Below are 144,179 nucleotides of genomic sequence, written 5' to 3'. Positions count from 1 at the left end.
ACCTCCTTAGTGTTCACCCTGAGTGTGAATTGGGCTCGGAATTCTATGTAAGTATGGTTAAGCCCAAGTCAGATTCAGTGTTGATAGGTAATGTTTAAGCTGTAATAACTCTCAGGACAGTATTCTGCTGCCCCCTAGTAGATAAAATAACATCATGTTGCAAAAAATCAGGAATATTTCTATGCCTTCTGCCTTTCTATGGTAACTCATCAATATTCATGAGTGGTACGAAGCCTCCAGTCAGAAACACAATGGCAAATGAAAAGCTGAAAAGCCAGTTTTAGAACAAACTAAAACTGAGCAATTGCTTGTACTGAGCGATATTAATGACAATGCAAGTTCATCATCAGATGTTGATACACCTCTGTGGCCAATTTTGACCTGCTAGGTTTCAGTGATGATTTCATACTTCTGATGACAATCCTGTACCTCCTCATTGCCCATTTATGGTTAACCCCTGTCTAAATATATTTGTTGGTCATTATTATCTGTACTATTTATGATTTGTCAATGATAGTCTGATAGAAAAATAGTTGTTGAAATGAACAGTTAACAGTTTGCTGAACAGTAAACCAAGACTGCTTGTTGCAGTCACCAGATGAAGTATGGCCGTTTTTCAGTATTATCATACTGCTGGGCATAGTGGATAAACCAGCCCAGAGAGGTAAAGGTCCATATATCACTTGTTTCAGACTTCCATTTTTGGTGAATCTTATTTTTCTTCTCATTATAAAATATCTACATTTCACTAATATGATGCCAATCACCCCACACCAGAACACTACAAACTGTGGGATGTGAACTAGGCAATCATCAAAAATATACATAAGGTGTATGTTCTTGATTATAACAAAAGTCTCATGTGTTACAAGGGAAGGCTGTCGTGGATATAGTACATCATATCCAAATTGACACAATATGCTATCACGTTTTACATTGCTGTGTGAAGCAAGCTTGCTTTTGTAACTTTACGGTAGATGGACCAAATGGAGTGGCAAATACAGTCAATAGAGCATCACTACATCATCTGTGCTGTCACTGACAGACCCTTTGTATAAAGATGGACAGTTTCTATACTTCACCTAAACTGCTTTGGATTTTACTTCAAAGGAAAACCGATGCATAAATGTCACTGCGCCACCAAACTGCCATGATATGCAGCAATGTGGTGCAGTAGCTGTATGGCAAAAAGGCAAAATGATTGCAATCAAATAGAGGACAAGAAAGATGTCTTCCTCCTAAGCATTGTTCGCAATGCAGCAACTGTTAATTTTTGTGTCAAGAGAAATATGGAAGTTAATATACAAAAATACCTTGCACTATAGTAGGCTACAATAACACAATGGACAATGTCATTTGTGTGGGTCAGGCACTGACATTCTTCCTTGTCTTGCACAAGCAACAGAAAATTATTACAATTTTTCGACATCTTCTCCAAATGTCCCTATGTGCAGTGGTTACTGTTCCAAAATATATCACACAAAGCTTTTATACTAAGTTTGCATAATGTTTTGGTTGATGAAAATCCATCGCTTTTGGCTGATTTTTTTTTTTCTGTGGGCAAACATAATGTTACGTAGGCTACTGTAGGATGTGTTTTATTCATACTGTATTTATAATTGTTAATGGGCTCCCAAGTGAAACTGTGCTTAATTTGGATACAGTGAATTACACTGAATGGACTATGAAACAAGGTGATTGGACAGTTATTAATGTCATTTATTTCTGCGTTAAAATTCAAATTGTAAAGTCTATGGTATTGTTCTTAGATGTAGCTGAGATGCTAACAATGAGGAAAAGGAGAAAATCTCCAACTGCTCACCAGTCAAACCTCTATTAGGAATTGGGAGTTTTAATAAAGGGTCAATTATTTGGTGTATGGATGGTATGGTGACTTTCATGGTCATCCATCCATCCATTATCCAACCCGCTATATCCTAACTACAGGGTCACGGGGGTCTGCTGGAGCTAATCCCAGCCCACCGCAGGACACACACACACACCAAGCACACACTAAGGACAATTTAGAAACGCTAATGCACCTAACCTGCATGTCTTTGGACTGTGGGAGGAAAGCAGAGTACCCGGAGGAAACCCTCGCAGACACGGGGAGAACATACAAACTCCACACAGGGAGGACCCGGGAACCGAACCCAGGTCTCCTAACTGCGAGGCAGCAGTGCTACCCACTGCGCTACCATGCTGCTGATATATATTCACAAAACATCAATAAAAAGTTACTATGTAAATATGTAATTCAAAGATGCTTTGAATATATGTAGAAAATTAGGTATAAATATAAAATTAGCAAAGTTCAGAAGAATAAAATGGACATTAAAGATTAAAAGCTTAAATACTGAAAATTCTGAAACAAGGTTTTTTAAGGTCATCGCTTGGGTTGACAAAAATACTCCTCCCTGGAGGCACCGAAACAAGGTGATAATGTTACATCCAGTAAGGGGTACTAGCTCCTTGGGAATTCACTTCTTTTAGATATTTGTGGTACACCTTAATACTATAACTCCCTATTGAGTAAAAATAATTAAAATTCAAAGAAAATATATGCACTTAGCTTGTTTTAATTGTGATGTGTGAGCGCTGAAGTTCTCAGATGGTTACTGAAAGAAGCCCACGATAAAAAGTCTCTTTAGCACATGTAAAAGATGTTTTTTGTTTGTCCATTAGCAGCTTCCCATCAGCAGGTTTCTCATGTCTTGGAAAAATTCCTCAATTATTATACTATTTGAGTTCAGTAGATCTGACCCAGCCATTCAGGTTCATGTTTTTTTATCCCTTTGGTTACAGAATTTGGTTGCTCCTTTCATATAACTTATAAAACCCCTCCAGGCATTAAGACCTCTGCAGACATAGCTGGAAGCATTTAATCTGTTCTGCCCAGTTAGAATTTTAATGCATGTTTATAGCAACACCTACACAAAAAAGTACATTTACAGAGGATTCAGAAAGTTTTCAGACCCCTTCACTTTCTGCAAACTTTACTGTGTTGTAGATTTACTTTTAAATTGATCAATTCGCCATTTAAAATTTCCATGCCCACCAATCTACACTCAAAAATCCATAAAGAAAAAGCGAAAATTAGTTTTCAAAAAAGCTTTCAAATTTATTCAAAACAAAAAACTGAACTCTCTCATTGATAAATGTAATCAAACCCCTATTTCAGTATTTTGTAGAAGTCCATTTGGCAGCAATTATATCTTCAAGTCATCTTGGGTAAGATTCTACAAGCTGTGTATACCTGGATTTGAGAAGGTTATCTTATTCTTCCTGGCAGATTCTCTAATGCGCCGTCAGACTGAAAGGGATGCATCTGTAAATTGCAAGTCTCTCCACAGATGTTCTGTGGGGTTTAAGTCTTGGCTTTGGCTGGGCCTCTCAAGGAGTGTCAGAGACTTGTCCCAAAGCTGCTCCAGTGTTGTCTTTGCTGTGTGTGTTGGGACATTGTTTTAGTGAAGGATGAACTGATCCCAGTCTGAGGTCACATGCACTCTGGTAAACATTTTCTTCAAGGACCTAACTATATTTGGCCAGATTCATCCTTTCCTCAATTGTGACCTGTATGCCAGTCCTTGTCGCTGAGAAGCACCCCAATAGCATAATGCTGCCAACAGTGTGCTTTACCGTAGGGGTGGTATTAGACAGGTGATGAGCAGTGCCTAATCATCATATTGTTTGGGGTTCTGCCCATTGAGTTCAGTTTTTCCTCCCATCAGATCAGAGAACCTTTATGCTGATGCTCTCAGAATTCTTTAAATGACATGTGACAACCCTCATATGCTTTTTTAACAGGAGTACCGAGATGGTCATCGTTCCAGTGAGATTTCCCATCTCAGCAGAGGACGTCTGAAGCTCTGTTTGATTCACCACTGGGTTCTTGGTCACCTGCCTGACCATGGGACATCTGGATCAGGTTCTTCTACAAAGAGGTAATTACAAACTTGTGCTCCTGGGAACATTCAAAGCTACAGAAATGGTTTTATTCTTGCCACAATTTGATCATGTAGGTATACAGAGACTTTCTTGGAGTTCAAGGCTTGTTTTTTGTCCTGACATGCAGCTGAATTGTGGGATCTTATTCATACACACATGTGTGCCTTTATTAAAAGATGTCCAATAAATTCAATTTACCACAGGAGTTTTCCAATCAAGTTTTAGGCCAGACCTTGGACCTCATGTATAAATGGTGCGTACGCACAGAAATGTTGCGTAAGAATGTTTGCACATTCAGATAGCGATGTATAAAACCTAAGCTTGGCGTAAAGCCACACACATTTCCATGGTACCTCATACCCTGTCGTATGCAAGTTCTGCGCTCGGTTTTGCAGACTGGTGGCATCCAGCGTTAAAGCAGTGCTACTGTTCCTGTGTGGTTTATCTTTCTTTTTCAGATCCACATCCCTGATGCGGCTTTATAAATACACTGAAACTAACCGCATATTGTTTATTAGCGTAATGCATTTGATTGTAATTAACCTGTAACAAAATATTGGTCCAGGAAATAGCCATAGTATTCCAAATACCATAGCTGCTTTAGCGTTGTTACTCTCACTGCACCTTCTTTTTCTTCTTTCAGCTGCTCCCGTTAAGGGTTGCCACAGTGGATCATCTTTTTCCATATTACTCTCACTGCACCACTTGGAGTATTTATATCACTGTATCTGAGTGGGGAATCATAGCAGAAGCTGATCAGAAAGAGAATTATCAGTATACAGCATCAAGCACACGCTGCCTCAGCCATGGCAAAACGCTTCAGAGACTTTCCCGTACGGATCTTGCAGTTCAGAAACAGTTTCATCCCAAGAACTTTAAACACATGGATGAGAGCTTTAAAGCGCGTATTTCCATATGATGACTATATCATTTTTAAGATGAAATGCAGCAAAATTTGTTTATTATATTATACAGATAAAACTTTAACTTCATTTAAATAATCTATATTGTTAATAATTAAACATGTGAGGACACGGTGCGCAGCACTAGCTAGTTCACGGATTGTTCCTGCCTCACGCTGTATTCTTGCTGGGCTGGCGCTACACTGGAAGGATAAATGGATAAGATAATTAAACACGTACTATGAAGATATTTCAATATTCCTTAAAAGTTCTGAAGAATCGCCATTGTAAGCTTACAGATGGCTTAACATCTATTACAGAGCTGATTGTGTGATTTGGTATTTGAAGAAAGAAAAGTAAGGACAGGAATTGAGGTTAGTAAGAGACAGTACTGCTGCAATAATTTCATCAAGGTCGCGCACAATCACTGCGCCACCGTGTTCCCATATTTAATAACATGCTTTCATTCCTATCATCATGAAAAGATATCACGATACATCTCAGTATTTTAATTATTCAGAGAGCTGTAATATTATGAATGTAATGGATTCTGTGTCTTGTCGGAGAAAGAGAAAGTGGGAAGCACGTAGTGATTCACACACTTAGAGCACATAGAAGATCAAATACAAAACAAAACATTTAACGTGCTACTTTAGTCACAATGGGATTTGAGAAACTAGTAAATTAAAGATTTAAAGATGAAGTTCATGATGTTCTACTTTAATGACAAAATAAACTACATGATTGAAGTGGAAATTTTGAGATTAAAGTTGACATTTCATACTTTTTTCCCACTGTGTGCCTATGTTTTTTTTCTCTGTACCCTAATAAACTTTCATATGACACTCAGACGGTGGGCTACAACTCGCCTTTTTACGCACTTTGATATCTGACATCTTTTTTTTTCGGCACTGTACGACTTTGTGAACTTGAGCTTTGAAGTTTCTCCGACACTCTGTCACTCGCTCAGCTTCCTTTTGTTGTTTACACCACTGTTTAAACCAACAAATAGTACGTTTTTCTTTGCCTCCACTTGGTGTTTGCTGAAATTCTTATATTTTCCCCCGTGCTTTTCCCATTGTCTTTTCACAGAAGGCTGAGTTTAAGGGCTATTTATATTGATTTGCATATTCAAATAGGCGTAATTCTGGGAGGAGTTGGGGCGGGACAGCAGGCGCATGCACAAGTGTTACTTTTCACGCTGATTGGAGTTTATGTAGCGGAAGAACGTGGAAGTTTGCATACGCACAGATTCCTGCATCTGGATTTTTCTGTGCGCACATTTCCCGCTTTTGTGCTTATGCCATGTCATAGTGTGAGTTCTATGCACGCCATTATACATGAGGTCTCTGGGCATTGTATAGCCCTTGGGCGAATGCGCCCATGGTGTGGTTCTGTTTGGACCAAGGAAGCTGTGGACCGCAAGCTTTGCCTGGGCCTGTCAATCTGCATCAAAGCTAGATATGACCGTGCAAATACAGATGGAAATTAATATGCATGGAAAATTGCGGTAGATTGCATCAGAAAGGACAGTATATAAAAGAAGAATACTGTGGGAGATTGCATCAGAGAAAGGGGTGATACAGAGATTATTCATCTTATACTGAACAAAGAAAGGTGGCACCTTTTTTAATCCATGCAAGTAAAATATAAAATGGTGATCTGGAAAACAGATCATTCAAGAAATCCTGTATTTTAGTGGTAAAGCAATCTGTTTGGTATGCAAAGAGCACATAACCGCATTTAAAGACTACAACTTGAGCCGTCTACCAAGAACACCGAAAACTAAAGAAATTTATCTGAAAGTTAGCTAAACTGCAAAACCGCAAAATCTTTTACAAAGCTTCATACAGCAAAGGAAGGAAAATTAAAACTAGCTATAGATTAGCTCACAAAATTACCAAAAGAAGCAAACTGTTTTTGATAGATAATTTGTTAAAGAGTACTTATTGGAGTCTGCAGCAATCCTCTGCCCAGAGAAGAAGGGTGAATTTGAACAGCTGTCCCTCTCACGGCGAATGGTTATAAGCTTGAAGAAACTGTGTAGAATTTGGAACTACAGCTGAAATGCACAGTGGAAAATGTCTGTCTTTTCCTTGGCCTTGGATGAGAGCTGTGACGTCACACAGTGCAGCATTTTGTGAAAGAAAGTGTTTTGACAGACAAAGTGCACCTTGAAGGCTAACCCCTGTCCTAGATACATCAGAAGGAGAATTAATGAAAGCAGGATGAAACTGACATTTTGGAGTGCCACAGGAAAGGGTCTAAATACTTAAAGAAATGAAAAATTTCAGTTTTTGATTTCTAAGAAATTTGCAAACTTTTATGAAGACATGCTTGCACTTTGTCAATAGTAATCTTGTAATGGTAATCTTTCTATTTAAAATTCAATCTACATCAAAATCAAGTGTACAGAAAGTGAAGGAGTCTGAATAATTTCAGAATCCCCTGCGTATGAATTGTAAGTGTTCACAGACCATAGCAATGCACCCAATGTTGCACCAACTGCGAAAATATAACAATGTTTGCAGTAGCAATACAATAAAGCACTTTATGAAAGGACCGAAATTTAATGGGATGGGGCTTGAGAGCTTAGACCAGAAAGAGCCAGTTCAGTTCATTCATTCTTTCTATTTACAACTTCTTATGAGAAATTCATACACAGTTCAAGCAGATTTTTCTGTTACTCATCCACTTTGTGTTTTATAAATGCTTCCTCTGATATATAAAAAGAAAATAGCCTTCCTAATAAACAAGGATTGAGCGTGAAAAAATAAGTCTAGAGCAACAATAATAGACAACAACAACAAAAAAACGAAAATAATAGACATCTTTATTTTACCTAGAGGGAAAATGAAAAACAGGTGCAGAGGAGCTTTTACTGTGGGGTGCATGACAACAATGGGGTTTCTAAAAGTAGAAAATAAAAATTATAGTTAAGAGCAGTGACCAATCAGAAAATCTAAACTGTTCAATAAAATACTACTGTTGCCTATCAGAAGCAGAAAGGAATTATAACTGTTCTGCTTCAATTGAAAACAAAATGTGCTATTTAAAGTGTACAGTATTTTGTTGTTATGCCTTGTTATTTGGTGCAGAGGATCCTTTATCACTGATTACAAAAAGTTGTGGACTTCCGAGAACAACAAAATGACTTACTAAAATTTGATGTTTAGGACACCTGAGGTGTAGTAGTGACTGTTCTGATTTTTTTTTTTTAACCACACATTTTCACCTAAAATCTGAGCACATAGCCTTACCACTGCAGGAAAGAATATTAAAAATAAATATAATTCGATTAATCCATCTTCATCACCTTTCATTGAATGTGTATTCTTAATTCAAAGTTGCTGGCAGCTTGTCAGTAGCATTGGGCAGAAAGTGGGAACCATAGTACGAGTGTTCTTGTTGCAAATCTTGTCAGATTCTAATCTGCCAATCCTTCTACTTATCTTAACCAAACGTTGTTATGCTTACCAACAGAGCGCATCAGTGTCACCCCAAAGGGCCTTTTCCAGGACCGGTTCTGAATATCATTTCTTCTAACAGGGCAGCGCCATACACCGCCAAGAGTGTGGTTTCACTTTGTGTAACCGCTAAACTTCAACCGGAACAAGACTCAAATCATTATCCGTAACTTCAAAAGCCACCATGTCCATTGAGACTACACCAAAATAGAAAAAAGGAAACCTGGTTGAGATATGGAGTGACGCAAACCACCTCAGCCTAATCCATGAGCCAAAGGTCCCAAAATCCTTCAACAGTTCTAGATGGACATGAAGATATAACCCAGATCTAACTTTCATAAACAATATATATATAATATCACTCACCACTGCAGCAAATCCATGCTGGTACCCATACTAGACACACACCATCAACCAATATCCATCAGTGCATCATCAGCAGTCACACCAAACATGGTCCCATTCCACCGCCAATTCGACTTCAAAAAAGCAGACTGAACAGGATTTGCACGCAATCTGGACAAAGAGTGACAAACATTGAACCATCACAGACCAACCACGACAGTGATTGATGCAGTACGTATTGCACCCAGAAGCAACATACCATGAGGATGCAGATCCAGGTATGTAAAAGGACTCTCTGTTGAAATGGTAGACGAGTATCACAAATATTAACAGATGTTTTAAGCCATGATAGCAGCTGGAATGGAACTGGCATTGAAAATACAGAAAAAAAGACAGAAGTCAGGGCAAAACATTATTGAAAATGTAGATTTGACCCCTAGCAGCAGGAGGACCTGGCTCACCATTAGGAAGCTGAACAATGACCCTAAAAACACATAATATCACAGCAAGCCAGGTTGCAAGCCATCTCCTCCTTAACGGGAAGCCACTTACTAAACATTCTAAGGTGCAGATTAAATCACAACTTGACAAAGAAAATAACTGCTTCAACACCGTCCTCAATATGGAAGAACTCAGCACTGGCATTAATAACTTGAAAAACAGCAAAGCAAAAATGAATGGATATTATTTGCCTAGGACAGATAAAACACTTTGTTCTGAGGACAAGAGAGTGGATTTAAGAGCTGTTTAAGACATGCTCTACTGCATACAATATCCCCACCAATCTGGCAGACCTCAAAAACTTCAGACCAATATCATTCTTTTGCCATCTCTATCAACTCTATGAACACGTCATCCTCAACCATCTGTCTTACCTGATCGAAGAACATCTAAACCCAGAGCAATCTGACTTCCACCCAGGCAAGTCATGCATGAGACATATACTCATTCTCAACCAGCATAGAAGATGGCTTTGTAAAAGGAAAAATCACAGGCGTAGTATCTGTAAATTTCTCAGCTGTGTACGATACAGAAGAGCACCCTGTGGTTTACAGTAAGATCTATGACATGACACATGACTACTATCTAGTGGAAGAGAACCAGTCCTTACTGGAAAATAGACAATTTTTGTTGAACTACTGCAAAAAGCAAGAGCCATTGGAAATACCAATAAAACAGCCTCCTTCAGGGAAGTGTGCTTACAATGACCCTTTTCAACATCTACAGGAACTATCAACCTATCCTTTCTGAATGCAGGAGCTTCTAAAATGCTGATCATCTATGTGTCATAGCACAGGAGAAAGATTTCACCACTATCGAAACTGTTCTTATATCAGCCCTATCAAACCTCTCAATCTACTACAGTAAGAACTATCTGAGAACAAACCTGACCAAGACAAAGACTACTGCCCTCCATCTGAACCACCAGGAGGAAAACAGGAAGCTAAACATCATCTGAGATGGTATGACAATAGGACACCACCCGAACCTGGTGTATCTCGGAGTTACCCTTGACCGGACCCTAACTTATAGGACCCACAAAGTCTGCGTCTGCAATAACATCCTCAGAAAATTGATCAACACCCAGTGCAGCACCAACCCAGCAACCCTTGCTCCATTGCACCCACATTCTGTTATTCCACAGCAGAATACATATGCCCAATTTGGAAGTAATCAGCACGTCAGGAAACTCGACTCTGTACTCAATGAGAGCTGTTGTAATATCACTGCATAATGTCTCCTCCTTACTTACAGTATATTTGGTTGCCACTTAAGCATGATATTCAAAGACAAATTACCTGACTTTTGCCTAGTCTTTTGGTATTTGACAATACCATAATAGTAATAAGAAAAAAAACATAATTTTGTTGAATAGTCCTTGTTTGTATATAAATCATACTGTGTGTTCAGAATAGTAATGTGATAATTGTGTAAGAAACACCAAGGAAAGTACTGTAGATTGATTTTGAAGCATACTATTGTGTTTGTTATTTCTACTTCTTTGAGTTGTGTTCTGTTATGAAGTTTTGTTTTCAGATATGGCTTAAAAAATACAAAATTCCTTTTTAGTTATAGTATATAACATTTTCAAGCCAGCATGATCCATTACATGGTGTTGTGGTGTGAAATTTGCATACAAGTTGATAAATATTTTCTATGTCTTTATTTGTAACTTAGACAAAGCAATGTAATATTAGTATTTCATTAGTGAGAAGCATTCATGTTTACCCACAAGGACTAAAATAGGATACCGAATTTTATGACAGGGTTGGGGAGTGTGCCTCAAACCAGTTTGGCAAATGATTCTCTGCAAGGCTCTCTCAATTAACTCCCACAGGAAAGCTGGACTGCCTAACTGGCAAACCTCAACTTAACATATGGTGTTGTGGACAAGTGTGAAGGTATTCTATGTCCCATTTGTCTGAAGCATGGCTGTTTGGAATTGGCTTGTATCCGAAACCTTTAAGTACCATTAAGCCCTATTGGCTCTATGGGTTGGACAGAAAATCTATAAATTTGCTTGCTTTACCCCCCTCTCTATCGCTTACAAACATCTAGTGAAAGACCATCTTACACACCATGATCTGAAAAGGACAACACAATGAAGAGCACAGCTCGGCGGCCATATTGAGACAGGCTTGTGGCCTGTTCTGAAGAAAGCTGACCACAAATGAGGACTTAACTAGAGACATTTTAAGTAACTAACAAGTCTGTGTGCCACCTGAAACTACACATAACCATTTATCGGGTTGTATTGTTGCCAATATTCAAATGTACTTTGCATGTTGTTATTATTTATGAATATTATTAATAATACATTATTTAAATAGTAACTTAACTTCTGCTTGTCTTTTATTACACCTAATTGCATGAGGTTATAGATGTAGAAGGGAAGGTGGGGAGAAGTTATATGGTACAATACTTTATAAACAGTGGTAAGAATATGAGATTTAAGGCATTCTGACAAAGGCTAGATATTAATAATACCAAAGGGGAAAGTAGTGTAATATACTGTATTACTCTACCAAGACAAAACACACGGTAACAGAGAACCAGAGTGTATCCCACTCAGAACTGGACACAAGGCAGAAAAGAGTTCTGGACAAGATGTCAGTTCATCACATAGACCTCTGACATAAACACTTGCAGATCCAACCTTCAGAGGTTCAGCTTCAGAGTATCTGAACTCCTTTATTTTTGTGGAAGGAGAGAAAAATCCAAATGGACATGGGAGGAACATACAAGCAACAAGCAAGAGGGATTAAAAGGATTCCAGATACATGAGATACTAGCATTACCCACAGTTCCATTCTTAATAACACTACTAGAATTAAATAATTCTCCTTACAAAATTCACTCTCATTTATATCTTGGATCAGTCTATTAGTGTCTAATGTTTGGTAACTATGGATATTATTTGGTATGCAGAGGATTCAACAGCATTTAAAAAGATGAATTCTGTGTGGAGACCTCCAATAGAAACTTTTGTTCGATCTGTGATAGATTGAATTATTCACAAACTATTGGTCTTCCATTAAGATCATTGATTTGGCCCTCTGGATGATTTATTCACTGCCAAATAAATACTGTATGTTTATCTAATTATTAACTGATAAATATTCAGCTGCTCGAGAATTAGTCAGTTGCCCCTTTCTAAACTCTAACTAAAAGAAAACAAATCATAGTTACTATTTTGAGGTCTTACAGTTGTGCTTATTAACTGATTTACTACTTCACCAGCTTGCTGTTGTGTGTACGCGAATACATGTAAATTATTGTGAAAGGAAAAAGACCAGGGGCTTCATATATCTTACGTACACCCGTTGCCATGTTCACATCGAGATATATAAAAACTCAACTTAGACTAAAGCTATGCACATTTTCATGGCAGCCTCAGACCATGCGTATGCAAGTTTCTGCTCAGTTTTGTAAATGGGGAGCACTCAATGTCAAAGCAGTGACAGTTTCTTTGTGGTTTCTTTTTTCTTTTTACATTCACATCCATGATGTGGGCTTTATCAAATACACTGAAATTAATTGCACATTGTTAACAAATGTAAGGCACTTGATTGTAATGTTTCTGTAACAATATAATGTTCATGGAATGGCCAAATTATTCCAACTACTATGGCTGCTTTAATGTTAGAACATTAGAGCACTCTAGACGAAAACAGGCCATTCAGCCCAACATCAGCAAAACACATTGCAAATGGAAGAATTAGAAGAGAATGCATATTTAGAGATTATACTGATTTCTTGTCCCATGATGTTGACTGGCTTATAAGCTAATTTAGATTTCTCAGAACTATCCTCTTGGAGCTGTGTGCTGAACTGGGGATGGCTTTACAAAGACAGACTTTGAGGAATTGTGTTCTTCCTGCTCTATTGCATGTTCTGCCCACACTCAGATTTTTAGCCACAGGAGCTTTTCAACGTGAACTGGCTGACTGGTCGTATTTCACAGTCTTCACTGACTCATGCCATGCCAGCTGTATGGGGTACTATTATTTTTTTGTTAACCAGATATATAAGATTTCCTTGAACAGACAAACATCACAACACAATCTGCATCATCATCCATTTTTTTCAGTGCAATCTGAGAGGTTGACTGCATGCCCATTGCTATAAAGGTGCCTTCAGAAAATGAATTTGGTTATGTAAATCGAAAGCATTTCTACTCTATTATTGTGCTGCTCTATAGTGCACAGAAAGTGTGTTGCATTAGGCAAGCATGTAGCGTGCTGCATAATGTGGCACACAATTGTGGCTTGCCCGTACCTGAAGAGATGAGGTATGATGAATCTGACCCTGACACACCAAATGATCAGCCAACTTGGACAGTGTTACACCTTCATTTGAATGTACTTAGCAGAATGTAAAAACAGGTAAACAGATGCAACATTTATTTTTGAACCAATTAATTTAATTTGTGCTCAGTATCACAAAGTACAGCATTATTTCTTAATTCCATTCTCCACATCTCTTATAGCATCCACTTCATAACAGTGCCTGTCAATACATGGCCAGATGGTCGTGGTTTCTGAAGAAGGTGTGTGTGTGCAGCCAGCATCCAAATCTGTGCCCGCAACAGCAGCACCATCACCATGTGGATTCATGTCCCCGGCATGGATGTCACCTTTTATAAAAGACCCATTGTCCACAGAAACCCAAGAAGCAGCGAAAAATCTGCATTATATATTTAGATATACTTAAATATAAAATCCGTGATAGAGTGAAGCCGCGAAAGCCAAAGTGCGATATAGCGAGGGATTACTGTACACGTTTCCTGATAACACTCCTTGAAAACACTTTCTTCCTCAGTGTTGACATTCATACAGCTTTGCCCTTGGTAATTGAGTTTTAGGAAGGACTATATCCTGGTCAAAGGACAACATTAAAACATTTTGTCACACCCAAAGAAGAACATTACTTTATAAGGTGAAGGTTGAAGGAGATATATTAATTGACAATTAAGATATAAAAATTATAAAACAATAAAAATGATCAAATAAACATTAATGTACTTTCCCAAAGTTAGAATGAACAATACACACAGCAATATGACACCAGAACTCCCTACAGCCTGGATTTAGGTTCCAGTGCTCCATTACAATAACAATAATATTTCCCAAAAAAGTGTTCAGTTATTTGAATTCACAGCTTACAGCTTCCCTCAGGAGAAAATAACAAATTCCATCATACTACTGGTAGGCACCAGGCATCTTGATGATTCCCAAAGCTCTTTACTATTACACTGTCCTTTATGTAGACATTGATTCACCAAGCAAAGTATTCTGGTTCAGATGGGTAGGTGTTAACATCGGGTGGGATGGTGCAATAATGTGAGTCTTCTTTACATGTTGGCACATCTTCCAACATCAAAAACCTATGTATTTCCTACCCTTTGCAGTCTTGTAGAGGACACAATCTATTGTCCTCCAATCTGCAATCTTCTGCCTTCTACTCAGCAATCTCCTCCTCCTAAAGTGTCTTTGTCAATTCAATAAATGAGTAATTGTTATGACATGCAGGTGTCGGAGGATGTTACATGCACAAATGTAACCAGAAGATGGCAGCGTTTAGCAGCAAATTATGGTCAAGTGGGAAAGTCGGGTCAGAGCCAGAGAGACATGCAATAAAGCAGCCAAAACACAAGGGAAAAAATGTGAACCTGAGTCAAAGACGAAATAACAATACCTGACGCTAGGGTATACTTGTTATATAAGCTAACGACAGTAGAAATTGAAGCACATGTGTATCGATTGTTGCCATATTTATACCAGCATATGCAATGACCACAATCACATGACGCAAACATTGTATTGGGTAAATAAAAAAATGCTGCGGTGGGTTGGCACCCTGCCCAGGATTGGTTCCTGCCTTGTGCCCTGTGTTGGCTGGGATTGGCTCCAGCAGACCCCCGTGACCCTGTATTCAGATTCAGCGGGTTAGAAAATGGATGGATGGATGAAATAAAAAAATGGAATAGTAACAAAATAAAAAACTCCAAAACTGATTTCACTCTGGTAAAAAAAACTATAATACTGTATTGGACAAAATATACATGCAAAAGAATTTAATTACTATAGTAACAATACTTGTGTCATGAGACACTGAAGATTATTGTGAGAAGATAGAAAATAACTAGGACATGAAAATGTAAGCCACAAGTTGTAGTCTGGGAAATCACAGGTCACTAAAAAATCAGGCAAACAAAATACGAGGGTGAAACGAGAATTGAGGTAATGGATGAAAAGAAGTTCAAAAAAGTAACCCTACTTTGGATGAAACTAATTATTGCTGCTAAAGTTTCTGTCTTAAAGATGTTATTCCACCGACGGATAATGTATACAGGAAATGTTATCTTATTTTTACCATCACCGCTGCAGTGCCATGAATATGAAGATTGCAGATATGTGGACATGAAAAAAATGGGACATGGGCAGAATAAAACTTCAACAAAAAATAAATAATATACTGAACCAATACCCATATATATATAATATATTACATTGTAAGAGGAGAACAGGCATCCCAACCAGAATGGAAAATTTACTCTTACCCAGGTGGGATGCCAATGTAGAGGACTCAAGGAAATGAGCCAAAACAACAAGGAAATAAATTTACATCCAGCCAGTATATTCTATTAGACATACAGAGAAAAGATGAGGAGTGGGAGTAGTTCCATCCCCCATGCTATAGGTGGCCGTGGTACTCATATGAAAATCCAGTCAGGACACCCACAGGGGTACTAGGAAGATGGCACCTGGAAGTGTAGGCCTGTAGGAGTCCCTTGGGATCGATAGAGGGCACTGTTAGGGGAAGACCACCCTACTTTGTCTATGGCCAAGAAGTACATCCTTAATAAGACAGAATAGCACTGGAAGAATTCCCGGGTCCACCATAAAAAGGAGCCTACTACCACAAATGGACAAGTAACAGTTGGGAGGGAGTGGGCAACTCTAAACTTAAGGAGGAGGAAGAATTGTGTGATTTATGATTGATTCATTGTATACTTGTGGCTTACATTTAGAGAGGACTGTAGAAAGTGCCTTGGGAAACAATAAAAATCCTTTATTTTATTTATTTTATGTCTGGTGGCCATCCATTCAAAAATGAGGAGGTAGGTCTCGACGTCCTCCTGCTGCCTCACAGGGACCAAATGTTGGGTGCATCCTTGCCCTCTAGTTAGGTGCCAAACACTATGTCTGCGACTCACCTCCAAGTCTTACATTTTGGCCTGCCTTGCCTGCAGCTGCGCAAGCTGATCTGTCAACTGCCTTACCACTTTGGCAAGCTCTTCCAGCTCCACCATCATTGGGGCCCAACTGTTCTTCTGACTACGTCATGTGAGGTTAGGTGGTTAAAGAACAGTCTCAGAAAAGAAGAATTTTAGGGACTCAAACAGGGTCACCCCTTTTATTCATCTCCAGTTGAAACAATGTACAGAAGAATGAAAAGAAAAGGCAAGATTTAGTGCTGCTCCCCAAACTAGGGTTTCTCATAAATAACAAAAAAGAATTATGCTTTCTTATTCATTCAAGACAGTGCTCCATCCTGTGGCTAGATCCTTCTTTGGGACATCTGGGCTTCATGGCGGTCGGACCAGAAGGGATGGGGCTAGTTGCCCGTACTGGGTGGTTTCTCGGCGCTGAGAGGGAAGAAGACCAAGAAAACCAAGAGCATTTTCGGTAATAGCCCCCAGTTTGTGGAACGGCCTCCCCTTGCAGTTGAGAGCGGCCCAGAATCTTAATCATTTTAAAACCCTGCTTAAGACACATCTGTTTTTATGTGCATTTAATCCTTCTTGATTTTATGAAGTTGGTTTCATCTTATTTATTACTATTATTATTATTATTATTTTGTTTCGATCTTATTGATTGGTTTAGTATAGTAATGTGCAATGTATATTGAGTATTTATATGCTGTGTAGTACCTGCTAACCTTTTTGTCTTTTAGTTGTACAGCACTTTGGTCAATTAAAGTTGTTTAAAGGTGCTTGATAAATAAATAAATAAATAAATAAATAAATAAATAAATAAATAAATAAATAAGAAAACAAAGTTAGTAGTAGACTCCTCACCTCATCTTGGTGAGGTATTGCATTACTGAACTGAGCCAGTGCAGAAGTCCCCCAATAAGCGTGAGTGATTATAAATGTATATATATATATATATATATATATATATATATATATATATATATATATATGCATCTACAGTATAATAGTGGAATGAATGATGAGGCAGGGCAAAAGCCAAATGTTTGGGGTATCAATCGGGCAAAATTGTGTTTAATTAAAAAAAAAAATAAAGTAATGGAAATTATGTGCCTACAGATGCTGTCTGTGAGGAACAATTCCCTTTAGTTACTGCTCACTTAACTTGCAGTTCCAAAATGAGATGCTACCTTCCGGGACTATCTTCCTTTTATACCAGGTGGACTGAAAGGGAAGAGCCTTCCTTGGATTTTCTGCCCCTAAGGGGAGGTTTCTTGAGGGTGTGAGGGAAAAAGGAGACAAGACAGTTAAAGACAGTGCCCCCTTTCGTCCAGGGGTGGTACCTTGTACCTCAGATAATCCTGGAAGGTGACTCTCTAGTACACATACATGATATTATACATAAATGTGGTGCCACTCTAGCCTCTTGCTGCATCAGATTTCCACAGGTTATTTAGGGCCACATCTTAGCCCTCATTCTAAGTGCTGTCTGCTTCTGATGCAGCTCATCTGCACTAATTTCAGAAGAATGATGGCATCATTCAAGTGATGAAGCATTGTGTGCTTTTGACCCTCATGGAAACATTTTATTTACAAATTTTTTAACTTCTTGCATTGCTATTTTTGAATATTTTGCTTATTTAATGCCATTACTAGGACCAGGTAGGAGGACTTGACAATACCTAGCATGATAAAAGACAAAAGTTCTGCTCTCCACTGATAGTAAATGTTTGCCCATTGTTGACTATCAAAAGGAGAAAAGACAAACTGGACATATATCAATAAAGTGAACAATATCATGTCTTGTAAAAACACTATTGTAATGAAAATATAACATTAATATTTTGACTGGTACTCATTCTTGGAATGCCACCTTGGTTAACTGCTTAAAAAATGCAGAAGCCTACTGATAGTATTACAAAAAAAAAAGCTAGAAGAATTGATGCTATTACAACATCATATGCAGGTGGTTTATGTAGCTGATAAAACAACATTTGCACATCTTGCAAAGCGAAACACCATCTGCCTCTATGACCTTGTCAAGAGCGCAATTCTTAGAAAGCCTATCCTAATTGAGATCAATCAGCAACACGATGCACAGGCTGCGTTTGTTATTAAATGACAGACAAACTGCAGTGCCCGTGAAGGATTTGACTTAGAAAATCAGTTTTTCTACATCAGCTGACAAAATCATAAAAGATGAAATTACGACTACAGTAAACATGTTTATTGCAGCAATGGAAACAAGAGTTTAAACAGAGCAGCAAAGCTCAAGGCTTTGTTACCAGGGTCACCTCTACAGTGCTGCAGCATTAAAATCTGCTATATCTGTACAACGTCCATCTTGTGTGGACAGGTTAGTCTCTGATGGGTTTACTCATTTGCCGTGTTTATTCATCGATCAGGACCCTCTGACACCAAGGCTAGCACTTTTGGTTGTATGAGCCTCGGATTTATAGTTTTCTCTAAAAGTCTTAGACTTTCCTTCCCTACCACTCAAACATTAAGCCCTGTCCAACATGAATAACAGTCGCAGTCTTCTACCTTCCTGAAGTGCCTGTCAAGTATTTTCTGTTGACTGCAAATATAAGTAGTAGTAATTGATTTAGAATGCTAAATGTTTTTTCAAATTTATTTTCAGGAGTTTCCCTACAGTTTTGATTTTCAGGCTTTCTGGGTTCCAAAGTGCTACTTAGGGGGTCCCAGCCCCTTGGAACCACCTCATTTTCCCACACGTTCTAGTCACCCACCAAACTGAATTAGATGATGTGGGTTTGAGAAGCTGTGTGTGTTTATGTATATACTCTGAAAGGATTTGTCTAAATATGTTTGGCTTCAATACAAAATGAATTTTAATGAAAAATTCTCCTCGTCACCAAAATTCTCTTCTCACAACTATCCCACAGAGCAACAGTGGTTGGGAGTACCACACTTTTCAGCCCAATATCTTGTCATCAATGAAGGAATTGTGATTGAAAGATGAAGGAAGCTTGTGCTTATGAATTCAACAGAAATGTTACAGTATGTGAACAGCCAACATGCCTGGAGCAGTTGAAGAAGGTCTGTAAAAAAAGAATGGTCATAAATTTCTCAAAGCAGATGTGAGAGGCTGATTAATAATTGGAAACATTTGGCTGTGATCACAGCTTCTAAATGATGTGCCACCGCTTATTGATTTAACAGGCTCCATTACTTTTGCAAATCTTCTTGTAATAGAAGGCCTCTCAAACTGTGTGCTGGTGACTGAGTTGCTTTTAAATAAAATTAATATAGCATAACATTCTCAAAGCTAGTTAATCAAATTCAGAGCCACTGCCAACCAGATCCTATCTGGGTAGCATTGGGCACAAAAGAGAAACCAACTATGGACAGGGCACACTCACACACACACACACACAGCTGAGTAAGGGCCTGATATGGAACTGGCAGTCAAAATACATTCTGTGTTTTTGGGATGTCTGAGGAAAACCAGAGTCGGACCCCAGAATGCTGGATTTTGGAAGGAGTTGCACAATCCAGTAAGACTAAACAGCAGCACTTTCACTTAATATACAATGAAATTATTTACGCATTACCTTTTTATATGCTTGCTATTTGGGTTATCTCTCTTAAACATTAGATTGCAGATAGAAATATTAAGACAGCCCGTCTAACACAATGAAAAATAAAGGGTTTCATAAAGTCAGTCAGTTATTTGGTACAACAACAACAACAACATTTATTTATATAGCACATCTTCATACAAATGATGTAGCTCAAAGTGCTTTACAGGATGAAGAAAGAGAAAAAAGACAAAATATATAAAAATAAAATTAGGCAATACTAATTAACATAGAATAAAAGTAAGGTCCGATGGCCAGAGAGGACAGAAAAAACAAAACAAAAAAAAAAAATAAATCCAGATGGCTTGAGAAAAAAATAATAAAATCTGCAGGGGTTCTGAGGCCATGAGACCACCCAGCACCCTCTAGGCATTCTACCTAACATAAATGGCCTCAATCAGTCCTCATGGTATTCAGGGTTCACATGGAAGAACTACAGCAAAGGTCACTAACAGACGGACCGCGTTCCAGATCCGGACTCAGAAGCTGTCTCGTACGGACCCAGAATTACAGTCAAAACAGAGGGTTATGATTTAAAACCTGACGGGGCACTTCTGTTTTATCCGGTGCAGCTTTTGTAGTCTTTACGGTAATGTTTTAGTGGATGAGGAAATGCAAAGGCCAATTCTATGCACATTAAGCCATTTCACGTGATACCACTCAGCCAATCAAGTCTGTCGATTCTAGGTGGTGAACATTGCTTTACTTTACAGTTCAGACAGATGAGAGAGTTAGAGGCAAGGAAGAAAGACGGTAGAAAGAAAAAGAAAGATAGTGATACATGTAGAAAAAACAAAGGGAAAAATAAGCTGAAGAAAGTGAGAGATACAGACGACTGTGCTGGAAAAAGAAAACACGGGTGAGATGGAGAAAGGGACAGAAAAATAAGGAACAAATGGCGATCTCTAATAAAAGGAAAGTGGATAGCGAAAATAAGGCATTTAATCCAGAATGGACAAACTCATTTCTGCTCATACTTCCCACTGGGAGCACTAAACCATTGTGTCTCATATGTTCAGAAACCGTGGCACTTGTTAACACTTGTTTAATGACATTATGAGACGAAACATAAAGGTTTTGAACAAACATACCCACTCAGGCTACTTAAATATATATGATACTAAATAGTTACACAACATGATCTTCCGGACCATTGCTTCAAGAAATTTTCTCTAATTGGACCTCTTTAGATTTTAGTTGAATACCCCTGAACTAGATGATGATGATCATGTGGACTTCTGGCCTTTAATCCATCAATGTAGGGACATCACAGTGCTTTGATTGGGTGGTGGTGGCACAGATCACCACCACAGAAAACTGGAAAAATAACAGCAGAAAAACTAGGGTTTAGTACGGATTTCGGAGCCGCCATGAATGATAATGATAAATAAATGCATATACAGAATATCAGGATTAAACTAAAATGAAGCTATGAGAAAGCCATGTTAAAATAATGTGTTTTTAGCAGAGTTTTAAAATGCTCCACCGTATTAGCCTGGTGAATTTCTATTGGTAAGCTATTAAAGATTTTAGGTGCATAACAACAGAAGGCCGCCTCTCCACTTCTTTTAAGTTTACTTTTGGAATTATAAGCAAACACTCATTTGAAGATTTGAGGTTACGATTTGAAGTGTAAGGTGAAAGACATTCTGAAATATAGGATGGAGAGAGATTATTTAATGCCTTGTAAACCATAAGCAGTATTTTAAACTCAATTCTAAATGACACAGGTAATCAATGTAGTGACATCAAAACTAGCATCACTTTGTCCTGAACAGGGTCTCACAAGGTGTTGGAGCCTTTCCCAGCTAGCACAGGGCACAATGGTGGAACAAACCCTGGACAGAGCACCAGTTCATCGCAGGGTGAGCAAACACACAAACTCACATATACACATCCCAACCACACACTAAGGCCAATTTAATATCGCCAATCCATCTAACACGCATGCTGTTGGACTGTGGGAGTAAACCAGAACACCCGGAGGAAACACAGACACGGGAATAACACAGAAACTCCATGCAGGGTGGATATAAACCCTGGTCTCTTTACTGCAAGGCAGCAACGCCAACACTGTGCCATCCCGTTTCATATAGTACTGTCATTTATTTAATTCTGCATTTTAAATATAAAAAAAAACTATATTTATATAGTTATATACACTCACCTAAAGGATTATTAGGAACACCATACTAATACGGTGTTTGACCCCCTTTCGCCTCCAGAACTGCCTTAATTCTATGTGGCATTGGTTCAACAAGGTGCTGAAAGCATTCTTTAGAAATGTTGGCCCATATTGATAGGATAGCATCTTGCAGTTGATGGAGATTTGTGGGATGCACATCCAGCGCACGAAGCTCCCGTTCCACCACATCCCAAAGATGCTCTATTGGGTTGAGATCTGGTGACTGTGGGGGCCATTTTAGTACAGTGAACTCATTGTCATGTTCAAGAAACCAATTTGAAATGATTCGAGCTTTATGACATGGTGCATTATACTGCTGGAAGTAGCCATCAGAGGATGGGTACATGGTGGTCATGAAGGGATGGACATGGTCAGAAACAATGCTCAGGTAGCCCGTGGCATTTAAACGATGCCCAATTGGCACTAAGGGGCCTAAAGTGTGCCAAGAAAACATCCCCCACACCATTACACCCCCACCACCAGTCTGCACAGTGGTAACAAGGCATGATGGATCCATGTTCTCATTCTGTTTACGCCAAATTCTGACTCTACCATTTGAATGTCTCAACAGAAATCGAGACTCATCAGACCAGGCAACAATTTCCCAGTCTTCAACTGTCCAAATTTGGTGAGCTTGTGCAAATTGTAGCCTCTTTTTCCTATTTGTAGTGGAGATGAGTGGTACCCGGTGGGGTCTTCTGCTGTTGTAGCCCATCCGCCTCAAGGTTGTGCGTGTTGTGGCTTCACAGATGCTTTGCTGCATACCTCGGTTGTAACGAGTGGTTATTTTAGTCAAAGTTGCTCTTCTATCAGCTTGAATCAGTCGGCCCATTCTCCTCTGACCTCTAGCATCAACAAGGCATTTTCGCCCACAGGACTGCCGCATACTGGATGTTTTTCCCTTTTCACACCATTCTTTGTAAACCCTAGAAATGGTTGTGCGTGAAAATCCCAGTAACTGAGCAGACTGTGAAATACTCAGACCGGCCCGTCTGGCACCAACAACCATGCCACGCTCAAAATTCCTTAAATCACCTTTCTTTCCCATTCTGACATTCAGTTTGGAGTTCAGGAGATTGTCTTGACCAGGACCACACCCCTAAATGCATTGAAGCAACTGCCATGTGATTGGTTGATTAGATAATTGCATTAATGAGAAATTGAACAGGTGTTCCTAATAATCCTTTAGGTGAGTGTATATACTGTATATATATATATATATATACTGTATATATATACATATATATATATATATATATATATATATATATATATATATATATATATATATATATATATATATATATATACTGCGGTGGGCTAGCGCCTTGCCCAGGGTTTGTTTCCTGCCTTGCGCCCTGTATTGGCTGGGATTGGCTCCAGCAGACCCCCATCACCCTTTAGTTAGGATATAGCGGGTTGGATTATGGATGGATGGGTATATATATATATACATAGCCTTATATACAATGTGATACTATCCGTATGTACTGTATGGTGTTCACGTCAATACCCCATATGTATGGTGTTCGCATCAATACCCCGTATGTATGGTATTCGTGTCAATACCTCGACTCAATACACGTTAGAACCATGCAATGGGACTCTGCCTCTGTAGTTAGAACATAATGTGGCAAACGCGGACGCAGTATTGCATGATTGACTAAGAATGTTCAAATGCTTCAGTGACGCCACTGGATGGCCGAGTATAGTAAGTCGCCGTTGGTTCGAGCAGATAACAGTAAGTTCGGTTGGTTTTTGGAACGTTGGTTTGGTGGAGCGTACTTTCCAGGACTAACATCATCGACTGACTTAAACCCTTCGACAGCTCCGGAACCGTAAGTAATTTAGAATGTATCGCCATTTGCTTGGTACATCAAAATCTATCTTAGGGCAGCTCAGTTTTGGCATCCGTCCTTCTGACATCTATTGGCAAACCGAGTAACGATGGCTGGGTATTACCAACGGTCATTGTTTAAATTTTCTCAGATCTAAAATGACCACGCCAACATAATTATTACTCTGACTCTGATTAGAGTTGTAAAATAGGGTTTGTTTTGAAAATTTGTTTGCCAGAAAAAATCAAATGAGGTGTGCCGAAGAGCTGAGTTGATGTCCTGCAGCCCCGTTTAAACAGGAAGCTCTTCATTACATCAGCTGAAAAGGTCTATTTTAAGCACAAATCAGTTGCATGATAACAAAATCATTTCATTCTTAGCATAGAAAGTATGGATTTCACAATCGTAGAATTTGTAGCCTGATTCGATCGGGCTCCCAGTCGCTAGTATATATATATATATATATATATATATTTATATATATTTATATATAGTCTCACACACGTGTTAAGGAGGCAACTAAAGGGCTTGAATACATGTAATTTCACGCCGGACCAGGGGGTGGCGAAGTGCACTAATTCTCTCTCTCTCGATCTCTTGCAGACCATTCTAGGGAAATCCCGCCTGTCTTTGGGGCAGCCAACGATGTCACTTCTGGTTCCAGGCCTGATAACATCACTTCCTTTAATGGCCTTTAAAGCCGTCATTTTGTTAATACTGAGTTAGTTCTGTTTTGGACTGAGTCGTATGAACATGGAGTTTTGCAGCCGGGAAAAATTATATGGGTGGCTGCCCCAAACCGTTGCAATGTCTTCTGGTCATTATTGGTACAATATATATATATATATATATACTAGCAAATTACCCAGTGCCTTCGCTCATTGAGTGGAAGGGAAAAATTTGCTCTCCTTCTGAATAACAAATCCCATGTGATTCAAATTTAACCCTCTGTACTTGGCAGTACTCACACATGATGTCCATTTCTCCTATTGTAACTTTTGGCTGTATGCAGTAATCTTTTTCAGTGCTATAATTGAATCCCTCCATATACAGACCCTGATGCCTGTGTGAAGTGGTAGACTGTGAATACTGCATCCGTTGAATTCAATTCTGTTCAGCACGTTGTTGGGGTGTTTGTGAGGCCGTCAATTGTGATTGTCATATACATTGACCAGCAAGCCTGCGAGCCTTCTTTCTCAATCTTTTGCTGTCTCACTTTCATACGTAATTTCCGTTTTAAACGCGAGTGCATTATAATATGTTCTGTGGTCATACGTAATTTCCATTTCAAACGCAAAAAGAATTTTATATATATATACTGTATATTCCGATTAATCAAAAAAAGTGCAACAAAAGAAACAACTCTTGGCATTATACGGCTAGCCCTTAGGCAAAATATAAACAAAAGATATTCGTCTCCGCTATAAGGAACCAGCCTGCCAGAAGAAGGAGGCGTTTTTTATGACCAGAGTGACTCACTGGACAGAGCTCCTGTGAAACGACACTTAGAGAGACAGAGAGAGACAAATATCTTAAATATATTTTTTATATTTAAAATGCATAATGAAATAAATGACAATACTTTATGAAACAGGATGGCGCAGTGGGGTAGTGGTGTTGCTGCCTTGCAGTTTAGGTCGGGTTTATGTCTCAAGTCCACCCTGCATGGAGTTTCTGTGTTCTTCCCATGTCTGTGTGGGTTTCCTCCAGGTGTTCTGGTTTACTCCCACAGATAAAGAACATGGGTGTTAGATGGATTGGCGATATTAAATTGGCCTTAGTGTGTGGTTGGGATGTGTCTGTGTGCGTGTGTGTGTTTGTTCACCCTGCAATGAACTGGTACTAGGAAAGGCTCCAGTACCTCGTGAGACCCTCTTCAGGACAAAGTGATGCTAGTTTTGATGTCACTACATTGGTTACCTGTGTCATTTAGAATTGACTTTAAAATACTGCTTATGGTTTACAAGGCTTTAAATAATCTCGCTCTATTCTATATTTCAGAATGCCTTTCATCTTACACTCCAAATGGTAACCTCAGATCCTCTGGTCATAAAAGATGCCTCCTTCTGGGCAGGCCAGGTTCCTTATAGCGGACGAACCAGAAGGGGCATGCCTTCATTCTGCAGTTTCTCGGATCTGCTGGGAGAGAAGGAAGAGTGAAAAGAGAATGCTAACCACAGCACCCCCTATCACACCAACAGGTTATTACATACCTGGATCGAGCCTGTGAGGAGATCCTCTGAGGCCAACGGTCTCCATCCAATCTTACAAGATGGACAGAGAAAACTGGCAGAAAATACCAAAACCCAGGTGTGCAAAGCTTGTTGTGTCCTACCCAAGATAAGACTCCAGGCTATAATTACTACCAAAAGAGCTTCAGTTGAATACTTGGATCAGTGTGATCTTTCTGGTTTTTTTTTTAATAAATTTGCAAAAATTTCTGATATCTTCTTTTGGCTTATTCATTCTGGAGTACTGATGTTGTTTGATGAGAGGAAGAATAATTTAAATGATTTTAGCATAAAGGTGTAGCACAAAAAAATGTGTAAAAAGTCAAGGGGTCTGGATACTTTCTGAAGGCACTATATATATTTATAATATACAGTGCCCTCCATAATGTTTGGGAAAAACATTTTGCTTAATGTACCTCTCTGCTCTACAGTTTAAAATTACAAATCAATAAATTCAGACATGATTAAAGTGCACATTGTAGACTTTCATTTAAGGGTATTTGCATAAATTGCGGTCAACGTCACTTTTTCTACATGGTCTCCCCATTTCAGGACACCATAATGTTTGGGACATTTGGCGTGACAGGTGTTTGTTTTCATTCAGGTGTGTTTCATTCCCACATTCCTACCTCGGCCTACCTACAGAATAACTTTGGAGTCTGTAGTTGCCATTGTTCAACAAGAGGATTAGAGGCCCTCAATGCCAATGAAAGTTAAAGAAGCCATTAAAGTCTGAACAACATGAATAAAACCACCAGAAACATCAGTAGAACTTTAGCATGACCCAAAATCAGCTGTCTGGAATATAATTAAGAAGAAAGAACTCCCTGGTGAGCTCTGCAATCTGAAAGGGACTAGTAAACGAAGGAAGACCTCCACTGCTGATGACAGAAAAATCCTCACTATGGTAAAAAAAAAGCCCCAAACACCTGTCTGACAGATCAGAAACAGCCTTCAGGAGGCAGATGTGGATGTGTCAGAGACGACTATCAGCAGAAGACTTCATGAACAGGAATACAGAGGCCACACTGCAAGATGCAAACTACTAGTTAGCCTCAAAAACAGGATGGCCAGATTACACTCTGCAAAAAAGGACTTAAAAGAGCCTGCAGAAATCTGGAAAAAGGTCTTGTGGACATACAGTACAAAGATGAACCTGTATCAGAGTAAGGGCAAGAGAAAAGTGTGTAGACAAAATGAACTGCCCGGGATCCAAAGGTTACCACCTCATCTGTTAAACATGGTGGTGGGGTGTTATGGCTTGCATGTATGGCTGCCACAGGTAGTGGCCCACTTAACTTCATTGACTAGGGACCTGCTGACTGCTGTTACATAATGAATTCCATGGTGCATAGAAACATCTTATGTGCTCAAGTTCCAGTAAATGCCTCCAAACTCATAAAATGGCACTTCATCCTACAACACGATAATGATGCTAAACATACTGGTAAGGCAACACACTAGTTTTTCAAAGCTAAAAAATGGAAAATTCTTAAATGGCCAAGCCAGTCTCCCAATTGAAATCCATTTCAGTATACCTTCCATATGCTGTAGAGAAAACTTTGCGGAACAAGCAGGAACTGAAGATGACTGCATTAGAAGCTTCGCCGAAAATCACCAGAGACGATCCACAACACCTGGTGATGTCTATGAATCGGAGACTTCAAGCAGTCATTGCAGGCAAGGGATACGTGACAAAGTACTAAATATGACTGCTTTAAGATATATTTCTATGTTACAAAGTTTAGGGTGCCCTGAAATGGGGGACCATGTAGAAGAAGAGTATATGCAAATACCCTTAAAATAAAGTCTGCATTGTGCAATCATGTCTGAATTGATTGATTTATATTTTTAAAGTGTGGAGCTGAAGGGTAAATCAAGAATTATTTTGTATTTCTGGCAAACATTATAGAGGGCACTGTATATAATATATATGTCATAATGCAAGTAAGTGAAACAAATGGGGTCCAATCCATCCATTTTCTAAGCTTCTTATGCTGTGCAGGCTGCTCATTTCGGCTCCTATCCCTGCAGCATTGGGCGCAAAGCAGAAACCATCCCGACAAGCGCTTCTGTACTGGAGGTGGCTTGTGTTTGTCTGAGCAGTTGACTTGAATTCAGATTGGTCCTAAACTGATCAATTATTTACTGTGTGACTTTTACGATGTGCCGTCACAAAAACAAAACGGGCACTGCTGAATGCTGCAAAGGCAGCTTTCCAAGTTAAAGGAAATTGGGAAATTGAGGGGCGGGGGTGAGCGGACAGCGGAGCATTGGAAAAAATCAATGCTTACGAAGAGAAAACAGAAAAACTGCTATCGCAGAGAACTCTAAAATCGAACATCGCGGTATCTACTGTGCGAAATATGTACGTTGATAAAGCAGATGGATACCGGCGCATGTAGTTTTCGATTATTGGCATTCAGGTTGTCAGTGCGATTGAAAAATAAACCATCCGGCAGAGTGACCGTTGAGTAATTTAAGCTGCATTTTGAAGTTGAGAAAATCGAATGGATACCGGACTTGAAGTTTAGCTCAGTATGGGTGGAGTCACAGTATTAATTGTGTATCTTTTCTGGGGTACCAAGGTCGTATCCAGAAGACTTGGATGATAAAGTTTCTTTTCATGTTCCTGCAGGGGCATCAGTCTCAAGCCTTCCCTGAACCACACATCACGGTCTGAATCGCCTTTTCTCATACTGTGCGAAAGAGATGTATGGCAATAGGCTACATTATTTAATCATGTCAAGTTTTACACTCGCCTAATGCTCGCTGTAAACTGAGAAGGATTCGCGTTGAACGGGTAAGACGACTCGCAAACGACGTGTTGCTCTGTATTTGCAGTTTCCCATGGAGAATATTTTACTTTTCACTCATCGTCTTATAATTAATTCCTTATAAAGTGCTTTCAATCGGCCAGCTCAGGAGGAGCCTCTGGTGATGTCACTTCCGCAATCCAGATCCGAATCCTCATTTTAGCAGTCCCGGTTTTATAATTGTTTTGGGTCAAAACTTTTTTCTCTCTCTCACTTTTTGCTCCTACTGGAATCTGTGTGGAGCTGTCTGTCGTATTCACCGAACGTCCAGAGCCTGAGGAACGCTGTAATGAATGCGGATCTATCCTTCTTGGTAAGCTGGGGCGCTTCCATCCCCAATGTGATGCTCGCAGAGGTCCCGCAGTAAGAGCCTTGCCAGTGAACGAATGAGTCGCTAAAAATTGTAACTGCTTCGGAACAGAATGCAGGCACTGGTCAGCGTCCTGGACCTTCTGCTTCTGGTCATGCTGTCCGGATTCTATCCGACGATGGTGAGTGGCTGCACGATCTCTCTTCATTTATTCATTACTTTACGGTTTCGGGGCTTGTTTGATATTCGCGTGCTGTTTTTAGAGACACCACAGGTTAAATGCTGCACCGTTGTTTTCTTCGGAGAATTCGTCATTACTCCACGACTGTTACATTGCACTGCATTGTTTGTCCTCGTATAATCATAAAGTGCTGCAGCTCGCATTTGTGAGATTCATTTGGGGGAAAAAGGACAGCTGCATTAAAGCTATCGCTGCGTAGTTACCGTCACACCGCTTCCCTGTTATTTCACAACAACAAGCAATAATAGTTGGAACTGGGTAAAATGAACTTTTTACAGAAATAAAAGCTCTCATCGTGGTTATTGCAGCCAATGTCGCCAACTTTAGAAAATGTAGTTTAATAGAGGCAGTCGGATAGCGTACAATCGTTTAAAAGACGCGCACATATTTAAAATACGGGAGGCGCAGTGTATACATTGGAACGGCAGCTCTTGAAAATAATGCGGCATCGCTTTGAGGTTTTGCTGCGCTAGTGATTTGGAATACATAAATTCCAGGTACTGTGGCATACTCTCACATTACTTTTATTTATGTATTTTATGTAACGGCTGTTTAATAGCAGGTCGCGTTAAACTCCCCCATTAAACCAGTCTCGCATCTTATTGAATCTACAATAAGCAAATCATTTACCTGTCGTTATAATCGCCACGTTATTATGCTGTAGCAGGTGTTAAAGACGTTATTTTTTCACGTCTTGATATTTGTACATCTAATTCTTCAATTAATGACTGCCTCGGTAAAACAATGGATAAAAGAATAGACAGATAACCCAAAGCTGTCGTTTCATTACAAATAAAGAAGGCTGCACTTTAGTTTCTGCGTTTTATGTGTCCATCATGTGTCGTATAGTGTATAGTATATAAAAATGGCAAAGAATACTCCAACTGCGAAAATGATGTTAGTTTTATGTTTGCCTGTGTAGCGTTTTACTGTAGCGCTGGGCTAAATCTTGACTTGTCTACCTTGATAGATTCAATCGTAAACTCCCCGCTTGAGATACATTCGCTCTAGATTTCGTGATGAATAGGTGGTGGCGGCGGCGGCTTTCTACCTTATCCCAGCCTGTTGAAAAGGTTTAGCCGCACGAATCTCTAGCTAAAGAAACGTCGGAACGAAATATTGACATTTTTGTTTTAAAGAATAATTTGCATTTTTTTTTATTTTAAATATACTATACTTTTAAATGGACTGTCCTGATCAAAAGCGGAAACTATGATTAATAAACGCATGTGGGTTTATGACCACAACAATATAACCACAGCGCGTAATTTGTTATTTTGTTCATTCAGGTGCTTTCATCACCTTGCTGATACGCCTGTATTAACTAAAACTAGATCCAAACTGTAAGTTCACGTATAAAATATCTTATAAGATACCAGCTAATTTTTAGATGCATTTCTAAATAGCTTCGTACACATATTGACAACGTACAGTATAATTGATTTGACTGCCTTTATGTGAAATAGACCTTTGTTCTAAGTTATTTATATGGGTACGGTCAAGGTAAATGTGCCACGGGGAATACAATGAAAGAAAAAGGGGATGAAGCCATTTACTTCTGTTAAATAAAAACGGCGAGACACCTCCCTGCCCTAAACATTCGTTTAATCGGTGTCTGTGGTATTGCTGGTTTATGTGATATTTTATTGCACTCGGACCTGGATTCGATTACTGAATGCCCGCTTTCAGGACGATGTAGCATTTTCTGTCCTACTGAAAGTGTGATCTGTGTAAGCATCACTTAAATATACGGTTACACCAGCAGCTTCTTTGTGGTTACCCTAATGTGTGTGTGTGTGAGAGAGAGAAGAAGAAGAAGAGTGTGTCCTACGATGGACTGTCGCCCACAGTTAGTTCCTGCATTGCACCCATGGCAGCGGGGATAGAGTCCGAAGACTCGGGTTCAGAGAACGTGGACTGGATATTTTAGTTTTAGTTAGATAGTCGTATGTATTCAGAACTAATGTAGTTTTGACAATTTGCTTTGTCCTTGGTGCTGAAATTAGAAGACATTCTCTAAAGTGCAGTCTAAAGTCTTAGCCAGTCGTTTTAAACGGAATTCTTTAATCTACACTATTTAAACGTCGCATAAAAAGCCTTTTCCCCATTGATCACCTATACACAACAATCCACTTACACAGAAAGTCATTTTTAAGCATTTCGGGGCGTTTGTAAATTATACTTCACATTATAAAAAGCATGCAGGCTAGATGGATTGGTGGGGCTGCCTTAACACCTTTGTGTGTTTTCACCCTGATGGGCGCTGTCCAAGGATTGATCCTGCCTTGCGCTCGATGCTTGAGATTGGCTCCAAGTGCCTCGCGACCCTGCCCTGGATAAACGGGTTTGGAAAATGGATGGATGGATGGATGCAAGGATTACCGAGCAATTAATGCAGCTGCGTCCAGAGTCTGATTATGTGGTACCCCGTGCACGTTATCGGATAGATAGATAGATAGATAGATAGATAGATAGATAGATAGATAGATAGATAGATCTGAAAGGCACTATATGATTGATAGGTAGATATATATATAGTGAGAGAGAGAGAGAGATTGATAGATGTGAAAGCACTATATAATAGATAGATAGATAGATAGATAGATAGATGATAGTCAGTAAAATTCATGTTTGTTTTGGATTAAAGATTCCCTTCATTTAATGAAAGAAAGAATAAATAAACAGTTTGTAAGGAGAGGTTTGACACCTATGCACAATTGCGTATATGCATTGTTTTTGTTCATGAATACAGTATATGTGCATAATATACATCCATCCATTTTCCAATCTGTTGAATCCAAACACAGGGTCACGGGAGCCAATCCCAGCCAACACAGGATGCAAGGCAGGAACCAATTCCAGGCAGGGCGCCAACCCACCGCAGGACACACACCCCCACAATTTAGAATCGCCAATCCACGTAACCTGCAAGTCTTTGGACTGTGGGAGGAAACCGGAGCGCCCGGAGAAAACCCACGCAGACACGGGGAGAACATGCAAACTCCATGCAGGGAGCATCCGGGAAGCGAACCCGGGTCTCCTTACTGTGAGGCAGCAGCGCTACCACTGCGCCACTGTGCCGCTTTACGTGTACACATTTATGCTTGTATTGTTTTGTTAATCAGGCTTTCATGTGAGTTTTCTTGCTTATTATTTTTTGTGTGGTATTTTATGTTTGACTTAAAAGATAGCTTTCAATAAGAAGGCCACAAAATGAAATGTATATTATTTGCTAACAATGAAGATATTTTGGATTACCCCTGACAGGTAATCTCTTTACGTTTATCAGTATTGTTTGTTTTTTAAAGCACCTGTTGTCATTTGTTAGCAGTTAATGTGTTTTTAACCATTAACTTTTATTTTTCATTCCAAAGATCTGAGTCATGAATTAAGCAAGCATCTAAACATTTAGAGCAGTAATAAGCTATTATAATCCATTATTCAATTTCAGACATGACATTGTTGCTTATTATGAATGGTCTGATGATTTTAGCATTACTGGTAATGATTTTGTATGCCTGGTACAAATAAATAACAGGAATGATACAAACTCTATATGAACAGAAATACTCAACAATTTATTGGTGTCCGCATCAACTCTTGTATCTTAAGTTGACCGGCGCCTTCTAAGTGGCCATGCCGGTGTTTACAGTATGTGAGTGACGGCATCCTATAATAGACTGGCACGCCATTCAGGGATGTTTGTGGTTATATGCCCTGTGCCACCATGATAGACTTCAACACTCACCACTGCTGCAAAAATCAGGTTAAAAAAATACTTGCTTAGATTTTTTATTTTTTGTGAAAGCAATTGATTTTTAAAAATTTCAGTATTAAAATGTACTGCATTTGAGGCAAGAGATGCCATGAAATCTACACACAGAAGACCTCTAACCCATTTTGCATTACACTTTCTAACCCATTTTGCATTACACTTTCCTTTACAATACCTTCAACCAGAGCAGCATGGTGGTCCAGTGGTTAGGACTGGGAAGGGCTGCTGCTTCACAGATCCAGTGTCCTGGGTTTGAATTCCCGGTGTAGGCTTTTCTTCCAGCAACTATCATGTTAATCCCAAAGATGTGCAGTATAATTGGTAAATCTAATTTGGTGGTGTGTGGACAGATGTGTGTGTAAGTGAGCATCACAATGGCTTGGCTCCTTTCTTCTGCTGGGTTCCTTCCAGTGTCAGCAGGACTGACTCTGGTCCCACTGAATTATATTAAGTTGGGGGGATAAATGTTTTGTATCCAATACAGAATAGTAAATAAATAAAAAAATAAATAAAATAACCCACAACTAAGATTTCCTTGTATGTTTAGCCATTTCAGTTTTTACATTTTACTTTAATAGTTTGCATCTTGTGTATCACTGTTCATGGCTAATATAACATTTCAATGTTGGTTATTATTCAGTGCCAAACATTCCCTGTATATTCAGGGATGAATACTTCTATTTTAAAAAGATGAAAATAACTCCGTATAAAAAAAATCAAAAAGAAAAAAAAAAATCAGAGAGGTTCTATTGCTGTTGTCATCCTAATTTATATTAGTCCATGAGAATCATCTGCTGAATGTTGAAATGGAAACAATGAAGCTGATCCAATTATATTGACAGCAACAAAATATGTTTACCAGTGCCTGAAAGCTTGTAGCCATAAAAAAGATCATCAGATCAATAATACATTATGGTGTTCCAAACACTGCCATCTAGTGTAAATATGTAGCAGTGCACCACTGCACAGTGCACGCTGTGAAGAGACTCATAATTACCTTGCTACGATCACACACCATTGTTGGGCGTAATGCTAAAAGCTCCAAAGAGTGTGAAATGAATGTCACGTTCTTGTATGTGCCACTTCATTGACAAGACCCCTAAATAGTGCTTGAGCCAAATGGGTGGGTAACGGGAATACCCTCACACACCTGTTAAGAGGTACTTCATGTTGCCCATCGTTCAGCACCAATGCATATAATGCAGATGTATTAATGTAGTTGCTTGTCCTTTTATAGTTTTTATTTTGAGCATACATTTAGCTGTAAGCCATTTTACTCAGGTTACAGTTATTTAGTATCAGTGATGTGCAATACAGTTTGCTTGAAACATTGCTTTCCATTTATATATGTTTGAATTGTATTAGTCATATTCTCTGTCATTTATTTTTATTTGTAGCTGGTGAGTCAAGAAATGCTTTTGACTACTAAAAGCCTTTTTTCCTGTACAAGTTCAATAAAGAGCTTTAGCCTATCATTTCAGATATCATTTTTCAAAGTGTCAGCATGGTGATGAATGGTTTAGCTCTGCAGACTCACCGCTCTGGAGTTTGGGATCCTAAATTGAAGTCCCATCTGTCTGTGTGGAGTCATCCTTGTTTTTGTATAAGTTTTTTTTTGTCTCTGGATACTCCTGTTTTCCTCTCAGATATTTGCTGGGTAGATTAAATAGAAACTCTAAATTGGTCCTGTGATGGTTTGGCACTCTCTACAAGGCTTGTGCTTCATGTTAAACAGAACTGAAGTGGCTTGATAATTGATGGAGTTTTCACAGTGGCCATAGTAGTCCTTCAGAGCAATGTCATGGGCAACCATTTTGCCACCCCGAAGATCCATCGATATGAAGGTTCCAGATAGAACATTTATTTATTTGAAACTGTAAGAGGTTCCGTAAATAACCATGAATAGATGATAATGAATTTGTTAAAAATACCAATGGGTTTATGGTTATACAATAACACAGGTTGCAATAAGTGGAGGTTTACTTGATCTGCTAGTATCCTGTTAGGTAGCCTGCTATACGTTAAAGATTTCTGTTTTATTCACATATTAGGAACTTTTTCAGAGTTCAAAGCACTAACTTCATATGCAACAAACTGTTTCCTGAATAAAATGGCAGTTGGAGAAACCACACAACTCAGTAAAGTGCCACCACAGAACTGGTGTGGTTTAGTCATTAGTGCCACTTCTTCACAACCCCAGATTGCTGTCTTCAAAATCCCAGGTTGGTCACTGATGGCTGGCTTCTTCATGGGTTTTTTTTCGGGTGTTCCGTTTTTTCTCTAGTATCCTGAAAATGTGTTGGCTACAGTGTGTTCATTTAAACTACAAATATGCCTGCCTATCTGTGCTCAGTAATGGATGGACCCCCCTGCCCAGGGTTGCTTCTAGCCATGCCATTATATCCCAATACAACCAGAAAGTGTGTTGTGAAAATTGATGGATTTATGTACAGGTTTCAGTCCTCCTAAAGTATTGATCCCATTCCACAACCTGCCTTCTCCATTTGAAAACAAAAGTGATAGGAATCCAGACCCTAACCAAGCTGCTTTGTGCTTAAAACAAAACACAGTTCTGAAAGGGGATCTAGTCAATCACTGGGCACGCTAACTGAAACCCACAGTTATAGCAAGGTAATTGTGGATCTGCCAATTTATGTTGGTGTCTTTTGGGTGTGGAAGAAAAAAAAAATACATGAAAAGAAGAATACGCTGAAAGGATAAGTAAATTCCTCACTAAATTGTGGCCGACTCAGAAACTGAGCCCACATCCCAGGAGCTATGAGGCTGCACCATTAACCCTTGTACTGCTATGGAGAACATAAAACAAACAGAACAATACAACTTACAGAGGTGCATTGTTTTTAAGCTGACTCAAGAGATCACAGAGAGTCAAGTCAGGAGGTCAGCCATTCCATTTTCTTCTGCTGATCTCTTTGTCATAGTTCCTCCTGTGAAAGGCACTATAAAAAATAATGGGATGTCAAATGTGGTTATGGCTGTATGGTTATCATCATTATTTTAATGTAGCAATATGCGTACTGTTTGTGAAATCTCAATAGGTGAAATGACATTGGATAAACAAAAAGGTATGTACTGTAAATAATACACATTTTCAATTGTACTCTCATATCCTCAAGAAGCATTAAGAAGCAATAAAATGTGAGTACCCAGTATTGAATAGGTATTGTGCAATCAACACAGACAGATGGTTCAGTCTGTTCAGGAGGTAATTCATAATCCACTGTGGTACAGCAGTGGCTTATTTGCCTAAAGGTCTTAGTTAATTGCGCCAGATGAAATTCCATGTACATTTACATTAGAATGAACATTTAGCATGTAGAAATTCTAAGAAAGGTGACAAAGCACTTGATATTTGCCATTTCCCTCACACCATTCAGTGGTTCTTCAAGGGCAGTTTCCATACTACGAGTTGACATCCCAGGACAAACAGTTGTCTTAAATCATTTTGTCATTTTTAACAACTGCTTCAATTTCACTTTTAGATATGATGATAGCCTATACAACTTCTGAGGTCTGCAGGTGGGTGTGGTCTGGCAGAGGAAGTGGGCGGAGCCTTAGTTGGTTTTCCTTTCTGGAGGTCTGTAGAAGAGGGAGTAAAGGAATTAGTGCAGTTCATCAACCCCTGACTCCTCATCTTACCTTCTGTTAAGCCCTTAGACTGCCTCCCATGCACGTGTGTGTGACAGTGCAGGCAAAAAAATAAAAATGAATGACATATTTATACATAAAAACACAATGCTATAATAGTTACTCATTTCACCAAAACTGTTTTATTGTCGTTAGTATAACTATTTCTACTTCTGTTTGTTTTAAATTTTGGCAGCATTATAATAATGTTAATAAAAATAATACTAATAATAATCATAATAACATTATTATTATTTACATTTACCTTTATGTTCTTAGTAGACGCTTTTATCCAAAGTGACTTACAGAGGGTAAACAATCGAATAACCTGTAGTAATAGTATTATAATTGCAGTTCAGGGTTGTATGGTCCCTCAGTAGTTAGCACTATTGCCTGCATTTGCTCTCTACTGGCCCATGCAGTGTCTGTTTGGAGTTTGTATGTCCTCCCCTTCTCACTGCTACCATGATAGACACTGGACATTTGTGACCCTCTGTGACCTTAGAGTGGATTCAGTGGCTTGAAAAGACAGGGCTAGAATATGGGTAAAAAGTTCTAGTAAGGAGTAGGAACCCTTCCATGGGGTGTTTGAGCAGTCAATGCTTGATTCTGTAGGGGTGCTCTTGGTGCGGTACATACCTTCATATTTAACAGGAAATGATACATTTGTGTGATGAGTTAGAAAACAGCATGACGTAACTGAAAATAAAAAAAAAGGTTTGGGTACATGTGGCTGATAGATAGATAGATAGATAGATAGATAGATTTCTTGACACACTTCTGCTGAACAATTCAATGGCTGAAAGCAATTCATGCTAATGTGTCACAGAGCACGTACAGCATTGTCTTCATTTTCTTCCCTGCTACTCTGCTCTTACCTCCAGAGGGTCAAGAGCATATCCCATTGCTGAGCCTGCCATCTTAATTAACTTATTAATTCAGTGGGCCTCCCTTGTAGTGGTTACTGGCCCAGCACACACAGTTTTGGAACATGTAAAGAATGTCTCCACATTAAAGTCTGATAAAGCTGATGTCACATTATGCAACTTCTACTTGTAGTATATGTCAAACTTGCCAATAAAACCTACTGATCTTGTTGCTGGATGATTGATGTTGATGATCTTGTTTTCATCATTGAAAATCACTGGGCAACTACATGATGACTTGCAGCACATTTTTACTTGCCGGGTTTTGTGACAGCCAAATGCGTGCTGCCTGATTAAGCTGGTGTTGTGCGAAGGTTTAACAGGTACAGAGAGCTCAGCCGCAATCTTTGCTCTTATGATGAGACATGAGACATCAGACAGACAAGATTCTGTTTTGTTTGTGAGGTTCCTAACACATGCGTTCATTATTCCACATTGCCACAGTATATGCATTATACAGTACTTCTGGATGTAAATTGGTTGTCAGCTCTCATGAACACAAAGCTTGTCTCTGTGACTAAAGACAAAATCAAACCTGTTGGACTTTGTCAGAGCAAATTGTAGACTAGTTGGAGTGAGTTACTGGGTATGTCACATGAGGTGACGGGATACATGGGGGTTTGCCTCTGACTGTCTCCAACTCAAAATGAAGGCTATGGCTGAAAATCTCTGTAAAGGATCTCTAATATGACATGGCGTTAAGAAAAAATAGTCTGCTGTTCCATTTCTTATGTAGTTCCTCTGTGTTACGAGATAAGTCCATCTTGTCATTGATGTGGACCACCAAGCACTTGAACAGTGACCAGACATAGAGGCACTTTGGTGTGGCAAAAGTCAATAATCAATTCCTTGTTTTTGCTGATGTTGAGTCTTCCACCTGACTCCTCAACTCTGTCTCAGTTGTTAAGTTAATAGTTTTATATATTTTTAAATATATGTGTGTATATGTCCCCCGTGGCTCCACCAACGTAGTAGTGAAACAGGACACAATTTAAAAATCAAGAAAAAACAAAAATGTAATTCTGGCCAAGGGGTAGGTACTGTAGGTACACTCCAACGTCAAACACTGGCAGTGCATCTGATTGTGTTCAGCTCTGACGGGAGAGCGTCCTCTGCATGGGGAGAAAAGCATGTGGCCGTTATATCTCTGGCAATCAGCAGCTACCCTCTAAAACACAAGTAGCTTTGATCGAACACTGCTCCTTAACTATCTTCAGTTTCTGTAATAATTCTGCTGTAATCTGATAATGTCTATTGAACAAACAGGCATCACTAGAGGCTGAGCAAGGTACGCTCCAGCATGTGGCGAGAGGTAGACCCACAGTTTTATAGCCTCACAAAGTGGTGGTCTATCTGCCAAGTCGCTAAGTTTTAATCCATTTTCAAGAAATTATTTTTAAAACTATACCACAGACAACCAAGAAAAAAGAGTTTGACATTAATGTGTAAACAAAATGTAAATCAACATTTTAATATGATAATATTCAGTAATAAAAAGGAATAAGCAAGCTGCTAATTACTGTTAGTTTTATACTTTAATGACTGCTCAGAGGCTTTGTTTCCTCAGCAGTATATTTAATATTTTTCATTCATTTTAATTAAACGAAACAAACAGAACATTTCACAGTTATTTACATTTGGTAGAGTATAATTGTGGATTTTATTTCCAATAATGCATATAAACATGCACAATAACCCATAGAAACACTCTTATGTACTGTAAACCTAATTTGCTTGAATCATTAAGAGTTTGCAGACTGTCTGACAAAGGCATTGTGAAATCTCCGTTCTAGGCAGCACATTTATTCCCCCTTAAAATGTCACAGCATATTACAGTGCTCTTGTTTGGTAACAATAAATTGTCCAAAACTGTGTGTGACAGACAGTTGAGGTGTATTTGAAGGACTAATGTGACAAACTGATCTGCCATTTTGGTTGACTGCTATTATAAAATGAATCATCACACCATTACTGGGAATGAGCTGAAAGTGGTGTAGAAATGAAGAAATCACAGGTGAATTTCAAATTGAAATCTCCCAAGTGAATCTCACTATTACAGCGTAATGAGAAAGCTCATTGCAAATAGTCATAGGGTAAAGCTGACTTTGAGAGTATCACTTAGACGAATCCATGGATAATTTATATATAAAAGCAAATGTCACCTGCACATTTATCTAATTATTATGATTTCATACTAGTTTACAGAGTTTAGTAGGTTTATATAGATGAACTAAAGTGTATGCATACCCGGCAACACAATAATTAGTGTTGCTGTACCTTAAATGCAGTGCTCTGGGTTCAAATCTCAGACTGATCACTTTTTATTTGAAATTTGTACAGATTCTTTTTGTCTCTGTGTGTTTTTTCTTTTTTTGTGTAATGAAGCTTTCCTCTCAAGGCAAAAAATGTGCATATAATGTTAGTTAGAACATCTGAACAATTTTGGTAAGAACAGGCCATTCAGACCAGTTCTATTCAACTAATTTCTTCAAAATAAAACTGAATTGAGATTTAAAAGTTGATTGATGAACAGCATCTAGTGATGTCACCTCTGCACAACATCAAATCTCAATCCAAGCTCCTTTCGTGTGCAGATCCTAGCTGGTGTAACAAGCTCCCCGCGCCTCCAATGTGTTTAAGGAGCATTTGAAGACTTCTTAATTTGATGAATTTCTGTTTAAATGGTAATGGTGTTGTTAGGTTTTTGTGACCAAGGAATTGTAACTGTCTTGCATTGAGTTCTTAATTTGGGATGATTAATTTTGTAATCTTGACTTGTAACATGTGATCCAAAACAGTTCTATTCTGAAACAGAACCTCTCAACATAACCCTCTGTTCCCAGCGTTTAGGACAATTTTGTACCCAGCTACTGACAGATAACCACTTCTTTTAGTTTTATCACTAGCCTCTTATGTGGAATCCTATTAAAGTCATTATTGAAATCACGATAAACAATATCATGTGCATCTCTCTTATAGTGGCTTTTTTTGCTTTCTCATTGAATTCCAGCATATTTGTAAAACACGACCTTCCCCATCTGAGCCCATGCGAACTGTTTGGTGCTACACATGTTCTTGACAAGTGTTGCTTGATCCCTTAATAACTGCTTCCATTAATTAACCTGTGGTAAATGTTAAGCTTAATGGTCTAACCAGCCTGATCACCCTTTTTATATAATATACAATAAAATACAGTTTATTTTTCTATAGCCCAAAATCACACAGGAAGTGCCGCAATGGGCTTTAACAGGCCCTGAGTATCTGAGAACACAAGGAAAAACTCCCAAACAAAAACCTTGTAGGGAAAAATGGAAGAAACCTTGGGAAAGGCAGTTCAAAGAGAGACCCCTTTACACTGTGGACGTGCAGTGGGTGTCAAAAGAAGGGGGTCAATACAATACAATACACAGAACAAAACAAATCCTCAATACAGCATAAAAATACAAATTTCAGAAGTACGGAGCAGAATTTAACAGTAGATCAATCAATCAAGCAATCAACATGTATTTATATAGCACACATTCATACAAAAAAATGTAGCTCAAAGTGCTTTACAAAATGAATAGAAAAATAGAAGACACAATAAAAAATAAACATAGGTCAACATTAATTAACATAGAATAACTAAGGTCCGATGGCCAGGGTGGACAGAAAAAACAAAAAAAAAACTCCAAAAGCTGGAGAAAAAAAATAAAATCTGTAGGGGTTCCAGACCACGAGACCGCCCAGTCCCCTCTGGGCAATCTATCTAACATAAGTCAAACAGTCCTCTTTGTATTTAGGGTTTTCATGGAAGGACCTGATGATGATGGTCACGTAGACTTCTGGCTTTCAGTCCATCAATGTTGGTGCATCATGATGCTTTAGCTGCCTCCCCCATTTGGCCATCCATGGCTGAATCAGTGCTGGGCCGATCAATCCGATGAAAGGACCCCTCTTTCCCATGATTCTTGCGATCCTCCATCAGGGATGACTTTACCATAGGCAGGCAAACAACTTGGCAGGTGGGCCGTGGCACCAATTGCCACATTTGAGTACCGAGAACAGAAACAGAATAGGTGAGGGTTAGTATTCAATTATAACAATCATGTTACTTATGTTTTAGTGCTAATGACTAACAACAGAGATGCAGTCTGTACAGTTAATCAGCAGCTCTAGTCAGGATATGCTAAACTGAAGTAGTGAGTCTTCAGCCGGGATTCAAAGGCTGAGACCGAAGGGGTATCTCTTATAGAAGCAGGAAGACCATTCCACAGATTAGGGGCCCTGTAACTAAAAGCTTGACCTCCCACTGTTATTTTATTAATCCTTGAAATGCTAAGCAGACCGGCATCTTGAGATCGTAATGTGCGCTCAGGTTTGTAAGTCATGATAAATTCAGACAAGTAAGCCGGACCTTGGCCATTTAATGCTTTATATGTTAAAAGGAGGATTTTGAAATCTGCCCTAAACTTAACTGGGAGCCAGTGTAAAGATTTAAGAACTGGAGTTATGTGTTCATATTTTCTTGTTCTTGTAATAATTCTTGCAGCCGCATTTTGGATTAACTGGAGGCTGTATAGAGAACAGTTTGAACAGCCAGTGAACACTGCTTTGCAGTAGTCAATCCTACTAGAGATAAATGCATGAATTAATTTCTCAGAATCCTGTTTATTTAGAAAGCTCCTTAATTTCCTAACATTTTTAAGATGGAAGAAAGATGTTTTGCACAACTTCGTAATATGCGCTTTAAATGACATGCTAGAATCAAACATAACTCCTAGATTGCGGGCTGATTCAGTAAAATTAATGGTGAATCCAACTGAGTTAAATGATGACAGAATATTGTTGTGATCAGCGTCATTCCCTCCAACAATTCACTAACACAACTAATTAAAGACAACATCGGAGAAACTTCATTTGATTTAAATGGAAGGTATAACTGGGTGTCATCTGCATACGAGTAAAAATTAACATTATGTTTCCTAATGAGAGATCCCAGTGGAAGCATGTAAAGTGAAAACAGTAAAGGTCCCAATACTGAGCCCTGCGGGACACCATATTGAACTTCTGTGTATAATGATGGAGTACTGTCTGCACATTTCTGTACATACTGCAATCTATTTGATAAATAAGAACTAAACCAAGCGAGCACGGGGCCTGTAAGCCCAACATCGTTTTCTAGCCTGTGCAGTAAAATAGAATGGTCAATGGTGTCAAATGCTGCACTTAAGTCTAACAACATAATTACAGTGGAGTTTCCTTCATCAGAGGATATCAGAATGTCATTTAATGTTAACCCGTGTTAGTGCCATTTCTGTACTATGACCAGTGCAAAAACCAGACTGGAATTTCTCAAATAAATTGTAATGCGTAAGGTGTGACTGAAGCTGACCGGCGACTACTTTTTTTAGTATTTTAGAGAGAAACGGTAAATTTGAAATAGGGCTACTATTATTTAGTATGTGTGGGTCCAGGTCTGACTTTTTAAGTAAAGGTTTAATGACTGACACTTTTAGTGCATCAGGTACTGTGCCATGCAATAATGAACTATTGATAATGTTTAGAATAGGCGCTGCAAGAACATCCATTGCACTTTTACTAGTTTTGTTGGCACTGGATCTAGGGAACAAGTAGTGGGCTTCATTTTAGAAATTAAAGTTAAGACTTCCTGCTCAGTTACAGGATTAAAATTATTAAAGTGCTGAATGCAATGTGGCAGGGTCTGCTAAGCTAGTATTTGGTTTGTACTGTGATGCTGAGATCTGGGATCTTATATTTTTAATTTTCTCATTGAAGAAGTTCATAAAGTCTGTACTGCTAATGTCTGTTGGTATTTTGCACTGTTGATCTGAATTCCCATTTGTTAATTTATCCACTGTTCTAAACAGTACCCGAGATTTTTATTATTGCTATCTATTAATGTAGAATAGTATTCTGAGCGAGCTTTAAAGAGGGCTTTTTATATTTATTAACACTCTCTGTCCATGCAATTTGAAAGACATGTAGCTTTGTTGTTCTCCATCTGCGCCAGTTTTCGACACTCTAATTTAAGAGCTCGAGTGTTTTCATTAAACCAGGGAGAGTTTCTATGTGCTTTGATCACTTTTGTTTTAAGGGGAGCCACTGTGTCCAGAGCATCTCTCAAGGTCACATTATAATGTGATGTTAGCTGATCTAAATTGTATTCCACGTTTACATTTGATGTTAACTGATCTAAATGGTTTTCCACAATTACACTTGACTTACTCAAGGTATCTATAAATTTTGAAGCAGAATTACAATCTAGATGTCGCACTGTCTTTGTTTTAATCTGTGAGTGCGCTTGGCAAGGGCAGAACTAAATCAAATGTAATTAAGAAGTGATCGGAAATAACTTAATTTAATGGAGTAATATTTAAATTTTGAATTTCAACTTTGTAAGTTATAATTAAATCTAATGTGTGGTTATGATTATGAGTTGGACCTTTGACAATCTGACAAAATGCTACTGAATTTAACAAATAAGTAAAACATTTGCTAAAAGTGTCAGTTTCCACATCAATGTTACACTGATGATGTGTTACAGTGTTACAATGATGTGTCCACATAAATTTAATGTGTACATTAAAATCCCCCATCAGTACCACGTGATCATAATTTATAGCCAAATCAGATAAAAGGTTGCTAAATTCAGTCATGAACAATGAATATGGCCCTGGTGGTCTGTAGACTAGCACTATAATTGTGTTGGAATCTGTTTTAATATTTAAAATGAATGTCTCAAAGGATGTAAAGTTGCCTACATTTTTTGAAGTGATTTGCATTTTGTTACAATGAATTATTCCAAGGCCTCCTCCTTGACCAGAATCTCTAGACTTATGAAGGAACGAGTATCCATCTGGTGATGCCTCAGCTAGGGGAACATTGTCATATTTACTAAGTCAGGTTTTGGTGAGAAGACACAGATCAGATTTTGTGCTTAATATAATATCATTTACCAAAACAGCTGTAGTGCCAAGAGAACGAATGTTCAATTAACAGCATTTAAAACTGTATGGTTCTTTCTGAACTGCTGATATATTTTTTGTTTTAATTTGAAGTAAATTTCTATTACAGATGCCCCTGGTGGAGGGTCTGGTTTTATCTCTTGGTCTAATTATATAGCTTATTTTTTGGTTATTAATTAATTTAAGGTTTGTATCAAGACTAAATTTACTGGATGCCTCACAACAGGGATTATGGGTAACAGCTTCAGGAAAATAACAGGTGGGATAAACAACAGCCTGTGATTTAAGATCACATGACTGCGGCCTGAATGCTGCTCTAATCAGTCAACCAGGCAGTTTTGCTGCCATATTTTGGGATAATACATAAGATCTCCTCCAGTAATAATGGGATGGTATAATGGGATGATATTTGCTAACTTTCAGTAATTAAGAATTGTTCTGATTTGTAATTTTTTTAAATATATGTGTCAAAGGTTTATATAAAATATGCACTCACTAACCACCTTAAGCACTTGAGGAAAAATATTATTTGGCCCAGATGATTTGTTTAATTTCAGCCTTATTTAATTTAAGCAACATATCTTTTTCTACAATATCCAAATCACTGAGTACCACCTTAGTAGTCCCTGTTACTGCTGAGAGATTATTGACTTCTTCATAGTATAAACTTCAGAAAAATACAAATTTAAAGCATTCACTGTTTCCTTGTCCGTATAGTTCACTTCACCTTTACCATTTCTAATGTGCTTGACCTACTCAACTATTCTTTTTACTACTTTACCTTGAGCTTTTTCTACAATATTTCTATGCAGCCGCCTTTTTAGTTTTCCTAACATATTTTTTAATTGTTGCTGTCATATCTATATAAACCCTACAATTAGTGCTGGAATTATTTGTATTTTTTCTTTTGCAACTCCTTTTTTGCTTCATATTTATCTACTGTGAATTTTCATTTCCTACTTTTTTCTATATTTTGTGATGAACTTGTACTGCATTACATTTAACCTAACCCACTCCTCCTTATCTGTCTCCACACTTAAAAAGCCTATCCCAGTTTTAACATTTTTAGATTTTTGCCACATCTGCTCAAATTTGCTCTTCTAAAGCTAAACTTAAGTGTTTTGGTTTTTGAATATGTCCTCTTCCAAACAATGTGAAATGTACTATATTATGGTCACTAGATCCTAATGGTTCAATCACCCGCTCTGTTCTTTCCTGATAATTCCAAAATACTAAATCTAGGCAGTCTTCCCCTCTCATTGATGCTTTAACATACAGTGTTGAGAGTATAGTCACTAGTTAGGTCCACAAGCACCTTTTCTTGTGCTCCACTATTTTAAGGTCAGTCTAGTTAATATTTGGGCAACTAATGTTCCTCATGGTTATAATACTCCCTCTGAACTTGTTTTTAATATTATTAAGTCAACTGTTGTTTCAATATTTACTTTGTTTGTATATGTACTTGGCAATGGATAGACGCTGCAGGTTTGGTTCTTGCCTTGCACCAAGTGCTATTGGAATAGGCCCCAGTTACTACCAGAGTAAACTAGATTAATTAGAGTAAGAAAATTAATGAATGGTAGTAGAGCATATGAATAGGATGTACTGCAAATAGCTGGAACACAACACATTGTAACAGAGATCAATGCAGTGTAGTTTCAATAGCCTCAGCCCAGTGGTATAAGGTATCTAGCCTAATATCCTCTGTAGTTTGAGTTAGCAACATCACTGTTATCAGTTGCAATTTGCATATTGTTGGAAATTCACATTTTGAACACTGTTCCTGACTTAACCCTATGGTCATTGGCATAGGATCACACCTGCTTCTACTGTTAACAGTAACAGTTTTGCACATTGGTGCTGCCATGTGTTAGCCCCAGTTTGGTGTATTCTGGAAGGGCTTATAAACTCCTTGAAAACTGATTATTTTAGTCATATCCACTATTTAAGAATCTATTATTTTGCTGACTGTTAGTTACAAATGATGGGACACTGTCTTTTTATTTTTTAACTGGATAACCTTCCTGTCTGCAAGAAGCCAAGGAAAACATGGGGAGCAGCATAAAAATTATATGAATTAGCTAAGTGAGGGTAAGAACAGACATTTGTCTTTTCTGTGCCATTTTCTAAGCTGAGTGGTTCAGATGACTGTCATTTGTGATAGTGGGGAGCATCAGGTGTAATCCTGGGGTATTCTGATTGTTTTATAACTTCATTCAGTTGATAAAAGTTCTTCTAATCTAGCATGTTCCTATTTTACTGACTTTCAGTAATTAAGAATTGTTCTGATTTGTAATTTTTAAATATATGCAGGGTTTATTTCACTAACCACCTTAAGCACTTGAGGAAAAATATTATTTGGATGACGTTTAATTAGCTTTATTTAATTTAGGCAACATATCTTTTCTATATCAAATCTTCATGCCTTTTCTTCTCTGCTACAAAGTTTAGCTGAATGACAATGTTTGAAAAACACACTTCCAAAACATTTTTTATGTAATATACTTTTTTCTGTAACAGGCTAAGTGCTATCTCTATATATATATATAAAATCCAACGTCTGCCTGTCTCTCTGTATGTCTGTCCGCTTTTCATGAGAGAACTACTTAACGGATTTAGATCAGGTTTTTTTCTATAATTTGCTCCTCTCATTGCACTATTTATCATAGTTCACTTGCAGTATCGATTTATCTTCATGAATCTGAGAAGCACGCAGCACCATCCTCGGGCGTTCCTTACCTTTGCTAAGCTAGCAAATGAGAGAACTACTTAACACATTTTTTTTTTTTGTTCTTTATTTCGCCTTATACAATTTCTTGTATTAGGAATTTGTTAGTCTTCGCACACCCCTTGGGGTCAGAGTGCAAGGTCAGCCATTGTACAGCGACCCTGGAGCAAATACAGGTTAAGGGTCTTGCTCAAGGGCCCAGCAGAGTAGGATCTCTTTTGGCAGTGATGGGGGTTCAAACCGGCAAGTTTCTGGATACCAGCACAGATCCTTAGCCTTAGAGCCACCACTCTGCCCTATAATTTCTATAATTTTCTTGAACATTCCGGTTGATTTTGTGACTTCTCTCATCACACACTAAGAATCATAGTTCAATTGCAAGAGTGATATACTCGCACTAATCCGATCGAGAGTCTGCAGGCCGAGGGGTGGGGGAAGTGTGACGTCAGGAGTAGGGAGCGGAGTAGGGGCCCTTCTCACTGTCCTGTTTCACTACTATGTGTGTAGAGCCATGGGGAACTGCTAGTTATATATAAAATACAAAAGTACAGAAATATATCAAAAAAAAGCTTCTTTCATTGGAGTATTTTGGTTATGAATAATTTTCTTCCTTCCTACTTTTTATTCACAAGCGAACTAACTGGCAGAATTAAAGAGGGTTTCTGTAGACCAGGAGGCTAGAACTGTTATTATCTACGAGTGTAATGCCCTCACTGCACCTTTTCAGGTTTGCACATTGAACATGTCTTTTAAAGGAATACTCTCCCCAAAAATGATTTTTTAAATGTGTTACACCACATACTTTGTTGTGGTGGATGAGAAAATTCTTTAATATAATATTTTCTTGAAGAAAGTTCATAAGAGAGATTCTTGTAAACGGGATGGATAAATAACCAATTCTGGGATAGTGGCAAACGTTGTGAAAAATGTCCTATAAAAAGAAAAAAAATCTCACGTTACTCGTATTGAATAATCTACATGTGTTTTATCCAATCGTTGTCTTAAAATATGCAAAATGTCAATAGTTACTTCGTGAATTATCAGCATGTATGTAAACAGTAAACTCAAAGACTCATGGAAACGACTTCTTGATGTGAAGACCCTCCACTCCCCTTCAGTCACTGGACAACTGAATTCACTACTAATCACACAGCAATTGGGCAGAGTTTTTTGTTTTCAATCCAGTCGTGGATAGTTAGAGATCTTTAGGACTGACCTTTATGTGGTCACATCAATGACGCAATGTGTTGTGCTGCCTCAGCTAGTTACCATAGAGACCAGTGCAACAAAGTGTGGCTTCTATAAAGAAAATAAAGAATCGAGAAGAATGTGAAAAAATATTTACGTATGGGAAAACAAATCTGAGAAATATCTGCAGAGCAGATACTCATCCTACACGTTTCTAAACTCTTATGTAAATGAAAATGGAAGAACAAAACATGTAGAAAAATGAGTATAACATCAAGGAGATTACATGTATAATCTTAAATATTAATTTGTGCATTTATGAAAAGTAAGACACAGAAGAAATGGAGAACAGAAAATAAAGGGCAAGTCAAAATTATGTTAACCCTAATGGATTATTTTTATTTCGACCACACCTTTTCATGTTGATGGATCTTTCCAGGTCTCATTTATACACTGTTGTGTTTTGGTTTAAGGCTCTGTCCCACGTATGAATAAACTTGGGGGAAAAAAAAGATATATATATATACTGTATCTCTTTTATAAAAAAAAAATCCTGGGAGGGAAAAAGTAGGGAGACGAGACGTGATCTTTACGTGAAGATCATGGAAGACACTTAAAAGACCCACGAGACAAAAGAGATTGACCCAGGACCATCTTGCGGGGACATAGAACATGAGATTCTTGCAAGGCACACGCTATTTAGAACCAATATCAAATAAGACCACGGGCAGCAAAACTCTCAGTCATGTAAAGGCTTTGAGCACACACAGATCCAGGGCTCTCAGCGCATGTAAAGTGTATACGGACAATACGTTATAGATGAAACATCGATGACTAAATGAAGAAGAAAGAGCAACGCGGAGAAAAGTGACCCAAAATCGCTGGAGAGAAAAAAATGCAAAAAAGAAAAAGAATAATCTAGGTGCAAATTCAGAAAATAAGGAAAGTAATAATCAGCTCGGAACAAGTGGAATTGAAACAAAAGCACGTCCAATCAGGCTCAGAATTAAAAGACAAAGACTAAAAGACAAAGTAGAACTTCATAAAGACGTTCAAAAACGTTGGCGCTATACACATGTAGAGCAGGTTAGAGATTATGAAAGCAGTGGAATTCAAAAGGCTCAAAAAAACGTTGGTGCGATACAAATGCCTAACTTGCTCCCACCTCTTAAAACAATGACAAGCGACAAGCAAAATATGCAGCTCGCCAGCAGCAGAAACCCAGCGGATGATCCGACCGCTTCTCCTTGCATGCATTCAGTAACCCTAACTCCCCACCCCCTTCACAACGCGAGCGGCAGAGACGCAAAGTGGGCAAAAGTTCAGAGGCTGTACAGGCTTTTAAATGATTGACGGGCAGCGCAACAGCAGCAGAAAGACAGCAGATGATCCGATGCTTCTCCTTAGCATGCATTCAGCCGCCCCCCCTTCACAACGTGAGCAGTGTTATACGTCCTGTGAGAAAGAGATGTAATAAGTATTGTTTTTACAAAAGTTTTAAAGTAAAAGTGAAAATAATGCATATGTAGCAATTCCCATGCAACTAACAATTGCTTTCTATACTTTAGAAATCTTTGGTCTTTTACTCGAATGACCTTCAGATGAACTAGGCGCTCTCGTGTTGATCTCTTGAAAGATGGTAAAAACATGATGTGTCAACATATGCTGCTCCAAATGAAAAATTTATATCGATGTGCCGTAACAGTCTTAAGAGAGATAGTTGGCCAATTGGAGACAGGAGATGGTTGGGGGGGCCAGAATGACTGGGTAGTTTATGAAACACCCTGCTATTTTCAAAAGATCTCCAGGTCAGAAAGTCAGAACCTCAATTTTTTGTTTCATGCAATTTTTTCTGCACAGTGTCCTCATCAGTGCAAAGGGGCATCGAGATCCACACCGAGACCAAAGGGTAAGCTCCCGCTGATGGCCTTGCCAAAACTTCATCCAGCAGTTACTGAAGCATTCCCTGGTTGAGCGCCCCATCCATGTACTTGCTGGGCTCAAGCATACTTAGCTTCAAGTGGATTACCGGTTCTGAGGTTCAGATGGTATGGCTGCTGGCAATAGCTTAGTATCATGTGTACAGAGTACAGTATGGTATTTTATATGTTACTAAGCTCTCAAGCACGGATATTCACTCCAGTATCTTCCATCCATGCATGCAATTTTAAACTTCACTCAATTCAAGTGCGGAGCTTCAGTTTGTATGTAAGACAGGAACCAGTCCATAAATGTGGTGCGGATTCCAATACCTTTTGTATTAAATACATCACTACAAAGAATAAATGGATAATATGTATTGCAAAAACCTTTAAAGAGTGTCTCTACAGGTTTTTCATTTTATAATAAAAATGTGTTTGGCTTAGAGACCTTTTCAGATTATGTTTACCAAGCTAAACATGCAGAGTTTGCAAAATGGTAGCCTGCGGCATGAAATTCTCTTTCAGGTCAGTGTTAAGCACTTCCTCTCTTGATCCTTATGAAACACTAGAGAAGAGAGCCAAATTAAACAATATAAAGTATTGTGGGAGAGAAGACATTCTGTATTTATCGTACTTGTGGGACTTTAAAGAAATGAGCTTGAATAGTTGTGTCCACGAGGCATCATTGCATTTTAATTGATAATAAAAAAATAAAAAAATAACACGGTGAAAGTACATGTAATTCAGAAAAAATTAATGCCTTCTTTTGAATGTATTTGAAAGCTGTTATTCTTTCATCTCTGGCTTGCTTCCAGCTTTTGCAATTTTCAGATTAAATTTATTATTTAAAAAGTGACACCTTTTCTTTGTATGCTTGCATGCGTTTAACATGCATATTTCTGTTCTTTGATTCTCATATTTTTCCTCATTATTATTGCATGATTAGAAACCAATACAAATCAAATAGTGTCAATTTATTCCTCAGAACCTTTATTTTATTGCTGGGGGTTATAATATGCTGTTGCACATCCGCATTTTCTATTTTGATATTTTTATGAAGTCTTGGAAGTGCTGCCAGCAGATCCATTATGAGCAATGCCTGCTCTAGTATCTAGCAGAGATAGTACAGAAAGTAATTTTAACTCAAAAAACTTTAGAAAAAAATAATAAATTGTGATACTTTATCATTAAAATGTATCCTTTTAATGTGAAGTGGTTTTCCATTAGTTGCATTTCTACTGTGGAAGGAGATGAACAATAGCTGAAAAATATTTAATGTACTCAACCTTCAGGGCTTCAAAAAGTAAATCGCACTCGGCTTTTACTTTTAAGTGATCCTGGGAAATGCTTTTCATCGTTCACTGAGTGATTTTATGATCTGCAAAGAATTGGTTCTCACCTCATGACAATGCCCCAATACATTTGTCATTCTCAATTGAAAATGTATGAGAGTCTGGTGAGTAATGTAGATTGGGAGAAACCCTTTTTAGTCCATTCAGGTGTGTACTGGGGTGTTGTTGTCATGTCACAGTGGTAAACCTGTTTTATTAAACATACTAAACAATATAGAATACCTTCTCTTCTGTGCCAGGCTATTTAAGACTGACAGCAGATCAAGAGGGGATTCATAAGTGAGTGTGGCTGTTGTAGGTGAGTAAGGTTACCATGTTTCCCTGGAAATGTCCTCTTTTTGGGTGCCTATCTGGGCGTCCAGGCAGATTTTACAAAACCGTCAGTTTGTCTGGGGTTTTCATACTGCAACCCATCATACCTAATTCTTTTTATTTTATGTCAATTTTTAAAGTTTTAACTTCTGCATAATCCTCAATAAACATTGGTTGAACCCGCAACAGCCGTGCTTTGCCATTGATGAGTGATTCTCAGATACAATACAATACAGTTTATTTTTGTATAGCCCAAAATCACACAGGAAGTGCCGCAATGGGCTTTAACAGGCCCTGCCTTTTGACAGCCCCCCAGCCTTGACTCTCTGAGAAGACAAGGAAAAACTCCCAATAAAACCTTGTAGGGAAAAATGGAAGAAACCTCGGGAAAGGCAGTTCAAAGAGAGACCCCTTTCCAGGTTGGTTGGGCGTGCAGTGGGTGTCAAAAGTAGGGGGTCAATACAATACAATATACAGAACAGAACAATTCCTTAAGACAGCATAATAATAAAAATTTTAGAAGTACGGTTTAACAGTAGATGATATGACATAATTGATGATGGGCCATGCACATTATTGAAATAAATACAATTGCATCCTAAAATCACCCCCAACCCCTTCTCTTACGTGAAGAAAATTTCCTAAGGATGATCTTTTTATTTTATTTATTTTTTATTTTTAACCCTACAGATGAGTCATTAAAATGTTACATCAATCTGAAAATTTGACACTGCATTTTAAAGATTTTGAGTCAGTTTAAAGATTTATATATTAAAAGTAATAATAGAATACACTCCAAAGAAAACCCTCCTGCTTCTCCGAGCCTTCCTCAAAAAGTATTTGTCATGTCTTACATTTGATGTGATTCACCCACCTGCCTGTCACCCAAACAATGACATCCCTCATCTTTCTCTGTCAATTTTGTCCTCTCTTCCTCCCATCAGTGACTTCTTGCTGCAGCGCTCCTCCCAACTCTGAGCTTGGAGTTAGTGTTGCTTTGAAAAAAAAAGGTACACAAACAGCTACAAGGGACAGGATAGATGTAAGAAGATTGTAGAGGGAAGATCCTAAACCAGAAAGACAGGCCAAAGTACTGATTGTTTTCATGGTAAAGAGCTTTTGAATTGAAGACAGGGCTCTTCAATAATGAATGAGGGAAAGGGGCAGGTCTTCAATTCATAAGTTTGATTCTGTATGAACATGTTTCCTCTGTATAGAATACACTGATTACTTATTTAACAATATTATAGCAAAAATGCATGTGACTGCATGACATGTCATGTAGCTTGTGCAACAAGAGCTTTTTCACAAATATTTTGGTATCAATTGCTATGGTCTAGCATTGGCCTTCACAGACAACCTTTCTATTAGAAAGTCTGTTATCTCTGTTCTTCATGAAAACATGATATTAACAATTTTTCTCTGCCATTTCTACAAACCATATAAAGAAGTAGCATATGAAAAAAATATAATTTTAGGGTGCAGTATTCCTTTAAAGACTGAAGCAGTCCCTCCCTATGCTGCAAAATGAGTCAGATCAGGTTTGCAGCTGATGACTATTTTTCACAATAATGAGGCCTTTACTATCCCCTACTCTGGTCTCTCTTTCCCTGACAATAACAAGACATCACTCTTATTACATGCAGTTTACCTCCTTGTCATTAACTGCGATTGTGACTTGGACTTGGAATTCTAGATAAATACGGTTAAGCCCGAGTTAGATTGTGGATGATGTGAAATGACCCACTTTACAGGGTTAAGGATCTCAAAGGATGCTACAAAAAATCATGAATATTTCTATGTGTTCTACCACTTTATGGTAACTCTATGGTATTCAGTGTTCAATGGCAAACAAAAAGCCATAAAGCCACTTTTAGAACAAATTGAAACTGAACCATAGCTCAACTGTAGTAATGACAATGTGAACTGGTCATCAGATGTTGTCAAAAACAGTGAAACTGATACCTGGTAGACCCCAACCTGCCAAGTTTCAGTGATATACTTGTTTGGTGTCAGCTTCATACTACTACTGCTGACAATCCTGCACCTCCTCCTTGCCCATTTACAGGTATTGGTGATCTAAAGATGTCTGTCGATCATGATTATCTTGGTTATTTACAAATTGTTAAAGATAGCCTAGGGGAGAAAATAGTTGTTGAAATGATCTGCTGTCCTAAGCAGTGTCAGAAAAGTCACAGTACACCATCTGCTTGACGTAATCGCTGGCAGGCTGTTACTGCAGACTGTCATAAATCTTGGGCTTCACAAAACAGCACAGGATGAGGCCTTCAAAAAATTTCCCAGAAAACATATCTACCACAATGCAAGTCTGGCTCCAGGAAATTGCAAAACTAAAGACCTCACTAGGCCTCAAAATCAGAGCTCAGGGTTTTCAGTTTGAAAAAATATAGCAAAGAATCTCTAAACCTTAAAGTACGTCTCTCCAGGGGAAAAACCGTAAAAACTCTGGCTGGGTTTTGAGAAAAGACCACAAGAAATCTTTAATAAAATTGAAGGTTTAGTAACAAAACAAAAACTAATAAAATACTAAAATGGCAAAAAAGGAGACAAAAAGGAATTGCCTAAAAGATAATCCTCAGCAAGCAAGTTCCAATAGAAAAACCAGAAAACAAAATAAATCCAAAAATGTCAAAACAACCAGTATATCCAAAGAATCAAAAAGAGAACTCACCACACTTCACCAGAGCACATTCAAATGAACCACAGAGGACTTTGGGTTGTCCCTGCCTTTATAGGACTAAGGGCCACCCACAAAACACAATGAACATGATTAAAGATGCAGAAAGTAAAGAAATTAAAATTCAACCATTTAAATTTAAACAGTTAACAAAATAAACTTAAAAACACAAGGGAAGGAACCTTGGCTCAAATATAACATAAAATGTGTCCCTTTATCAGTGTATTGATACTGCTGGCTGTAAGGGTTAAACCAGTACAGACATGCTACTGGTCCACAAGCTGATTGTTACAGGTAACTATTTCTGGTGCATGAAGTCATGAGTGAGTGTAATTTTTCTGTATTACATCTTGCCTGAAGAAGGGGCCTGAGTTGCCTCGAAAACTTGCATATTGTAATTTTTTTTTTTAAGTTAGCCAATAAAAGGTGTCATTTTGCTTGGCTTTTCTCTACATTCATTCATTATGAAATTCCTGCATTTCACTAATAACAGTAACTATGATGGAGCCTATCATCCAGCACTGAAACTTTATGATCTGTGAGTTGTGAATCAGGCGATCATTGAAAATATGCAGGAGGTGTGTTTTACAGATCGTGACATAAATATTGATGAAAGCCTCATGGGTTACAAGGGTAGGTTGTCATTGATACAGTACATTACATCCAAACGGGCACATTTCAGCATAAATCAACAAAGTCACATTGTGGCCTTTTATCAGCCCATTTTGATATCTGCATTTATCTCTAGCTAAAAACTCTACTAATTTCTCTGTGGTCTTCCTCCTGGTATCCTGAACAAACACTTCTGATCCTGAAGAAACACATCCTCTCTTTCTTGGCTGCCAACATATTGTGAATATTCTACCTTTATATACTGTACCTCTTTGTAAGACTGTAACCAAGTAAGACAACTTTTCTTAGGCTACATCCACCCTGCTACATTTTCATTTAAAAATGCAGACATTTATTTCCGTTTCGACTTTCGTCTATGCTACCCTGGAGTTTCTAACCACCGAAACTGAGACTTTTGAAAATGCTCTCCAAATCTGAGCTGATGTTATGAAAAGGACTTCTTAGGAATTCAACTTGTGTGCAAGGCTGCTGTTGCTTTTCTGTCATTCGACCATAGAGAGCATCCTGATGTACGGTGTGACTGCGTGGTATGCTGGTTGCCCTTCAGCAGACAAAAAAAGCAATACAGAGTATGATTAACACTGCTCAAAAGATTGTCGGCTGTCCTGTCCCCTCTCTTGAGGAGATTGCCAACTCCAGACTGCTCTCTAGAGCAATTAAAATCGCACAGGACGGTTCTCATCCTGGTCGCTCCCTGTTTGAAATTTTGCCCTCAAGAAGGCGCTACAGATGTCTCAAAATAAGGACCAGTAGATTCAGGAATAGTTTTTTTCCTAAAGCAATAACAATCCTAAATGCTGCTAAACTTTCTGATTATCCAGTACATACCGAATCCTAGCACACTATCTACGTATATTATTTATAGTGTCTTTGTTTTATGGTATGCATGTGTTTGTATAAGGATGTATGAATGGTATAATTAGGTGTGAAATGTCTTTATATTAGTATGGGTCTATGGGTGGGTTTGATGGGTGGTTGTGTTTGCATTGTATGATGTGGGAAATGTGGTTTTATTAAACTAAAGTGTTTTGCAATGAGGCACCATGCCGGAGTGGCTTTCCAACTTCATTGTATCTGAATACAGTGATAATAAAGACATTCTTATTCTTTTTTACAAGAACAAACTATTATATTTTAATCAGGTTATGTAGACTTTTCCTATCCGCTACATATAACCAGAGTAAAAGCAGTTTAAGTAACTTTCTCAGGGTTAACATTGAGAGGCAGTTATGAGAACTGGAATATTAAACTCATTATTTAAGCCTTGGTTTCTTACCCACTAGTTCAAACTGTCTACCTGTAAGTAATTTTATTAATTTACAAGGATTTAACTGCATGCACTATATTTTTTCCCGGCTTTAAGCTCATTAGTTCGAAATCCAATTTAGTCCCTTCAAGCATTTCTGTCTAAGGGTAATGTAGCTTCCCACATACTTTAAGATACAAAATTCTCTTTTAAATCGCTAAAAGTCTTTTCAGCTAGAAAATATGTACAGAATATACATGAAAGTACAAAAAAAAAAGTCCAAGAAGCAAAAGCCTTGCAATTAATATTCCACCTGCTTTATAACCCGGTAAGTTCTTTTTCTAGGTTTTAGCTGAATAGTCTAATTTGTGATGTGCAGTTGTGTGTGAAACTGTGGTAAGATATTTCCAAAAACATTGCAGTATACTCAACGTGACGATGTATTTCTTATAATTCTGAAAACTACTCCTTATGTTTTAACATGCTTTCTGTCTTCTGCCAATTAAAACATTTACAGTTATTTTGTGTTTGAAAATGTACACAGTATATGTTTATAGGGTCAGTATATTATAAGTACTCAATGCCAAGCTTTGAACAATGATATGAAACCATAAAGACTACCTGCATCAAAAAGACAACAACGTGGGCTGTTTCACTGTTTACTGATTTCCCACCAGTAGACGTCACTTTCAATTTTGATTAATTGCTTTAACAAACTGATAATGGGATACATTTAAAGTAATATTGCAGATAGTATGCATTTCTACAACAGATCCACAGGGGACGTCACATCTATTACACTTCACATCATCCTGGCATTCCTGGATAATAAACATTTATGTGCCAAAACACACTTCCCACATTTTTCCCCACAGAGACTGATCATCAGGCTTAATGCCACCTCCTGCAGGTGAATTTTGGACTTGGCAGCTATTAAACCCAAGCATGTGCAGAACAAAAGCATCTCTTCCTTCTCACAGATCCTAACCAGAAACAACACATAGGATAATGTGCTGAGTCACATTCTGTATTTCTTATTCAACTCTGTCTGTGTAGCCAAACACCGCTCCAACTCCATCATTAAATTTGCTAATGACATCACCATCACAACCCTAATCATGAACAATGATGAGAAAGCTTATGGGGAATAAAGATTACTCATTGACACAGTGGTACCAGGACAGCAGTCTCTCCTTAATGTCAGGAAAGCCAATGAGCTGGCCGCAGGCCACAGGATGCAAGAGTCAGATGATAGTCCTGTGTCAATGGGAAAGGATCCGCAGCTATACTTTTCTTGGAGTCACCATCACTGATGACCAAAAGTGGGCATGGCACACCTCAGTTATACCATGACTTTACTTAGTCAAATGTTTGTGGAAAGTTCTGGTGTCTCAATCTATACTCATCAATTTTAGTATAAGTACAGTGGAGTCCATCCTCACTGACAGAATGGCACCTGTTCAGCTCAAGGGTGGTGGAGATGGCTTATAATATTGCTGATGCATAGTTCCAGCTTTCTTTTCAGAATATATACGTATAACACATGCTTATGGCAAGGGAAATTAACATTTATAGAAATATGTGAGCATAATATTTTCAAGATATATCAAATACATTTTCAAATATTTCAAAACAACTTCTTGCACATTTCAACGTAATACATTAAATATATTTTGAGATATCTCAAACTGACTTCCATTGCATTTTAAGATACAGGTTTGTGTCACTTAACGCCCACAATATGTACTGTGACACAGGACAATTTATGACTTAGATGTTGTGCGAACACCATATTACATACAGCACTTAACAAAGTTACAGTATATGGGATACTACAGTGTACCTGTTTTGACTAAATACACAGAGATAACGCTACCATGCTTCAGAGACGGATGATACGTGCAACTGCTGCAGCTGCTTCGATGAGTAGAAGCATACACTGTTTTATGGTAAACCTTTTATTTTTATGTAGGGAACTTTAACATTTAAATGGCTATAGAAAGTACAGTACAGTACTGGTAGAACAATTGTTTTGTATACAAAAGAAATCAGACACATGTATAGCATGTGGGAAGTTGTTGTGTTCGCTATGCCCTGTATTTCCAATTGGGATTTCTGAACTGTGTTATATAACCTTATGGGACCACAGATGTTTATACAGTCAATTATGGCCTGAATGGATGTTATGTGGCACATAGTTGTGAGTGTGTATAAAAATGATTTCCAAGAATACCTGTTATAAAATTGCTTATTTCTTCAATAAAACATTCTGTCTATTTTAGATAGATAGATAGCACTTTAATTGTCCCATGGGGGAAATTTAGCTTTTTAGGTGCTAAAATACACAGAAAGAATTAAAATAGTAAACCTCTGACTTGGCTAAGAGAACAGTAACAGTGAGCCATTATAGTGACACTTTGTATTGAGTGACATTTTGGCTGAAAATACAAAATGCTACTGTGTCAGAGAGAGAATGTGCAGTATTGTTCATAATGGCCATCAATTTTGTCTTCATTCCCTCCTCCACTGCTGCTTCTAGTGAGTTGAGGGTTTAGCCCATAACTGAAAACCAAATTTCAATGCTAGAGATATTTGTGTAGTGTTCTTTTTAAAAGTTAGATGATTGCATTTCCTGAAGAGGGAGTTTAAATAGTGTCCTGAATGGAAATATCACGATGGTGTGATCTGTGGTGTGTGTCCCAACAACCCATACGTTCTGGAACTCCAATCACAAAATAATAGCGGTCGTCAGAAGCTAAGGCATTTGGGAAAAAATAATAAGAAAATAAATCAAACTATTAAAATACCTAATGGAGCCATGAAATGAAAGTAAAATAACACACACCACGAATCCAACATTCAGAGAAAGCAAATGCACCCATGGGAAAAATTCTTAAACTGAGAAATAAATTAATAAATGTATGCTCACACATGCTAACAGTCTTATCTTAGGTTTTCATCATTGTTTATTATGATTCTGTGTTCCATTAGTTCTGATTTTGTTTTGATTGTGTTTTCTTTGATTATTGAATTTATAACTATTACGTCCCATCTGTTTTGGTGGTGGTACCCTAGGAGGCGGGGCCTCCCAGATATCACAACTCTTGAGACTCCTCTCTTGCTATTTAAGCCAGTGAAGAGAGAGCTGAGGAGTGGTGCATTTTAGTTCTGAAGGAGCTTTTTGTATCATTTTCCTTCTTGTGATTTTTTTTTTTAATTTTACATTTTCTGGTATTTATAGATTCCATTCACTGATTGTGTATTGGAAATTGTTGGCTGTAAACTACCTTTATAAGGCAACATCTTTTTTGCTGTTTGGAGCATTTATTGTTACTTTTCCCTTCTTGAAATAAATCCTCATGTATAAAAATTTCTTGGTTCATTTGTTTCCTTAAAGACAAAAAAAACAAAGGTTTCCTTTTCCATGGAAGACATCATAGATATTATAGATGTTTCGAAGGCATTTTGACCTTTCAAAGTCAGTTTGCCCATTTCTGATGCTTCTTGTAAAATGTGTTTATGTGATTGTTTTACAACTAAGGCTATATTAGTTGCCAGCAAAAATTAAGCATGTTCAGCATAGTGTGTAATATGATTTGAGCCAAATAAACACAAAAATGCCTGAGACCTATAAACTAAAAAAAAGCTTATAAAAACAATGGCCTGAAAAGAGAGAGTGAAACCTGAAAACCTCTGGCTCAAAAAACAAATGGAAGATTTAATTTAATAAAAAGATAAACAATGTGGAAAGGATTCATAACTCTCCAGCCTCCATATAAAAATGATTTTTCAACCACATTTTAAATTGAAAGAACTGACATAGTTATGGGTGAGTTATGGCAAGTTCAAGTGCATTGGCATTTTTGGTACAGCGGAGAGAATGGCCCAAACTCCCTATTTCAGTGTTAAATAATGCTGGATGTGTTTCATCTGATATAATCAGATGGAGTGGAAAAATCAGAAAGGGGTCTGGAAAGAAAGTTAAAAAGCTAACATATTATAATTAAAACTAAATGTGTGATCTAGACTTTGAAATGCTAACTCAGTTCATTTGCATTACTGCTTAGGAGGGGGTTTCATTATCCTGATGATGTTTATTTTAAACTTAACAAGTTCATTTTGTTATTAACACCATAAAAATGAATCATTCTGAAAGCTGGTAACTTCAGCCAGAGAATATTGGATGGAATAAATGGAATGCTCCTTTTGTAGACACAACAAGCTGGACACACTGTATTCAAATGTATATTTAAATGTAAATATTTAAACATAAAGCTGTGGTAAATCTGGACAAGTCTGACCACATCTGACTGCCACCTACAAGCCTGTTATTGACAGCAGCAGCAATGCATTATCTAAGCCTGAAGTTCTTATTTATGTTTGGGGAGTTGTCATTTATTCATTTTTATTCAGTATATGCTTTTCTCTTTAGCTTTTATCTATCTAAGATTACAACAGAACTGCATAAAAATAACAAATGATACACATTTCAAATACTGCTAAAAAATTTTAAAATGAAACTATATTTTAAAATTCAAAAAAGAAATATGAATTATTAAATGATCTAAAATTCCTAAAACAATTCTGTTAAACTAAGTTAAAAACAATGTAATTATCAAAAAGATTAAAATATCAAGAAAGAGAGAAAATCACAAAAAATTGTACCAAACAAAAAGCAAGAAGAAGCTTATTCCTTATCAAGAACCCCAGAGCAATATATTGTTTAAATAGGACAATTGAAGTCTCACCTGAAGGCAAGAAATTTAGTAATAGTGAGAAAAAGGAGTAAAGGAGAATTACAGAAAATGCGAAAAAAAGAAAGAAAACAAAACAAAATAAAGAAGGGAGACAGAAAATTCCAGAAAAGACAAAAATGAAAAATACCAAAAAACAAAGACACAAATTATAACAGTTTAGTTTTGAATTTTGAATAAAAGAAAGGAGGAACATTCTGTCATACTGTGCAATACTTGGCTGGTGTGCAAAGGCAGCACATATGTAATGCATTGCTATATACAAACCAACCATACTGGTTGTGAGTCTGTACTGCAAGTGGCTACCATATTGGCAACATCAGTAAGGAAAACTAAAGATCAAAAGTTATAGAAAATCACACTGAAAGTGTATATATTCATGGAATAATATAGACTAACAACAAATCTACTTGCTAGAAAAAATATTGGCAGCTAGTCTAATTACCTTGTACAGGGTACCACATTCCATCTAGAGGGGCTGTCATCAGCCCAGAAGACAAAATAGCTGAAAAACTAGCTAATCATCTCTCTCTCTCTCTCTCTATATATATATATATATATATATATATATATATATAAAATCTAACGTCTGTCTGCTTTTTACAAGAGATCTACTTAACGGATTTAGATTGTTATTTTTTTCTATAATTTGCTTCAACATTCCAAATGATTTTGCGACTTCTTTAATTGCATAAAGAATCATATTTAGCTGGGCAGGCCCTCCTCACTCACGCGCCAGCCTATGCTTGAGTTGCTCTACCTCTGCGTTTTGGAGTGTACCTAATAAACTCACTGTGATGGGAAGTAGTTTTCAAAAGACTCATTTTGCCAACTTATTGGTATGATAGTACATGGCAGCACAGTTTTTTTGAATTAGCATTTAAAAATAAAACCAGACACTGTTGATTGTGTGGCGGCCCCTCCAGACAGTCTGTTGAACCAACACCGTCGATAGTTATGACTGAGATGAGCTGACAAATGAGGACAAATCTCATTGAAGCCAGGGGATGGTGAAAAGTACTCGCGTGCTTTTATTAAAACAGTCACATGTAAAACTGTCCACTGTAGTGTTGTCAAAAAATACAGTACACACATAAATCCACAAAACCAGTAAAAAGGGATAAAATCTATAATAAATAAATCCGTTAAAAATGCAGTCTCTCTCTTCATGCGATCCCAGCCCACCTCCTTCTGTCTCCTCGGCTCACCCATCACTCGTATTGCCGTGTTACTCTGCAGCATGAACTCCTTTCTGCTGACCCCCGTCTTGGCTGCCTCCACACTGCGCAGCCAGACAGTCTGAGGTCGGCACACCTCCTGTCTTCCTTTGCGCTCACATGGTCGCCCCTCCGATCCATTGGGAGGTCTTTCGCCCTTCTCGCCCCCATCTACACGATTATTCAGTGGAGCGAACCATCACCTAGAACGCCTCAACCAGTGCTCCCTCACGGTGCCCCAGCTCGTGCTGCCTTTTCCATGTAGATAACTGGATCGTCTCCTTTGAGTGCTTTTCACGTCTTTTAACCTCCGTCTTCTGATCCATTCTTTCATATGCTTCTTCCTTGTGCCGGCCCGTACATATACATCTCCATGGGCGCAGCACCATAAATTACATGCCGCAGGAAGCCAATGAAGTAATTGAGAATGATGGCTGTGACTCGCCCCAATTACCTCAGCAACTCCCCAAGGTCTTGCAATCACGACATCGGAGACTGACACGGTTTTCTGGTTTTAAAAACTGGCCAGATTTTTTTGAAGCCGTGGACCCGCTATACCACAGATTGAGTTGCTGTACTTATCATTGAAGCACATTGCTAGTATTTTGCAGTCTATCTTGAGATGGAAAACAGAAGGGAGTGAGAGGGTGAGACTGGAATAGAGCATCTTTTGTCATGTTACAGCCAGGTTTTATCAGCTAACTTACGGTATGCTTATCCTTCATTTTATTTTTGTTTTTGAGTTATGTTTTACTTGTACTTTTTATGTTTACTTAAATGTACTTCATATTGTTATACCTGTTTATTATTTAGTATTGATGTATTATGCATCTAAGTTGTTTCCTTATTTTCCTTGTGTTCTGTGGTTGGAACCCCTAGAATTGGGACCACGCTGACATTAATGAGGCTAGGACCATCCTCTGTCTTTATATTCAGGTGGAAGATTTGGTTCCAACCTCCCAGCAGAAGTTCATTGATTGTCGTTCAGTGCTTTTTGTCTTTTGAGAATAGTTTTTTTTGGGGGTGGATTTACTCATATTTGGGTTATTTTGCTTTTGGCTTCCGGACTTTGATTGCTGGATTTCCTTTTGGACTTGGCTGCCATGGATTGCCTTTTTTTCCTTTGTTGCCTTATTTGTGTGCTTCTTTTTTGTTTATACGGTATAAACAAATTCCTTATTTACATATATTTGTAGTTGCCTTTATATATCAAACAAGGTTTACAGTCATCCTGCACCTTAAATGTTTGGTATATTTTGGGACATTTAGGTATACATTAAACATTTAAAAGAAATGGCCCAATCTTTAGGACTCTGCAGGATGAAGTCTGCCTGTGGTGGTTGGGGCCTGACTGCCTGGGATAAGGCCATATCTGGGCACGATAGTGGAGGTCCTGGCCGGTTTTGTTTTTGAGGACTTTTAAGATGAATCACGCCCTTTTGGCTATTTTGTGTAGACCATTACATGAGAGAGAGGTTATTTAATTTGTCGTTGGTGAAAGGTAATTGTGGAAAACCACAAAGCAAAAAATGAATTGCACTTAAGGGAGACATCAGGAGGGACTTCTTTACATAAAATGTGTCAAAAAACTAGACTAAACTACTGCTTCATATTGCGTCAAGATTAAACTTTGTCATGTTTTAAGAAGTGAAGAAGATATTGGGATGAAATAGCTAATTAGCTAACCAAGAATCATTACAGGCTCTTCCACTTGTTGAAGATTTTAACACCTGGCTTTTCCCCTATTTACTCCCTTGATGGAATGAATGGATCCATTATTTATCAGCATTCTTAGATTGAGCAACAATGATCTTTTTTTTTCCTATTTTAAATTTTTGAGAGCATTTGGAGGGGCTTCTTATCAATCCTTTTGTATTTGAATGTTTAAAATTTACTTTCAGTATTAATGAAATGAAAATCACAATTATGTGTTAATGTTTTAGAGGTTAGATTCCTGCCACTATGGCAGAGACAGTATTATAGGTAATGCTCTAATTAGAAAGAAACAACAGATCTATGCAGAAGCAACAAAAGGATATGATCAAAGTGAAGCATATGATATTATTTATTATTATTATCTTGACTTTCAGAAAGCATTTGATAAGGTGCCACTTGAGAGGTTGGGCATCAAACTAAAAGAACTGGGAGTTCAGGAGATGTTTGTAGATGGGTGGAAAATTGGCTCAGGCACAGGAAGTAGAGGGTGATGGCAAGGGAACCTTATCAGATTTGGGTAAAGTTAAGAGTGGTGCCCCACAGTGGTCAGTGTTGTAGCCGTTGCTATTTTTAATATATACAAATTATTTGGGCAAGAATATAAGTAACAATCTGGTTAAGTTTACAGATGATACCAAACTAGGGCAATTGGCAGATAATCTGTAATCCATGGAATAATTACAGAGGGTCTTGGGGAGATTTGTGGAAGACGAAATTTAATATAAGTAAATATAAAGTATTACATGTGGGCAGTAAGATTGTGAGGTCTGAAAATCAAAAGTATGCCTAATGAGAAGGGTTTAGGAGTTATAATGGACTTGACATTATCAACTTCCAAACAGTGTTCAGAAGCCATTAAGAAGGCTAACAGAGTGCTGGGTTATATGGCACAGTGTGTGAGTACAAGTCCAGGAGGTTACACTCAACCTTTATAATGCACTGGTGAGACCTCATCTGGAGTACTGTGTGCAGTTTTGGTCTCCAGGCTACAAAAGGACATAGCAGCGATAGAAAAGTTGAGAGAAGGGTTACTAGGCATATTCCAGGGCTACAGGGGATGAATTATGTGGAACGTTAAATGAGCTGAGCATTTTCAGTCTCAGCAAAAGGAGATTAAGAAGTGACATGGTTGAAGTATTTAAAATTATGAAGGGAGTTAGTACAGTGGATCAAGACTGTTATTTCAAAATGAGTTCATCAAGAACATGGGGACACAGTTGGAAAGTTGTTAGGGGCAATTTTCGCACAAACATTAGGAAGTTTTTCTTTACACTGAGAACCACCTACACTTGGAATAAGCTACCAAGAAGTGTGGTAGACCATAAGACTTTTATGAAATTAGACTTAATGTTTTTTTAGAAGAATTAAGTAGATAGGACTGGCAAACTTTGTTGGGCTGAATGGCCTCTTCTTGTCCAGATTGTTCTAATGTTTTAATTACACATTAGATTTGGCAGAATTAATAATACATGGAGAAATATATTTACTTTTAAGTTTTGTGGATGTTTTTTTTCTTGTTTTTCATTATGTACCTTAGTGTATTTCATTATTGTTGCAGGATTAAGAATTTCATTACAAAGTAGAATATTGTATTTCAAAATCTTAAAACAAAATGTCTACATCAAAATAATCTTTTTGTGTGCTTGATAAAATAGAAATACTACTTAGAAATGGTCTATACAAATATATAGGTTATACAAAGATGAGAAATTGTTTGACTAAAACAAGTAATTTGGCCCAGCGTAGCTGCTATTTCCTAATCAATTTCTGCAGCATATCACCAAATGAAAACTTGTTCTAAACTATGTATTGGTGACTGGCTGCATTTATATTTCTCTATGAATCTTTGCATAATGTACCCTTACCCAGATTCACAGTCACTGCCACTTGCACTTATTGAAGATTTTAACAATGGGCATTAGCACTATTTACTCCCTTCCTAAACAGTTTTAAACTTTTCTCCCCTTAACCTTTCCTCATTCTTTGTAGTACATTCTTGCATTCTGCCTACATTGTAAATCTTTCTTGTACTACGATGAACAAAGCTATACACATTATTTAAGATTTTGCGTTCCAAGTGTGGTTTTAAGAGCAGCAAACATAGACATATGAAGCCAGAGAGATGTACTTGTGTATGTTTTATTTTATTAGTTTTATTATCTTTATGCATGCATGAAAAAAGATGTGCCATATTCACTGGAACAGCTCATCGTTCAGTAAAATTGTGGTGCTACTTGCTACTTGTATAGTCTCCTTTAAACGTATTGATGAGGTATTTATGTAACAATATACTGCTGCATAAGCGCCTGTGAAATACTCAGTTCAGCAGTTAGTGAAAAAATGTTATACTCCTGGTTCTGTGAGCAATGCACTTAAACAAGAATCTCTTCTGTCTGTAGTCCAGAGGTTTTTGCAGACATTGAGAATCGTATAGAAAGGGGGTTGTCATGCAGTAAATCCGTGTGGTAGTTATCATAAAAGACAGGTTTGTCACAATGGTCATGTCAGTGCACTCAGTGATTTGTGGTCTATGTTTCTGTGCACCATCTAGTAAACTTAAAGAAGCAGAAACCTTCTGCTGAACCCTGCAGAACACCATCTGAACTTTAAGTCTAAGGAAGTTCCTTGTACCATTAGCTGTTTTGTTCTTTTTTAATGTCAATTCTGTAACCAACAACAACAACATTTATGTCTATAGTACATTTTCATACAAACAGTGTAGCTCAAAGTGCTTTACAGAATGTTTAAAAAGTAATTACATGCAAAGAAAAACAAATTAAAATTAGATATGAAAAATAAAGCATTGTCACAAATGTGTGCTTGAGGATCACCTTGCCAGCTCTGATCAGGGATGCACTACCACCCCAGTGCAAGAGGAGGCGTTGCTGCTAACTGTATTGTCTCTTTCCTCCGCAGGACAGACATGACAAAGCAGTAAGCTGACTGACCACACCCCCATAGCATCCACAAGTCCTGCCCCTTCCTGTTTGAAACATATATAAAGAGCCAGTCCCCAGAACATAGTGTCTCACTTTGATATGAAGTCACAGCAGTGTGGATCAAATGTTATTTAAGTGTGTGCTTTATATTCTTGTGCCCCAGTGTGTCTGTTTATTATTGGCACCCTGAAAGCTCTCATTTTTTTCCACAGCATAAATAGTATACAAAAAATAAATAATGCCCAGTTACATAAGATAGATACTGTATATCATTAAGAGAAATGGAGCTCTTAACTATAGAATTTATAGAAAGTCTGTACATGACAGTCTAATGATAAGGTTAGTTAGCCAGGGCGAACAGTAAAAAAAAAAACTCCAGTTATTCTGGAGAGGAAAAACAAAATCTGCAAGGGTTCCAGGCTAATAATTAATAAAGATTGCAGATTCATTGAAATGTATGATAATTTTATGTATATCTTGTTTGTTGATGGTAGAACTAAATTGTACTTCTAAAAAGAATTTGAAAAGTGTTTTTTTAGGAGTTTTTAAAAATGAGATATAGTGTTAGCCTGGCATACCTTTATTGGTAAATTCTTCTACTACAATAGTGAAAGTGTAGTTTATATTGGTTACATGCTTCTGAATTTCCATATAAGTAGCCAACAGTATTAGCATTTAGCAGTATTAGCACAGTTAGCATTTGTGCCAGTCAGGTAAATTGATAAGGAAGTTGCTGACCATTCCATTTCTGCTTCATAACAATGCATCTGTTCTGCCTGCATGGGTTACAAAGTTTTTTCTGCAAAGCTGTGCAGCACCCACCCTGTTCTCCAGACCTAACTACTTGTGACTTCCATTTGTTTCCCATTCCAAAGGGCAGTTCCATATGACATGCTATGCCAATTATGAATATGTTAAATCTGCTGCAGTTGCACAAGAAAAAAAATAAAACATTTTATTTGAATAGTGCAAAAAAAGTTTGTGAGCATTTTTGCAATTGTGTTAGTCTTCATTGGAGATTATGAAGAAAATTAAGCTTGTTTTGCCTTACTGGCTGTTTTTCATAATGGTTCTATACATAAACATTAATGCTGTAATAACTGTCCTCTTGTCACAGCACCACAGCAGTCATTGTTCTCATTCCTGTATAAAGTACGGTGGAGCACATGCTTGATGTTTGCCTGTTGTGTGGGTTCTGGAATGTCACGTAATGCTGGTCATCGTTTCCAATAAAAAGAAAATTCATAGTGTAGGACACTCACCATTTTTCTAAATCATAAAGCTAGACATATTCCAGATCAGTTCTTCTTCAACCAAAGTTGATAGACACTTGCTTATTTTTTGAAATTTTTCTTTATCTTTGAAATACTATATATTTGTTTAACCATTATTTCTTTTAGTTTTTCATTATCCTACTTTTGTTCATTTTGCTTTTTTAGCTTTTATTGTGTATCGCTGGTGGCATAAAATCCTCAGAATTAATCGTTTAAAGAATTCATCTTCTTGTTGTCTGACGATATACTTAAGATACTACAAAATGCCCAAGATGTGCTGGATAGCCAGTTATTTCAGGTCATCAGAGCTTTGACTTGGTCTCCTTATTTTCCCAAGCAATGTTGCTGATTGGAGATTTTGGTTTCCTCTATTCAGTCTATCATTATAAACTGACCATATATGAATTTTATTTCTAATTGGATTTATATTGCTATGTTCTGATTTATTATGTGTTTATAGTTTGTGTGTTCATGTATAAAAAATATTGTATGGTTTTGCAGTTAATGCATTAAAAATGTGGATTTGAATGCACTCTGAGCCTGTACTCGGTAAAGAATGCTGTAAAAAAATAAGTTAAAATTGAGTTGTTGTGACCATTTTCACCTTTTTATGGTACAAAAAAGTCTTACCAGCTCTAAACGCTATGCAAGGAAGACCAGTGAAGAAGGGCATGTCCTGTTGTATCAGACTAATTGAAATGAATGCCTTTAGTCTTGACCTGAAAAGCCTATCTGGGAATCTAATACAGGTCTTCAAAATGATGAAAATATTCAATAAAGTTAATCCATCAGAATTAATTAAGTTGTAATAGAAATGCATGCAAATTAGGGAAATTGCAAGCAGGGGATTTCTCTTGAAGTTATAGACAGGGTATTGCAAGTCTCTTTGAAGTACAGAGAAATGGACATTAGTTTGGGCATGGTAGGTCCTGTCAGTGTTGGTAGGATTTCAGCACAGAATGTGTTTTGGAAAGAATGTTCATTAAGCAAGTACTTCCAGAGTAAGAAGATGAATGAACGAGGAAGGTGATGGGCATTAAATGGATGAGCCTTCTGGGGGTTAACAAGAGCGCCTGGCCTATTAAATGAGAGCTGCTGCTTACGAGTTTAAGCTCCAGAGCTTTATGAAGTTATAGACAGGGTATTGCAAGTCTCTTTGAAGTACAGAGAAATGGACATTAGTTTGGGCATGGTAGGTCCTGTCAGTGTTGGTAGGATTTCAGCACAGAATGTGTTTTGGAAAGAATGTTCATTAAGCAAGTACTTCCAGAGTAAGAAGATGAATGAACGAGGAAGGTGATGGGCATTAAATGGATGAGCCTTCTGGGGGTTAACAAGAGCGCCTGGCCTATTAAATGAGAGCTGCTGCTTACGAGTTTAAGCTCCAGAGCTTTATGAAGTTGTTTCTAACCTGTGAAGTAGTTTCAAGTATTACTTAATATTTTTACATGTATCAGATCACCCATGACATGCACATAACACAAAAGTTACTTTTTAGATGTTGGGGGGCAGCAGGTTTTGGGGTTGTGGTGAGAAGAAAATGGCTATGCAGCTGTTACTGTAGCTTCTTACCTGTCTAACAAACCCTTCTGTACCCTTCATGTTTCACCATTGGGACCCCTGTGTCAGGCTGCCCTCAGACTGGGGTCGTTCTTTACTTTCAAACCTTTATTTCAACCCAGTTTATCACCAGTAGAGGACTTCACAAAGGCATCCACTTGTAGCCATAAGGGATCGCAGTTAGACAAGGAATGAACAATTTGACCTCCAGGCCCACTGGTAACAGTCGGGCAGAGACACTGGCTTTAAGCTTTTACTCACAAAATATGTATTTGCATCAAAATCAATAACCACACTTACAAACTAATACAGTGTACATAGAATTGCACAACCTGTGTGTATTAATTTATGAAAGTCATTATGAAGTCCCATTAACAACAGCAAGATGCTACGAACATTCCCAGGCAGCTGTTTACATATTTACACATTATATGTTCTCTAGCTAAATGAAGAAATAGACAGAGATTTTTTCCACGAAAGAGATGGAGAGACATTAGGCTCTTTAAAAGTGTCAGTTTTTAAAGGACAGTCGCTTCCTATCCTTCTGGCCCAATGTGGTACACTGACAATTTTGAAGTTTCCCCCAAAATTTGAAAGCATGTTATAAAATGAAAATAGATATAAGAAAATGTTACAGGGCATCATTATCATTCATCATGCACTCAGCTCAAGGTTAGTTCTCTGGAACCTGAGGTGCATAAAGAGTCTAATTATACAAACTCCCCAAATTCCCTGTTCATGTTCTAACTGTACCATCAGACATTTGTCAGCTGAAAAACTTAAAGAATCTCCCATTCACCCCAGAAGTAACTCCTGTGAAGGTTTTAAAGCTTTCCCTTGTGTAGTGGTTCAACATTTTAGTGGAAGAGAGGCCAGAGTTTAGAGAGTGTGAGAAGGTCCAGTGCTATGTAACAATCTGAATTCTCATCAATTTTATGATTTATTGTGGTTTCTGTTCATTTTTAATTATTTGTCTTATGTTTATGTTATTTCTGATTTTGTTTATTGGTTAATTTTGTACTGTCACTTTAAGTTTGCATATGTCCCGTGTTCTTTGTGGATTGTTCCCTATAAAACAGTGAAACTCTGACAGTTCCGTTCCTGCATTTGCACTCTGGTAGAGAAACAGGAGTTTTCTTTTGTGTGAGTATCGCCAGTTCTTTGCTTTTGTCTGCTTCTTTGATGATTTTGCTTCTTTCATTGGATTCGGTTTTCTAGATTGGTGTATTGGGACTTGCGCACTTTAGGATTGCCTTTTGGCAGCACGTTTTTGCTGTTAGGTGTTTTTGTTTTCTGTTTTTTTTTTTCCTGGATTTTTTGCTTGGCTTCTTCCACTTGTGAGGCATTTTTGAAATATTATGTATATTATGAACTATTAAGCCATCTTCCCCCACTTTGGGCCTAGCCAGGTTAAAGCCTACTGTTGTAGTTGGGAGTAAGCTGGACTGAATGATCCTATTCAGGTCTGGCCAATGAAAGTCCTGGCCTTCTCTTTTGAAGCTTTCTGGGGATCTCTACCCATTTGTATTACATCTGACTCTCCGATTCATGACAGTCAGTAGGCTGAAACGAAAAAAAAAAAAAACTTACCGTATATGCTCACGTATAATTTGGGTCTTGAAAGCCTAAAAATCGATCATAAAATCAGACCCCAACTTATACGCCCATTCAAAAATGCGACAATTTTTTTTTTTTTTTAACATCATCTTGCCTCCTCCAATCTCGCAGCAGTTTCTCAGACACATCAAATTTTGTAGCAGTGTAGTTACCAATTTCTTTTGCTACTTAATCACATTTAAGTTAAAGCCAGCTTCATATTTTCTTCTGATTGAGCGCTCCATCGTAGATGAGGGATGCTGTTACGATAAAGGTGTATGAGGGTGTGAGATACAAAAAACACAAATCAGTGTAAACGTTGCTTTGGAATAGTTCGGGCACAATAGAGTGAGATAGAGGTTAGGAGCATGTGGTGATGCAGCCCATTGCCACACCCACATAAAAAAAGGCAGTGTGCTCCGTGGTTAATCACTCAGGTGGGCGTTAGAATATCATAATCCCTACCCCAATAGCGTGAGTTTTTCACATTCAACTTATACGACCGACATTATAAAATACCAGAAATTATACTGTAAAATCAAGTCCTGACTTATCCATGGGAGAACTATCCACGAGTATATACAGTAATTGTAGTGGGAAAATGGTTGATTCACCACACCTAATGATATTTTCCGTTTGTTTGTTATGCTTTGTGTTCACATTTTTGTTAATGTATTCCTTGTGTTTGTTTTGTATGTAATAAACACATCCTATTTACAGCATATTACTTTTGTACTTCTTTGTGTCATTCTACGTATGAGCATGCTACCAGAGCCCACTCCCCATATCATACAAACAGTGAATTATGTACAGTACACAAGGAAAGTTAGAGGAAAGTAAGATCATTCAAGATGGAATCATGGAAACCCTTCTATACATAAACACACATTGAAGTCTGGGAGCAGACAACAGTCTAGATCTGGATGTGGTTTGATACCCAGGTTATCTGTATGTTTTTCCCAGACTAAAGGTTGACAGATCTGGCAGTAATAGTGACCTTAGGACCCTTAAATTTCACACCGCAGTTCCACATCTCTCGTCTTAGCACCTGGTGTTGAGACTTTGGTTACCAAACTTGAGGCCATTGTATTCAACATCCGGAAGCCTGATTAGCTTCTAACCCCTAAGGTTAAACCTGTGAGACTAGGAAAATATAAGAATCTGGACCAAATTAATGTTAAAAGTATTGGCGTATTTATTAAATCCAAGAATAAAAATACAAAGTTAAAGATTAAATGTAAAATATAAGTAAAAGAAAAATGATATTGTTACAGCAGTGATGACACAGATTCCAACCTTCTTTCTCTGTCTTCAGGATCTTAATATTTTACAAATTTCATTGTATCTTTATAAGAAAAAACTGCAAAAAATTCTTCAGATCCTCCTCTTGGTTATTTCACTCCTGTTCCACCCTGGACTTTCCTTTCCCAGATGGGGTAACGCTTGAAATAAACCATTTCTTTTTATAGCTAACAACCCATTAAACATATAAATAAAACACATTTTTTGCCTAGTTAATATTTATTTATTTCTGATTACACATATCTCAAGCTTCACACTTATGCTTATTTAAACAGTACTACTGTGCAAAGAATTACCAAAATTGTGCTGTTGTCGTTCTCTTATTCAGTCAATTGCTCTAAAGTGTCTATGACATTTTTACAAGCCAGTTTCTTCATTTTATTTTCTGAGTGTCTTTAGTCCTTATCCGGTTTGTAGGCTGAGCTTTCACCAGTGTCCTAGTGTGGTCTGGTTTTCTGACACTACTAAATGTTATACTTCAAGTAGTAACCTTGGAAATGTTTAGAAAGTATGTGGATGAAAACCAAGCTATTACCTAACCAAACCCAGCTTGGATATGAGTTTTAAGGTTTTGCAGCATAAGAACTTTTTTTTGACAAACGAGAGGAAGCCATTCAGTCCATCAAACTCATTTGTTTAGCTAATAACCAAGTTACCCCAATAACTCATCCAGATTATTCTTAAAGGTTTTCAAAGTTTCTGCTTTAACTACATGGCTCATTAGTTTGTTCCAGATTCCCACAACTCTTTGCATAGAAGAGGTAGTTCCTGGCTTCAGATTTAAATGTACTTCCCCTTATTTTCTACCAATGTCCTCATGTATGTGATTCACCATTAAGCTTAAAGAATTTTGCTGGATCCACTTTATCAATAACTTTGAGGATTGTGAAGACCTGGATCAGGACCCTACACAGTCTTCTGTGCTCGAGACCACACAGGTTTAATTCTCAGAGTCTGTCAGAGTAGGACATGTCTAAGACCTTGGATGCACTTAGTTGTTCTCCTGGGCACACCTTCAAGTGCTGCTATGTCTTTCTTGTACTATGGTGACCAGAATTAAACACAGGACTTCAGATGTGGTTTTATTAGCGCATTATATAATTTGAGCATAATGTCCCATGACTTCTATTCAGCAGTTTTTATGATATATTGTTTATATTTTATGATAAACTGTTTCTGGACAAAGGCAGAGCTGTAACAACAGTTGTGTGGAGGTTCCACCTACAGCTAAAGTCACTTCAGTACACATGTAGTTTGTGAGCATGCTTGTGTCAATCAAACAGAGGAAGCTCTGCAGTTTACTTGTGACTTTACACTGTAGGAAGATACGTAAATAAATCAAGGTAAATACCATTCGATCTGGATTTTATATAAGTAACATATACATGGTTTTCATATAAAGACCATCACAAAACATAATCACAAACAGGACTTTGCACGATACCTTGTAAGCTGTCCTGTTTTGTCGAAGGACAGGTGTGGGGCAGACTGACTGGCAGGATGACGCTCGACCTGTTGCTGCATCCAGACGGTGCCATCTTTCACCTTTACGCCTGGTGCAGCTGCTTTCTCCGATGTAGAACCCTCGTCCTCAACTGAGTTCATCTCTGTTATAGCACGTCTTTATTTGAAAACAGCAGTGTCAGATTGGGGCGAGCGTGAATACGACTGAGAGAATAAAACTGAATTAAAAAAAAAAATGCTAACCTAAGTATCATATATTTACATCGGCTGTTACCGACTCAAATCAAATGTATGTTTTTATTGTATAATAGTAAGAATAAGAGCAGCTCACTAATCAAAACAGAGGCGTCGAACCACAAAGTTTTGATTACGAGTCAGCAGTTCTTACCACTGCACCACCAAAGCAGTCGTTTTAAGGGTGCAAGTTCTTTTTCTTCAGTTATATTCTTGAATAAAAGCGCACTTGTTTTGTTATACTTGTACCTTTTGTGAAAGTGTTTATTTGATATTTGGACTTTAGGCTCCACACATTATACACTTCATGTCTACATTTTGTCAATTACTTAAACATGAACAACATTTCTGTTTTAACGATGTATTTACATAGATTGTTGTAGACACAGAACATGTATTCCAAATAACGATATATTATTTACCCCCTACAAGTCCAGGCAACTCACACGCAGGTAAACAGACTTGAGTTGAGAGAACTTTTTGCATTGGTGGGAGGATGGGATAGCAGGCTGCTTGCTGCTTGTGTTTATTGACACATTTACAACACAAAAGACGCTGACGAACAGGTGCGAACAGATTTAAGGTGGGCCGGGATTACAAGTTTTTTCATAGGCTTTGGTAATTCTAGGGTTAGTTCATTTACCATGTGTTTGCCCAGTTCTGAAGATTGTCCGGTTCTTTTTGAATTATTTTTGCTGCCTCCTCAGTGCCTGCTATCTCGCCAATATTGGTGTCATCTGCAGAATTTCACAAGTTTACTGACTATACCAGAATCAATGCCATTAATATGAATCGGAAAAAGTAACATTTCAAGGACAAACCCCTGAGGGACTCCAGTGGTGACCTCACTTCATGTCCTCTTATCTGCATTCTTTTTCTCCTGCCAGTTAACCAACTAGATATTAAGTTTAAGATTACCCCTAATGGCTACTGCTTCTAGTTTCAGAATGCATCTTTGATGTAGGATGACTATCAAAGGCTTTTTGAAAATTTTGCGGCCTGACAATCTATTTGTGTGAGAATTTTATATTGATAATTCGATTTAACCTTTATTGTAATGTTTTATCGTTTATTTTGTCAGTGAATCTCCTTATGTTAATCTTTTTTTTCACAATTGCCACTATTTAGCCTTGTTGTTTATTTTATTTAGATACTTTCACGTCATTGCAAAGCATGATATCATTGTCTGATATTTAAGATGAAAAAACACATCACTAAGTTTCAAGAATCTGAATATTTAAAATATTTAAAACAAACTTTGCAGTGTCTGAATGTAGTGAGAGTAAAAGACTTCAAGGTGTTAAGACTTCAGTGCTTCTTGAGGTTGATTGCTGGCTCACATTTCCAGTTTGGCAACTTTTGGATTTTTTTTCAGATCATTCGGCTGCAACCCCTGCTTGTTTTTGACTATGGTGATGGAGTCTTTAATCTCCTTGCCTAGCTATAACACTGCCCTCAAGACTGCATTTTCTGTACATTAGGCATAAGAACATTGCTGGACTGAGTGATCATCTTTAATTTGTCAGACTTTTATATTTTTTAATTCTAGTGTTTGGTTTATCCTGCTGCATGCATATTGTCTGTGTATACCTGTAAAGAATTGTATCTACTATTGCATTCTTATAGTACTTCTGTTAATCCATTGCCTCACAGGTATTGTATACCATAAAGCAGGGGTGCCCACACTTTTTCGGCTTTTTCGGCTTGGGAGCTACTTTTAAAATGATCTATATAAAAATGATATATACAGTATATATATATATATATATATACGGAGTATACTTTATACATAAAATATATGTTGTTGTACCTTGCATAACTGAATAATCTTTATGGCACAATAACAATTCAATACATTTATGGACACTACAATATTTGGATTTAATAATCTTCATGTGGGGAAAGGTTGACTCACATAAAAAAGTAGAGCCAAATAATGCAGTCAAGGAGCTTTTGAATTCAGCCAAGTGAAAAATGATGGCTGTCCGATTTAACTGCGATTTTAGTTCCCTCTCCTTTCTCTTTCTCAGATTGCTTTTCGGAAGGAAGTCAGTTTCGTAGTTTTTATGAACAGTTCGAAAGTGCCTTTGCTATTCCAAAGAAGGAAAATGTGGAATGATAGATTGACAGATCAGAAAAAACACACCTCGATTGTGACATTGTGAGAGAAAAATCCTCTTCTAATTCCACATCCAGCCCATACCCTCCCCAAACAATGTTTTTTAAATCCCTTCTTTAGTCGATATAAATTGGAAGGCTAACTAGATCACAGCCAGAGTTTTGAGTATCTCGCGTGTTTGATTGTGCGTGCGAGACGATCATCATGTTAGAAGAAAGGAGATCTCAGACTGACTGTCCTGTATGTCAATCAAGTGGCAAATGCCATAGGGAGGATATATGTAATATATATATGTAATAGGATATATATAATTTTTTTTGAATGCAATGTGATCTACCTGCACTACCTTTGCGATCTACCGGTCGATCGCAATCGACGCATTGGGCACCCCTGCTGTAAAGAATAATTGATTGAGTGAAATTTTTTGTAGCATATTATATGGAATCTAATTTTGTTGTCTGTCTCTATTCTACAATTTGGAAATGGGCATTCAGTACACTGCTTCAAGGATTAGCAACTTCGCACCTCGCCCCATGGGTTGCCACTCGGTACAACAGATCATTTTCGAGGACAAAAAGGGCTCCCGTGGCGTACCATCGGCTGGTGTGCTATTCGGTAGAGCGACAGCATTCGGCAAAGCGCAGGGAGTCATTTCCACTGCTCCCTCTTAAATGAGGCTGGCGTGGACCGAAATTGGTGGTCCAGGCCGCCAAGAGGTCTTGTGATCTGGACCCGGAAGAGTTCCTTGGCTAGTTCCTTCCCGGCGGAGTCTTCCGTATCCGAGTCCATAGCCGGAGAGGTACGTCCCCCGAAGCACCAGCGTCACTAGGGCCTGCCCTTATGCACGGCGTGGAGACCGCGGGAGGGGTGCCTTTCCCCTCATCACTAGATCCAACAAGGCCCGGGAGTAGTGGGGTCTTACCGCTAATTTTTGACCAGTCTTGTCCCAAGATCACTGGATAGGGGGTTCAGGCAGCACAGCGACCGTCAATTGGGTTAGTCCCCTTCCAAGGGATATAGCACTGCGCTGAACGATCGACTTGGTCCCCCATGTACACAAGTGACCAACAAATGTTCCTTCCGCCATTGTCGCGCAAGACCAAATGGCGAGCTACAATGGTTATGTTGCTGCGGAATCGAACAAAGCCACCACTGAGTGCCCATTCAACAACTCAACCCCGTGTTCGAGTCGCCAAGGGATGCGTGAGGGTACAGTACCTCCAGGGTCGTCCAGGTGCAGTCCATGGGCTCGCTGAGGTGTTGAGGGGGCAGGTTGGCAACAAGTGGCGGTCTCGCCACACTTGTAACAGCGCGGGACCGGTTTTCTCTAGGTCTCGGCGCGCTTCCAGCGCATCGAGAGGGCTCGGGTGGGCCGCCCGAGCCTGTCGGTTCCCTCGAGCAGACCTTTCTGGCCCCCGCTCGGAGGACGCGAGTTGGCGCTCCAAAGCGTCCAAGAGACCCGGCATATCTTTATGCGTGCCCCGGACCTGCTGGGCGAGGGTGCTGGGCATCGCATTGACCAGGCCTTCACAGGCCACCTGCTCGACAACTCTCCGAGCCTGGGGTCCTTCTGGCCGTAGCCAGCGCCCCATTTTGCCCCAGAACTCGAGCGCCTGGCGCGCAGGCTTTTCGGGTCAAACACCCAGTTCCGCCACTCTGACGCCTGCTGGCCTGGAGTGATGCGTGGCGAGCCAAGATCTCAGGCTTCAGGAGGTCATAGCTCGCGCCTCCTCCTCAGGGAGGTCATAGTAGGCCCGCTGCGCGGGTTCCTTCAGGAACGGCGCCAGAATGGACGCCCACTCGGACCGCTGCCCCTCGTTCCGGGTGGCCGTCCGTCGAAGATGCTCAAGTAAGCCTCGCGTAAGGCGTCGGTCATCGGCACCAACGGGCGGAGGCTTCAGTTTAGGTGGGTCTGGCCTGGCTCTCTGGGCGCTACCAACCTGGCCTTGGTAGCCTCCAGCTCCCTGGTGGTTGCGGCTTGCGCTTGCTGCAGGGCCTGGAGTTGGGCATTCATACCCTGCAGCACGGTGTTAAGGTCCTGTCCCTCTGTCATTCTCCGGGATCCAAAATCCTGCCGACTACGCCACTGTAAAATACGCAAGAGGAGACAGCATAAAGTTTTGGGGTCCGCCAGCCCGTATATTGTGCAGAAATTATAACAATATAGTCAAAATTATAAACAAAGAAATCGTTCATAACGCGAACCATGGCGTCCATGCCATTTATTGGGGAGGAGCGGAAGTGGAGGAATGCTGGGAAGGACCGTGAGGGAGGCTGGGATTGGTGACGTCAGGGAAAGATATATATATATATATATATATATATATACGGAGTATACTTTATACATAAAATATATGTTGTTGTACCTTGCATAACTGAATAATCTTTATGGCACAATAACAATTCAATACATTTATGGACACTACAATATTTGGATTTAATAATCTTCATGTGGGGAAAGGTTGACTCACATAAAAAAGTAGAGCCAAATAATGCAGTCAAGGAGCTTTTGAATTCAGCCAAGTGAAAAATGATGGCTGTCCGATTTAACTGCGATTTTAGTTCCCTCTCCTTTCTCTTTCTCAGATTGCTTTTCGGAAGGAAGTCAGTTTCGTAGTTTTTATGAACAGTTCGAAAGTGCCTTTCCTATTCCTTCTTTGGAATATGTGGAATGATAGATTGACAGATCAGAAAAAACACACCTCGATTGTGACATTGTGAGAGAAAAATCCTCTTCTAATTCCACATCCAGCCCATACCCTCCCCAAACAATGTTTTTTAAATCCCTTCTTTAGTCGATATAAATTGGAAGGCTAACTAGATCACAGCCAGAGTTTTGAGTATCTCGCGTGTTTGATTGTGCGTGCGAGACGATCATCATGTTAGAAGAAAGGAGATCTCAGACTGACTGTCCTGTATGTCAATCAAGTGGCAAATGCCATAGGGAGGATATATGTATTATATATAATGTAATAGGATATATATAATTTTTTTTGAATGCAATGTGATCTACCTGCACTACCTTTGCGATCTACCGGTCGATCGCAATCGACGCATTGGGCACCCCTGCTGTAAAGAATAATTGATTGAGTGAAATTTTTTGTAGCATATTATATGGAATCTAATTTTGTTGTCTGTCTCTATTCTACAATTTGGAAATGGGCATTCAGTACACTGCTTCAAAACCCATACGTAATGTTATGTAGGAAAGAAACTTTAAATGATTGTGGCTTGAAAATTAACACTAACACTATTTAAAACAGAAAACTTATTAGATGACAAGGCCCAAACAATAATCCATAGCATCCTAGAGCAGCAGTTTCTGAAACGAGCATCAAAAGAGGGAGCTGCCTTGTTATTTGGTCTATTGACTCAACAAGCTGCAGGAATTCTTTTATAATAAGAAAAGAATCAATTGATTCTTTGGTAAACTATCGCAGGATGGCTGGCCAGTTGATTTAATAGTAGGATCTTCACATCCTTTATTTCTTAACCTGTCTCCTCACTATTCTTAAATGCGTTCTCATGTGACCCTATGTTACTGCACTCCATGTCTCATTTTTCAGATTAATGGCTTCTCTCTTTCAGCAGGCCATCACCTTTTTAACACAGCTAAATTAGTTTTTTCCCCACTTGCTGAAGGCTTTATTTTTGCCTTGTCTTATTATGTTGAAATTGTACAACTCTGTCATTCCAATCCCACTCTTACCTGTTTGCCTTATTCTTTTCATTATCAATGCTTTGCTCTTTTTATTAATTGCCATTGTAATTTATGAACCTGTCTCTTTCTTTTTTTTTTTGGCAGGTTCTGAATTAAGTTACCATTATAAATGTTGTGTGGAAGTTGTTTTTGTTTGAATTTTTAGCAGGCAGCACAGTCCTGCTAGTCTTGCTGCCTCACAAATACTTAGGCCTGGGATCAAATCCCAGCTTGGCGACTGCCTGTACTGAGTTTGCACTTCCTCAGCATGTCAGGGTGCATTTTCCACATTTTTGCCCTGTAGGTTTCAGTCCTCACAGCCCTGAGTTGGAGGATGGATCATTGAGATGATTACCAAGTGTTGAGCTGTGAGTGAGCGTAAACTGTCAAGGACTGGCATTCTGTCCAGAGTTGGTTCTTGCTTTGCGCCTAATTCTGCCCAGATTGGCTATGATGCTTTGTGACGGTTGCTTTTGTGAATGACTGAATACACTTCAGGTGTCTCTTCCATTCATTTCTCACTGTATTTCTGGTTTTGTTTTAAATCTCCAATAGAATCTGTCAATCAGCAAAGATTTTCTCCAGTAAACTGTTTGTCTTAAGTAGCTTCTGCTGGATCATGAGGAGATTTCTGACATGTGTTATTGACTGATGGCTTCAGATACTTTCTTTTTCCTTAATTAGCAGTCAAACAATAATGAAATACAAAATGAACCAAAACATGACCAACATTGTCGATCATGCAATATCTAAAAATAAAGAAAGGTGAAGGTCTTGGGAATGCTGATCTGCTTGAGTCCCCAAAACATTTTAACAGCGCTCTTAGAAAAGAGAAAAATCAACAATTTCAGAAATGTATGTTTCACAATGAGAGTAGCAACAAGCCATGGAATTAAAGAACGGGATTAATTAACAACAAGACTCGGCACCTAATTAAGCAACTGGTTAGAGTGAAATTGATTGGAGTCTTAGGCCCTGACTTAGTTGGTCTTCTGTTGGGTCACTCACCTCACATTTCATTTCTGTTTGGGTGCCATTTAAAGAATTAAATGAAGCAATTCAGAGGAACGATGAAGAAATTCAGGGGAGCAAATCTTAAAAAACAAGTCAATTAAAATTAATTCAAAAGAAGTTAATTAGCAGCAAAAACAGGTCTCTAATTAAGAAAAGGGTTAGGATAAAAAAAACCTGCAGCCACTGGGGCCCTCAAGGACTGGAGTTGGGAACCCCTGGTCTAGATCATCTGAAATGTGATTTTTTCTGTTTTTTTTCTCCAAGATTGTTATTTGTTTGGAATTGTTTTGTTTTTCTCTACTTCATTATCTATTGGCCATATACAGTGGATTGATGAAATATTCAGACCCCTTCACTTTTTGCACACTTTATTGTGTTGTTGATTTCATTTTAAATTGATAAATGTATCAATTTTGCCCATTTACACTCAGTACCCATAATGACAAAGTGAAATATGTTTTCAGAAAGGTTTACAAGTTCATTAAAAATCAAAAACTAGCATCTCTCATTTATATAAGTATTCAGACCCTTGGCTGTGGCACTTTAAATTATGATGGGTCCTCTTTTGTCCTTGAGACATGTCAGGAACTTGATTGGTGTCCACCAGTGGTACATTAAATCGATTGAACATTATTTATAAAGACGCAAACCTGTGAACATAAGGACCCACAATTCACATTGCATATCAAGACAAAAAAACAAACCATGAAGTCCAAGGAACCCTCTGTAGATGTTTGGTGAGACAAAGATCAGGGCCAGGGTTTCAAACCATTTCTAAAGCTTTGAGTGTTCCCAGGAGCACACTGGTCTCAGTAATTGTGAAATGGAAGAAGTTTGGAACTACCAGAACTCCTCCTAGAGTTGCCTACCCAGTCAAACTATGTAACTGGTCAGTAACCTTGATCAGGGAGGTAACCAAGAGCACCAGTTGAATCCATGTGGCTTGTATCCCTCCATTTAATGCTGCATTAATACAATTTTTCTGACAACGGTTTGTGGCCAAAAAAATCGTTTTTATTCTCTGACCATTTTTGAGTATTTTCTAACCAAGTACCAATGATAACTGTATTTTTGAAACCCAAACACTAAGTCAGACACTCTGTTTTCCTTTAAGAGTAAGTAGTAACTACAACTCCATACACATCTTTGCCATAATTGATAAGTACATCCAGAATATTCTCACAGCAATCTTCTCTTCAGTCATCTTTGTGTGCTTACTGTAGCCATTTCTTTCAGCCTATTTTAGGTCGTTCCCATTCAAATTGAGAGTATATTTGTGATGTTATTTTATTGTTGTCAAAGGACCACTTCTAGTTTTATATCCTTTATAAATAGTTGCATATTTTATTGTTCGGAACCATTTACATACACCTGTGTTAGCTAGGGTTGTACACCTATTTTTGTGTATCTTTAGTCTTCTCCAATGTTTTCTTGGTTTCAGAAATAACATCTGCTGCCTGCTTATGACTGCTGTTGCAGCTTCTTCCTCTGTTTGCGATAGAAAGTGTGCTGTTCTTAGTCTCCTTAGATGCACCCTGCAGATTAAAGATGATATAATAAGATGGTGATGATCTGTACTGGTTTTGTAATTTGAAAGTCATAACTTGTTGTCCATCTTCACTTACCTCTTTCTCATGCTTCCTGCTTTTCTCACCTCACCAATTGTTTGCTTACAGTCTCTGGCGGTGGTGTTATTGCCAGTATTGTGATGAACACACTATTCGACACAGCCCCATCTTCGATTTGATAGCGCTGTCCTCATTGTACAATTTGTTTATGCGAATTGTCTGCAGACTTTGATTGATTCTAACCTGTTTCTGAATGCCTTAGCCAGATAATTCTTATTTTTCACTTCTAGACACAAATGACACTTCTATATTGATTACACTTTCATTTCATGCTCCTTCACTATATTTGTTTTAAATGCCTCATTCATTTCTTATACTTTGTCCGATCGCAAATTTTCCCTCTTGCAGTTGCTTCAACTTGTTCTTACACCTTGTGGTTTGACGTGGAAATTCAGTACCTCTCATCTCAAAAGCAAACATTTTTGTGAACTACTTGATTTAAATCTAGATTACTGTTATTCACTGTAGGTTCTGTAGACAATGGTACATCTATTTGTGAGGTAATTTATTCTAGCTCTCATCCTTTGAAAGGGCAAAGCCCTTGTGGACAGTAATGATTTCAAATTTATAATAAGCAATATTAAAAATTAATTTATTGGTCTGTTATTTTGGAAAGAAGAATTTCAAGTTTACTGCAGTCTCATTACTATAAATTCAGGCCAAGCAAATGACTTGAATCACGAAAAATGGCTTTCGCCTCCATTCCCTTTCCTCTTCTACCTCCATATGGCAAGACCCGAGAGTCTAGCACAACTTTGTTTTATTTTAACCCCTCTATCCATAATCTGGCTCAATTTCAAATGAACATCAGACAATTGATAAATGTTTTTGATTACTACACAAGAAAATTTGCTGAGTCTTCCTCCAACACTCCTTCTGATTTCATATTATTTTTTGATAATCTTGTGATTTTGTATTTTTTTTTTATATGTTTCTCTTTAACAACTCATGGAGGAAGACTCTTCTCTTTTAGTATACCACATCTGCTCAGTTGAACTTGAGGAAGCTTTGGACTCTGTGTCAGGAAAATTGACGGATTGGATTAAGTATCTCTTGAATTAATGTTCTTATTTTGAAAACAATAAACTAATCACTTCCTTTCATTGATATGGTCAAGTAAACCACTTCTTACAGTTGTTATATGTGAGAGTTAACATGGGAGGCATCATTTTACATTAAAATCAAAATTTGGACTATATTCCATGTCATGGTGTAAGACCCTTATCTCTATTGAACATGGCTGCAAAACATTTAACTAGGGTGCTTGCCCATTACGTGCACAAAGTTGTTTGTAAATGATTTAATCTTGAGTAGTCTTGGTTTATGTGTTTGCAGTGCGGAAGGAAAAGTCAAGGGTGAACTAAGGGTTGGGGACCTCTGGTTACTCAATTTAATTATTACATCAAACAAAATGGTTTCCAGCATGAAAATGAGCAGGAAACAAATGGAGATCTCTCTGCCATTTAGTATATTGCTGTCTAAACCTGATTCAGAGATTTTCAAGGGACAAGATGTCTAATCTTGAAGCTCGTCCCAGAATGAATCCAGACTTTCGTATTTTATAAATTTAATATATATTGGGGATTCAGAAAATATACAGATCCTTTCACTTTCTGAACACTTTATTGTGTTGTACATTTAATTTTAAAATGGATAATGCTGCAATTCGTGCCCATCAATTTACTGTTAGTAACCCATAATGACAAAGTGGAAACGTGTTCAGAACAGTTTGCAAATGTATTAAAAATTAAGACGCCTCAACTTTGGATGCTTTACCGTCACTTTCACACCTAGAATTCAGTTTGGACACACATGTCCTCCTTCCCAATCACCTCTGTAGTCCCTCATAGAATTCTCCTTCACTTTCCTCCTCCTTTCCACTATCCCCTTTATTGTATTCTTTATTTATTTTTTAATGATTAAATTTATCAGGTTCTCCTTTGGATCCCCTTTATCATGTGACAAGCTTCTCCAAACTGAATAAGACACTGATGACACATTTTCTTGAAGACAGTTTTCTACAACACTACCATCTCTGTATGTGGCCAGCCCATTACATTCGATTAGTTAGAGGTGTGTTTTAGTTTTCCTAGTATGACTTGACAACTCATGGCAAAGCTCAGCGATTCCTCTAAGTGCTCCTGTACTTATTCACCTACATTTTTCTCTTTCTCGTAAAACAAACTGTATCTACTCTCTGCTGTTTATCTTATAAACCCTCTTCTAAACCTCTACCCTTTATATCACATTTTTTTCCTCCTAGGAAACTATAATGTCCAGTGATATGTACTGCGCCAGATACCTCAGTCATCACTATACCACTTTAGCATTCTCCATAGACTCTGCACCAGTCCCCACAAATGCCACCTGAATTTCTTTACCTCTGATCCACTCTGCCATTTGTTTCCCTTAGGTATACCTGCCACTTACTGGATATGCACTTCTGATGGCAATGCACTACTGTTTGTTTTTTTTTTCTTACATACAGTATGTCGTTATCTGTCCTCTTTTCTTTCTGTACGTATTTATTTACTATCTTAAACCCTACTTCTCTAAGCCTCTCTATATTACCTTGCTTCTCACTTGAAAGGTTCTAGCGATTTTCCTACTATGATATACAGTATGTAATCTTGAATTTTGTATAGGAATTAATTGCAGTGGTTGGAATTGTGGGGTAGTTTAATATCCTAGCCTGAATGCCAGCTGGTATCTTCCTCCGACAAGATGCACTTGGATGGATGTCAGATGTGTCAGTCTAATGTCGGTTTAGTCAGCCTGGAAGGTATTTGTCTGCCCCTAAGAACTGCAGCTGCTGTTTGTGAGATGGCCAAGCTGGTAGTGACCTCAGGATCCACCTGGGAGAACTCTAAAGATTTGGTTATAGGTCTTTTGTAAGTCCAAACTTGACCTGGAAGGGCTTCACATAAGAACAGAGATGTCCCCAGAATTAGGCAGAAAAGGACATCTGAACCTGCCTTCGTGGAATCTGGAGAGGAACTGGAAAATCCTTTGGGCTTTTTATGAGAATGAGTGGGATAATAAAGTGAGGGCTGTTTTTCACTTTCATGACTGCCTTACTTACTTTATTCCCTGTTATTCTGTCCTTAATTAAATTAAAAAGGTAAATAAGTAACCTCCTTATGGCCAGTTTCTTTTTTAATTATTGTTCTTTACTGATTTTAATTTAGTCTGGTAGGCTGTCTTGTTTCACCTCCTTTATCTTTTTGACATGTTTATTATCTTCCCCCATTTTATTTTGAAGATTATTTAAAAAGAGAAGTACACAAACACATGAAATCCTAGCAGACTGTTTTAAACCAAATTTCTGACCTTTCTATCAAGTTCTTTAGTGATCATTGTCAGCATGACCTTTCAAGGGTGTGCATCAAGCCTACCATCCTAGAGTTTTTATACCCTAGGGGACTTGATCATTTTCAGAAGAAATGTTATTCTATCTATCTATCTATCTATCTATCTATCTATCTATCTATCTATCTATCTATCTATCTATCTATCTATCTATCTATCTAAAATATTAAATTGTACCATTTCTGTTTCTAGACAGTGAGTCCAAAGGAAGGCTGGCAAGTGTACAGTTCAGCTCAAGATGCAGACGGCCGGTGTATTTGCACAGTGGTGGCTCCAGAACAAAATCTTTGCTCTAAAGATGCGAAAAGTCGACAGCTTCGTCAGCTGCTGGAGAAGGTAACAGCTACTAATCAGAAGGCCAACATGTGGAAACTCTTAAGAATCATTGTTCTGGTGTGATGGTGGATTATATAAGCAGTCACTTACTTCATAAAAGGTAGAAAGGTAAAAATGCACATCCATCTTTCCGTGAGCTTTGAAAACCTGAAATGTAGGATTACTGTAGGGATTGATATATGCTGCTTTAATATTAGTTTAGTTTATTTCATGTCTTTTTCTAACTCAGATAATCCAGACAGGGCCAATTTAGCTTCAGCAACTCAACTAATCTGCATGTCTTTGGGCTATGGAAGTAAACCAGAGCACCCAGAGGAAACCCATGCAGACACTGGGAGAGTATGCAAACTTTTCATGCAGGGAGGACCCAGGATGTGAACCGTGGTCTCCTTACTGCTACGCAGCAGCACTACCTCTACCCACCACTGTGTTGCCATAAATTAGTTCATTATTAATGTTAGTATTTTTTTTTTTTTTAATTTAGCATACACCTTTATAAAAGCAAGTTATATACAAGAATGAATGTACAAGCATCAAAGTAACAGTTGTCTTTTTTTTTAGGAATTTGATGCATTTTTCATATTGCAATATCACCCTGTGACAATTCTAATAGGACCACTATCCTAAATTTGCTGTTATACTAGCTTTTATAAGTGGTTAAATGTCAAGAATGCTGGCATCAATGAGCACGCTCAAAGCCAAGTAGAAGTGTCTGGTTACGAAAAGGTGAAAATAATTTGATAATTACTGTAAGGCAGAAGTGATCCTTAAATACCATGATCAACATTCCTCAGACATCAAAAAGCCTTTTTGTACACCCAAATAGAATGCGACACAATGTAACCTCAAGAAAAAGAAAATCAAGTGTGGAATGCAAATGCAGTTGTTAACTGACATGAAGGTGACTAGTTTCTTTATATGCCAAGTGGTGCAACTTTGGCACATCATCAATGATGAACCCAGGGTCATAAAGTGTTTCGGGTCTTTGGTCATCAGATGCCAACCCCCCACTTTGGGGTGATCAGTCCCCAGCTTGTGTCCAAGTAACATGCTACATCATGGATTGCCGCTCTAGATCTACAACCACCTTAATGCTTTTTCTGCAGCATTGATGATGTTCTTGATGGCCTTTTCTTTCCTGCCACCCTCTAATACTAAAGGATATAGAGTACCCAAAGTAGAGACCACCCTGCAAAGCCCCTGAAGCCCACATCAGTGTGCTCACATCTGGCCTTCAACCCATGCTCTCTACATTCCTCTACCAGCTTGTGGTATTTTGCCTTCTTGCGCTCATGGGCCTCCCCTATTTTGGTCTTCCCAGGGAACAGTGACTTCCATCATGATCACTCACTTAGACTGGTCTGATGTTAAGAGCAAATCTGGCCTGAGTGTCTGTGATGGTGTGGATCCTACTCCATGCTCCCTCTTTCTGTTTTGGGCACCTCTTGAACCCAGCGCCTTCGATAACATAACCAAATGAGCAGACAGATGGAGACAAAACACATGCTAAGCAACGGGATGGTGCAAAGTGCAAAAGTGCTTTTATTAAACTAAAAAAAATCTAAACAGTGTCCAAAGTGCAATTCTCTGAGTTCATAAATAATCCATAAAAACAAAACATCCAAATGTTTAAAACCATGCTAAAAATTAGACTAAAAACAAGCAACAGTCATTGGGTCATATGACCTGAGTCCAACTTCTTCCAAGTCTTCCAGCTGGCTCGTCCTCTTTCTCTGCCCAATGCCGCACTCTCGTTCTGCAAGCCTTTCTTTCTTTTGTTTTTCCTCTTTCATTTCTTTCCTTCTCCTCTGCTGGCCTGTATGACTCAGAGAATGTAGCACCTCAAACATGCACCGCAGAAAGTCACTGAAGCAATTGAGAATGATAGCAACTTCACATGCAGGTGCGTCTCGTCCCAATTACCTCATCAACTGTCCGCGGTTGCGCAAGCACACCCACAGAGACCGACATGGCTAAACGGATTATTTATTAAAAACTGGCCATTCATTCAGAGCCATGAGCCTGCTGTATCCCTGTGTCATCCTTGTGATGTGTTCTGGAAATTTCAATTGCTTTCCTAGGTCAGAATTTAGCTGCCAGTCCCACACTGAAGCTAACAGCCAATTTGGGGCTCTGAGCTCCACCTAAGGCTTTTCCCCTGCCTTACCAAAGGCATTGTTGTGCCTTGATGAGAGCTGGTGTATAGTGTCAGGTACTGCACTTGGTCATGGCACCACCTATACCTCCCTTTTCACTTTTGGGCAACAGCTCAAGATGTACTCCAAAGAACCACTTGCCCAGCTTAGTCATTATGCATGGGTATCAGCTAGACCCCAGCAATGCAGGTTGGATGGGCTTGGAAGGGCATTATACACTGACTGAATCAGAAACTTCAGTCCTGCAGGTTCTGATTTCCAAAGTTCTGCCCATTTGATCTTTAGGGGAGAGGCTCCTTGCTGGCATATAGCCACTGTCCTGCTGTGGCGTTCCTCTTCAACCTTTGCATGGATCTCCTCCTGGATCAGTTGACATCTCTCAATCCCCCGGGTTTTATTGAATCGGGGTCTTGCAATGCTGCCAAACCCAGTTCATCCAACTACCACTGAGCCTACCAGCATGCCACGTCTTAGATTTGCTTTTGCCTGTTCAACAGCCTTCTGGGCCCGCCACTTCCTCCCAGTTTTAACGATAACACCTGCAGAGGAGACACTGGTGTCAGTTGAGCATCTATAAAGGAGAACTCATCTCGCTCTGGTGACCTTAAATTCCTCTACGAGGCTAGTGAAAGGTAGGTGCAACTTGTTGGTATGCTACTCAGGCTTCTTGTCAGGCCCAGCAACCTACGAAGGAACTGACTGTTTTGCTCAAATCCCTCCCTCTTGGGGGGAATCCATGCCTTGAACTTCCATGGAAGTCCTGCCTTATCAACTGCTGATTACCATGTTTTCAACTTCGAATAAGTTGACTGGACCGCTGCAGCATCTCTCAAGGTGCAGTCAAAGATTTTGTCCAGGCTTTTCACTGTTTTCTCAGTCACTGAAGGAATTTGACCTAGTCCCAAAGAAAAGTGGTACTTGTCAGACACGCTGCCCTTCCTCAGGACAAAGAACCTGTATTTAGTTGGCTTAAAGCTCATTCTTGAACATTTCATCAGCCTTTCCAGCCCTTGGAGGAGTCATCAGCATCCTGGCAATGATGTTGCTATGATAGTCAGGTCATCCATGAAAGCTCTAATTGGAGGTTGATGTATGCCAGATCAGGGGAGGCAGCCCCTATATTCCACTTCTGCTGCCTTGACAAGCATGTTCATCGCCAAAGCAAACAAGGACTCTGATATAGTGTGGCCTGTGATAATGCCTTTCTCTAGATGATGCCATGCTGTTGCAGAGGTGAATCTTATGCTGAAACTATTATAATAGTCCAGTATGAGGTCTTTAAATTTCTCTGGAACATGGTATCTTGTTAGCGCTGATGCAACAAGCATTGGCAAGGTCTAGAACAATGACTACCAGATCTCCTGTATTCTCCCTTGCCTTGTGGATCAACTATTTAATCACTTCTCTTTGCTCTATATAGCCTGAAATAGCTGGAACTCCTCCCTTTTTCTCTGCAGTGTCACTATAGGAATTCCTCAGGAGATACACTGTCAGGTAGTTAGCAAGAATGTTGAAAAAGCTGGAGTGGAACTGTGTGATGTCACTTGCGTTCTTCTGCTTTGGTATCCAGACGCCCTCTGCATATCTCCATTGTTTGGCTACTATTCCCCTCCACCAGACTACCCTGGTGAGTCTCCACAATCTCTCCAGGAGTCTCGGACAATGCTTATACACTTCGTATGGCACTCCGCTTGGCGTGGGTGCAAGCTAGTCCGTGTTGCTTCTGACTTCTTTCAGGGTGGGCTTCTTCATGTTAAACTGGATAGAGGGTTCAGGTGTTGTGAATAGCTCTCTACAGTGGGCCAGCTATCACTGTACGTGTCTCTGAGGTAATGGTTGATATCTTCTTCCAGCCATGCAAGGGTTCTGCTCCACTGCTGCCCAAGAGATCCTTAGTGGATGCAAAGGGATTCCCTGAAAAGGTTTTTGAGCCTTCTCTTCGTTGCCATTCAGCATGTCTTAGAAAGATTAGCTTCTGTCTTTGGTTGTTCAAAAGTTATGCGAGCACTGGTTTGTCCTCCTCTCTTGCGTTCCTGTATTGATGTTTTAAAGACTTCAGTTCTTTCTTGACCTGGGCGATATTAATCATGCTCTGATTTGGCCTAGCTGTGTTGCTATTAGCTTTTGATTGTTTAACACAGAATCTCTCTGTGTCGATGCCGATGTTCAGGGCTGATTACTAATCCATTCCCCGACATATACACAGTTAGGATATAGCTGGATGGATGGATGGATATTCTTGCATAGCCAAAGTAAGGTAGCCAGGCTTGGGGCTAATGCAGTATAAAGGAATGTGTCACTGTAGTCTAATTAATTATATTTTCCAGTAATGAAGTTGTATAATACATTACAGTTTAAATTCTTGTAGAGAAAAGCCAAGCAAAATGACACCTTTTATTGGCTAACTAAAAAGATTACAATATGCAAGCTTTCGAGGCAACTCAGGCCCCTTCTTCAGGCAAGATGTAATCTTTTTAGTTAGCCAATAAAAGGTGTCATTTTGCTTGGCTTTTCTCTACATTCATAATGGCTAAAATGGTACAACACCCTAGTACTACAGTTTAAATTCTTGTAATAACATTATAATTTCTGACTTCCAAGCAAATAATGTGTAAATAACCAAACATTCAAGGTTGCCAGATTTGCATCTCCAGCACAATTTGCTACAAAGAGTACATTGAATTTTATGACCCTGTTGGACTGTTACCGGAGATGTGTATTATTTTACAAAATAAAATGATAGTTCATTTTACTTTGGGATTTGTATTGAAGTTGACTCTGCACTTTTTAAGAAATAAAGAGTTTGTTTTATTTTGAAAGATAACAAGTTTTCAGTTTTACAACACATTGAAAGAATATGATTAATGAAGAGAGATGGAGCAAAGTGAGCCATATTGTACATACTGGAACATATCACTTTCTGATCAAACATTCATTTGGAATTTGGTTTACAGTGGTAAAAAAAAGTCTTTGATATCACAATGAATAAAAATGCTATAAGCTTTACGTGCATCAGTTACATGCATTTTGATGTATCTGTCGCATCACTTTAAAATTCCCATGAGAATACAAGAGAAGCCTGTGTAAAGGTAATACAAGTAGATGTTTACCTTAATTGTGTATGAAGGTAAAATAGTTATAAAATGTAAATGGTTTAGTTTTTGATCACTAAACACTTGTTTGAAAGTGTAAAGAATACCGAGAAGGGGAAAACAGAGAGACACAGGCATATACTGTAATTCAGTTACGCAATAAATACTGCAGGTAGCAGAAACCATTGAAACAGTGAGTGCTGTCGTTTGCTGAGCACCACACCATCAATAATTTTACTATATATTGACTTGTTTGCTAGCATTTAAATAGTTATACCAATTTTATTTGTAATGAGCTAATTGCCTATTTTTGTGTTCTTATGTTTGAAATGGCACAGTGGTATTTAAGTTACGGTGTTTATTTGTTTACCTGCTGAATTCACATTCACGGTTATTAGTTATTCCTTCTTTATTAACATACTAAAAGAACATCAGGGTGTCATCCTTGTACTTTCCAATGGGTACATAGTTGCTTGGGTTTAGAGCTGGGGTGTCAAACTCCAGTCCTGGAAGGCCGCAGTGGCTGCAGGTTTTCATTCTAACCATCTTCTTAATTAGTAACCAGTTTTTGATGCTAATTAACTTCTTTAGCCTTAGCTTTGATTAGCTTAACTCAGGCCCCTTAGTTGTTTGTTTTTCCTTAATTAGCAGCGGACAGCAATGAGACATAAAACAAGCAGGACATGACCAGCTCACCTGTACCCATCAAACAAAATCTGAAAATAAAGATGAACATCTCAGTAAGGTTGATCCCTCAGGTTACCAAAACATTTTATGAGTTCTTAGGAAAAAACAGAATATCAACAGTTTTGGAAATGTCTGCTGTGGCAGAAAGAGAGCAGCAACAAACCATGGAATTGAATAACGGGTTTAATTAACAGCAGGAATCGGCTTCTCATTAAGGAACTGGTTGGAGTTTGAAGCCCCAATTTAGCTGGTCATCTGTTGGCTCGTTTCATGTCTCATTTCTGTTTGGCTGTCATTTAATTAAGAAACGAACTAATTCAGAAGACTTAATCTTTAAAAACGGGGCTATTAAAATAGAGGGAAAAGAAGTTAATTAGCAGTGAAAACTGGACACTGATTAGGAAAAGGGTTAGAAAGAAAACCTGCACCCACTGCGACCCTCCAGGCCTGGAGTTTGACACCTTTGGTTTAGAGAGTACTGTAAAATTTATTAATAATGTAATTACGTTTTCCAGGAAACAATGAGCAAAGTGTCCTGTTTCAGTTTAAGAGAAATAATTAGTCATTTGTAACAAATTAGTTTCTTTGAGGAGCAATCCCAGCTCTGCCAGTAAGTGGTGCTGTGATAGACAACATCACTCTGGCAATTTGTTTAATTTTTGCATTAACAGAAAACAAGTTGTGGTTGCTGATTCTATTTAAGACTGAATTTTAAACACATTAAACTTACAAAGGTATAACTTTAAGAGATATAGTTTAACCAGAAAGGATATGACAATAAACAATACAATACAATACAATACAATTTATTTTTGTAAATAAAAAAAAGCCCAAAATCACTCAAGAAGTGCCGCAATAGACTTTAACAGTGCCTGCTTTTTGACAGCCCCCCAGCCTTGACTCTCTAAGAAGACCATGAAAAAACCGCAAAAATTCCCTAGTAGGGAATAAATGGAAGAAACCTTGGGAAAGGCAGTTCAAAGAGAGATCCCTTTCCAGGTAGGTTGGGCGTGCAGTGGGTGTCAAAAACAATACAATACAATACATAGAACAGAACACAAGTAGTCCTCAATACTGTATAATAGTAAAATAAAACTATTACGAGTACATAAAAATGTATCTTCTAGCTTTAGTATTGTTTTGGTGGATGTATCTTATAGTTTGAGTTTAAGATGCACTTTTTGCTTTTCTTGTATACCTGTATATACTTTTTCTTTTCCTTGTAAATATCTTTTGTGGATTCATTGGTCTTCATTGTGTGCAGTTTTGTCCTGTTTTGTTTTCTTTAGGAAGACCACAACTTTATTTACTATATATCTATTTTTGTCTTTATTTTTGTTTTTTTGGTCTGACAACTTCACTGTAAATATCATTTACCATTTTTGATTAGGACATTATTTTTGTGCTCTTTGTGCACCTGTAAATAAAACCCACTTTTGCTTTGGAAATTACCACCTATTTGTGTCAGTGTCTCTGTGTCTGACTTCTCTGAAGTCTGAGCCCGGTTGGTCCCAAACTGCAAGATGCCCACCGTGTAGTCTGGTGACAGCCTTGCCAGTACACGGAGTATCACAATGCCTCATTTCTTTTAGCCAATACCGGTCACTTACAGCTTACGTTCTTGAACCTTTTTACCATCAGTGTTCTATTCATGACCAGAGGACAGAGCAATACATCACTTTAGGCTGTGCAAATCTTTAACTCGTGGTTAAGGTGTGGAGCTACGTAAGGCATCAAGTTAACCGACCTGAAATTTCCCTTGTGACTTGTTGTGGCAGGGTGTGGGCAGCAAAGCAAACCATTTCAGATTATTTACTAACTGAAGAGTTACATTGGAAATGTCCTCAAGAGTACAAATAAATTTATTCAAATACATGTTTTACCGTAATAATATTTGAAAATATAGAACAGTATGCTAAACACTTGCTTACAGTTTATTCTTATATGAAAAGCTGCCTCATAGGTAGGAGTCCATTGAGAACAAAGTCAGACAAACGGGGGGGTTAGGCTGGGCTTGGTTGTGGTGGCAGCACTCAGCTGGTGGAAGAAAGACAGACCAGTGTAGGAAGAGAGTAAAGAATGGAATGGCCTTTGAAATGGAAGACGAGACATTGAATGTTTTGGTGTGGTACTGTGGTGGGCCACTAGGTTAGCCACGTGATCTGACACAGGGGTTCAGACTTGTACAGGGTAGGCCCATAGAAGTACCAAGTGTAATATTTTGCCTCTGTTTATTTTGCGATAGGGCTCTCCCTTTTGTCCAGCCCTGCTTAAGGTATTTTTATAAATAAAGATATGATCTTTGGTATTTTGGCAGCCTCCCTGTTTCTGAGTGTGAAGAAATGCCAAAAGGATCCCTTTAACCACAATGCCTTAGGGAATATATCTACAGTACACTAATACTGACATTCTATAATCTTTTTAGATAGATACACATGCTTCCACAGTAATAATAGGCCCCCATATCCATTGTTACTGGTTTCCCTAACACAAGAAAATTCCAGTAAATGACAGGGAAACAACCAAACACTGAAAATCAAATTAAAATGAACTGAATGTGTGTAGGAGTTGTGGACGAAAACTCAGACCCGACAGCAGGTGCGGTTATAAAGCAGCTTTATTTTTCAGAGTCACGGTGAGAAGAGTTTCAGAAAAACAGACAATCAAATATACATGACAGCGTCAGGGCTCTTCTGAACCCCGTCTGTTGGGTGGGGTCCAGTTTTATACCTCTAGAATGCGTGATTTAATATCATTATAAAATGCAACAGTCACCATATTTATTATACACAATCCTTGAGCCCCTTTAACGTCCCTTGTAAAACTTGATTTCTTGGCTCCTTTTGTTATGGCGTTCAGATATAAGCCAAGGGAAAAAGTGATAAGGCAGACTCATGTGTGGAATGCTCAGACCTTGAGTCCTTTGCACAAATATTTTTCTGTTTGCTAAAACAAAGCATGTTTTTACATGGTTTAGTAAAGCTTAATTCTCAGATATGAATTAGTACAAGGGAACGAAGAGAAACTTTTTCTTCCACAGAGTTGACCGACAGTGAGAGATAGAGAGAGAGACAGACAGCACAGTAGAGTCAACATCAGTATGGTAAACAAAGAAAAGACAGGAAAGAAAATCGGTAATCAAAAATATTACAGAATCTGTTTGGAACATAAAAAATGATGGAGCCTCATGAAATGAACCAAGCAGAGCTCTGCCAAAGAATAAAACCACAAAGCTAAATGAAAAATTGTTGGTGTTGCATAATGAGGTTTCATAATAGTGTGAAGATTGGAGTTTGGAGGTCTTAGGCATTTGAGATGTTTATATGATGGCACGTGGCAATGAAAGGTAGTATGATGAGCAGTCGAGTTTTCATAAGTAAAGTTATATTAATTACATATTATTTATGTCTGCAATGAGCCAGGCATGCCCGTTTACCGTTTTTAGTTAAAAGGGAGGATTCAGTTTCCCTGAATCAGGTATTCCTACACTTTTGTTGCTTCAAGTCCCACACTAGTTATAAAAGTAATTCAGTTTACTCAAACACCAGTCCTCTTTTCAAAAAGACATTCGTATTCTTAAGAATTACTTATGTGTGCTTTGAAATCACTTTGATTTTTATGTACAGTGCCTCCTAACGTACCAGTACTGTGTATATATACAGCTTTTGACTTATCTTGATATCTAGTTGAACAAGACTTTGAGCTTTTTGGGGTTACCCTCACACAGTTAGTAAGCACAGTAAATTGTCCTTTATCACCTTTTATAATTTTTCTTTGGCCTCTCGCCCTCTGTACAGTATGTCTTAAATTCAAGTTCAGATGACCAGTAACTGGAAAAACCTTTCAAGTCCTACCTGACAAGTCTCAAGTAGACTTGAGATATATATCTGGATCAGGACTGGCCTAGGAAACTACTGGGGTCATCCTTTAAAAACTTTCTCCTGTATCACCAGTTTTCACTGCAACACTAAACATTACATTTACCTTCTTTTTCTTGGCAAACACTTTTATGCAAAGCAACTCAAAAAAGAGGTAAACATAATCAAGTAACTTTAGGCTAGGGCTTGTTTGTACAGCTCATTCATGCAGGCTTACTCTGTAAAGCATTCACAAGTTCAGACCTTATCTGACAGAGTATGCAGCACAACGTCTGGTCCAGGCTTTGGTCTTGTTGTGCCTGGACTATTGCAACTCACTTCTGCCAGGGGTACCCACATGTGCTATCAAGCTGCTGGAGATGGTCCAGAATAGAGCGACCCATCTTGTATTTAACAAGCCAAGACTTGCACATGTCACTCCTCTCTTCAGGTCTCTACATTGTCTCGCTGTAGCAGGACACATCAAGTTCAAATCCCTGATTACAGAGTAATCAGTGGGTCAGCACCTGAGTACAGTGGAACCTCGGTTCACAAAAGTCTCTGAACACGTACAAATCGGGTTACGACCAAAAAGTTCGCCAGACTTTTGCATCTGTTCACGTCCACACATTCGGTTGACAAATAAGACCAGTTTCCCTTCCGGTTCGTACACGCCGATGATTTCCGCACATGTTCAGTCTCTCCCTGTGCATTCGTTGTGAACTCTTTGTGCTTTATTTCATTTCCCTTCCGGTGTACGTGTTCAGTCTCTCCTTGTACTGTACATTGTTCTCAGTGCATTACACAGAGGGACTCTCCCTCAAAACTGTAACCTTCTCTCAACCCAGCTTCCTCCTGTGTTATAGCGGGTCAACAGCTCCCATCAAAAAAGGCCACTTTTAATAAATAGTCACCGCACTTGCGGCTTAGCGAGTGGGCGTGGTGGTGTGTGGCCGAAGCGGTTCCTGAGGAGTTTGTGATGTGGGCGTTTCTCACCTAAGTGCACAGGTGAGAAGCGGTCCGCATCCGTAATTGTTCCCAGGAGCTGCTGATTGCCAAGGCTACCATGCCTCTTTATAAATAGAAGCGTGAGTCGGCTAAAAGGAAAAAGAAGAGAACAGGAAAGAACGGGAGGTTGCAGGAGAAGGCAGGAAGCAGGAGGAGAAAGCCGGTGCAAGAGAGAGAGAGAGAGAGAGAGAGAGACCTCAGGCTCGTGTGCAGCTGAGAGTGAGCGAACTGCTGAGCAGGGAGACTGGGTGTTTGTCTCAGTGTTATTCAATGTTTTTACATTTAGTTTACTATTACAAATGTGCATTCTATGGTATAATTGAATATTTTTGTGCTTAAAAATCTTTAAAGAAAATATATTTACATACAGTTTGTACGGTCTGGAACGGATTAATTGTATTTACATACAATCCTATGGGGGAAATTACTTCGAGTTACGACCAAACTTTTGGAATGAATTATGGTCGTGACCCGAGGTTCCACTGTATATGGAGACACTGGTGAGGTGCTATGTTCCTTCTCGTCCACTCAGGTCTGCCAGGCAACATTGTCTGGTGATGCCTCCTCTGAATGGTATTAAGTCTCAGTCCAGACTCTCTTCCAGTGTAGTGCCTAGTTGGTGGAACATCTGTTCTATAAATATCTGTCTAATTGATAGAAGAAAGAAAAACTTTGTTCTATGATATTTTATATCGTTGGTTAGCTTGTTGTCAGATTATGTTTAATTGCTTTATTGATTGTAATTCATGATTATAAATTTATTAGTTTTTACATCTTATTCCATTATACTTCCATTACAGGGATAGCCATCCTCCAGGTTATTATAGGCTGCAAGGAGCAATATATGCAGCAATCAGCCTATCTTCTATCATCTGGAATACTGGGAAAACATATCACCTTCCTCACGAAATTCTTGATTCTTACAGGAAATAATGACACCTGGTGTTGGCACCCCAGTTTATTTTTTTTGTCAATGCCAGTATTCTCTCTGCCATGACATCTTAAGACCATCTTCTGTCATGTATGACATTAAACTAATTGCAGCTTTGGATCTCACCTGGTCTTCCCTTAGACCTGTTACTGCAATATTTTTCCTCTGTGTATTGCCTGCATTACATTCTTGATATTCTCACTTCATTGATTTTGTCCACAAACAAAAGGCAGTGACATTTGACCTCATTTGACTGCTCATCGGAATTGCTGCGTTATTACCTAAGGTTAACTTATTTGTGCTTAGGATCCGGAACCTAAGGCTAGAGAAGATTATTTGAAAGAAAATGAATTTACTTGCTCTTTCAGTTTTCAAGTGGTCGCTGGATATTTCTTTTTTTTTGTAAAAAAATATAAATGAATGACACCATGCATCTAGTTTAGGGACTTAAATAAAATAACAGCCAGGGGAATTTCTATCTCAAAAATAGTTATTTGTTCATCATTTGATTATGTCAAATAAACAAACATTTTTATGAAACAAAATCAAGTGCTTATAATATATTATGAAGTTCTGATACAAGAGATGGGTGAATGGAAAACTGCATTGATTAAAGAAATTGATGTTTTTTAATTGTTTTTTTTTTTTTTTTCCAATTTACTTTCTTCATTTACCACATTTTTATTTTTGGCTGAACTCTTCAACACCTTGAGCATGGGAAAGGTGCTATATAAATAGAATGTATTGTTATTATCATTGTTATTACTGTACTAGGAATGTTGTGACAGCAGCTACTCTTGTTCTAGTTGGATATAGAAGAAATCCTGGGGCACAAAGCTCATAAACTATTCCCGCGTTAAAAGAGTACTCCACCCAAAAGTAATATTTATGTTACTTATCCCATATGATTTGTAATGATGGACAAAAATATTTTTTATGCTATGTTTTCATGAAGAACAAAGATAAAAATGTTTCTGATAGAACTGGAGCATATGCTGACCAACGCTAACAAAAATGTCCATGAAAAATCTCACATTACTCATGACACATAATCCACCTGTCAGTTCATCCTGTTTTATGTCTACAATGTGCAAAATGCACCCACCTCTCCCCTTCATTCATTGGTCAAGAGTCCTGTCTTCAATTAAAAAGCATTACCCCATGTGAATTTGGTTCTTGTTTATGGACTACTTTAATTTTACAAAAGTATTCATTTAACAATATTTTAGCAAAAAATGCATGTGATTTCTAATAGGGCAATTGGGTTGGAACAAACAGGCGCTGTGACCATTCAGGACTGAATTTGGTTTGATACATGGCATCACAGCTTGCTCAATTGAAAGAAACCTAATCTACCTACCATAGTAATACAGGATAAGAATCTGTTATTCTACTGAAAATTAAAGTGACGTTATGATTAGCTAGTCAAAACATTTGTATATATTCCAGCAGGCATTTATCAATTTTGTTCTTCATTTATTAAAACATTGCTAACATTTCTGTCAAAAGTTTACTTTCTTTACCCCAGGTAGCGGAGAGCATATCTAATCCTACTACAGTATGGTGATGCATGTAGTATAGCGAGTCCGTGGCTTCAGAAAAAATAAGGGCCAGGTTTTAAATCTGCATAGCCGTGTTGTTCTCCGTAGGCACGATTGCACGACCGCGGGGAGTTAATGAGGTAGTTGGAGCGAGTCGCACCTGCAAGTGTGGGTGTGATCGTTCTCGATTGCTTCATTGGCTTCCTGTGGCATGTGATTAAGGCGCTGCACCCACGGAGGCACGGGTGGATGTGTATATATACGGATCGGCACCAGGAAAGGGGGGGATGGATAGATCGATTGAGGAGAAGAAAAGGAAAGAGGTTAAAGAAAGTGAAAGGCAGTCTTAGCATGTGGATCTGGCTACCTGAAAGGAGGAGACAGCATGAGCTGGGGCCCCGCCAAAGAGTGTTTGGTTTTGGCACTCTAGGGGCTAGTTCGCCCCACTGAATGTTCGATTGGAAAGGGGTGAGCAAGGCAGGTGTCCTCCAGAGGGATCTGAGGAGCGACTATGTGAGTGTGAAAGAAGGGAGGAGAGCTGACCTGGGACGGTCTGGCAGTGATGTCCGTAAGGAAGCCAAGGCAGAGGTGAATGGAGCTCATTGCTGTTGGGGTTTCCGCCGGTTACAAGAGTTATGGGTGAGCCGGGGAGAACTAGAGAAGGAGGTGTGCTAGGATCGTGAAGAGTGACACTGCATTTTTAACCTCAAATTTTAAAGGATTTATTTATTGTTTTTATCCCCACTGAACACTTGCTTTTATGGATTATTTATTGAAACTGTGGATCACTGCACTTTGGGCACTGTTTTGTTGGTTTTAAAATAAAAGCACTTTTGCACTGTCCCCTGGCTTCATTAGAGAAATGTCCTCATTTGTCAGCTCATCTCTGTGACATTACCAATGGTGTCGGGTTTAAGAGCTCCCAGCAGACGGATGGGAGCTCGGAGTGAACCTGCATCATCACACTGCATGTCTTACTGATTGGTAATGTATGCACTGTAAAGAAACCTTGAAATCAATTAAACAATTTACAAGTAAAAAAACGAACAATATTTGTATTCAATAGTTCTAGCACTTGTTGTTTTGTGAGCTCTAAGATATAAATTTGTTTTCTCAGACACTCTCCATATTAATACCTTCTGTAGATTAGTGTAACATCCCAGTTTAGATTTTACCACATGCTATTTTTAACTCCGAGTCACAACTGAAACATTTATCTGTCTGTCTGTCCAGACAGAGAGAGAGAGTGTGAGAGAAAGAGATTTAAATTTTACATAACGTCAGTCAGGTGGGATAACCCAGACATGAGAAAATGCCAACCATGTTTGAGTTATGGATAAATAAGCTCCAAAATTCTAAAGAGAAAATGCCTGAAGGTAGCTTAACACTGAGCAGAAGCCAAATATGTACTATGTGGCTCTTAAGCAATTTTACCTGTTGTTTTGTATTTTCTTTTTGATTCTGGTGTAACCTTAGACTGGATAGCTATACCTATTACTACAAAAAGAGAAACCTGTCACTGTCTTGGTCACCTTCATTGTATAATGCTGACAACATACATCTCAGACGTATATATTATAAAGGAAAAAACTGTAGACTGTCTGTCTCAATGAAAACAGTAACAATGTGTGCTGCAGTGAGAGGAGCTTAAGTACAAGAAGCTTATTTGTGTCAGGTTTTCAATCTGTGCCTGATTGGTTGCTAGACAATGGCTTGTCACTACTAGAGCTTTGATATCGATTGCTTCAAAGTGTTTATAGACTCAAATGTGTAACTGCTTAGGTTTAGAACCGTGTTTCAACATTCCATGGAAATATTCTCTACAGTTCTTGTGTCCGGTGTACATTTCACAGCTTGACAGTGCAGTGAGTAGTGCTGCTGCTCATAGCCCCAGTGCCCTAGTTTGAAATGACACCCAAGTCATTGCCACTGTGCAGTATGTGTGCTTTCCACATATGATTGTGGATTTTCCTTCAGCTTCTCTGCTTTTTCTCCCTCAAGGTTAACTGATGTTTGAAAGTGGTCCCGGATGAGCATATGTGAATGTATCCATAAGTGTATCGTATAATTGATTTGGACCCCATCCAGGGCTGGCTCCTGACCAGCCACCTAATGCTGCTCTAATAGGCTCCAGCCTGCATTGGATTATCTAGGCTTGGTAATCGATGGCTGGATTGATCTTCCGTAGCAAAACGTTTATAGTTTAGTCCAGTCTTGAGTTCTAATCAGTCCTTCCTAGGGTTATACTTTCTGATTAGCAATACTTTAGTTCAAGAGAGTGCAGTAGTCCAACACTATGGGAACCTCAATCATTGGTGGTGAAAGCTCAGCTTGATATGTAGATAATTCCTAATCATACACTCTGAGATGAAAAAAAAAAACTAATAAGCACTTCAGTCTGATGTGATTTTTTACTTCATTACTTGCTGGGATTACATTCTGCTGAACATGTTGGATAGGCACGAGAAGGGGCTTGGATTGCAGAGTGGGCCGAAGTCACTAGGTGACTGTGCTGCACTGGGGTAACTAATCACCATCCCAAGTAATAGATACAGCTGAGGGCATCTTGTCTGGATGAACTTGGTGTGACAAGAAGAAAGTATTTACAAATTTTCTATCTTTCAGTCTGTATCTATTGTATATAATGATTATGTTTCTCAAGTGAGTGAAACTGTGGTAAACCCAAAATATAATAGCACCATATCATTAACATTTCCAGCATTAGCAGACTTAAGACTAATTGTACTTTAATACCTTGTTCTGCTTTTAATAATTTCATGGAATGCATAATTTCACATTGAATGCTACCACATTTGCTGCCATCTTGATTACCAATGTTATTGCTGTTGCTTGTCATGTGTCACCATGATGGTTATTGTTATGTCACTTCCTTTTCTTATATCGGAAGCCTGCCTATAATGTGCAAATAGTTGAATGAATATATTATAATCTGTTGGCTTTATATATTTTTTGCAGCTCGTCCTGCATCAATTGATTCATTCTGTAAGTCAATACAGAGATTTTTTTGAACCAGAGGATTATGAATTTGTTGTTAATTTACTTTAAATGCAAAACCTAAAATGAATACTTTTTGAATACATTTTAGCTTCTTAATATGATGCCATTTTATTTTCTTTAAATGCTATAAATTCTATTTTGTGATCCCATCATCAGGATGTGGATTCTAGTTGTTATGGTGTGGTCACAAGGTTAACATCAAGCGTCAATTACATGAAGCAGTTAAAAGTTGCCTCCAACTGCTATTCCCAATTCGATTTTTACAGATAAACATTTTCCTTTGCAATTTTCTTAAAAACCTTTTATTGACTTTTCTATAATGGATTTCTCCCTCTGGTTTCTGAATCCTGAATTTCAGTTTTCCTTTTCAGCTCTGTTGAAAGATTTGCTTGACTTGTGGGTTTGATGTCAGCTTGTTTCTTTGACTAATGTGTGTCTATTCAAGGAGACGATTCAATGGTGGTCCTGTCCTTCATGTATTTGGGGTTCCATATTAAAGACAGGTTGGACTGTTCTAGGAACACAAAGGAAATATATAAGAAAGGGAAGAGCAGCCTTTTTTTCCCTCAGGAGACTGCATTTCTTTAATGTGGAAAGTGACATCCTTTACATTTTCTATAAATCTGTGTTTCTACGTTGTGGTGTGCTGGGCTGGTAACATCATCTCAAGAGAGGCTAATTGAAAGGGCAAGCTCAGTCATGGGAAACACTCTGGACCCCGTGGAGGTAATAGAGAAGGAGAGAATTAAAATAAACTGAGTACTGTTATGAACAACACTGCACATCATCTCCCTGACACAGGGGAGGTCCTTTTCATTTTTCCTTACTGTCTTACTGTCTTACTTTCCTTTCAGTTTAAAAATTAGTATAGTTCACAAATTAAAGATTTGCTTAGGGATTCTTATTTCTAGAACTGCTTAGGACCTTTAGTGAGTGTTATTTTGACAGAGACCTTTGCCTAGCAATTTTGGTGTTGGTATTCAGCATCTCTAACTTCTAGTTACTGATTTTTAACCTTCTTACTATGATTATTTGCTCAGCTCTTTGAACACTTCTGTATCCCCCAGTTATTTAATTAGGAGAACCCTATCTGCATCCACAAAGATTCAAGATGTAGTGAGATAACTAATTATTACATCAAAAATATGCATTTATAATATGGAAAGAATTCAGATTCATGTTTATTGTTAAGTGTAAAATAACATTCTTACTTGCATGTCTTCCTTGAAAAGTTCAATAATACTGTACTGTCACACAAACACATGCCCACAAAATTATACATGAAATGTAACACACACACACAGTTACACACATGTTATACTGTATACATTGTAATGGATGGACTGACATCCTGGCAAGATTGGACTCTGTTCCCTTAAATGGTCAGGAGACCACGATAAATGTGACTCAGGAGGAGTCTACCCCCAATGGGTGGATTTTTCCCCTATACACTGGGCAGTGGCATCTCTTCTGGTGAGCCCTGGTTCGATTGCCCACAGGAAAGCATGGGAGTTGTGGCCCCATAGGGCTGCCAGGTTGGGATACTTGGAGGCCACCAGTTGGAGCTGTCAGAAATTGACTGTGTGTGGTCAAAGGGTTCTGCCTGTCCTGAGGGAATGAATTGACCGCAGGAGTTGCTCCTGGGCTGGAGTTAAAACAGAGCCCTCCACTTTTCCTGGTGAGTCGGAGTTGGGAAAGGAGCTAGACAACACTCAACTGGGAGGAGTGGAAGTGAAAGAACAGAAAGAATTGTATAGTCGCACTGTGCTGAACTAAAGGAAAAAAGCATGTTAAAGGACCTTTATTAAATAACCTGGTACTGGTGTCTGTGGAGTTATGTCTGGGATTTGGAGCTTATTGGCACCCCCAGTGTCCAAATTATATTTTTACATATTTAATATTTATTTACAAGTTTCTGTTTATAAATGTAATTAATTTAGACCACTGAAGAGTGTGGAACATGACACAGACAGGCAGACAAGTTCAAATCACCCCACACACGTTTATTTACAAGGTGCTCCATATTTCTGCGATACGTGTGTGGGGCCGCCTGCTGCTCCAGGCCGTCCACAAAATATTTGTTTCGGGGCCCCTACCTTGGAACAGGCAGAGGGCCCCACGTTGGGCGCCATTGTGGAATATGACCCGGACACAGACAGGCAGACACGTTCAAATCACCCCACACACGTTTATTTACAAGGTGCTCCATATTTACAATTAGTGCTCACAGTTCCCAAGTTCCCAAAATCCTGGTCGCAATACAATGCCTTCACTTTTCAGGCCGCCTCCTTGCCTCTCCTCCCGAGCTCCGTCCTTCTCCACTCCCGACTCAAGCACTGAATGAAGGGAGGCGGCCCCTTTTATGATCACCCGGATGTGCTCCAGGTGTGTCCTGGCAATCTTCCACCGACACGCCCCAGTATGGTGGAAGTGCCGACTGCATCCCCGGAAGCACTCCGGGTGTGGCAGAAGTGCTGAGGTCCAGGGCTTCAAAGGCATGGGGGCACCCCCTGGCGGTGGCCATGGGCCCCTACAGGGTTGAGCTTCAAAGCTCTGTACCCGTGGCCCCCAAAGGTACCAGGGCGGTCACCCCCACATGGTCTGGGGAAGGCGTAAGCCCTCCTCCGGTCCTCCTGGGCGTCCCGGCCGGGTCACCCCCCCCAGCCATCTCTGACACCGCCCCACCGCCAGCGAAGACCTGTCAGGCAGAGTGGCTCGTTCCACGAGGACAGCTCATCCCCGAAGTGGGTCCTACTACTCGTCCAGGGTCCAGTCCGGCACCCTGGGACTTGCCTCTGGGGTTTTCATGCCCCTTTGGTTGGAGTCACTCGCACATCCATAGCCTCCACCAGCTGCGACAGAGCCCCATCGCCAGCGAAGATCCGTCCAACAAAGCAGCCCATCCCGCGGGGGCAGGTCCCCAATGAAGCAGGTCCTACTGCTCGTCCATGGTCCAGTCCTGCAAGCAAAACCGAAAGAGGGGCAGAGACGCCACCAGGACACCACCAGCTTACGTCCCTGGCAGCGATCCCCCCTCCGGACATATGGACATATCTCAGTTTCTTGTCACATTTCAGAGTTGAAGTACAACTTGGCTCTATTCTGAAACTGATATATTTACATGCTGCTGCCTTGCAGTAAGGAGATCATGGTTTGAGTGCCAGGTTCTCCCTGCATAGAGTTTGCATGTTCTGTCTGTGTGGGTTTCCTCTGGGTGCTCCTGTTTCCTCCCATCGTCCAAAGGTGTGCATGTGAGGTGAATTGGAGATACTAAATTGGGCCACGTGTGTGTGTGTGTGTGTGTGTGTGTGTGTGTGTGTGTGTATTATTTTACATGCAATGTGATGGTGCCATGTCCAGAGTTTGCTCCTGCCTTGTGCCCAATGCTAGCTGGGATAACCCCCAGCACTCCCACTATACCAAACCGTGACCCTGGTACAGATTAGAGGGATATAAAAATGACATGACATATTTCGAACAGAACATCATTTTGAGTTCTAGTGCAGAAGCTTCTGCAGGGAGGAAGACATTGTGATGTTATTTTAATAAAAGGGAGTGAGATGAAAGAGGATTTTCATAACATCAAGTAGTCAGGTAGACAGGGGAGGGTTTGCTTTTATGGGAGAAAGTAAAAGTTAAAATGAAATACAGAGAGATTAGACTAAAGGTACATTTTAAAAGTCTTCACGGTAGCATGGGAGGTGAAAATAAGAAAGCATGCTTAGGAACACGAAGACCACAATTATTTTATAAAAAAATCATGCAAGGTGACAGGGCCATGACTTACAAGGAAGGTTTCAGTGACATAAAGAAAAAATGCAGAGATATCTAAACCTTGAGTCGGCCTTCTCTGCAGTTTTGTGTAAAGAATCAAAAATATATAGAATGAGACTTGATCTGAGCTATCAAGTGCTTAACGTGTTGTGCAAAGGCATCTTAGAATCTCAGAATATTAGACAAAAGCTGTGGGGCAGAAATGATCTTTTGAAATGTACAATAAGTGCAGTAATTCAAAGTAGGAAAGTTTCATGAGGAATGACACTACTTCCATTTTTGAATATTTAAATGATTCTGACATAGCCTCTTACCATTACACCCAAAATTAGAGGTGAAAGATTTGACATTTGACCAAGACATATTAGAGGGAAAAATATAAGTTAAATTGCAGTACAATGTTAATTTTAATATCTGGGATTTAGAACAGAAGACACAAGTAAAGCCCATCCCTGGAGGATGCTGTATTTTCAGTAGATCTTAAATAGGTAGTAGACTAAATTGGGTTCAGGAAGGAATATCAGTAGCTAAATATCTAATCTGGGAGAGGACAATGAAGTGAGAAAATGTCAATATAGCTTTGAGAAGGAGCTGGGCCTATTCAGTAATCAATTATTTTTTTTTTTTACTAAAATGGCTTACCTAATTTTATTTTTTCTCTTAATCAACCACCAAACTCTAAAGAGTTGCAAAGCAAACCAAGAGGTGACCTGATACCTCAGGGGCTCAAACAGCACTGCAGGGCCACAATTTTCAATCCAATCAGTCACCACTTAACTGTTTATGTAAACCGTTATTCAATGTGATAAGTGGCTTGTCAATAACTTGTTAGCGTTCTCATTCAGCTACACCAGTCATTTCCAAAATTGACATTATTTTTTCTGAGCTCAACATTCAAATGCTTTGTGACCAACGGCACTTGAAATTTTCTAGACCTTCACTATTGTATTCTTTTCATATATTTATTGAGAAAGATTTATAAAATGTATAGATGCAAATGGGATTTAAGTTAGTGTTGTGAAGTAAGATTTTGCATATAACTTGATAAATGTTTTGTGTCTTTATTTATAATTTAGGCAAAGCAATGTAATTTAGTGTTACATTGGTGAGAGGCATTCGTGTTTCCCCTTTACGACTAAGTCTCTTTGTAATTTTACGACAGGATTTGGGGGATGTGTCTTAAACCAGTTTGGCGAGTGTTTCTTTGGTAAAGTTTTTCTACCCCCTCAAGTAGGCTAAGGTGTACTTTAACATATGGTTTGGGGGCAGGTGTTAAGATGTTCTATTTCCCCGATTGGTCTGAGGTATGGCTGTTTGGAATTGGCTTGTCTCAGAGGCCTTTAAGTACCATGTTGTCCTATTGGCTGTAGGGGTTGGACAGAAAACCCATACATTTGCTTGCTTTATCTCACTCTGTCTCTCTTGCTTGCTAACCTGTGATGATGTAGAAGTATCTCTCTCTTACTAACATCTGAAAGAAGCTCTCTCTTACTGATCTGATGAAGAAGACCATCACACCATGAACAGGCCTGAGGCCTGTTCTGAAGAAAGCTGAGCACCAATGATGCCTTAACTAGAGACATTTTAAGTAACTACAAGTCTGTGTGCCACCTGAGCTACACATCACCATTTAATCAGGTTGTATGGTTGCCAATATTCAAACGTACTTTTCATTTTGTTATTATTTATGAATATTATCGTACTTTTCATTTTGTTATTATTTATGAATATTATCAGTAATACATTATTTTATGTGTAACTTAACTCCTGCTTGCCTTTTTACTACATATAATTGCCTGAGGTTATAGATCTAGAAGGGAAGGTGGGGATAAGTTATATACAATAATACCTTATAAACAGTGGTAAGTCTGTGATTAGGCATTCTAAGGCTACATATTAATAATACAATAGGGGAAAGTAGAGCAATATATATATTACTCTACCAAGATAAAACAGTTAGCCTGATCAACTGTTGGCTTATGATGAATCTCATTATTTTTGCTGCATGTCTACATTTTGTCATTTATTACTAAAACATGAAAAACGTTTCTGTTTTAACGATGTGTTTACATAGATTGTTGTAGACATGGAACACACATGAAATATATGTACTGTATGTGTTCCAAATGACGATATATTATTTACCCTCTACAGCTCCAGGCAATTCACATGGAACCAAGGTACTGTATGTGTTCCAAATGACGATATATTATTTACCCTCTACAGCTCCAGGCAATTCACTCCAAGGTAAGGTTCTCAGTGCTCAGTGTTTCTTTGTGAACTGAGCTGTGGTGATGGGTGGGGAGATGGGATAGTAGGCTGCTTGCTGCTTGTGTTGATTGACTCATTTACAACACACAAGACACTGACAGAGAGGTGCGAATGGATTTAAGGTGGGCTGGAATTACGAGTTTTTTCGTAGGCTTTGGTAATTCTAGTGTTAAACAAATAAAATTCAAGTTAATTGAAATAAAAGCAATATAGTACTTGCTGTATATGTTCCATTAACAATAGTAATCGCTTATTAATGAAGAAGCAGCCAGTGTAGCCCACCAAGAAGTGAGTTGTGCACCCCTGATTTAACAGCATAAGTAATGTTATAAGGAACAGATTTAGAAATTAAAGAAAATTATATAGTGAGTGCTGAAAGGGCAGTCTAAGATGCAGAATAACCATTATTAGTGAATTGGAAGGAGCTGCAGTGTTGGCAACCGAAGCAAGAGCTGAAGAAGCACTCAGAAGATGCATGGAGACTGGGCAAGCTACAAAGAGCTGGCAGTAACCGTGGTAATCTGGAGGAGCTCTTATGAAGTGAGAATGCTGATTGGCATTCTCCATGGCCAATAACACCAGTGAATTTACATTGTCTTCAAAAAGTATTCAGACTCATTCGGTTTATCCACATTTTTGTGTTGCAGCCTTGTACTAAAATAATTTAAGTTAATCTTTCTCTCAACAAGCAATACTCAATTTCCCAGAAAGACAGATTAAACAAGATTTAAAAAAATGCACATTTATTAAAATAAAATGAAATATTATATTGACACAAGTATTCAGACTCTCTACTTAGTACTTCATTGAAGCACCTTTGGCAACGATTACTGTATGTCCTGGACTCTTCTTGGATTTGACACAACAAGCTCCACACACCTTGGACTTGAGGACATTTCTGACAGTCTTCTCTAAAGATCCTCTCAAACTGTGTCAGTTTGGGTGGAGAACATTGATAGGCAGCTATTTTCAGGTCTCTCCAGAAATGTTTGAATGGCTTCAAGATGGGGATCTGGCTGGGCCACCCAAGAACATTGACTCTAAGCCACTCCTGCATTGTCGTTGCTTTTTACTTTGCGTCATTGTCCTGTTAAATGGTGTACCAGTCTGTGGTCCAGAGGACTCTGCAGAGGTTTTTCATGAAGGATATTTCTGTATTTTGCCCTGTTTATTCTTGCCTTAGTCTTGGCTAGTCTCCCAGTCTCTGCTCCTAAAAACACCCCATCAGCATGATGCTGCCACCACCGTGCTTAAATGTGGGAATGATATTGCACATGTGATGAGCAGTGCCTGGTTTCCTCCAGATATGGTGCTTAAAATTGACGTCAAAAAGTTCAATTCTGTTACACCAGAACAAAGAATCTTGTTTCTTATAGGCTGTGAGTCATTTTGGTGCCTTCTTGCAAACACCAAGCGGGCCTCCGTGTGTTTGTCTGGCCACTCTGTCATAAGGCCTAGCTTAGTCGAGTGTTCCAAAGGTGGTTATCTTTCTGGATGTTTTTCCCATCTCCACACAGGTTCTCTGGAGCTCAGTCAGACTGATCTTCATCTTGGTCATCATGGTGTGCCACATTTTCTAAACCAATCCAACATCTCTTGAAGGCAGTGGTCAAAGTAGTAGTGGTGATTTTGGGATGCAGAGTAATTGTTTATAATAATTGTTAAACCGATCTGACAAGAGAGCAAGCTTCTGATATTGTTGAACTGTTGGAAAGTCTCCTAAAAAGACCTATCAAACATAAAGTTTGTGTGTTGCATGTGCCGAAAGAACATTGCATGCGTTAAAAATAAACGCATAATTTCCAAGTAAAAAAACGTTTTGTAAAATCAGATTATACATTTGCATTCCAAGACATCAATGTAGTAGCGGTCAAAACCGAAAGATACACTGTCACAGGTTCTGTGTGTGCTGTCTGATGCTCAGTTATAAGCCAGATCATAACATATAACACAATTGAATGGATAGGTGAATGCCCTATCACCTTCTCATTTATTTCCCAACTAGATCAAAGACATTTATTGCACATTTTAACCTATTCAGCTATAAATCTTCTGCCCATGAGTTTGAATACTCTTAAGAAATTGAACATTTTATTAGCACTGTGGGGCCATTGCATGAGAATTTAATGAAATTTAAATTGTTATTAAAGGATTTCTTAGCCAACGTGCTAAGGCCCCATCCACACTACTATGTTTTCATTTAAAAACACAGATGTTAGTCTCCTTTTTCACCTTTGGTCCACATTGCATCATCTGTTTTAACCCCTAAAAATGGACACTTTGAAAACACTCTCTGGAGCTGTATACTTCTGAAAATACAGCTTCAGCATTGTAATGTAGATGGGGCAAAAGCACAGTTTTTTGAAAAAACGAATTCTAATCATTCTCTGATTTGCTTGTATTTATTACATTTCCTTTCACCAACTTGAGACATCTCATTGCAACATCTCATTCCACAATTGGTCGACACTCCTGAAAGAACAACTTATTTCAATACAGAAGAGTCACTTTCAATTAGTGCTTATTGTGTTGCTTATCTACATGCATTAGGACCACCATGGGACACTTCCAACACCCCAAACCCCAGACACAACCCCACCAAGACAGTCCTGGATGCAAATAAACATTTTTTTTTACTTCCAAATACCTTTTTTGATGTCAAAACCACACTCTTCAATTCGGAATAGCTCCTTCGAATCCTCCAGTTGAGTTTCGCCCTCTGCTTCCTAACTCTTACTCAACTGGAGGAGGTTGGACAGCTTCCTTATATTGTGGATCCTGGAGTGCAATGGCATATCCTGATGGAAGGACTTCAAAGTCAAGCAGAAGTTCCCCGAAACAGGGAGTCCTCCCTGTAGCGCCCTCTGGCAGCACCCAAGGACCCCAACCAGGTTGTCCCTCAGTACTACTAATCCCATGAATACCTGCAAGTGTCCATACTGGGTTCATGCCAGCGGACCACTGCCATCTATTATATTGGGTGAAGAACTGCTGTTGACAAACAGCCTACTCAAGTCCATCCATTAATCTTTCCCAGCGACTGGGATCATAATCCAGCTCCATCCCATCTGGGTTATGCCTTCTATCATGTCCTTCTGTTAGTTTCCTGGCCGGACAAGGATCCACCTTCTGTCCTAGTCGGGACGCCATTCCATCCACCATAATGCTTACAGCTTCTATATTGCTTCTGTATACTTTGAATGCTGTGTACTTGAACAAAAAGCAAATAATTTACCAGAAGCCACAGTTTTGCAATAATTCCCATGTCTGGCAGTGTTAACATCCATGCAAGGATTATACTGATGCATGCATACTTAGTGTAGGTGAACATCTATGTCATCTGTGTTTTCAGTTATTTTAATGTGGACATAGATACTTCCATAAATGATGTGAAATTCTAGTTTGAACAGAGCGTTTTATTAAAATTATCATTTTTTAATGAACACATAGTCATGTGGACATAGCCTAAGTTGTACACTCTGGTTCAGCAAAGTTTTAAACGCTTAAGCAAGGTCTGCCATTTCTTATTACATGTATCTAAGTAATCTGCTATGAAATTAAGCTCTAATTGCAAAAAAAATCATCTTTTTTTTAAATTTCAAAAAAAGACAAAAGTATATACAGTGTTGGTTAGTAATGTTTTAAAAGTCACACTTAAAATATTAAACTACACAATTTATCATGTTAATGGATTATTTGATTTATGCTGCATGTATGATAGAAATCTAAATTAATTATTTAATAAATATTTTCACTGAACAGCATGTACAGTAACTTTAATATGAGTAACATGGTAGAGCTCTAAATAATTCTATACATATTCCAGAAATCTGAATAAGTTTAACTTAAACCAGTGCCCTGTATAGTCCAGTAAACCGAAAGAGTTGTCCTAAAATCAAAATATGTGTCGTCAAACCTAGAGAGATGTGCATGAATCCATGCAGCCTGTCATATTAGCCAATATTTTCCACAGAGTGAATACATGTCCAATAAATATTCAAAGCATGGTGTCTGCGCGTGATTCAATGTGTGTGAGCTACAGTATCAGTACAGCTGTAGTCATCATTTGATTTTTTCCCTAAATGTCACCTCATAATGATTGGTTAGCAACAGTAATTCAAGAGTAATGGTGGCATCAGTGTTCCAAAGGCTTTTGTGTAGAATACTGCTCTAGAATTTCTGTATGTGCTCTATTTGCATTGCTCCAGCTTTCCTGTGACCCTGCTCAGAATAAGTGGGTTTGAAAATGGAAGGATGGGTGTTTGGTATACTAAAAATGAAAAGCACAAAATGCTATGTTTCTTGGAAAATGTCCTAGTTCATCTTATTAGAGTAAGTCATATTCACCATTGGTATGTGTGTAATACGATAGTCCTCCCAAACAACAATTTGTTTTAATTATATGGTTAATGAGTTAAATGTTATGTGCTTGAACACAGCATCATTAACAACATAAAATGAAGTACAAGCAGATAATCTGTATTAATGTTTATGTATTATACTTGTAACAATACTATGCTAAAATTAATTTGTTACATCGTATACATTACTTACTATTGTGTAAAAATGAAATAGTTTTAATGTTTTAAATTCCTAACGTCAGCTTTTTTTTTCCTTTGTAAATAGGTGCAGAATATGTCACAGTCCATAGAAGTGCTAAACCTGCGAACACAGAGAGATTTCCAGTATGTCTTGAAAATGGAGAGTCAGATGAAAGGCCTAAAAAACAAATTTCGACAAATTGAGGATAACCACAAAACTCTATTGACAAAACACTTTCAGGTATTATCAAGAAGACCTCTTTTTATATATATTACAGTAACATTATATTGCATCATCTTTACACTGTAATCACCAGCAATCATGGTCTTCTAGATTACCTATCTTAAAGAATCAAATATTTATCTTTCTACTCTTCCATTTATCCATTCATCCATGCACCTGTCCATCCATTTACTGAATCATCTAATAAAGGAGTCGCATACTATAGAAATTAAACATCTCAAGATTCAGAACAACCAAATCTTGTTTATTGATTACTTAAGTGACATACTCAATTAAAAGAGTGCTAGTCATTCATGAATGTCTTACTAATTTTAATTTATAAATAGTTTAAGATTCAATCCCTTAATGAGCAGCATTCTCCTAATTAAGAAAATGGCTCGTTCAGCAAATGATGTTTCTCCACCGAGAAGGTGGAGTTGATGAGGAGGTGATATTTGAAAGGATAGTTATTGGCTACTAAGAATCTTTCATAATTACTGTCTGCATACTTTCTTGGACCAGTGGTTAAGCAGTCTCGTGGTTGTGGACACATCCTTTTTATGTATTAAGTATTCGTTGGTTTCATTTCCAGGACTGCCATGTTGGTTTAAGTTAATTAATTATTTTTAAGTAATTATTATTTGGGATTTTTTATAAAAGCCTAGCGTTAGAGAGGCATCTCTGAATATTAATAGATTAATATAGAGAGGCATCTCTGAATCTGGAATATTAAATCAAAACACAAAAAGAAAGGGATAAAAACATTGAACAAGATCAGATTTACAAAAAAGGACAAAACTAACCTAAACATGTTCTGCCTCTTGGCCTTAGATGTCTGGTAGGGTGGGTGCCGCCAGTAATGCCCTCTTTCTCTCTTTCTTTTCGATCTCAAAATGGCTCCTCTTCTTTCTTCTAGTGATCTGACTCCATGATCACTGGAACACTGGGAGTAGATGTCCTTTAAACCACATGTCAGGATTAATAGAGATACCGTCAAGCTGTGCAGTTCTAAGAATTTCAGTCACCAGGTAGGACCTCCATCCTGCGGTGCGTTCTGTTCAGAATGGAACAGCTCCTTCTGGTGGCAAAAAATGTGAATGACATATGGATAGAGTTTACCAGAAGTAACATGGGAGGCTCTGAATTCATCTGTGATCTAAAGGAGCACATTCTCCTAAGGAAAAGTAGCCCAATCTTCCATTTCTTATATATTTTCCTTATGCAAAAAATCGATCCATGAATTAGTTCACCAAGTAGTCTGGATGACAGTAGTTCTTTAGAGAATGTCAAATTTCTATATGTATAAAATCTAATGTCCGCCTGTCTGTATGTCTATTCACTTTTCGCGAGAGAACTACATAATGGATTTATTTATGGTTTTTTTCTATAATTTGCTTGAACATTCTGGTTGATTTTGTGACTTCATTCATTGCGCTAAGTATCATTAGTTCGCTTGCAGTAATGATATATTCACACTAATCTGAGACAGAGGCTGTGGACTAAGGGGAGGGAGGGGAGGGGAGGGGAGGGAGGCGGGACCACAGGTGTAGGGAGCCGGGCGGTTACCTTCTGGCTCGAGCGCCGCCTCTGTTCGAGTCATTGTATCTCTCGCCATGTGTTGGGGTGTACCTTGTACCTTCTCCTTGTTCAGCAGACATTATCATGTGGAGGTTGTTAAAGAGTAACAAACATTTTTGAGAGAGAGTTTTATGTGTGTTTTATGTCTATGTGTGTTTTAGAGGGTACCTGCACATTAGCAGAGATATCAAGGCCACGTGCTCTTCTCCCCTTGTGGGGGATGCTCTCACATCAGAGCTGAAAACAATCAGATACAGTGGCAATGTTTGACATTTGAGCTTACCTACCTTCTGCTTGGCCAGAGATACCTTGACAACTTTTTACATTTTTGGCAAAAAGATCACAGCTACATTCTCGCCCTGATGGCAAAACCAAAAATATTGTATATCAAGAGGCCCTTGGGTAGAAAAGCTATCAATATAAATTCTTCTGAATGCAAATTATTACATTTTTTTAATTTTTTTTATTGATTTTTAAAGTTTGTCCTGTTTCATTACTACACGGACGGACCCACGTGGGACAGCTAGTTGATGATACGGTGGAAAAGTTAGGTCAAGAGCTGTTTTGGAATTAATGGATTGTTTTTATCTTTTATGTGGCTTTAACAAATTATGTCAAAACATGACCATTTATATGCTGTGTTCCATTTACCTTAGAAGTTAGATGTCAGAGCTGTGAATGATGGCACATGGCACACCCGAGTTTATCATTTTCCAGTAAAACATTTGGAAAATCAATATGGGCATGCCCAGTAAAACCTTCATTGTGCCTGCTCCATCAGAATAAATACCAAGTGACACATCCAAGTGCACATTCAAACACTGTAGCCGCATGTCCACAGATAGAAGTTGGACAGTTCTATGTGTAAAACTGATTGAATGAGACACAAACTGACAGAAGTGATAGATAGATAGATAGATACTTTATTAATCCCAAGGGGAAATTCACATAATCCAGCAGCAGTATACTGATACAAAGAAACAATATTAAATTAAATAGTAATAAAAATGAAAAAGAATTAAAATAAAATTAATGTTCGCATTTACTCCCCCGGGTGGAATTGAAGAGTCGCATAGTTTGGGGGAGGAACGATCTCCTCAGTCTGTCAGTGGAGCAGGACAGTGACAAAAGTCTGTCACTGAAGCTACTCCTCTGCCTGGAGATGATCCTGTTAAGTGGATGCAGTGGATTCTTCATGATTGACAGGAGTTTGCTTAGTGCCCGTGGCTCTGCCACAGATGTTAAACTGTCCAACTTTAATCCTACAATGGAGCCTGCCTTCTTAACAAGTTTGTCCAGGCGTGAGTGCCAATAAACAATATAACACTACAGCTTTCACTATAGATCACGGTGTATGTTGCCATTTTGGATTGATGTCAATCTGAAGTCGAACAAACTCAGACTTGATGGACCAGCCTCAAATTTCAGAGATGGAAATCCAACTTAAGGGGGCATTCCAGTTGAAACATTTGACCAGGAACCCAGAGATTCCGACTTCTCATTTCTAAAGGAACGCATCAATAGAATATAAAAAGCTGAATTTTTCAGTTGAACACAATAGATGCTTATAATAGGTGTGGTAAGATCAAGCTTTTCAAAACACCTCCAGGGCTGCCTGCTTTCCAAGTGTCATGGCAGGCCCCAATTTGTCACTTGTTGATACATTTGCCTCACTGCAGCGTATAATTAGATTGCTTTTCTAATCAGAGAGTCAAGCAGCCTTTTCAAGGTCTTGGTTTCCTGCCCTCTATTGCACTAATGAATTTTGTACGCTTCCTTTCAGTGTGCCTTTCCCATATTCCCTTCCCTTCTAAGGCACACATTACAATGGCAAGATGTTCCATCCCACAGTAGTTTTTGGGTTTTCCCAACTCCAGCATGAAGAATAACCTTCCTATGGTCTCTAGCCATTACTGAGTCCTTTGTGTGTCTTGTGCCACAGTGGTAACATCATGCCACCCAAGTGACACACAATACTCAGTCCTAAGGCAGGTAGTGTATTGTTGTGTCTAAGGTGTATTTCATTTTAAACCACACTGTTCTCAAAAATCCTTTAACCCACTTTGCAAGTGAGAAAAGTAACTCTAGTTAATGGTGTTAGCCAAATATACAAACCATAGCAACAATACTTCATGGTTTATGGATACAGTGGCACTGATTTGATAACTGAGTGAAGATTAGATACTTTGGAGTTTTAGCTTTAGGTATCATATAAAGTTATGGTATCTGACTAAAGTAATTGTGTGAACTTGGTGTGACAGATGCAATCAGGGTGAGTTTCTGTTTCAGAAAGACCAGCAGAACGAGAATCCTTACATTCTATTATAAATAAAAGATCAAAAATTAAGAATAAAATTCTCGCGTTATAGAAAACCTTCTGAAAAAGGCACACATCTTTAAGTGCATAAATAATTCTGTGAAAAGGAAGAACTGTTTATTTGTGTACCTGCCTTTTTATTTCTGCGATGATGAAAGAGACTATATTGTACTCTGTCTTTGAGCAAAATATTGAGAGTCAGCACCATCACTATATGTGAGCCAAATCCTCCACACAGAAGAGTAAGAAAAAGCTTTTAACAAGATTGATTTTCAGAAGTTTGGCCAAAACACAGCTTTAAGAGATGAATAGTACCGTTTTGAAAGTAAGACTTTATTAACGTTTATTTTTGGCATGTTATATTGTAATCACTGGGTGATTTGCTTTTGTAGCTCAAACTTAAGGTTACCCTGTATAGCCTTTTTAAGAGACTAAACAAAACCAAATTTTGTAAAATGACACAGCTTTATGCACTGTTTGGTTTATGGATTTTTCAAGGCTTGTCATTCTGTGATGTAAATTAATAAGCAAGTTACTAAATGAGATTGACAGTAAATTTACAAACAGAGCTTGATCTCACTTGCTATGATAGTTTCACACATTGAAACGTGTTACAATTCTGGGCTGTTCAGGGAGCGTAATTTCCCTGATGAAAGACAGTCCTCTGCCAACTACTGAGTCCAAACCACTCAAATATATATATTTTTTTAATCCACAACCCTAAACCTTGATTTAATTAAATTCAACTCAGTTTAATTTTGTATAGAACATTGCACAGAGTGCAGACACAGAGTGCTTTGACAAGTTCTCAGGGAGAATGCAGGAATAAAGTACACATAAAAGTACAAATTTGTTTAAACACACAGAAAACAAAAATAATGGAGCCCAGCACAATCTCTCCATCGATTAATTGTTGAATTATGGCCAGTTGATTATAGTGGAAAGGAAAACAAAAACTGCAGTCACCAGCATAACTGAGAGTAAATAAGTCTTTGGTGGGTCCAGAGTCAGTTATAACAGACAAAGGTAGACATAGGCACATGCTTGGACATCTCGGCCAACTGGCTGATCAACATCTCCTGGGCATTCTGTAGTAGAGTCAGTGCTAGCCCATGCAATTTGATGACAGAATCTTTCCATTCAATGATTCCAGAGTTCCCTGAATCTCAGATGACTTTCACATGGGCAAGAGAACAGCTTTGCAGTAGAACAGTGATACTAAGTGCCACAAGATACCAAGAAGAAGAACAGCATAGAGGAGGGTTAGTAACAGTTTATAAATACACAGATCAGACACAACATTATAACCACTGACAGGTAAAGTGCATAACATTGGTTATCTCGTTGTAGTAGCACTTGTCAGTAGGTGGGATATTAGGCAGCAAGTCCACAGTCTGTTGTTGAAGTTGATGTGCTGGAAGCAGAAAAAATTGGCAAGGATCTGATTGAGCCTGACAAGGCCGAAATTGTGATGCCTAAACGACTGGGTTAGAGCACCTCCAAAACGGCAGGTCTTATGGGGTGTTCCTGGTATGCTGTGGTTAGTACCTGCCAGAAGTGGCCCAAGGAAGGACAAATGGTAAGCCACTGGCTCATTGATGCGCATGGGGAGCAAAGGCTAGCCCATCTGGTCCAGTCCGACAGAAGAGCTACTGTAGCACAGATTGCTGAAAAATGTAATGCTGACCATGAGAGAAAAGTGTTACAACACAAATTGCATCTCAGCTTGTTGCATGTGGGGCTGCATTTGGCCATGCTAACCTCTGTCCACTGCCAAAAGCACCTATAATGGGCATATGAGTGTCAGAACTGGACCATAGAGCAATGGAAGAAGGTGGCCTGCTCTTATGAATCACATTTTCTTTTAGATCATGTGCATAGCCAGTTGTGTGTGTCATTTTTCTGGGGAAGAGATGACAGCATGAATGATCCTGGCATTAATGTGGATGTTATTTTGATACATACCACCTACGTAAAGATTGTTGCAGATAATGCACGCCCCTGTATGGTAATGGTATTTCCGGATTGCAGGGGCTCCTTCACTTTGGGCCACTGTAACTAAAAGCTTAACCTTCCACTGTTATTAATAATCATTGGAACGATAGATACTGTGGTTTGTAAATGAAGGGGGGAAAAAGTTTAGTGGAATCAATAAAAGAACAAATTATAGACCACTTGACCAGCTAATGTCTGAAGTTTAATTGGCTGGTGTGATGGTGGGCATGAATGTGTTCTGTTTTAGATCAGCGTCTTCTTCAGGGTTTTTTCCTAACTTGCACCTAATGTTGCTGGGACAGGCTTGTAATTAATGTTAATTTTAAATAATTTTCATTGAATAAACAATTAAAAAGTTTATCATAATCAAGTATATAAATTAAAAGATGAAAGCGATAAATTGAATATTCTTGCAAAAATCAACACTTGTGACATTTAATAAAATACTAAAGTTTTTTTAGAATAAAATATCATAGAAGATTACATAAAGTATTACTGCTTAATAATAATAGAAATATATTTGACAATGTTATATTGTAGGTCTTTTTTAAATATAGATTATAAACCAGTGTTAACACATCTTTCTAATTCATTTGCAGGACCTTAAGGAAAAAATGGACGAACTGCAGCCACTAATCCCTGTTTTGGAACAGTACAAAACAGATGCCAATTTAATCACACAGTTTAAAGAAGAGATCAGGAACTTGTCTGCTGTCCTAACAGGAATTCAGGAAGAGATTGGCGCATATGATTTTGAGGATCTTCATCGACGAGTGCTAAGCCTCGAGACTAGGTTACGAAACTGCATGACCAAGCTGAGTAAGGATAATATATTTGGCTAAAGTTTATTTGCTTTGTGTGCATGTATTATTTGTACCATCGATGCATGGTTAAATCACACTGATTACAGACTGGAAAAGCCAGACCGAACCTCCCTATCCTAAGAAATGGTACGTGCAGCTCCAAGTGTTTTCAGGCCTTCACAATATACAACAACAACAACATTTATTTATATAGCACATTTTCATACAAAAAAATTGTAGCTCAAAGTGCTTTACAAAAAGAAGAATAGAAAAATAGAAGACACGATAAAAAATAAAAATAAGTCAACATTAATTAACATAGAATAAGTAAGGTCCGGTGGCCAAGGTGGACAGAAAATCTGTCTAAAGTATCGTGGGTTTAAAATGGAATTGCTTGCCAGTGGGTCGTGTTTTGTGGAAATCCAGTTCTTTCACTTACATCTTAAACTGCTATGTCAGTATACTGCTTGTACATGATTATGAAGTTCCTCACCTTACCACAGACAAGGGACTTCACCATACCTTCCTGAGGAACCTAATTTTGGCCTTTTGTATGATGCCCTTAATCTCATTCTACCTACTTCTCATGACTACAGGTCAGGGTGGAAATATAAATTGAATCTTGTTCAACTAATAGATGCCACTTCACCACCAGAGTCTGGTATGGAACACAAAGTCAGTGTGTTTCCTGAAGTAGAGCTTCTGCTTTTAAAACATTTTTACATATGACAAGCCACTCTTTCAGGTGAGTATCAAAACCCCAGATTTAGAGGTGTTGACGTTCATCTCTACTGGTTCACGTTCAGCTATCAACTACTTGAAGCAAACATCACAGGCACAAAAAACACAGAGGCAACCCGTAGATCCCCAAACTGCAAAAGACAGAGATTTGATCCACAGTTCTAAGCCTAAGACTGGATCTACATGGAATACCCCCAAACTCAAAGTTAGAGTGACATAATAGTTGTACTTGTACCCTAATCTGACAATCCAATGGCACTGGCTCTCCTTTCAATGATATATAGAACAGACAGTATAACTAAAGCATCCCAAGAACTTCCAACACCCTCAGCATTTTATGCCAGACCTCATCCAACCCTCCAGCTTTGCCAGTATCAAGCCACACCAGAGATCTAAGCCATGGTCTGACTCTGGCATTGTCCCCTTTGAAAAGGCTTTGCCATCCAATGTCAAGAGTCCCTTAAAATACACCTGCCACATCTCATTTGTCAATATCAATGTGTTACCATTCCAATGATCAATCTGGTTGATGTCCTATTGTGGTCTTTAGGATAAACTGGTTGACAGTTTTCTAGAAACACTTTTAAAATAATTCTTCACAATTATACCAAATATCAGTTAATCTTTAGCCTTTGCTTCTGCTGTTGCTTGTGACATCCTGACATCTCATTAGATCCTGACGTCTTCAGATCAGTCAGATCTGAAAGCTTATGTGATAAACTTCATTTAAAGTCAGATTCTATATGGGTTATCATTTGATCTCTTTCTTATTTTTTGTTTCTTTGCACATCTGGTTAGGGTTAATTTGTCATTTCAGTTATTATGAGGCACACTTTAGTGAGGTCTGTTTTCACACAATTTGTACTTCTTAATGCTAAGTTTTGTTCACTTCTTCCCATAATTGTTTCCAATGGGCAACATCATTTTATGTGTTGTTTTGTTTACTTGTTGGTATGGTGTTTTTCCAAGAAATAACTGGGAGTGTGCAATGCATGACATCACTAGCACAACTGTGTTAAAGTCAGTGATGCACCCTTCTGGGCATCTATATATTGGTTAACATTTATAGCAATAGGATTAGTTTTTTGTGTTCTGACTGATTTTGGATTTAATTTTGGGCACTGACGAAAGTTAGGACAGACTAGTTTGAGCTTGGCTAAGCTCATGACTCCCATCTAATGATCCTTTAATCAATAAAATGCTGCCCGTTGTCAATGTTAATGGCTTCCCTTATTTCTGGTATATACCAGTTGACTGTGTGACTGCTGTCATGACCAACACAAGCCATCTTTCACCACAGGCACTTGTCATCTATTCCAGCTTCTTGTAGCTGACTTTTATAACACGTGTAGACACTTGGGGAAGACATTTGAGCACAGTCTATAGGGAGCGTCCAGCAGAGAGAACTCACTGCTCATTTTGATCACTTTGGCCTATCAATATAAATGGCCTTTAGTACCAATTAGCAATATGTTTGAACAAATTCAATACTTCATGACTGCTTGGGTTGCTGCTGGAAAACGTGTTGGTGAGGCCATCGGGGGCGCCTACCCCATGGTCTGTGTGTGGATTCCAATGCCCCAGTGAAGAGACAGGAGCACTGTTCTGTAAACAGTCTCTGTGATCATAAAAGATCACTGGGCAACTTTCAAAGGAGTAGGGTGTACCCCAATGTCCTGGCTAAACTGCCCACCATTGCCTGGTCTTCCTCCTAATTATCCCTCATCCTTTACCGGCTAATTACCTCCTTTACCCCTTCACCACCTAATAGGTAATGTGTATTGAGCATGCTTGTGCAGAATGGCAAGGTGGTCCAACATTGGTGGTAGTTGAAGCTTTTCCCCAATATTGAGGTAAAGTACTTTGAGTAGATTAGAAAAGCCCTATATGAATGTAATTAATAATTATTATTATTATCAACATAGAGTAAAGTAATCAAGTAATAAAACAATTCACAGCTTGAATTCATATCTTGCAGACAGTTCCCCATTTTAAAGTTTCTTTCCATCATGTCATAGTAATGGATGTCCACTTCAATTTCTCCTTTACATAATTCTTTGTTTTTGTCGCTGGGAGGCAATGACTATTCTGACAAAACATAACTCAGATGCAAAATTTAGTTTTTTGAAAGATTATGAAAAATTCAGTGTCATATATTGCAGATGATTGATATTAGGCTGAAAAAACATTTGATTTATAAAGAAAATAACTGGTATTGGGAATTTTGACCTTTATTGTTTAACCTGTATTTTTTATCTTTAGAAGACTTTATTTATAGTTGTGTACATTCATTAGCTTTTTGAGTCTCATTGTCTAAGCTCTGCTTAATCAGGCTGTGTAACCTAGCAGACCTAGAGTTACTCATGAGTAAATGCCATCTGTCCCCATAGCTCCATTAACGTTACGTTTACCCCAGGAAAAATGAGCCAAAAAGTAGAATTGTTTTCAACAAAAAATGTTATGTGGAACAGAAACATGTAAATACCAAAACATCAACATAAATACATTAAGAAAGACATGTTGAGTGTCCATTGCTATACTGCTGCAGGCTTAGTACATGTCCTTCATGAAATACTATATGTTTTGAAACAATCACTAATGCATACACCAGTGTTGAAATCAGAACAGTAGAAGTGTGTTTCTTTGCGTACATTTATTGTGATGTTTGTGTGTTGTCTACACACGAGAGGGTGGAATTTGAGTGCCTGATCACATGATTGACACTGTCCATTGAGCCTTAATGACTTCAACATTTTCCCCTGACACAAACCTTTACAGTTGCTACATTGTGAACAGTGCTTAGGCAGCTAATGTCTTTCTTGCCTTTGCTACTGTCACATTACAATGAAGCTTCACACAACCAAACTCGCCCTTTACTTTACAGTGGTAAGGTCGTGCAGTGCCTTATGCATCAGTTTCACTATCCATGTCAACATCTGTTGACCATTTCACATCATCCTCACAATCACATCCTCATATTGAGCAAAGGTTCAGTTTCAGTTTGTGCTAAAACAACGTTTGTGGCTTTTTGTTTGCCCTTGTGTGTTTTTTTTTTTTTTTGGAGGCTCTGCCCCACCCATAAATATTGATAAGTCACCTTAGAGTTACCATGAAGTGTCAGCAAGCATAACATATTAGTAAACATAAATTTTTTGCAGCATGATGTTATTTCATCCACTAGATGGATTAACACTATATAGCACATCATAACACATCACTCAGAGCCTGACTTGGGTTTAACCGTGATTGCTCAGAATTTATGCTCTGTGTTAATTCCAAGGAGGTTAAACAAAATTGCTCAGGGTAGCTATATAATGACAGAAAGCTCCTGACAATAGTGCGTTCAAAATCTTTAAAGAATGAACCAATCAAAAGCTAGGATATTGAAAGATTATTTAAGCTACTAAACAAAACAGCTACTAAACAAAAAATATTTAGGCTACAGTAAAATCATGGATTGCGAGTAACTTGGTCTGCAAGTGTTTTGCAAGATGAGCAAAAATTTGTAATAAATTTTAGCTTGATAAAAGAGCAAGGTCTTGCAATACGAGTAGTACGTATACGCTTTGTCTGCCAAGTATCACGTGATCACAACTGAGCCAATGGTTCTTCTTTCTCTCGCTGTAGGATTGTGGGTAATTGTCTCCCATGCTCGGTCTCAGTCGGTGTGCCTCAATCGTATAGTCAACATCCACACGAGTGTATACCGTTTAATATAGCATTGTGATCACGTGTGTGTGCGTAAAACATATTTTTATTTTGTGTCCAGGTGTAGTGACTGTTCTTTAGTAACTGTACTAGATTAGGGAGATGTGTAAAATGTGGGAAAGAGTGCAAAGTTTTGTAAAAAAGCACCACCCGAATAAGGCTGTAGCAGTGCAAGCGATGAATCTGTTTAATGACAATGCAATGTCACATTTCTGCAAACTCCTCAAAAGGATGCAAAAACAACTGTCCTTGGATAGGTTTCCTTGTTAAAGTCACAAAAAAAGAAAGATTCCAGTGAGCCAACGGATAGCAGTGATTCCGTTAGTTAGAGTGAAAGTCGTCCTACACAAATAACCCTCCTCCTCCTCTCCTCTCTCTCTCCCTCTCACACCAGCCACGATTCCTTTCAAAGGTAAAGTGCAAGATAATTTGTTTTATGCATTTTTTTATTTATATTTTGTACTAATCATTTTTATATTAATATTTTTGGGAATCATCTGTGTTTCCATTATTTCTTATGGGGAAATTTGCTTTTATATATGAGTGCTTTGAAATACAAGCACGTTTCTGGAACGAATTATGCTCTCAAACCAAGGCACCACTGTACTAAACAAATATTTACCAAACACAGAACTGGAAGGAAATGATGCATGTATCACTCTTCCTGTACATACTTGAAAACAAAAATTTTGACAAAGCGCATGAAAATGCTAACACTTTACTGTACAGTGCTCAAAAAGTTAAATAGTGTAATTAATTTTTATGCTTCTTTGTTTGTAGCATGTGGAAAATTAATGAAAATCACTGGACCTATTACAATAAAGACATCGGGGACAAGATTTGGAGCATGGATGACTGACCCTCTTGCATCAGAAAGAAATAATCGGGCAAGTCTTTTTCTCATCTATTTTTAACATGTTGTAAAATGCTAAATATTTAGATGATTTTTAGTTTAATTAATGAAGTTTAAACAAATGCTTGGCATTCTTTTTAGATCATTAATTTAGCATTTCCTAATTTTGGATAGTTTTTTTTTTTGTTCTTACACAAGTAGTTGATAGAGCATTCACTTAATTCATACTACTAAAATTTTAATTCATGTTTATTGAGAAAATAAATGATGTCACCCGCGCAAAGTGCCAAAGAGCTGGAGTGCAGTTGTGTTTTCGTACTGTTATGCTATCAACTTCAAGATTAACCTTTGCAATCATTGAGTGCGTTGCGCTAATCTCAGTCTATTGAACAGGCCATTTAGTTTCTTATCATATGAGCACACATCCTTGTCATGTACTTGCCATGTTACTTATTATTCTCATTGCTTTTGATTTATGCACTGCTTTTGATCATAAAAAAGATCACTTTACATATTCTTTCAAGGTGAAATCTTCCCTTTAGTATCTGTTTAATTCATTGAGGCTGTGTAAGGTAGATTTTTTTTTTCTGAAACAAATGCTAATAATATAATTAGCTATGTTTCCCACTGTTGCCCTGGTTTTATCTAAAAGCAAATCACTGTACATTTTACTTTACACTAATCTGAGAAAATGGCAAGCGGTTGCCCGTAACAGAATCAGTTGTATCATCCGTATCTGGATGAAAAAATTTGGACTCAACTGGATTTACAGCCATTTGAAGTGAAAGGGTAATTTGATGGAATGAGAGGAATTTGCTGTATAATTACAGATTCTCCACTATCACTTCTGCTTTGTCGTGTTATTGCGTCTGTGTCATGCTTCTAACATGAAAGGTGCCAACTAACCCCTTAGGTTCCTTTCTAGATGTAGGGTAGGAAAGAAAAGCTAAACCAGCTATACAACAGTTAACCTTAACCTCTTACCTGTCCATGTTTGACCCTCGGGACCCTCTGTGGAATGCTGGCTGCTAACTGGGGCCATCTTCACTGTCACTACGTTACTTTAACCGTTTAAAATCAACAGAAGTCTTCATAAGGGTGTTACCCTGTGTCATTAATGGAACGCAGCTAGACCGACCTAACCTCTCAGCCCCCTAGTAGCAGTCGGACAATAACGCCGGCTTTGTGCTTTCACACATTAATAAATTTATTTGCATCTAAACCAAGAGCAGCAGGTATAATCATACAACCTGAATTGTATACATCTTCATGCAGTCCCGTTAGCAACAGCAAGACACTGGTGAACATCCCAAAGGACTCAGTTCCTGAGCTACAGAGTATGTATTGCAAGGCCAAAATTAAGTGTTCATAACCTAATTAATAATATTCTACATTACATCAACACTCATGTTGGATGAAAACATTTTAAAATTGCTTTATATTGGTAGAAGTATGATTTTATGTCCTCCTTTCTGGATCATTTATGTTGTTTTCCTTTGCAGAATTATGGTGGCACACTGGGACATACTTGTACTTAACCCATTTTTAACTAGTTGGATGTACTTTTGGTTTTCCTCTTAGGACACTAATTGTCCTAGGTCCACCCTTGTCTTTTGTTATATATTATGCATTTATCCTTTGCAGTAGTGAAAACTTTTGCAGAATAGATGTGGAACGATCACAATTACGACAGTCTTCCTTTGTAATATTCCTGGCATGTTTGTAACCTTTCAAAATGAGCTGCCCTGTTAGCACTAATAGGGCTTCTATTACAAAAATCTGGTAAAATGCTCCCGTTAGACAACTGAACTGTGATTGACTGACATAACATTATTATTCCGATTTGGCAGAAGACTGACCATTTGCAGTTACTCTTAATCTCCGCTACATGCAGCTGCTTCAGTTCTGAAAAGGGCTCAATCCTGCAATGAAGCACATGGCGAAGACTAATAGATATCTAAAGAATTCATCGAAGGACACTACTTCGAACCCCTGTAGGAAAACCACAATAAAGGAAAACGTGTTATAAATAACTTCCCTAATTTTATACATTTTTTTTAACTTTGCTTACCATATGTGTTTCATTTCTTGTTAACTTTACCTGTTTGTTATATTCAGGTCCTGGCTAGCTCTCAATGACTCAGATATCTGTCTTTTTTTGTCCTATTTTTCAGTTTTTACTTTCTCATGTTTTTAATCTACTGATGCAATGTGGCTCGCACTTCATCCCAAAATATTTTTGTGTCATTTTTCCTTCTCTCTTTTATTCATTTCAGGTCTGGTATATGGACAGTTACACCAACAACAAAGTAGTTCGTGAATACAAGTCAATTCAAGACTTTGTAAGCGGGGCAGAATCACGAACCTACAGCCTCCCATTCCGATGGGCAGGCACAAGCCATGTAGTCTACAATGGCTCCTTGTACTATAACAAATACCAGAGTAACATCATCATCAAATACAGTTTTGACACTGGGCGGATCCTTGCACAGCGCTCTGTGGAGTACGCAGGCTTCCACAATGTCTACCCCTACACGTGGGGAGGATTCTCCGACATTGACCTCATGGCAGATGAAATGGGTCTTTGGGCAGTGTATGCAACCAACCAGAATGCCGGCAATATTGTCATCAGTCAGCTCAATGCAGACACACTGGAAGTGTTGAAGAGCTGGAACACTGGATACCCTAAAAGAAGTGCGGGAGAATCATTTATGATCTGTGGGACACTCTACGTTACAAACTCCCATTTAACAGGAGCAAAGGTTTACTACTCATACTCAACGAAGACTTCAACCTATGAATACATAGACATTCCCTTCCACAACCAGTACTTTCACATTTCCATGCTAGATTATAATGCCAGGGACAGGGCTTTATATGCTTGGAACAATGGACACCAAGTCTTGTTTAATGTAACTCTTTTTCACATAATTAAGACAGAGGATGATGCCTAAACTTGGAAATTTCTTTGCACAGTGAAAAAATGTCATTTCGTAAACTGGCCATATTGTTTCCCTACAGTATGAAGAGTATGATCGTTCTTTATTATTACCTTTTGTACATCTTACTCAGCTCATTATTAGGTTATAATTCAGTACCCTATGCACAAAGTTCATGGTTTGAAGTTGAAAGAATTACATGAATTTGTTCATTGCGGTCTTTTTGTTTTTGGAAAACAGTTTCTGCCTTATTTTTGTGCTGACACCAGAGGTTGCCAAATTTTTGCATGAATGTTTCTTTTTTTTTTTGCTGTTGTGTTTATTTTTATTGTTTCACTTTTGCTCTTTTTTATCTTTAAGCAGACTGTCAAAAAATGAACAAGACAGTTTAGGTATTGACTGTTACATGAAAGACTCCAGTTATTTAAGAGTTATGTTGTATTCCATTATTAATGTAAAAATCGTTTTGGTCTAAAGCATCTTATTCCAGATCTGTTCTGCAGACTTTGTGTTAGAAGAAATTCAGCCACACCATAATTGTTGTATTACTTAATGCCTCTGTGAGAGTTTATTCAATATTATTTTTTTAAATATATAGTGACATTTTATTGCTTCCTGCTTTATATAATATATAAACATTTTGCATTATTGATTGTTCTTTATTTAAAAGTTTAAACACACTTATGTCTTCATGCATACAAAGTAGTTGAGAAAAAAACTTTAAATGCATGAGTTCAATCAGGGTATCTGAGCATTATTTTTGTTCCCCGGTTTTAATGCCTGTAAAACAGTACTATATAGGAGAACTTATGGCTTTTATCCTTTAATGTGGCACAATTATTACATTTTTTTGTATCTTTACATTTATTGTATTTTACATTATGTAAGTTTATATCACTAAAAATTGAATTTCAAAACTATCCACCTATATTTTTCAATTTCCTGTCAACCATAGTTGCATTAAACAAAAGAAAATATCTGCTAAACATATATATATTTATTTATATATATATATATATATATATATATATATATATATATATATATATATATATATATATATATTATATATATATATATTATATATATATATATATATATATATATATATTATATATATATATATATATAAATAAATATATATAGATATCTATATCTAATAAACCACTATAGGGGTGGACCAGTGGTTAGTGCTGCTACCTCATAGATCCAGCATCCTGAGAATGAATCCTGCATCTGGCGGCAGTCTGTGTGCAATTGGTATGCTCTGGTGCTGTCTTTGTGGGGTTTCTCACCTTTTTATCCCCCCCACATCCTAAAGATGTGTATTTTAGGTTAACTGGTGATTCTTAGTTGCTTCTGTGTTGATTAGTGCACGAGTGGGCTCTGTAATGGATGTGTTCCTTATCTAGGATCTTTTCCAGCCTTGGGCCCCAAACCAGTGAGTTTACAAATGTTATAAACCACTAAAAAAATTAACTGTCACATTATATTATAATACACCTGATTATCTTACCCTGCCATCTCTTATCATCTTTTTAACCTCCGTCTTGATCTTTCATAACTCTTCTTTCTGTCCCTCACTTTGCTGTGCAGGCTCCTTTTTATATGGCCTAATTGGGTGCAGTTGTGATATGTCACTACCGCCAAAGTGTGAATGAGGCACCTTAGTGATCCATCTGCCTTTGCATGCTTACGCACACCAGCACCCAATCAGAGCCTGAAATTCCCAGGATGTGTTTATTTATTTAAAAACTACACTGTGCCACACACATTTGTGTTTTTTCCAGGTACCTCTGAAACAATTTAGGTGATTCTGCATTATCTACCCTTCCACTTAGTGTGTGTATTTATATATACATATACATATGCACAGGGTGGGCCACGGAAAAGTACCCCGCTTCCAGCGATAGTATAACAAGATAAACGAGCGAGTGGATTGTTTTTATTCACTTACCCACAAGTTACAACAGATGCTGAAAGTGGTCCCCATTCACGTCTGTGCGCCTATGGGCACGTCGGAGCATGGTGGCTGATACTGCTTGCAGCTCTTCAACAGTAATGCTGCAGATAGTGTTTGTGATATTTTCATTGAGTTCATCCAAGGTATGTGGATTGCTGGCATACACTTTCTGCTTTAAATTTCCCCACAGATAAAAATCGCATGTGGACAAGTCCGGGGAGCATGGTGGCCATAACCCCTTGCTCATAGTTCGCTCCTCTGTAAATAGTTCATGAACCCGTACCAGTGAGTCGTGTGAGGTGTGGCATGTTGCCCCATCTTGTTGGAAAAAGCAGTACATTTTTTCTTCTGATGTTAGTTGGTCACAAAAATTGTTAAAAAATGTCCAGGTAAACTGCGGTATTCACAGTTGATTGAAAGAAAATTGAGCTCACTATTTGTGTTCCTGACACTGCACCATATGGCGATTTTCTGTTCGTGAAGTGGCTACGGCTTCCTCCAAAGAGCGTGGCACCGGTATTGGAGTCAAATTACTTTTCCATGGCCCACCCTGTGTAATGGATATATTTGTAGCTAGAGATCCACAAGGGGAAAAAATGAGTCACATATCTTAAAATGTTTTTTTAATTCCTAAGCGTTCGACAACCTGCCAGGTGTCATTATCAGAGGAAGATGATCAGACATACAGGAGCCAAAGGCAATATATAGCAAATGAAGGGTGGTGGTGGGGGGTTTGGGAGAGGTTGTAAGAAGGGATGGATTAATAAGTTGGGGATCAGAAGATGTTGGTCATAAAGTATTTTATGAACATTCTTTGACTGTACGTTTACTACTAAAACACTGACAGAATCTCTTTGGAGCATCTTTCACCTTTTTCTGCAATATTTCTCTGCATCCGCCTATTATCTTCCCTAATATCTTTTTTAACTGCTGGTCTATAGTTAGTACTGGAGGTATTTGTCTTTTACACCTTAGCATTGGAGTTATTAGTCTTATACACCTTGTTCAGCTGTTTTTACCTTTACAACTTCTTTATTAACTCTTTATTTATCTACCATGGAGTTCTGTTTAATTTCTTACAATTTCTACATTTTTAGATAAACATGTCCTGTATTACCTATCAAACACTTTTAAACCTGCTCCACATCTCCTTAATTGTATTCACACTTAAAAAGCTTATCCCAGTTTTTCTTATGTGTTCTACTAAAATTAAACTTAACTGTGAAATGTAATATATTACGGTCACTAGATCCCAGTGGTTCAACCACATCTATCCTGATTATTACAAAATAATAAACCTAGTCAGACTTGCTCCCTAGTTGGTGATTTTAATTTTTAATATTATTAAAAGATGTAAATTGAAACTTTAATCTTTATTAGAGTTGTCTGTAACTAACTCTTGATTCCTGGTGGTTTCTGGTCAAATCCAAATATCCTCACTAAGCTGTGACTCACCATCTAACTGAAGAAGAACTTGCATTCAAATTATGTTTTACATAAATGGCAACTCCCACACTTTTTCGTTTCTTCCTGTCATTCCTAAATGATGTGTACCCATCTACGTTATATTCATACCCATTTCTATCATTTCAACAGGTTTCTGTTATTTCCATTATATAGAATTATGTGCAGCTACGTAAACGTCCAACTCATTTTTTGTATTCCTACTATTTTTAGGATTAAAACATGCAATTTTTAATGTATTGATTTCTTTTAACAGTGGACTTAAGCTTTCAATGTTATCTTGTATGTTTGCCTCCTCCTTTATGTGAAGTTCTAAACCTTGCCTGTCTGAAACTCCCTGCCCCATCCCCTAGTTTAAACAACCCTCAACTAATCTACTTGTACACCTCCCCAATATATTTGTGCCACTTCTGTTCAAATGTAACCCCCATCATGGTGGAACAGGTCAGGTCACAGCTGTTACTGAAGGACTACCGATATCCCATAAACCTACGCTCATCTATACACCCAAGATATGAATCGTGTGGCCGAGGCAGAAGTTCAATTCTACACCTTATCTTAGCATTAGCACAACTGACAGCCTGGCTTTATGTATGTCATATGTTCCATTATGGATAAAGACAACTAGATATACCTCCGCTCCAGCCAAGAGCCTATCCACCCTTTGTCTCCTTTCTGTGCACTGAAAGGCAACACACCATAAAAGAATAAACCTGTGCCTCAGTCCCCTAATGATTGAGATCCCTACAATCACTACTTCTGTCTTTCTGGTAACAGGTTTTGAGGTGACCCATTAGGGCCTTTCGTCCCTGGCTATGACGTAACCTCTTCTTTCTGCCTGTCTGATCTGAAGTCCAGCACCACTTTGGGAGCGCACACTATCTCTTTAAAAGACACATGGACAAGATCTGCCAATTCTTTACCAAGCTGCAGGCTAAGCACCTACTCCTCAGTTTTAGTAACCGTGAGTTTATGGTGCTGGCATCTTGAGCCAACCTCGCTGAAGTCCGCTTCAGGAAAGTCTAACATCATAAAGCACTTGCATGGTACTGGGATCATGAGGAACAGTTGAGCCTTTTTTAAAATGAAATATAAATTAATTATGAGGTTAACTACAGCGCCTGTTATTTACTGGCCTTCTTTAAACCCCTGTATTTACTGTTTAAGATGCTCTCAGTGCTACACACTTTCTCTTCTCTTTTACTGCTGCATTTAAGCTTACTGCGGATTGTGTTTTTATCTCTTACTAGACTTTCCTTTAAGCCTGTCTGTTTCCCTAAGGAACTGTCTCTAACTGCTTCCTTTTTTTCTATCTCAGTGCAACCATCAATACTTTAACTGCTTAAATGCCTTCCTTATTAAATGTAATCTTTACCCTCGCCGTCCTTCTAGTGCCAATGCTCATTGGCTTGCTCATGATGTAACTAAGTTAACTGCTATTCCTTTACTTCTTTCCTTACTTGGAAATCCTTTAATTTATTTACTATTACAGATGTGAGTTTGGCTCATTATTTACTTACTGTGTTGTCCTGACAATATGAAGATGTGCTGTTGTGCATTTTTCAGGGGCACAAGAAAATGCTGCAGATGCTACTAAGATAAAACTCGAGTAGGACACTCAGTGGCAGGATGCTCTAAATTGCTTAGTGTCATGCCTTATACCACCAAGCCCAAGTAAAAATATCAATTCCCTGACACCAGCATACAAAGATAGACCAGCAGGCTTCCTTGAGTGACAGAGGTTAGAACTGTTTGCAATACAGCATATTATTTTTGCTAGTTTACATTAAATTTAAGAAAGGGGAGGAGCAAAAAGAGCATGGAGACAAATGGAAAAGAACTGAAAGGGTTCTTCACACAAACGGCCTTAACTAAAAATGTCATCAGTGAACCTTTTGAATATTAGGGAAATGAAATCTGACTGTGTTTAGAATTAATGTCCACATGATCTTAACAAATTATCTAAAACTTTTTTTTAATCTAATTTTTCTGTTTAGGCAGGATTCCCCCGAATTGGTTATTTAAATTTTTAATACTATTATAAAAGAAACTGAAACTGTTGTCTGCATTTGGAGGTCTATAACACCCTCCTAATATGGGGACTCAATCCCTGATGGTTTCTGTTTATGTTGGAAACATGAAAAATGAAATCTCACTGTACTTACAAATAATTGTTACATTATTATAATATTTCTGATAAAGTAGTCCAGGCAAAAGAGTTTCTTAATAATAAGAAAAATACACAAAAAATAATCTCAGAGGTTTCTTTTGCTTAACGTCTTTCTGGATTGTGAAAGTAGTTTGACAAAAGCATGTGGAACAAATAGCTTGCTATTTAATTTAGTGGACACATACAAAAAAATGACAGATTTAATCGCACTGTGACGCATGAGTCCGTCTTGCACCCCAAAACACAAGGCTGAGTCTCAGTACTTTAGCAAAACCAGCTTTTATTCAGCTTGATGTAGGAACAGCACAGTTATTTATTGTAGCGGGATCTACCACTCTCCTATACACAGACACAGCAATCAGGCAGGGTCGTGGGCAGGATAGTGGCCAAGTAATCCTGTTCCCTGCATTTATAATATCCCTTGCATCACCCTTCAGCGACAGGCACTTATAGCACGGCGGAGTTCTTTCTGCTGCTCTATGCTGCAGTGCTGTGAACCTGCGGTTGCCTCAGCAACAGACAAGCAGTAATCCACAGATTGTGCTTTGGTGTGTCATCACGTTGGGGATCCCAAAAGAGTTCAAAAACCTCACAGTACGTTAAAAGCATTAATAATTGTGTTTTTTTTTTTTCGTGTAATGATGTCCCAACTGCCTTTGAAAAGCTACTGGCATCTACAGTAAATCAGGTTATGGCTACCTTAATCGCTGCCTACAACACTTTTCATAGGCTTCCTACAACACTTTTCATAGACATATGGACATGTGTTGCTCATAATGTGAAGCTATAACTTGTACACTTTTTTTTACATGGTTTTGTGTTTTGACTCCATTTCCGAAGAGCAGGGTCTGCAAAGTTGATCCCGGAGGGCTGTAATATTTTTGTTCCAACACAGTTTCTTAATAAGAAGTCAGCAATTGCTGTTGAAGAACTTATTGATCAAGCATCATTTTTTAATGTTCATTTTACTTGTCACGCTTGTTTTTTATATCCTACCCATAATTGCTTATTTTAGTCTTAAACAGCTGCATCCAATATCTTAATTGCTCCTTATTATCAATAAAATGCAAATCAAAAAGGAACTAGCAGTTCTCCAACTAATACGTACGTTTCTATTTACACCTGTGTGTATTCATTGTGAACTGTCAGGTTTAAAAAAACATGTAGATGGAACGTAAAGAGATAAAAGGAATGGACTGAGAATTACTCATTTGCTTCAGGCCACAAATCATTCAGATGATATCCTTGAAAAGGAAAAAATCTTCAATATAAGAATGTCCCGACATGGCAGAATTAAGATTGGCTTATTTATTGGCAAGGAGTGGTTTCTAATTTAGCAGTTGGGCCACATCAGCCCTTCAGGACCAACTTTGCAGATATCTTTTGTTATGTTTTGTTTTCTTAGTTTTATTTCATCACATTTTCTTTATTTCTTTTATATTACTTTTTATAAAAAGTAATATACAGTATTTCCAATAAATACATTTTTTCAGTGTTAAAATCAAAATTCACTAGGGGCTTATAAATCGAAATTAAAAGTATGTGTATATGTAGTTTGTTCCTTGACAGTGATATATGAAGCAATGGCAGGTAGTTTGGTGTAGTGATTAAGGCTTTGAACCTCAAAACCTGACGTTGTGGGTTCACATCCTGCTACTGACCACTTCACCCACACGTGCTCCAATTGGAAAACACAAAAAAAATGTAACCAATTGTATTACGAGGGTCGTTCAAAACGTTTTCGCACTTTTATATTTTCGTTGGAAATAGTGAAGACGGGAGGAGTAGTAATTTAATATGTCTGAGAGTGTCATGTGACTAGTTCTGTCTGGCAAGCTGGCTGCCCTTGCAGTTTAGTATGAGAGTTGTCACCCTGTCGTGAAGATGGCTGTGAAATTTATAAATAACACCAAAGAGGAACAGCGTTCTGTCATTCGGTTTTTGTGGGCAGAAGGTGTGCTGGGAGCACAAATTCGTCTATGCCTGTGTGCTCAGTATGGGGATAAAGTTCTCTCTAATAGACTCGTCTATGAGTGGATTGAAATGTTTGAAAATGGCTGTACTAGTGTCACAGATGCAGAGCATTCCAAACTCTCAAAGAAGCTTTAAGGGGAAGATTTTCATGTGATGCTGATGTGAAAGCAGCGCTGCATCTGTGACTACACACTCAACCAAAAATATTTTTTGCTGATAGCATTAAAACATTGGTACAATACTGGGAAAATTGCATTGCAAAGGAAGGTGACTATGTAGAAAAGTGATGTGATTTGTTTTAAAGTTCTTAATAAATTAAATTTAATAAAGGTGCGGAAACTTTTTGAACGTCCCTCATATAAATGTTGTAAGTCATCTTGGATCAAGCCATCAGCCAATAAAGTAAATATAAATATGAAGTAGCAGACATCTCAAAGTCCCTGATCTTTTGAAAAGAAACATTTAACTCAGGGATGCAGCTCTCCATGCCTGGAAATTTGAAGGGCATTCTTGACTTTGAATTTAATTCTTAGGATGCTTTATATACAGTATATAAAGTTACCATGGTACATTGTTTTCAAAATATTGCTAGGAAAAAGAACCCACCCAAGTATCAAAGGTAAAATTTCCACAAAGTATTTACTGAGAGAAAACTACGCTGGTGAAAGGATTGATCCTGTGAATACTGGTCCAGGTGCCAGGGGGCTACTAGGGGGTAGATAGGGTAGTGGACCCTATCAGATTTATAAGGAATAAAGAGCAGCAGCCTGAGTACTAGGGGTGTCTGGCGCTTTTTAAAGACTGAGTTAATCTAGAGCTGGCTTGGAAGAGCCTTAATGACCTTCTGACCAATTACTGGGTAATTTAAATGAATAGTTTGGGGATTTGGTATCAACATGTATATTCAAGAGCGAACTGTCGGAAGTCTTACAGAAGGCCATTTCTCTCCTGTTTAACTGTTAAGAGCAACACAAGGTTTTACACTTAGTGCTGAGGGGCTTTGTTGCTCCATTAAGGGAGTATGCTACTAATGAGACTCCTAAGAGCTCATTGGTGCTGGGATACTAGAAGACACAACAAGGTGCACATTCAAGTAGCCAAAGAAGGGCTACCAAGAACCCTGGAATGAATTTTGGGATTTGGCCAAAAGTGATCACGTAAGGAATTTTTTTCTCACAACACAAGGCAATTTGCATCAAAACTTGGGAGGAGAGAGTGTACAAAGGCTCAGTGGTTGCTGGAAGAGGCCATGGTTGTTTTTTAGTTAATTTATTTCACTGTTATTACTATTGTAATTAACTGTTCTTATTATTTCATTGCCATTGTTGTACAGACACAAGCACTGTCATATTGTTTACAAGCCCAAGAAGGTTATGCTCAACCTTTATAACACACTGGTGAGGCCTCATCTTGAGTACTGTGTGCAGTTTTGGTCTCCAGGCTACAAAAAGGACATAGCAGCACTAGAAAAGGTCCAGAGAAGAGCGACTAGGCTGATTCCAGGTCTACAGGGGTTGAATTATGAGGAAAGATTAAAAGAGCTGAGCCTTTACAGTTTAAGCCAAAGATGAATAGGAAGTGACATGATTGAAGTTTTTTTTTAAATTATGAAGGGAATTAGTCCAGTGGATCGAGACTGTTATTTTAAAATGAGTTCATCAAGAACACAGGGACACAGTTGGAAACTTGTTAAGGGTAAATTTCGCACAAACATTAGGAAGTTTTTCTTTACACAAAGAACGATAGACACTTGGAATAAGCTACCAAGTAGTGTAGTAGACAGTAAGACGTTAGGGACTTTCAAAACTCGACTTGATGTTTTCTTGGAAGAAACAAGTGGATAGGACTGGCGAGCTTTGTTGGGCTGAATGGCCTGTTCTCGTCTTAAATGTTCTAATGTTTATTGTTTCTAGGGGCAGTTGCTGGCCACTTGTCGTGCATTGTACAATTTCTGACATCAATGTCTACGTTTTTGAATTTCCAAATAATCCAAGACACTTGCATTTTATTCACTTTTTGAAATTGACTTTTGACTGCAGTTTTGACTTTTGACAACATTCCCTTATTGACTTTGGTTTCTGGTTCTCATTTTGGTTTTGGTATCATGGCATCTTTGCCCCAAGTTAATAATTTTGCCAATTTTCCTAAGAATTCTTGTGTTTGACAATTTTGGTTCCTACATCTCCCGGTCCATATGCATTTTGTAGTTTTTAAGAAAAAATTATATTTATGACACAATAAAGGTGACAAGAGAAGACAAAGAAAAAGTGAAAAGTGAGATGAAAGTGAAATGAAAGAGCGCTTTGTTGGAATATTAGCTATCCTGCCTGAAGGATGCAGGGTAATTACCTCTAGAAGTTCTGCTGGCCGACATTTTGTTTTGTTGGTTGTTTTGTGTTTTCAATTTTCTTTATCAAAACCTTCCTTTTATACTTAAATGTGAGAATAAACAATCAAGTCCATGTATTTTGACATCTAGACATTTTTCCTGGCATAGAACAACACCACAAGGCAGAAAAGAGTTCAGTGTACAAAGTACTGCTGCCTACTCCCTCTGCTCTCTGCTCTCCAACTGGGAATTTCACTGGAGAGTAACAGATTTAGCTATAGGACGAGACTGTCTGAACTGAATCAAAGTGGTGAACCTGTAACAGCCATTCCTAATGATTAACAAGGGTAATCTGCTACACTTCACAACCTATTACTTCAGGCAGTGTAGATTTCAAACAATTGCAATGCACATCAAACTAACTTCCTCCTGCTGTGGATTAAAATAAACAAGCAAAAATCTGAATATATATAAAAAAACAGAAGTGTGTTATAAATGAAATAACCAGAAAACACTCCTAACACCTTAATCCAGTATAGCCCCTGTGACCATCGGGGGGCACACAGCTCCCCAACACTCAACACAAGCAGACACAGGCACAAATCCAGCAACACACACATGTTTTTATGTCCAAGGATGAAACTCTTGTTTCCCGCCACCGATGCACAGCACAGCCCAGTATCAAGTACACAATAAAGAACACAGCAGTTTGCCGTCTGTCTTGTCTTCCTTCTCCCGACTTGAATGGAGTGAGACGGCTACTTTTATAGATCACCCGGAGGTGCTCCAGGTGTCCCGTGATCTCCTTCCAGGTGTGGCAACATCCCTACAGAGAAGGGCTCAGCTGTTCTCCATGCGCCACCTGGGGGTGGCATCGGGCCCAAGCACGGTTGATTTTCCATGCTTCAAACCCATAGCACCATAGCAAACCAGGATAGTTGTTCTCTGTCGTCCTACAGAAGGTGTTGCCCCTTGCAAGCTCTTTCACCCAGTCCTTCCCTTAAGAAGGCATCCCAGCCGTCCATTATACCCCTTATACAAATACCTAACAGCCAGAGAGGTGCAAGTGCCTATAGTGTAGGTAATTTTAAATAACATAATTTGGGCTAAATAAAGAAAAGAAAGAATGGTTTGCAAATGAAAGAAATGAGAGTGTTATCCCAGTATTATAAGTAAATAAATCAACAAACATGTTCACCACGTTCTTTCGATGTGGGTAGCATAGCCTTTGAACAATAACTCCAATGGCTGCTTCTGCTTATGTCATTCAAGGTTCTCTTCAACTGAGATATCTTTGTGGTGGCCATCACACTGTTTGTATTATACCAAATAATCTGGGAGAACTGATATTACTGTGTACTATTAGCTAGACTGTCCTTAATATATATATTGTCAGGCTTGGGTCACACAGTTCCACAGATTCATTCAGGGTTTTCATGAAGCCTAAACTTTATTCATAAACAGCATAATAAAGGATAAAGAATAAAGCAGAGGATGTCTAGGGGAGAAGAAAGACAAGGCAATAAGACAAAAGGACAGTTGCTGTAAAGGCTTTTAAATGTTCGAAGTGCCACAGCAGCAGCTAATCAAGCAAAGAGGAGGTAAAAAACTTTGCAGTATTTGTTTCCCATTGTATCACCGTTTAAGAGGGGGTTTCAGAGGAGCGACCGCATCTTCTAGGGATGCATTCATCCCTCCCCTCTTCACAATATAAATACTGTGTATATATATATATATATATATATTTTTTTTTTTTTGCAAAAATATGCTGAGATTGTGAAAGACTACAAACCAGACTAAATGAAAATGTTATGTGGCTAATGGTTATTGTATTTTCATTTGTACACAATGTTGCGTATAAGTAGCAATTGAGGTATTACTTTTATAAGCATAAGCTATAAATAATAAGCTATAATTTCTAATTATTATTTGGTTTTATGATCAGTTTTTTAATATTTGTACCTGTAGCTTTGTGTTTTTATGTACATTTTCTATAGATACTGTTTAGACCAAAAAAATCTAGTTCTTTCTGCACATGGTGTGTGGGGAAGAACATTAATCAAAAGGGTGATAAATGATTAGAAACAGTTAATTAATGTGCACTTGTATATGTCATTTGATGCATAGATATCTATTTATAATGCAGAAATAAAACAAACATGAAGACTATTGGGGTTTACATGTCCCTCACTTTTACAGAAGTATTTATTCCTTGTAGCTGCTGGTGTGTTTTGTCTCATCAAAACAGTTCATATCATAAAATTGTAATTTACTCCTTAACCAAACACATCATACATTCACATTTTACATTCTATTTTATTCTATTTAATTAAAGCTACATAAATCCTATGTGATATTTCAACCCAGTTGAGAATGTACCTTTATGTCAACAAGGGCAATATCATTGTAATGTTTCTCAGAATATGTAGTAATGCAGCATGGTGTAAAGTGGGTCGTCTGTGATTGCTTTCATAGATGACTTCAGGGGAGCTCCTGTCATTTCCTGTTGTCATTTTTCACACTGAAGACTCAGTGGTACTGACTGCTACTGAATGCATCTTTGAGTAATCCTGTATGATTGTTTCTTACCTAAAATCCTGCCCCATCAAAAGTGAAGAATAAGCAATTGCTGTAAAGATTCTGCCCATTTGCCATTGTGCATTTTGATGTCTGTGCCTTTAATTTATGAACAGTCTATTTAATTTATTTATTGCACAAACATTCATATGGATATCTTTACCATTTAAAAAATGTAACATACTAGCTATCAATGCCTAAAAATCAGGTGTTTTAGATTTAGTTATTTAATGCATTTAGTCCCATTTAAAGTATTTGCCACAGATGATGCTGACATTGTGAAAATGTATAATGTGACAAATCTGTGATGCTTTACCCCTGAATTCATGAACACTGCTCTATCCAAATATTAATGCCTTTTAATCGAAACAGGTGGCACAATCCAAGCAGCTCTGACTTCATCTTACTGCCACCTACAAGCCTGTTACTGACAGAAAGCTCTCTGTCATCCAAGCCAGAAGTTTTTATATATGTTTTATTGCTTGTTTTTATCTTATTTATTTATCTATATTTTGAAGCTTCTGTAAAATTTGTGTTTACCCTTGGAGATAGATAGATAGATAGATAGATAGATAGATAGATAGATAGATAGATAGATAGTGTGGCAGTAGGGGGTGCTAGTGCTCCCTTGAACCCTCAGGTACCACGCTAGACACTGGATAAAAGTCCAAGACTTTTTATTAATTAACACTAACATGCACAAAGCACCCTCCACACTACTTATATACTCAATAAATCCAACAATAATACTCTCTCCTCGCCCAGACACTTCGCCCCTCTACCTCCCAGCTCAGCTCAGTGTCTGGACTGGCCCATAGTCCTTTTATAGCCCCTGACCTGGAGGTGTTCCTGCCCAAGCAGACCACAGTCCCTTATTCCTTCTGGGTCAGGGTAAACAGTCCTTTTCTTCAACTCGGGAGCACGTCGTTCCTTCCTGTCACGTGACCGTGACGTACTCCCGGGTTATAGGGCACACAAGAGCCCACGAGCCCCCCTACAGCGACTCCCGGTGGCCCCCAAGGTATCCAGCAGGGCTGTGTATAAACACTACATAGTCCATGAGGCCCTGCTGGAACTCGGGGCATGATCCTGCTGTCAGGAGAGCTGTTCCTAGCGGTCTGGGGGTTAGGGCCGGAGTACTAAGCCGCAGTCCTCCACAATTCCCCTTAGCGACAACAACTGGGGTAGAGCGTCCAGCCCTGCAAGGGACGTCCTCCTCCAGGAGGACGCCCAGCCGGACCTTGGCTGCGTTGTCAATGCATCCCAGTGAACCTTGGGGAACGGTGTACCTTTTGTCCCCCGCCCCTGTCCTCCGGGAACAATTCCACCACTCGTGGCCCGCCAACGGCAGTTGTAACACCGACAATGTCCTCCTGGTTGTCTCCTCTGCGAGACCAGAAACATCTCGGGAATTCCATCAGCTTCATCTCCGCCTTTCTCTGCCAAGGAGGGGTTTACGGCGCTTTGCTGCTCTCAGCCCTTCTCTCTGTTATGTCAGATGATCCATGTTTTATTTTGGGGATCTCCTGCTTAATCTGGGGCTTGTGCTCAGCTTGAGGTTCTCTATGGAAAAAGAGAGCCTCTTTGCTGTTTGCATGCCCGTTGTCTTACGCTTACTAGGAGGCGGCGTAATTAGCACTGCACCGCTCCGAAGAACAGCACTGTTTAGCTGCACCGGTGCGGTCGGCGCTTCCCCCGGCCCTCCTGTCACAAGAGACAATCAACACAGAAGACCGGTCGGGATCTTGAGGTCTGCACCGCTACAGAAAGCCACGTCACACGCATGCACCGGGCCGATTGCTCCGTCCCCCGACCGATCAGTCATCGTCTCACGCTCCATTTTCAGGCACACGGTGCTTTGACACCCGCTACTTATTAACCGCGGTGCCAGCTTGCACTGTGTCCCTTTATTCTCTACGATACGGGCCGGACTTACCTATATTCCCGCATCGATCACCACCGGAGCTTCTCGACCCAGTTGCCGTAGATATTTCATTAGGCCATTCAGCGGCACCTCGGCCGTCTCTCCCAGCTCTTCCACTCGTTTCTTCAGCTCATTTAAGTCCTGGAAGAAACGGTGTAGGGGGTTGAGGTATTTCTCGAGACCCTGTAAGTCCATAAAGTTAGTTAATACGGCCGGAGGTAATTTCACTTCCGCAGTCTCTTTACCTGCTGGCCAGGAGCCAATGAGCACGTCCCCTCCTGGCACGTGTTCTGCTGGGTCGCGCAAAGGCTCTTGGGTCTTAGAGGTCAATCGAGGATCGAAAGGCTGTTACCGGCTGGCTGCACTCCTCCTTTCCTACTACAATGGAGGGTCGTTCAGTCACCTCCCGCTCTTCGTTACCTTTCTTAAGTGTCGGCGCTGCTTCGCTCGCCTTCCCCATTCCTTCCAGGTGGCTCGGGACTGTCGGGGAACGTACGACCTTATCGAAGGACCCTAAGTGAC

The 144,179-nt window shown here is 38.5% G+C and overlaps 1 protein-coding gene across 1 annotated transcript; it reads left to right on the top strand.

Annotated features, from left to right (window-relative positions):
• The first annotated feature begins 28,765 nt into the window (after positions 1–28,765).
• Positions 28,766–129,862, top strand: olfm3a (olfactomedin 3a). The gene is made up of 6 exons (XM_039735663.1): positions 28,766–29,545; positions 87,080–87,223; positions 114,185–114,340; positions 120,812–121,031; positions 126,245–126,351; positions 128,594–129,862. The coding sequence occupies exons 1-6, from the start codon at positions 29,477–29,479 to the stop codon at positions 129,269–129,271; spliced, it is 1,374 nt and encodes a 457-aa protein (XP_039591597.1). The 5' UTR covers positions 28,766–29,476; the 3' UTR covers positions 129,272–129,862.
• The last annotated feature ends 14,317 nt before the right edge of the window (positions 129,863–144,179 follow it).

This window comes from Polypterus senegalus, chromosome 14 (assembly GCF_016835505.1).
Source record: "Polypterus senegalus isolate Bchr_013 chromosome 14, ASM1683550v1, whole genome shotgun sequence".
NCBI classification, from domain to species: Eukaryota; Metazoa; Chordata; class Cladistia; order Polypteriformes; family Polypteridae; genus Polypterus; species Polypterus senegalus.
Note: the sequence above shows the minus strand (reverse complement) of the source record. Positions and strands in the feature narration are given on the sequence as shown.

Excerpts from the sequence above, each read along its gene's own strand:
- olfm3a (XM_039735663.1), top strand. The coding sequence starts at position 29,477 with ATGCAGGCACTGGTCAGCGTCCTGGACCTTCTGCTTCTGGTCATGCTG. Across the intron at positions 29,546-87,079 it reads CCGGATTCTATCCGACGATG|ACAGTGAGTCCAAAGGAAGG; the intron begins GTGAGTGGCTGC and ends TTCTGTTTCTAG. Across the intron at positions 114,341-120,811 it reads TATTGACAAAACACTTTCAG|GACCTTAAGGAAAAAATGGA; the intron begins GTATTATCAAGA and ends ATTCATTTGCAG.